The 136,649-nt window shown below is 40.6% G+C and overlaps 3 protein-coding genes across 6 annotated transcripts; 1 reads left to right on the plus strand and 2 right to left on the minus strand.

Annotated features, from left to right (window-relative positions):
- Window positions 1-24,518: 24,518 nt before the first annotated feature.
- LOC121289127 (cytochrome c oxidase assembly factor 7) lies at window positions 24,519-33,467 on the minus strand. Its single transcript, XM_041208207.1, has 3 exons — window positions 33,078-33,467; window positions 28,107-28,247; window positions 24,519-27,095 (listed from the first exon to the last, which is right to left on the minus strand). The coding sequence occupies exons 1-3, from the start codon at window positions 33,184-33,186 to the stop codon at window positions 26,647-26,649; spliced, it is 699 nt and encodes a 232-aa protein (XP_041064141.1). The 5' UTR covers window positions 33,187-33,467; the 3' UTR covers window positions 24,519-26,646.
- An 86-nt stretch (window positions 33,468-33,553) lies between these two features.
- Window positions 33,554-88,969, plus strand: zyg11 (zyg-11 homolog (C. elegans)). Of its 2 annotated transcripts, XM_041208203.1 has the most exons (17): window positions 33,577-33,879; window positions 40,951-41,045; window positions 41,642-41,807; window positions 45,273-46,030; window positions 52,612-52,752; window positions 53,691-53,867; window positions 54,701-54,765; window positions 60,838-60,937; window positions 64,644-64,694; window positions 69,367-69,528; window positions 74,020-74,067; window positions 74,537-74,604; window positions 76,617-76,746; window positions 82,848-82,900; window positions 83,726-83,823; window positions 84,423-84,655; window positions 86,623-88,969. In XM_041208203.1, the coding sequence occupies exons 3-16, from the start codon at window positions 41,795-41,797 to the stop codon at window positions 84,620-84,622; spliced, it is 2,064 nt and encodes a 687-aa protein (XP_041064137.1). In that variant the 5' UTR covers window positions 33,577-33,879; window positions 40,951-41,045; window positions 41,642-41,794; the 3' UTR covers window positions 84,623-84,655; window positions 86,623-88,969. The 2 variants fall into 2 exon arrangements, with proteins under 2 accessions (XP_041064136.1, XP_041064137.1); XM_041208202.1 differs by lacking the exon at window positions 40,951-41,045 and having other exon boundaries at window positions 33,554-33,879.
- A 516-nt stretch (window positions 88,970-89,485) lies between these two features.
- Window positions 89,486-108,740, minus strand: echdc2 (enoyl CoA hydratase domain containing 2). Of its 3 annotated transcripts, none has more exons than XM_041208206.1 (10): window positions 108,408-108,740; window positions 105,060-105,127; window positions 104,165-104,252; window positions 103,010-103,096; window positions 100,506-100,598; window positions 97,536-97,592; window positions 94,566-94,753; window positions 93,138-93,180; window positions 90,454-90,501; window positions 89,486-90,331 (listed from the first exon to the last, which is right to left on the minus strand). In XM_041208206.1, exons 1-9 carry the CDS (start codon window positions 108,640-108,642, stop codon window positions 90,473-90,475), a joined length of 888 nt encoding a protein of 295 aa, XP_041064140.1. In that variant the 5' UTR covers window positions 108,643-108,740; the 3' UTR covers window positions 89,486-90,331; window positions 90,454-90,472. The 3 variants fall into 3 exon arrangements, with proteins under 3 accessions (XP_041064140.1, XP_041064138.1, XP_041064139.1); XM_041208204.1 differs by having other exon boundaries at window positions 93,130-93,180; window positions 108,408-108,738; XM_041208205.1 differs by lacking the exon at window positions 97,536-97,592 and having other exon boundaries at window positions 93,130-93,180; window positions 108,408-108,739.
- Between the last annotated feature and the right edge of the window lie 27,909 nt (window positions 108,741-136,649).

Consider the following 136,649-nt stretch of genomic DNA (forward strand, 5'->3'; position numbering starts at 1 on the left):
CTGATAATTTAGCACACAATTACAATTACCCACAAGTAATTAATACTTTTTTTGAAAAACTGACTAGAAAATTTCACTACAATATTATTTGCAGTGATGAAAGGAACTTGACATACATGTGATGAAGTTTCTAAACCTGTTTAAAGGGTTCACAGTGAACATGTTCTTGGCAAAAGGTGGTAGCTTTTTAGAGTAACTGGGGATAAAAAAAAACCCTGAGAACAAAAATTATTGTTGGATAGATGCCATTAGTTGAAAATAAGTTAATATATCCAAGTTCAAGAAAGGGGACAGAAATATTGGAAATGACTGTCAGAACCAAACTTGAATAGTAATTATATGGGAAAGATCTAATTAATACAAGTCAATGTGGCTTAAGAAGAGGAAGATCCTGCATGTTGAACCTCCATGACATTTTGAGTAAGTAACATCTTTGATGAACAATGGAAAATTAAATGTATTCTTCTTAGATATCCAAAACATTTTCAACAAAGTTCTCCATGAAAGGCTGCTACTGAAGTTGAAAATAGTTTAAGTTCAATGTAGAACAGTGGAAATTCAAAATAAATATGGCGTATGAATAAGCAGTTGTTGAAGGAGAGTAAACAGGTATTGAGTGTGATGATAGAGTTTGGGGGGGTGGGGAGGTCATGGTTGGTGGTGTGGTGAATTACTGGGAGGACTGTCAGAGTTCGGTGCTGGAAGCTAATGTTCTTTATCTACATTAATGACAGCTACAAGAGTCTAAAGTAAACTGGCCATATTTTTAGATGGCTTTAAATTAAATGGAGCAGTCAAGAAGGATGAAGCAGCTAGGGATACAAAAGGTACAATAGATGAAATTTGCAATTGGAGAAATGAAAGGAGTACAGATAAATGCAAAGTTTTACACATTAGCAGGGAAAATGGATGACAGAAGTTTACCATAGATGGTATGAAAATAACTAAAGATAAAGGCCGTGGGCAGATTAGCAGATTCAGCACTTTGTGTGTCAAATTACTTTTAGTAATAATAAATGAAGCAAATAGAATGCTTAATATTACAAGGACTGTTGAGCGTAAATAAGAAATATTACACTGCCTTGATCAAATCAAATCTTGTGTACAGTTTTGCTCATTGTGACATAAAGAAAATGTTCAAGATAAGAGAGAGAGTCCAGGGGAGGCCCATGAGACTGATTCCTGAGGTGAAATGAACAAGTTATAAAAAAAGACTGGGAAAATGGTGCCCTTTAGCTCTGATAGGGGATGACTAAGATATGCAAGATGCTAAGTGGCATAGATAAGGTTAATACTCAGCACTTCCAGATTTGTCAGAAAAAAAAGTAGGCATAGCATAAAATTGTTCTCTTAAAAAGTGATCAATAACTGAAATTGCTTTCCGAATAGTGTAGTGGAGGCTCAAATCTTAGACTCATTCAATTGTCAGTTGTGATGGGGTGTGTGATGGGGGAGATTGTAGGTCTTTTGTATGGATAGAAGGGCTAAGATAGACTGAATGGCTTCCCTATCGTTGTGATTACATATCAATTTTTGAATTGCTGTTTATTATTTGGCCATGACAGAATTTACTGGAGGAACATATTTATTTCAGTGAAGGAATAATTAATAGAAATGTAAATGCTGAACAGTAAATAAGTAGTACACACTGGAGGTTTTGGGGCGCAGTAGGTAGAGTCTTTACCTGTGGACCAGAAGCTCCAGGTTTGAGTCCCACCCTAGAACTTGATGGCCATGAAGGTGCATTCGTGGTGTGGCCAAGCAGGTTGACTGCCAACCTGTAAATCCTTCAAAATGCCAACAGCAAACAGTAAGAACAGAAGAGTTTCCTGCTCAGTCAGAACTGTGTAGTAACTGCAGTGCAAAAGCATCCCCAACATCCCCACGTTAAAAGACTATGCAGACAAATGTCCTCCTTGCTTAATTTGAGGGGCTGCTAAAGGGAGAGTGCAATGTTGCAGCTGTAAATGTTGGAAACTGATTTTTAGTCTTTTGTTTTCATTTTGAGTCGCAAATCAATCGTAGTCAACATTACTGATGGTAATTTGATAGGGCAACATTTTTGTACAATTCCTCTTGCAGCTTGATGCAGTTCTGCCACCTCCTGGGCAAAGGGTATAATGCAACTAAATGTAACTGGCTTCAAGTCCTTGTAAACAGAAACTGAAACCAGTGGGGAATAATGCATGGACGGCAATCAGAAAAGAGGCCTCATCTTATTTCCATTATGAACATCAGTGTCATTGCCAACACTAACAGAAATCCTTAATAATGCAGCTCTAAAGCTAGTGAAGTTATAGTCAGCTAATTTCCACCTACACTGAGGCATTCTTCCAGTCTAACCAGGTTGGCAAAGTGAGTGTGTCTGTGTGTCAGCTGGGGCAGTCTGAGCCAGGTGACTGTGTGAAACCAACAATTAAACTGGCAAGGGAGCAGGCATGCTGTCATAAGAACATAAGAAATAGGAGCAGAAGTAGGCCATTTGGCCCCTCAAGTCCACCCCGCCATTCAATAAGATCATGGCTGATCTGCCTCAGGCCTCAACTCCTCGTCCATACCAGCTCCTCATAGCCCTCAACTCCCCAATATTTCAAAAATCTATCTACCTCCTCTTTAAATACTTTCAGTGATCTAGACTCCACAACTCTTTGCGGAATTCACTACTCTGAGAGAAGAAATTCCTTCGCATCTCAGTTTTAAATGAGTGCTCCCTTATTCTATAATTATGTTCCTTAGCTCGACTAGTATAAACATCTTCTCAACGTCTACCATGTCAAGCCCCCTCAGAATCTTGTACCTTTCAATAAAATCACCCCTCATTCTTCTAAACTCTAATGAATAAACCTGTTTAGCTGCTCTTGATAAGTCAACCCCTTCATCCCAGGAATCAGCCTAGTGAAGCTCTTTTGAACTGCCTCCAATGCCAGTATATCCTTTCTTAAATACGGGGACCAAAACTATACACAGTACTCCGGTTGGGGCCTCACCAACCCCCTGTACAGCAGTAACAAGTCTTCCCTATTTATAAACTCTAACCCCCTAGCAATATAGGCCAAAATTCCATTTGCCTTCTTAATTACTTGCTGTGCCTGTATGCTAACTTTTTGTGTTTCATGCACAAGAACATCCAGATTCCTCTGTGCTTCTTTGGAATCTCTATCCATTTAAATAATAGTCTGCCTTTTGATTCTTCCTACCAAAGTGCATGACCTCACACTTTCCTACATTAAACTCCATCTGCCAAGATTTTGTCCACTGACTCAACCTATCTGTATGCCCTTATAGATTCCTTATGTCCTCATCACCACATGCTCCCCACCACCTAATTTTGTATCGTCAGCAAATTTGGATACATTACACTCTGCCGTCTCCTCCAAGTCATTAATATAGATGGTAAATAATTGAAGTCCTAGGACTGACTCTTGTGGCACTCCACTAATTATGTCTTTCCAACCTGAAAAAGACCCATTAATCCCGTCTCTCTGCCTTCTGTGTGTTAACCAATCCTCAATCCACATTAATACATTACCCTCAATACCGTGGGCTGCTATCTTCTGCAATAACCTTTTATGTGGCACTTTATCGAATGCCTTCTGAAAATCCAAATGCACTACATCTAGTGGTTCCCTTTTATCAACTCTGCTTGTTATATCCTCAAAGAACTCTAGCAAATTTGTCAAATATGATTTCCCTTTCACAAAATCCATGTTGACACTGTTTGATTGCTTTTCTAAGCTTAAGTTTAAGCGTTTCTAAGCGTCCTGGCTATTTCTTCCTTAATAATGGACTTTACCAATTTCCCAACGACAGATGTTAGGCTGACTAGCTTATAGTTTCCTGCTTTTTTATCTCCCTCCCTTCTTGAACAGGGGCATCACATTAGTGATTTTCCAATCCACTAGGACCGTCCCGGAATCCAGTCAGTTCTGGAATATTTTGACCAATACCTCCACTATCTCTGCAGCCACTTCCTTTAAAACCCTTGGATGCAGGCCATCAGGCCTGGTGACTTGTCTGCCTTTAATCCCATTAGTTTCTCAAATACATTGTCCCTTGTGATAGAGACTGTTACTAGATCTTTCCTCCCATTAGCTCCTTGCTCATCTGATATCTTTGGGATGTTTATAGTATCCCTCCACCGTGAAAACCGATGCAAAATATTGGTTTAAATTATCTGCCATTTCCCTGTTCCCCATTATCAATTCTCCAGTCCATCTTCCAAGGGTCCCACGCTCACTTTAGTCACTCTCTTTTTATATACCCATGGAAGCTCTTGCTGTTTGTTTTTATATTTCTTGCCAATTTACTTTCATTATCAATTTTCTCCCTCTTTATCAGCTTTTTAATCATCCGCTGCTGGTTCCTAAAAAATTCCCAATCCCCTGGCCTACCCCTAGTTTTCGCTGCTTTGTATGCCTTAGTTTTTGATTGGTTACACTCCTTGACCACCTTTGTTAACCACGGGTGGTTCATCCTTCTCACCGAGTCCTTCTTTTTGACCGGGATAAATTTTTGCTGAGTGTTATGAAATATCTGCTTAAATGCCTGCTACTGTTCATTCACTGACCTTCCCCTTAGTCTATTTTCCCAGCCCACATTAGACAACTCCTTCTTCATACTTCTGTAATGGCCCTTATTTAAGTTGAGGACACCGGTTTGAGGCCCAATTTGCTCGCCCTCAAACTGAATTTTAAATTCTACCATGTTGTGATTGCCACCTCCTAGAGGATCCTGAACTACAATATCTCTTATTAATCCCACCTCATTACACATTACTAGATCTAAAATAGCCTGTTCCTGGGTAGGCTCTGCAACATATTGCTCTAAGAAACAATCTACAAATTTGTCTCCCAGATTACCCCAGCCAATCTGATTTATCCAGTCAATATGCAGATTAAAATCACCCATGACATTTGTAGCACACTTTTTATACACTTGCATTATTTCCCGATTTATATTTTGTCCTACATTGAGGCAAATCTTCAAGGGCCTATAGATGACTCCCATCAGTGACTTCTTCCCCTTGCTATTCCTTATTTCCACCTAAACTGATTTCACATCACGATCTATTGCACCTATATCACTACTCACCACTGCACAGATACCTTCCTTTATTAACAAAGCTACCCCACTTCCTTTTCCTTTTTGCCTATTTTTCCCTTGAATATTGAGTTCCCAGTCTTGGCCACCCTGCAACCACATCTCTGTAATAGCTATCAAGTCATATTCATTTATTTCTATATATGCGTCAACTCATCTATCTTGTTCCAAATGCTGCGTGCATTCCAATAATGACCCTTGATCTTTGACTTTTTATCATTATTACTCATTCTGGTTCTAATTTTTGTCACACTCTTCTGCTTATATTTTCTGCCCCTTCCTGTCACACTTTGATTATTGTTTGCCTCTTCATTACTTGCACCTCTGCTCTCTCGTTTCTTTTTGATTTTTTAAACTTCCCTTCATTTAAACCCTCTACCCTCATTAATTAGTTTAAAGTCCTATCTACAACACTAGTTATACGATTTGCCAGGACACTGGTCCCAGCATGGTTCAAATGAAGCCCGCCCCAACAGAACAGCTCTCTCTTTCCCCATTGCAGATGCCAGTGCCCCATGAATTGAAATCCGTCCCACACCAATCTTTGAGACACGCATCTACCTCTCCACTCTTATTTACCCTAAACTAATTTGAATGGGGCTCAGGTAGTAATCCAGCAATTATTATCTTTGTGGTTCTGCTTTTTAATTTAACCCCAAGCTGCTCATAATCCCTCGGCAGAACTTCCTTTCTAGTCCTGCCTATGTCGTTGGTACCTATGTGGACAATGACACCTGGATCCTTCCCTTTCCACTCCAAGTTCCTATCCAGCCCAGAAGAGATGTTCTTAACCTTGGCACCAGGTAGGCAACTTAGCCTTCGGGACTCTCTGTCTTAGATGCAGAGAACAGTATCTATTTCTCTAACTATGCTATCCCCTATTACTACTACATTTCTCTTTTCTGGCCCCACTTGGACGGCACTCTGTAACATGGTGCTGTAGCCAGATTGCTCATCTTCCCTGCAGTCTTTGTCCTCATCTTCCCTGCAGTCTGTGCCCTCATCTTCCCTGCAGTCTGTGCCCTCATCTTCCCTGCAGTCTGTGCCCTCATCTTCCCTGCAGTCTGTGCCCTCATCTTCCCTGCAGTCTGTGCCCTCATCTTCCCTGCAGTCTGTGCCCTCATCTTCCCTGCAGTCTGTGCCCTCATCTTCCCTGCAGTCTGTGCCCTCATCTTCCCCGCAGTCTGTGTCCTTGTCCACACAGGGAGCAAGAACCTCATACCTATTGGACAAGGGCACTGGTCAAAGCTCCTCCAAAGCTAACTTCTGGATCCCCATACCTGCCTCACTCACAGTCGCACCGTCCTGTCCCTGACCACGGTCCAAGTTAAATATATACACATGGCTACAAATTACTACTATCATAACTTCTAACAAATTCCCAAACTAATCCCCATTAAGGCAACAGCAACCCATAGATTTTACCAGACACCAGGCAAATCATTTTCACCTTACAAATTCAAAATGAGGTTCCATTCACTTTGGTTCCTGTGAAGACAGTTGTAGACTTACAGCTACTTTGATCTTACATTGCCTCTGCTCTGCACACACAAAACTGCTGAAGTTATACCTAGCACAACTCATTGAATGTAAATTCTCATTGTATCAACAGCCTCTTTGAACTCCACCTTTTCTAACAATAAAACCCCTTTCATAGTACCAATTTTATTAGTAATATAAACATATTGCTTGGTCTCTGCTGGCTAGGTGTCAGATTTCACTCACCTTCTTGAATGCTCTATTGAAAAAATGCAAATGTACTCTACCTCTCTTACAAGTCAAAATTAGTACACATCAAAGCACCCAGACTAGCTGTCTTTAATCCAATTAAGACACACCCACAGACTAAACCTCTATTTTAAAAGAAAATATTTTCCAATAATATTATATACATTAATAGCTTCATGACATTCCCCTCCCTATCAAAAAAATCACAGAATCACAGGATCACACTGTGCAGAAGAGGCCCTTCAGCCCATCGAGTCTGCACCGACACGTGAAAAACACCCGACCTACCTACCTAATCTCATTTACCAGCACTTGGCCCATAGCCTTGCTGAACCCTCATAATTCTAAAAGACAGCTTTATTTTATTAACCCATCTCACGCCATCTCCAATACTTATTACACTATAACATTATCAGATGCATGCATTAACATAACAATATATATATACACACATATATACAGAAATTTCTTCAGTTCAATGTCCAGGTTTTTTTAAATGTACCATTTTCCTTTAAACTTCAAACTCTTGATAACGCATCTGCGAACAGATTTTCTCTTCCAGCAATATGTATAATCCATAGATTAAATGGTTGTAATAATAGACTCCATCTGAAAAGCCTTGCACTTTTGTCTCAAAATTTGTCCAAAAACCTCAGAGGATTATGGTCTGTATAAACAATTGTTTCTGATGAATTATTTGCAACGTAAGTTTCAAAATGCTGCAATGCTAACACCAAACTCAAAGTCTGTTTTTCGATCTTTGAATATCTTCTCTGTTGTACATTCAGCTTCCGTGAAAAATATCCTATTGGTTTTCCAATTCCAGTGTCGTCTTCTTGTAACAGTACATGCCCAATGTCTATATCACTTGCGTCGATAGCCAACTTGAATTGCTTGGCATAATTGGGTACTGCCAACACTGGTGTCATAATTAATACAGTTTTCAAACTATCGAATGACTTCTGACACTCCAGTGTCCATTGAAACTTCTTGTTCTTTTTTAATAGCTTGGTCAGTGGAGCAACCACTTGGCTAAAATTTGGTACAAATTTCCGGTAAAACCCACTCATGCCCAGAAATCTCAAAACTTCTTGTTTTGTTGTAGGCACTGGGAAATCCACAATAGCTTTGACTTTTGCATCTCTCGGAGCCAGCTTACCATGTACAATGGTATGGCTTAGATACATAAATTGCGCTTTTACAAATTCACTTTTAGCCAAGTTTATCACCAAATTAGCTTCTTGTGATCAAGTACATAATTCTTCCAGATGCTGTAAATGCATCTCCCACATCTGACTGAAAATGATTAGATCATCAATATAAATGGCACAATTGCTTAAATCTGAAATTACTTTGTTTGTCAGTCTATGAAATGTTGCAGGTGCATTTTTCATACCAAATGGCATGACTTTAAACTGATATAATCCACTTGGCATTACAAAAGCTGATATCTCCTTTGCTTTCTCTGAAAACAGTACCTGCCAATATCCTTTTACCAAGTCAATCTTTGCGATAAATTTCTATTGTCCCACTTTCTCAATGCAATCTTTCAATCGTGATATAGGTTATGAATCCACTTTTGTCACCGCATTCACCTTTCAATAGGCCACACACAGTCTTGGGGCAGAATCTTCGGGTCAGCTAGTGGGGGAGGGCCCGTTTGCCGACGAGTAAAATGAGGTGCGGTGACTTTGGGCGTGTGTCCTGACGTTACTGAGCATTATCCAGATATTCAGTTCAGTGGGCACGCACCATAGTTGGCTGCGCACCCACTGAACTGTCAAAAGCCTATTAAGATTAGTTAACTATCAATTGAAACAATTAACTGTGCTGCCCATCCAGCAGGCAAAGAGCCCAGGCGGCCTTTGCATTTATCATGAAACCTCATCCGTTTAATAAAATTTTTCAATAAAATTAATTGACATGTCCCAGCTCATGTGACACCGTCATATGAGGGGACATGTCTTAAAAAAGTTTTCAGTCTTTATTAAAATTTTTAAAGATCAAACTAATCTCCCTGAGGCAGTTCTTTGCCTAAGGAAGATTTCTGCGCTCTTTTGTGTGTATGCATGCAAAACAGCACAGTTCCTGACCCAGCCTACTCCCTCCTGCCCGCACAGGTAGTGCACAGCGCTTCCGGGTGCGTGTCATGCTGGGCAGGCCTTAATTGGCCTGCCCAAATAAAATGAGGGTGCTCAGCTGGTCGCCGCTCACACCTGCTCCTATCCAACACCCCTGATGGGGAGAAAATTCTCCCCTTTGCGTTCCATCTGGTTTCGGTACCAGTATATTAGGTAAACTCTAATTACTGCAACTTGATGCAATGATATCATTTTGAAGCATGAAATCAATTTATTTTTGTACTTGTAATAACTTTGCCAGATTTAATCTATAAGGTTGTTGCCTTATTGAAGATGATGTTTCTATACATATATCATGTAAAGCTAAATGTGTCTTTCCCAACTTATTTCCACAAATAGGTTTGTGTAACTGCAATATCTTTTCCAAATCACTTTAACACTTGTTTGGAAGGTAACTCAATATTGCACTTAAAATTTCAAGCACCCCCTCATTATCCAAGTTGATTAAAGGAAAATCAATTTCAGAGTCCTACACTTCTACCTCTTTCACATCATCTACCATCATTAATACCTCTTGTTGTTCCTCTTCCCTGTCAAAGTACTTTTTAAGCATATTTACATGACACACCTCTGCTTCTTTCTTCTATCTGGAGGATTTATTAAATAATTTACTTCACTCAATTTCTTTTCAATCCTGTAAGGCCCACTAAATCTTGCATTTAATGAATCACCTAGTACTGGTAACAAAACTGGTACTTTCTCCCCAGAAACAAAACCGTGAATTTTAGATTTCTTATCTGTTTTCACTTTCATCATTTGCTGTGATATCTTTAAATGTTCCCTAGCCAACTCACATGCTTTGTTCAACCTTTCCTTAAAATTTGATATGTAATCCAGGAGAATAGTTTCTGAATTTTGACCCATCAATTTCTCATGAATCAATTTCAGTGGTTCCCTTACCTCATGACCATAAACTAGTTCAAAAGGGCTAAAACCAGTTGATGCCTTAGGACCGTCTCTAATAGCAAATAACAAGAATGAAATTCCTGTATCATAATCCTGTGCATAATCCTAACAGTGTGCTCTGATCACAGTTTTTAAAGTTTGATGCCATCTTTCCTAAGCTCCTTGTGACTCCGGATGATAAGCTGTTGACTTAAACAGTTTTATCCCCAAACTGTTCATTACTTCCTTAAACAATTGCAATGTGAAATTTGACACCTGATCTGATTGTATTTCCTTAAGTAAACCATATCTTGTAAAAAATGTAATTAACTCCTCCACAATCTTCTAAGTTGTAATACTTCTTAAAGGTATTGATTCAGGAAACCTGGTAGACACATCCATTATTGTCAATAAATACTGACTTCCACTTTTAGTCTTAGGGAGGGGTCCTACACAATCAATCATGACCCTGGTAAAAGGTTCTTCAAATGCTGGTATCGGGATTAAAGGTGCCGGCTTAATCGCTGCTTGTGGTTTTCCTGTTATTTGACATGTATAACAGGTTCTACAGAATTTGACTACATTTTTATGCAATCCTGGTTTCCTAATTCCTAAATGTCCCCCTCTTGGAATTTCATGAACAGTCCTCAGAATCTCATTTCTATTCCCTAATGGGATATCAATCTGATTTCACCACCTCCTGCTTTCATTTGCTGAGACATGATCCAACCGCCACTTTCTCATTAAAATACCTTCCTGAAGATAATAACAAGCTGGAATACATTTTGCTTCTGTTCTGAATAATCTTTCTGATATAATTGTTTTAACTGCTAATAATTTTTCTATTAATTCCACTTGCCTCTTTGAGTTAAACATTTCAGCTGAATTGTCCTGTATTCCTTCCTCTTGAACAATGTTATCAAATACAGTGCCAGCTAATTGGGTTTCAACATCCTCTTCTTGCCTTTGAACTTCCTGCTTATCTTGTTTAACTTGTTCTTCCCAATGAGCTTTGATCTCGTTACAACACAATCAGGAAACAATCCAGGATGTTCCTTCTGCAACACCTCTGTTGAAAACACTTCTGCAAGCTACTCAACGACCATAGGCATAACCCACATTTGTGATCCAGCTATATCATTACCCAGAATAAATTGGGCAATTTTTCCACCATTTCAGCTATAACTTCACCTTCCTTTCATTTGCTCTTTAAATTTATCTTCCACAACGGAATAGATTTAGCACCTCCATGAACCCCACTTATTATTACCTGATCCTTCAATACTCCCTTTGAACAACAAATATCACTATTCTACAACATTAAGGATTGAGTAGCCCCTGTGTCTCTTAAAATTTTAACATCTTTACCTATTTTGGTCTGTACACATGGAATGGCTTTCTCTTCACATACAAAATCTTTAAACATTTTTGCAACCTGCTCCTCAGAATTCTCTTGAGTAAACTGTGAACATATTCACACTTCTTCACCTTTCACTGATTCTCCCTGTTTCACTTGTACACAAACCACTGGCCTGTGCCCGAACTTCAGAACCCACAGTACTTTTACTTCCAGAGCTTTTCTATACCCTAAAAATTCCAACAGATTTTTCTTGCAGTCTCTAACACACTGACTTCATGTGCCCCACTTTATTACAATGAAAGCACCTCAGTTTTCAAATGTCACTTCTACCTTCAGCACCTTCCTTTTTATTCTGAGAAAAAACTTCCTGGGAACTTCCAGCTACTCCTTCTCTTCCCTGACTACCTACCTTCCTTTCACCTTCCCACTTTTTATTCTTTTCTAATTTGAAAGGTTGACAAAAGAAAGGTTTAGCTCTATGAACTAACTCATAATCATCAGCTATCTCTGCTGCTTGTCTTACAGAATCAATCCTCTGTTCCTCCACATGAGTTTTCACTACTGAAGGGATTGAATTTTTAAATTCTTCCAAAAGAATTACTTTCTTAAGAGCTGCATGGGTTGTTTCCATTTTTAACGTGCAGATCCACCAGTCAAAATTACTTTGTTTTACCCTTTCAAACTCAATATAAGTTTGCCCAGGTTGTTTTCTCATATTCCTAAATTTCTGCCTGTATGCTTCAGGAACCAACTCATATACACTCAAAATAGCCCTTTTCACCACATGATAATGCACCGACATTTCTTCTGGTAGTGAAGCATATACCTCAAACACCCTATCTAACAACTTAGACTGTAATAATAATGTCCAGTTTTCCTGTGGCCATTTCATCTGTTTAGCTAGCTTCTCAAATGAAATAAAGAATGCTTCAATATCTTTTTCCTCAAACTTTGGAAGAGCTTGTACAACTTTAAACATATCCCCACTGGGTTCTACTCTGGAAATAAATCCTTCCTCACCTGCTGGCATCTCTTTTTTAACTGCCAACATTTTCATTTGGAATTCTCTCTCTTTTTTTCTTTCCTCGTTCTCTATCTTCCCAAGTTCTTATTCCCTTTTAAAAGCCATTTCTCTATCCATTGCTTCTAATTCAAGCTTTTCATTCGCAAGTGAAGTCTCACTACCTCCAGCTGTGACTTACTAGTGTCAGGTTTCACTTCCAACTGTAGATGCTGTGCTATACTTTTAATTATATCTAATTTCCTAAAAGCCTCAGGTAACCCCAATTTTAACTTATCTGCCAACTCTGTTAACTTACTTTTGGTTATTTTGTCTAACTCAATCAGAATATATCTTCTACTCCCAGACAAGTCTTAGCAATTACCAAAGCCATCTTGCAGTCTCACCACACCTAAAATACCTCATCAACTATTTAATTCAAAGTGCTTCTCATACTCATAACCTTAAGATTCACCAATTCCAAACCAATCAAGGAATTAGAAATATTTTTATCACGGCAAGAGCCCCCAACTGTTATGATACAGCCTTTCGGTAAAGCTGAGTTATTTAAAAATCCCAGACGGAAACTTTAAACAAATGTCATAACCGATATTTTTAAGTGGTATGTTTGAGAAGCAACTCTAAATTCAGGAATCAGACCGCCAATTCTCAAGAGGTTTTATATTAAACTAAATGAAACATTTTATTAATTTATGCTAGTTAAATATATACACATGGCTACAATTTACTACCATCATAACTTCTAACAAATTCCCAAACTAACCTCCATTAAGGCAATAGCAACCCATAGATTTTACTAGATACCAGGCAAAGCATTTTTACCTTACAAATTCAAAATGAGGCTCCATTCACTTTGGCTCCTGTGAGGACAGTTGTAGGCTTACAGCTACTTTGATCTTACATTGCCTCTGCTTTGCACACACAAAACTGCTGAAGTTAAATCTAGCATAGCTCATTGAATGTAAATTCTCATTGTATCAACAGCCTCTTTGAACTCCACCTTTTCCAAAATAAAACTCCTTTCATAGTATCAATTTTATTGGTAATATTGCTTGGAGTATGCCAGCTAGGTGCCAGATTTCGCTCGCCTTCTTGAATGCTCTGTTGAAAAAATGCGAATGCACTCTAACTCTCTTACATCTCAAAACTAGTACACATCAAAGCACCCAGACTAGCTGGCTTTAATCCAATTAAGACGCACCCATTGACTAAACTGCTATTTTAAAAGAAAAATATTTTCCAATAATATTATATACATTAACAGCTTCATGACAGTCTTTACCTCTGCTTTGCTTGAGAACACTACCTCTGCTGTTTGAGAATAGAGTTTGTATATTGATACTCTGGAGGTCCCCATCTATATACTCCATACTATTATTCATACTGACCTTCATGGATTGAAAGGCTGAGATGTTAAATTCCAGTGCCAGAATGGAAGTTGTTATCAGAGGCTCCAGTAGAGCATTCACAGAGCTGACTGCTCACTCCATGGTTGACTGCATGGTCTCAATAAAGTACTAGAGGACCCCACACAAGTACCACGTCTACATTCTCTAGGTTATACAGTGCAATCGCATTGGCTGGCTGCCCAGTACACTTGAAAGGCCCTGTGTATATCTAGACTGAGATTTCTTCTGGGCTTTCTGCAGCAGGCCTAAGATGCAAGCTTTTGAATGCTGAGGAGACAGCAAGAGATTTCCTCTGTTCACTATTGTCGTGAAATTGTAAATCCATATATCAAGAATTTTAAAAATTTCTTTACAAATAATGAACGCAACAGTCCTCTCAAAAGCAGAGCTCCCAAAGCTGTTGGCACAAATCAAACAGAGGTGGATGCATTTACTTCGGCATGTCCGCAGGACGCGTACTCAAGGTCCTTTTGTATGCTGAGGTAGCTGGAACCTGCTGGCCAGTGGATCACCCAAAACTCCATTTCAGCATGACATGAAGGCCCTAAACATTGATTATTGCACCTGGGATTCACTAGCTGACAACAGAGGAAAATGGCGACAATTCCTGTGGGCTGGTGTGTACCACCAAGATGATGTAGCAGCTTGGCAATAGGCACCGATGTCAAAAATAACAACCCACAATGGCACTTGGAAGCTTCATGTGAGTCACTTTTGGCAGGGCCTGCCTCTCACAGATTGGCCTCTTCAGACATCAGCAAAGGTGCGCCTTATGAAGACACCTCATCTGAAATGAATTGTTTACTGCAAGTCCATCATATTTCATAGATGGAAGGAAATCTTTCTCTTTGGGTAAATATTACTGATAACTAGTGTTGGTATCCAAGGCCATACATAACTGTGGGGAATTTGCAGGCATCAACACTGGTTCAGTGGTACCAGTTGCTGTCTTATGCACTTGCCTGATTTTTCGTTTTACAAATGTGTGCAGATTGAAAGGTTGGGAGTTATGGAGACAAAGGACTGGATTTAACACAGTTTGTCGCAGTGGGACCATGGCAGCAGGGCCCAATTAATTACAGGGGAGGCCCCTTGTCAGTTTGCCAGTGCTGGCAAAACCATCCCTGATTAAGTCGAAGAGCAGAAGGGGCTGGCGTGGGATTCCAAGTCATAAGCGGTGAGATGTCAGTTAGGCTCATTAATAAGTCAATTGACCCCCCTGCAATTCAGGACTGGCTCAGGGATTTAATAGGAGCCACAGGGCTTTCCTATGTCTCAAGAAGGTCACCCAACAAACCTTGTCGGCCTTGCCTGTGCCCTTCAGTGGGGGTGGGGTGAAAGGAGAGGTGTGCCTTGTCATAATGCACTCTGTGCCTTATCAAAGGACCTGGCATTGGGAAAGGGGGTGCCACTGAAAGCCACCCCGTGCCTACAACCCAGCTGTTTCCCTGTCCAGCAGCCCCCAACCTGCAAACCTCATCCTGCCTTCATCACTTTTAGCCTGGGGTCCCCCAGTGATTCTGGGCCCCTGGTGAGTGCATTACCAGCAGCTACCAGTGGCACTGATGACAATGAGGAGCTGCTGGCCTGATTGGCTGGCAGCTCTCTAGGAGTGAAACTTCCACCGCTGGGGTCTAAGTGGGCACTTAATACTTTTGCACCTCCCCCATGGAACTTACAGGGGTTCCCTGCCAGTTCTCCAACCGGTGGGCAAGATCCCAGTCAGGCCGACTAAAACCAGCCCAAAGTACCTGAGAGGAGAGAAATGAAAACTGTCATGACTGGGATGAGATAGAAGAGAGTAGCCCAAATCAAATGGAGATAAAGTAAACGGGCTTAAGTGCAGGGGAATAGCCAAAATGCACAGGTGAATGGACACAGGGAATTTATGGGAGGTAAGAACAAAAGGGTATATCTGTGGCATGATGGAAGACGAGGGAGTTTAAGTGCTTGACTTGCTGAGTATTTCTAGCATTTTCTGTTTTTATTTCAATATTTGCATTATTTTGCTTTCATAAAGCCTTATGTAACTTAGGTAGTTTCTCAAATAATAACATATTCAAAGGGTGTCATTACGACTAACTAGTCACTTAACCAATTAAATGTTTGCTGACCATGATATTGTGATGTCATGTAGTTAGCAAGTCTGCTGACTAAAGGTAAACAGCAACTGGTAGCACACATTAGCTGGAGCTTCAAGGTGTGAACTGATGACATAGCTTACTCAGGTACTGCTCTGATATAAGGTCATAATGTAGTTTAGAGTGTGGCAGAATTTGATTGGTTAAGTGAGATGTGATATTGCCAGGCGATGTGAGGTAATGGGATTTTTTCCAGTCTGGAGTTGCATTTGATTGGCTGATCACAAAAGCAGTGGTTACATCTAGAAATCTAGCCGCATCTTAACTAATTGGTGAAGTTATGCTATTCAGTTTAACGCAATCACATGGACACAAAAAGCATTAGTACATGAAATAAAGTCTTAAATATCTTGGAAAATAGTGACAAAATTCAGATGCATAGAGCAGAATTTTACTGACCCCTCGGAGGTAGGGAGAGGGCATTAAAGTTACGGGGAGCCTTTTTGGATTGGCTCCTCCACCATGTCCCGTGTCAAGGAAGTTTACTGCACATTGCAGGGAGGCAGGCAGCCAATTTGAATATGTAAAGGCCATTTTACCGTACTGTCTCCATTTTGCCAGCGGCAGATCGACCGACTTTTCACTGCGTGAGGAAGCAGCCAGCCAAATGGATACGGCTTCCTAAGCAGCACAGGGGTAAAGTTGTTTTAAATCAAAGAGGGGTTTGCAGGCAGGTAAGGCAGCCTCTGCAGCCCTGACCTTTTCCACCCAAGAAGGGTTTCGTCTCCGGTACTCGGCCTTGTGGATTTTTTTCAATGATTTATTTTAGCTGTAGGCTGTAGGGCCCCAGTCTGCCTCAACAGTGGTCATCACTCCTTGTTTCACCCATTGGTTTCTCTCCCAAAGTTGGCATTTTTAATATATGTGAAGACAGTGAAAATTGGCAAGTTATTTTGAGCGAAACAGCCAAGGCCAATCCTGTGTTTAACTAACATTCACAGAGACACTCTCTAGCAGAGGTCGCTGCTGAGAAATTAGGCAAAGGAACTGTGGCTGTTTCCCCTCCCTTATGCAGGGACATGAGGTGGTTTACAAGATCCTAAATGTTTCCATGAATGGAACTTTCTAAATCAGCAATTCAGTAATTGTGAAAATAAACTTTCAAGAACACATTTTATAAAGGATGATCCAATCTGATCCAAATACTATTACTGCACTGTAGATTTAAGAAATATAACTTGTGGTTCATAAACTATGAAATAGGATTATCTTAAATTATATTTTATTAACCATATTGACTTTTTGTCATGTCCTATGTTGATGATTGGATGCAGTTTGTACATCAGATTTTACAACTTCAAATAACAATGATTTCTGCCAATTATGATGCAAAATCTTCAACATGATTATAATTACATCAAATTGTAAAGCACACCCTGTGTGGTTAGATCTTACAATCTATTTGTTCCTTCAGGTTGTACGTTGCACAAACCCATCTCATACACATTCTCAAGTGTTCCAGATTGCATAGCAGTTACCGGCTTTGTGGATATAAAAAAAATGGTCGTCCTTGCTGCCACATGGTATTAGAAAATATCTTGGATTTAGGTATAAGATGCTGCATCTTTAAAATTTTCAACATAAAATGTTAGTCATTTGCTCTGAGACCCCATGTGACTAGAGGATAGCATGTGGTTATTTTGTTACATAACTGCAGAAACTTTTTATTTTGTGTGGGTGTCCTGTTAACTTCCATCATTTGAGCCCATGTCCCTGACTATTCACTGGCCATGCTGGGTGGAATTGGGGAGGTCATTGTGAGTATAAGAGTCTCTGAAATGCAGTTAGGCAAAATGGAACCAGAATAATAAAACCAAATAAGCCTGAAACAAAAGATTAATCAAGAAGATTAAACCGAGAAAATAAACAAGAAACCTAAACTGAAACTCAAAACGGGGAATAAAAGAAATGAGATACAAAAAGCCCAACAAACAAGTGAAATAAAATAAAGTAACCATAAGAAAGTCAAAACAGAATTTAAAACGACCTGGAGACATAGTAAGTTAGATAAATATGAGATACATAAGAAGAAATATAGAAAAAAATAAATCACTACAACTTGAGGTGCCACAATTCAAAAATAGGTGTCAGATTTTTGTGAGCTGTTGGTCATTGACTAGTTCAGACATCTGTTGATGTACGTGTGTCATCGATTTTAAGCAGATATGCTTATACTTGGTAAAATGATTGCCAAGAGATCATCAAATGGCCATAACCCTTCAACCTTTCAACAGAGGAGCATTAAATTAGTGATGGTAAGTTTTATGTAATGGAGGCTATATGAGAAAACTAATTCTTACTTTATGATCCTATACTTAAAGCTCATTAACGTAATAATTAAATTCGCTTGGGGGTATTTAGTGCTATGTTAGGCCCTTCAGTATCAGGCTGGAATACAGGAATATTCCAAGCACCAATTAACCAGGGACAGGTTACTTCTAGCTTTGGTAAACTGAGAAACAACAAAATCCACAATTTATCTTCTAAGTGCCACAAATGAGCTGATCTTTGCATCTCTTGTTCTGTGTTGATTTTTCTACTAGGCTACCATTCTTTTCAACTCCATTATTTGTACCAGACATGTGAATTTCCTATTAATGATTAATTTGCTTTTGTTGCAGTTCAAGTATTACTTTTCTATTTAAAAAGCTAACAATAGAAAAAGTACTGGTGACTCAATGATCCACTGTGGTTCTCCAAAGCACGTGTCATAGACTGAGAAGATACAGGTTCCCCCAAATAACAAGGTCCCAGTGATGTTGCTGTCCCAAATGACAATGGCCAGTTTAAGAGTAACATAACCTATGGCTTGGAAATACATTGACTGTGTGGAATGAGGAATGGTATTTGATGTGGCAAAAACATAAACAGAGGAAAATAAAGGAGAACATAAGGTATGTTTTAACAAGTACTTTTTCCAAAGAAGTATGTCACTTTTAAATACAAAACATGATAGATTAAGTTCCAACAAAATCATGGTGAACTTGCTCTGCTTTCTTCTTTATATGAGAGCATCAACAGAACAAGAAACTATCTGAAACCAGTCAGGTTTATCAACAAAAAGAGAAACTCAACTGAGGGAAAAGTGGGCACCTTCTCTTCAAAATGGGCTTTCTGGGTAACCAAAGCAACTACAGGCTGAGAAACCAATCATGCTGCTTTAAGGTAGGGCCAGTACCACTACGATCTGTTCTTTCCGTTCAATAGCTTGGATTAGGACTGAATTATGCAAAACTCCTGCCTCCCTTTGAAATGGCGAACTGGCCAAATTTTGCATGGGATATTCCAAGAAAAATAGGTTTGATGAGGTCCCAGCATTGAGAACTTTCTCATGGCTGTCCAGATTTAAACATTTAGGAAGATGGAACAGCTATAAGCGGTTACTAGAACTGCCCCAAAAATACAAGGTGGGTAAGTAAAGAGAAATATCAAGTTACGCGATCGCAAATTTCATCAGAGCCTTGATGTAAAACAGTATCATTTTGATGGGCAAGCTACTGCCCTCTACATCTGAACATTGACTTTAGTAACTTCAGATCTTCTCCTTACCATCATCTTTACTTTAGGGGGTTCTTGTGATATGAAGTGGTGTCCATGGGGCAGTAGATTGATGGCAGGGGTAGAGAGACATCCTTTCTCAGAACACAACTCTCTCATGGAATCTGATGTTGACCTCAAGATCAACAGTCTCATTAACCCAGATTTAATGGTAAAAATAATAGTGAGGCTATCAGCATTTGCTATTATTAAAGTGTAAATCTGACAGTAATTTTCAATGACCACACATGCCTGGTTAAATATGGAAACCAGAAAGTTGCTGCCTGAGTTTTTCTGCTCCCCAAATACTACACTGTACTGGTATCTCACCGAGAGACTTGACACTGAAATATGCGGAACAGCGTGAAGTTGCTGTACTTATGATTCCAACTAAACTGGCCATAAAAATTTAGGGCTTGTCCATTCATGAGTAAATGAATTTTTAACAGCATGGCAAGTCTTAATTATTGTCAAACTCTCTGTAATTAATGTTTACAAGTCTCAAATTTCAATTATTGTTGGGGATTTAAAAGAAAATTAAAGAAGCATTATTTTAAAACATTTTTTTCATCTCACTCTTTATCCCATCTTTCTTTTGTTTTCTGTCCATTATTTTACATTGAGTTAAATATTAGAACTGACACTTCCTGGTCAGACTCTGTGTGGCTCAGTACAGACTCTTCATTCTGATTGGTTGAGAAGGTACACATAGGAGAGAATTTTCTCTTCGGTATATCGGGGCAGGCCCCGCACACAGCCGTGTAAAATGATGCACGGTGACATCGGGCGTGCATCCTGACGTCACCGCATGTCATTTCGATCTTCCGTTCAGCGGGTGTGCACCGGAGTTGGCTGTGCACCTGCCAAACTGTCAAAGGCCTGTTAAGGCCATTAGTAAACCAATTAAATAAATTGACAGGGCTACCTGACCAATCTTAAAGCTGGTGGGCAGGCATAGGGCCCAAGCAGCCTTCACGTTTTGCACGAAACCTCATCCATGGGCAGGATGAGGTTCCTTGAAGATTTTATTGAATAAATAAAAATTTTTCTGACACTTCATAAACATGCCCCAGCTCATGTGACACTGTAATATGAGGGGACATGTCTAAATAATTTTTTTCTATCTTTATTAAAAACTTTCATTCTGGACTTCATCTCCCTGAGGCAGCTCCGTGCCTCGGGGAAATTTCTGCACTCTTCGCACGTGCGCGAAAGAGCGCAGGCCCCGACTCTCCTTCCTCCCCCTGCCCGTACAGGTAGCGCTGAGCCCCCCCAATTGGCCCGCCCACGTAAAATGGTGGCGCGCAGCCAATCGCAGGTGGTGATAGGCTCTGCGACCGCCCACGCCCCCTTCCACCTGATGGAGAAAATTCTCTCCATATACTCATCCTATTCAGACAGAACCAAGATCCTCTGTAGAGGGTGCAACACTTTTGTATTTCTAATCTCCGCAAATTCCAGTGCAGAGTCTATGGGCAAGTATAAGTGTAATTAATGAACAGTAAGCGCTGTTAAAGAATCATAGAATATGCAGAACAGCATAGAAGGAAGCCATTTGGCCTGCCATGTCTGTGCTTGCTCTCTGCAAGAACAATTCAAAGAGTGACACTCCCAGGTCCTTTCCCAGTAGCCCTACAATTTATTTCCCTCTTCAGGTAATTATCCAATTCCCTTATGAAAGCCTCATTTGAATCTGCCTCCATCACCATTTCAGGTTGTGCATTTCAGATCTTAACCACTCACTGCATAAAAAATCTTTTCCTCATGTCGCTGTTGCTTCTTTTTCCAATCACCTTAAATCAGTGTCCTCTGGTTCTTGACTCTTCCAACATTGGAAACAATTTCTACCTAATCTGTCCAGGCCTCTCATGATTTTGAGCACCTCTATCAAATCTCTCAACCTTCCCTTCTCTAAGGAGAACAGCCCCAGCTACACCAATCTATCCTCGTACCTAAGTCTCTCATACTGGAACCATTCTCGTAAATCTTTTCTCTATAAAGCCTTCACATCCTTCATAAAACATAGAGCACAGAACTGGACATGATATTCCATTTGAGACTGAACCAGTGTTTCATAAAGGTTCATCATAACTTCCTTGCTTTCGTACCCAACGCCTCTATTTATAAAATCTGAGTGCGATAGAGTACTTTCTATGCTGCTATGAAAACTGGGCATTGAATTCCACTGTTCTACTGAGAATTTTGTAGAGCACATAATTATTTCTGGACAAAAATAAGGAATACCTAACAATTTTCCATGAAGCAGTCTACAGGTTACTTAACACATTAAATTCCTCTCAACTGCCATTGCAGTGATTCTCTTACCATTTTCTTTGTATTTTTAGAATCTTACCATACGCCTACATGCCTTTGTCATTAGTTCTGATAAAGGTATGTGCCCCAAACATTATAACTTGTCTATTCTCTTTCCAGAAGCTGTCCGCATTTTCTGTTTTTATAGTATTCGCAGCATTGCTTTTTATTTGAACAGTGACTGCACTGATGCTTGTTCTCTGAGAGAATGGGGTTGAAGGTTTTCAGTTCCATAGTTGATCCAAAGCACTCAAGTACAAGATTTTTGAGGATTTGAGCTGAATAAAGCGTTGGACCTGTTCTTACAGGTTGATGTAAAAGATCCCATGGTATTCTTTGAAGAAGAGCAGGGGATTCTCTTGGAGTCCTGAGCAATATTAATCCCTCAACCATCATTAGTAAAAAATCTCTTATTGCTGACTATGTGCAGATTGGCTGCTGTAGTTCCCTACATTATGATAGTGACTACATTCAAAAATATTTCATTGGTTATAGACACTTTGGGAAGAATTTGCCCCCCTGCCCCGTTGGGAGGGAAGTGCAGGAGCAGGCGTGTGCTGGTGTGTCTCGGATCGGCACCCCTGATTGGGGGTGCGCCGCCATTTTATGTGGGTGGGCCAATTAAGGCCCACCCATCGTGACGTCCGCCAGGAAGCACTATGCGTCCCCTGTGCGGGCGGGGCGATTCCCTCAGCCGGGAGTGCGCTCTTTCACACATGCACGTGAAAGAGCGCACTCATCTCCCTGCGGCTAAGTGCTGCCTCAGGGAGGTCGGCGCCAAATTCAAAAATGGTCAATGCACAAAATTAAAATTATGGCCCCTCATGAGACACTGTCACATGAGTTGGGACATGTCCATCACTTTCATTTAAACTTTTATTAAATTTTTAAAACCTACTTGAAACCTCATCCCACCTGTGGATGAGGTTTCATGCTTTTTCTGAAGCCCGTCAGGGCTCCCGGTCTACCCGCCAAGCTTAACTACTTTTTAAATGGCCTCAATTGGCCATTGACGGGTCGGCGGGCGCACAGCTGATCCGGCTGTGCCCCCACCGACCTGAAAATTGAAATGAGGCGGGGTGACATCAGGAGTTCCGCCCGATGTTATCCCGCGTCATTTTACATGTCGGAGAGCAGGCCCTGCCCCCCGCTCGCCGACCTTAATATCCTGGCCTTTGGGACATTGAGATGCTAAATAAATACAAGTCCTTTGCTTTCATTTTACCAGTAGGGTAAATGATAGTTGATCCATGATACTCTCTCCCATCTTATATTTTTAGATTTTTTTCTTAAATCTCTCCAGCATGTGAACATTTCTGTAGGTGAAGATAGTGATGCAACCTATGTCCAAGAATCTGCTAATACTGCTGTGTAACAGTAGAATGTGTGTAAACTTCAGATTCCACCTCTTTTCCCCACAAGATTGTGAATTCATCACAAGGGGAGCTTACAAATATAATCTCACATCCTACCCTTCTACAGTATATCACATCAAATCAGGAATGCAAAATTTCCTACCATGTTTTCTCCTGTACTTCAGTCTTTCAATTAGTTTGCAGCATACATTGCCAGAGATACAGTAACACTGAAAATTCTATTCTATCTTGTCAAGTGATATGCAGGGATCATGCCAGATTTCATTTGTGCTTAGTAAAAGTATGAAAAAATAGTAAAGGTGTATTGGGATAAAAGCAAAAAACTGCGGATGCTGGAAATCCAAAACAAAAACAAAAATACCTGGAAAAACTCAGCAGGTCTGACAGCATCTGCAGAGAGGAACACAGTTAACATTTGTATTGGGATCTCATTATGAAAGCTTCCACCATAAGTCTTCGTACAGAAATTAAGAGGATACTTGGACACCAACAATTATGTGCTGAAACACACTCCAGGCCAGGTTTCTAAATCTTTGGATTTATTATCTGTCCGACCTTTACCCATTTGACACCCTACTTCACCCCAAACCACATCTCCCCATGCCAGTTATGCCAGATGAGAATGATCATCAGGTAAACCACTCCCAAGCTTTTGTATCTCTTGTTGAAGCAGTAACTAAGAAGCAGACATTCCCCATCAGATGTTTTCCTACCTAGCCTGCACTACAGCTCATTGATTAACAATTGTGACAGAAAATTGTACAAAATTTGGCATTCTACATTCTGTTGCACTCCATTCTTATTTTAGGACTTGTTTGCTATTTAATCAAGTTGTATTTTTAAGTTCTGAAGTGATATAAGCGGCCAGGGGGAGGAAAGTATGTACTCTGCTAAAGAAGAAAACTTATTAGAACCTGGTGGGATGGGGGTGGGGTTGGAGTGGTGGGTGTCAGGAGTGTAAAATGAGTCTCCCAATCTTCCTAACCATTGAATTTGACAGGAGAGAGAATCAGGCAGATGTATAATGGGCACCAGATCTGATATTGCCCATTGTTATTGACTGCATATATTGTGCCTAAAAGTAAATTAGGTTAGCATGACCCGAGATTTCCACACGTGAGGTTCTTGGAGCCAGTTTTTAATTCTGAACTCTGCTGGGAACTGTGACTTCTGGAGGATAAAGACTGGATTAGGCAGATGGATGCCAAATGAAATTTCATGAATAAAAATAAGGTGATACATTTTGGAAAGAAGAAGACGACATGTATACTAATTGATAAAACTTTAAATGGACCAGAAAAGTAGAGTCAAATGGAAATCCCTTCTGAAGGGTCATCCTGACCCGGATCGTCAACTCTGTTTCTTTTCACAGATGCTGCCTGACCTGCTCTGTATTTCCAGCATATTATGTTTTTATTTTGGATTTCCAGCATGTGCAGAATTTTGTTTTTGTAGAAAAGAAGAGAATGGGGGCTCAGACATGAAATAATTTACAAGTAGGACAAGCTGATAAAACTATTTTTAATATATTTTAAAAATTATATTAAATCCTAAATTTGTTCAGTTGGACACTGAGTAGAAAAACAATGAGACTAAACCAGCACAATTCATCAGTTACAAAACTGTATTGAGTACATTAATGGAAATTCTATGTATTGAAGATATCAGAGTCATGGAGAGGGTGCAGAAGAGATTCACTATAATAATGATTATGAGAATAGATCAGACAAACTGACTTTTATTAGAACAAAGAATGTTAAGAAAAACCATGGAGGGCTTTGAAAAGGTGAATTGTGAAAAACTATTTATACTCATAGTGAACTGGTGACTACAGGACATAAACTTAAGATATCACCAAAAGGGCAAAGGGAGATATTAAGAGAATTTCTATTTTTGCTCATTGTTAGGATATGTAATGGTTGAAATGTTAGGTGTTATGTACCCTTATTCCAAAAACCTCCTGTGCTGCAATTTATCTAATGTCTTTTGAAATTCCATGAACACATACCATCACTTGCTCAAATAATTCTCTTTAATCAGGTAGGATTTGTTGTTTAAAAGTTTGGTGCTGACTGTCCATAAGACATAGGAGCAGAAATTAGGCCATTCGGCCCATCAAGTCTGCTCATTCTCCCGCCTTCTCCCCGTAACCTTTGATCCCCTTACCAATCAAGAACCTATCTATCTCGGTTTTAAATACACTCAATGACCTGGCCTTCACAGCCTTCTGTGGCAATGAATTCCATAGATTCACCAATCTCTGGCTAAAGAAGTTTCTCCTCATCTCTGTTCTAAAAGGTCTTTCCTTTACTCTGAGGCTGTGCCCTCAGGTCCTAGTCTCTCTTACTAATGGAAACATCTTCCCCACGTCCACTCTATCCAGGCCTTTCAGTCCTTGACTGACTCATGTATTTTCTCAGTTAGTTTTAAGTTGATTCTGTATGATAGGTGCTAGAAGCTAACCTACTATGGATGCAATACTAATTGTCTGTAATTAGCCAATTCATTCCTTTCTCACCAGAGATATTACATTACCAGTTCTCTAGTCCCCTGGAGCTACTTTCATATTCAGAAATGTTTGAAATGTTCCAATCGGGTTTTAGTTATTTCCTTTTGTTAGTGTTCAATCATTTCCTCATTGGCTTCCTTCAGCATGCTATGATACATGCCATCTGAGCCCAGTGCCTTTTCCACTTTGGGAGTTCCACCATTTGTATCAGTAATTACTTCCTTATCTATAGTTAGCCTTTTTATTTGCTCTTCCTCTTGCATTCTGACATTATCACAGTCTTCTGTGAAAATGGAGCCAAAGTAATCATTTAATACCTCTTGTATTCTTTCATCTTCCATTTTTTTTTCATCTCTAACTGGTTGTATCCTTTGTCAGCTGCTCTTTTATTTATATTTCTAAAATTCTTCATAATTTCTCGTTACCAGTCAGTCTTGCTTTATACCATCTTGCCTTTCTCCTCCTCATTGTCACTCCCTTCTATTTTATATACTTTGCTTGATTTTCTTGCATCACTCCCCTACTACCGTCATATGCCTCTTCCAGTATTTTTATTTGAATTTCTCTACTTTTATCCAAGGCTTGTCTCCTTGTCTTACCCTACGCTTGATGTGGAGTGGTGTCCATCAAGCTATATAACCAATTGTCTATGTCTAATGGAGAAAGATATCTATGTTCCTTTGCAGACTACAGCTAATTACAGTGGAAAATATTACTTCTCTATCCATTTAATGTTTGGGGTGCAATTTGAGAGATATTACAATTGCAGGTTTAAATAAGCCACCAGACCATTGAGCATTTCTAATTAACAAAGGTAGATCACAGAGTACATTTTATATACTTCTAAAGGCTTAGCTCCCTTGATTCTCTTCCTTTAATATTTTCTTCTTCCATTCCTTGCTAAGAATGAGTTTCTTCCTGGTAGACCATTCCACAGGCACCAATCGCCAATGCTTTTCCTTCTATGTGATCACCATTCATGTGCGCGTTTTAGCAGGGTATATGATCACAGAAAATCACAGTTGAGCCCAATTCTGTCCTCACCCAACATTTGCACAATTCAACATGATTTTATTTAGCAGAGATATACCAATAAAAAAAAACAATTTTAAGTCAGAATTTGATTTTACTGGCCAAACTTTAACTGCTGTGAATATTCCTTTTGCTCCCTATGCAAATCTTGTGCTCTGTTTTTGAAAAGTTCAGCCTTTTCATTGTCTCTAGATGTACCCTCTCCTAGTTTGTACATTCGACTAGTGTTTGCACATGCCCAGATATGCCCTAGATCGCATGCTTTAAGAGAATATTTTAGGGCCATGGCCATATCCTTGGTCACTCCTGGTGCTCCCTGGATGTAGAGAGTACTTAGATTGAAACAGCTGGCTACGAAATTCCCATTGCAGGCTTTGGTGTAGTAATCTCTGGCTTTCACAGAATCTGGTTTATTATCGAATGCTTGTCCATCATGAGCTAACAATCCAGCATTGTGGCAGGCATCAACTGACTTCTTACCATCTTTTCCACATGATTTAACAAAGCATTCATAGGCAGTCTTCAGATTTTGTTGTAATCCACCTGAGTTATAAACATCAAATATTCAGGTTTGTTCTGAAGATGTGTCACTGTTTATTACTAAATATAAATACATTTCTCTATTAATTTAGTATTAAAAAAATTAGCTAAATTAGCTAAAACATCAACCAATGTAGTTACCAAGGTCAATGTTTATCAATAAGACTTGAAGTTTATCAACCAAGACATAATGATGCAGTGCAAAAACAAAAATACCTGGAAAAACTCAGCAGGTCTGGCAGCATCTGCGGAGAGGAACACAGTTAACGTTGCGAGTCCGAATGACCCTTCAACAGAACTGAGTATAATGATACAGTGCTTGGGTTTTTTGTCAGATGAAGTGTTATTAAGGCTTCATTAAAATGGAATAGATTGCATGTGAATTTTTTTGCCCATGTCCAGTTGGATTGTGAAAAACATACAACAGAATTGCCATATAGACTTTGTTTTTATCTGAGGAGTTATGGTTAGAGCATTTTCAGCTAGAATACACTAATCAGGTCTGCTGGAAATTGCAATTTTGAATTATGAATTAAATGTTTTTCAGCAGCATTTTGTCTTGTGTGTTTTTTATTTTTTGCAATGGCAATCTTTTGCAATATTGAACAAGCATAGTGGCAACTATGAGGTCCCAAGCTAATATGAATTAATGAATGCTCAGTTTGACCCCTGTATCAGTGCAGGGAACATTCTAAGAACCAATGCTGTAGTTTTACTGAGGTCAAATGTAAAGCACATCTTTCTAGTTTTACACTAATTGGCAGTTTTATTACCAAACCCTAAGTCTGTATTCAAAAGGTGAACTACAGTTTTCTAGGCAGCTGGCCTTTCACATTTTATTTTTTAAAGAAAACTCAGTATTAATTTCTAATGATTGAAAATAACTATATTGTCAGCTCTTCTGTATCAGTTAGAAACTGCAACTGCAGTCAGTGGCCTGTTAACAATGTTGATGCAAGCAATTAGTATTACCAAACAGAGATTGAAAAAAAGACAAAGAAACACATACTGTACCTTTTCCAATCATATAGTAAGAACCAAGCTTATAGCAGCTTTCACCATGCTGGTTTTCCTCACAGTTGTGTTTCAATACCTGAGCAGCTGCTTCATAATTTTTTTTAATTCCTTCCAAATAATCAGCAAGACGTTGACACCCTGACAAGAGTCAAATGTTAGATTTTATGAAATAAAGTATCATATCAAGAGGGTTATATAGCTTTGTAGTTTTTAATAAAAAAAAATATATATATAAAAATATAAACACCATATACTGTACTCTATACTCATCTCTGGCAATTAATGATTAACAGATTTACTTCTGTAAAGAAAAAAATGGTTTATTGATGTAATAATATACTGTGATAATCACAGGTAGGTTTATTTTGTTTATTATAAAATCATAGGCCATTCAGAGCCAATTTTGAAAGCTAACTGACCATGGTCAAGTTTGAACACTGGTTCTCATCCTGCAATATGCACTTCAACTCTTTTTGTTCCAGTCTGTGGAGAGTGCGCTCCATGTGCCACTCTTCCTATTTAGGTGTCAGTCTGCCACATTCATCTTGGTTCTGTTATGTAATATGGACACTCAAGATTCAATTGTGTAACTATTGGTGGCCAGTGGGAGCATGCCTTCCTGCAAGTAGCCAATTATATTTGCCATCAGCAACCCTCAAGTCCCAAATGGCCATTTGAAAACCCACCTCAGGAAATGGGTCTGGGTATATCCAGGAGCATAAGTGCCTCCTGAGTTACATACATACGAACATACGAAATAGGAGTAGGCCACGTGGTCCTTTGAGCTTGTTTCGCCATTCAATAAGATCATGGTTGAGCTGATTATAACCTCAAATCCACATTCCTGCCTGCCCCTGATAACCTTTCACCCTCTTGATTATCAAGAATCTATCTACCTCTACCTTAAAATATTCAAAGACTCTGATTTCACCACCTTTTGAGGAAGAGAGTTACAAAGGCTCAACCCTCAGAAAAAAATTCTCCTCGTCTCTTTCCTAAATAGACAACCTTTTTTTTAAAATAGTGGCCCCTACTACTAGATTCTCCCACGAGGGAATATCCTCTCCATGTCGACCCTGTCAAGACCCCTCAGGATCTTATATGTTTCTATCAAGTCACCTCTTACTCTTCTAAACTCTAGCAAATAGAAGCCTGGCCTGTTCAACCCTTCCTCTTAAGACAACCCGCCCAGTCCAGGTATTAGTTTGGTAGACCTTCCCTGAGCTGCTTCCAATGCGTTTACATCCTTCCTTAAATAAGGAGACCATACTGTACACAGTACTCCAGATGTGGTCTCACCATTGCCTTGTATAACTGAAGTATAACCTTCCTACTCTTATATTCAATTCCCCTTGCAATAAATGATAACATTCCATTAGCTTTCCTAATGACTTGCCGTACCTGCAGACTATCCTTTTTGATTCATGCACAACACTGTGGGTGTACCTACAGCAGATGGACTGCAGCAGTTCAAGAAGGCAGCTCACCAACACTTTTTCAAGGATAATTTGGGATGGGCAGTAAATGCTGACCTAGCCAGCGATGCCCACATTACATGAAGGAATAAAAAAAGTGCACGAGCACTCCTAGATCCCTCTGCATCTCTCACCATTTAGATAATATGCTTTTTTTATTTTTCCTGCCAAAATGGACAATTTCACACTTTTCCACATTATGCTCTATTTGCCAGGTCTTTGCCCACTCATTTAATCTATCTAAATCCCTTTGTAGCCTTGTGTCCTCTTCACATCTTACTATCCTACCTATCTTTGTGTCATCAGCCAAATTTAGCAACCATACCTTCAGTCCCTTCATCCAAGTCATTTATATAAATTGTAAGAAGTTGAGGTCCCAGCACTGATCCCTGTGGCATACCACTTGTTACATCTTGTCAACCAGAAACAGACTGATTTATGCCTACTCTGTTACCTGTTAGCTAGCCAATCTTCTATCCATGCCAATATCTTACTCCTTACACCCTGAGCTTTTATTTTTTCCACAATAACCTTTGATGTGACACCTTATCAAACCTCTTCTAGAAATCTAAGTACGTACATCCACTGGTTCCCCTTTATCTACATCATATGTTACTTCTTCAAAGAACTTCAAATTGGTTAAACATGATTTCCCTTTCACAAACCAAGCTGATTCTGCCTGATTACCTTGAATTTTTGCAAGTGCCCGGCTATAACGTCTTTAATAGCTTCTAACATTTTCTCTGTGACAGATGTTAAGCTAACTGGCCTGTAGTTTCCTGCTTGCTGTCTCCCTTTTTGAATAAAGGAGTTACATTCGCTATTTTCCAATCTATTGGAACCTTCCCCAAATCTAGGGAATTTTGGAAAATTAAAACCAACACATCAACTGTTCCCTCGGAACACCCTGGTCCACTCCTCCATCACCCCCTACTCCTCAACCCCCACCTATGGCACCACCCCATGCCCACGCAAAAGATGTAACCCCTGCCCCTTCACTTCCTCTCTCCTCATCGTCCAAGGGCCCAAACACTCCTTTCAAGTGAAGCAGCATTTCACTTGCATTTCCCCCAACTTAGTCTACTGTATTTGTTGCTCCCAATGCGGTCTCCTCTACATTGGAGAGACCAAACGTAAACTGGGCGACCGCTTTGCAGAACACCTGCGGTCTGTCCACAAGAAAGACTCAAACCTCCCTGTCGTTTGCCATTTTAACATTCCACCCTGCTCACCTGCCCACATGTCTGTCCTTGGCTTGCTGCATTGTTCCAGTGAAGCCCAACGCAAACTGGAGGAACAACACCTTCCGACTAGGCACTTTACAGCCTTCCGGACTGAATATTGAATTCAACAACTTTAGGTCTTGAACTCCCTCCATCCCCACCCCCTTTCTGTTTCTTCTCCCTTCCTTTTTTTTCCAATAAATGATATATATTTTTCTTTTCCCATCTATTTCCATTATTTTAAAATATTTTTAAATCTTTTATGCTCCCCTCACCCTCACTAGAGCTATACCTTGAGTGCCCTACCATCCATTCTTAATTAGCACATTCGTTTAGATAATATCACCAACTTCAACACCTGTGTGTTCTTTTGTCTGTGACATCTTTTGATGATCTGCTTCTATCACTGCTTGCTTGTCCCTACAACCACACCACCCCCCCCTTCACTTCTTCTTCCACCCCCCCAACCAACCACACACACACACACCTTAAACCAGCTTATATTTCACCCCTTGGATTCACCTAGTTCTGTTGAAGGGTCATGAGGACTCGAAACGTCAACTCTTTTCTTCTCCGTCGATGCTGCCAGACCTGCTGAGTTTTTCCAGGTAATTCTGTTTTTGTTTTGGATTTCCAGCATCCGCAGTTTTTTAGTTTTATTTTTACATCAACTGTCTCACTAGCCATTTCTTTTAAGACCTTAGGACGAAGTCCATCAGGACCCAGTGACTTTTCAGCCAAGAACTCCCACAAGTTGCTCAGTACCGCTTCCCTGGTGATTGTAATTTTCCTGAGTTCCTCCCTCCCTCCCTTCCATTTCTTGATTTATAGCTATTTCTGGGAGGTTATTTGTATCCTCTATAGCGAATACCTAGGCAAAAAGCCGTTCAATTCATCTGCCATTTCCTTATTTTCCATTATTAATTCTCCAGACTCAAGGCAGAATTTTGCCCTTGGTGGGCGTGTGGACCCCACTGGCTCGGCAGCGGGCGGACAGCTGCCCCCACCGCTGAAATGGGGTCTGCCGCCATTTTGAGTGGGTGGGCCCATTAAGGCCCGCCCAGCTGCCTGCCCGACAGGAAGCACTATGCGCTTCCTGTGCTGGGTGGGGGAAGGGAATCCCCAGCTGTCAAAGCGTGCTCTTTTATGCGCATGCGCACAAAAGAGCGCACTGCTCCCTGAGACGAAGTGCTGTCTCAGGGATATTAATGACAGTGTACAAAACTTAAAAAATGGAAAAATAAAAATATTATTAACATGTCCCCCTCATGTGGCAATGTCACACGAGATGGGACATGTTAATAAATATCACATTACATTTATTAACGTTTTTAAAAAGGAACACGAAACCTCATCCACTCAGAAGCCTGCTGGGGCTCCTGGCCTGCCCGCCAGCCTTAAGGTTGGACAGGCAGGGCCTTTAATTACTTTAATTACCCTGTCAATGGCCTCAGTTGGCCATTGACAGGTCGACGGGTGGACAGCTGATTTCGCTGACTGCCCGCCTTCCTGAAAATTTAAAGGGACCACGATGATGTCAAAGGTTCCTCCCGACGCCATCCTGCGTCATTTTCCCATTGGCAAGCAGGCCCCGCCCCCAAATCACCAATGGGAAAATTCTGGCCTCACTTTCTATTGGACCAACACTCGCTTTGTTAACTTTTTTTAAAAATAGAAACTCTTACTAACTGTCTTTATTTTCCTTCCTTATCAGTCTCTTGGTCTTTTTTTATGTTCTGCCCAATCTTCTGAGCTGCCACCAATTTTGCACAATTATATGCTTTTTCTTTAACTTTGATACTATCTTTAATTTTTAAATTAATGGCAAGAGAACAAGGGAGATGAGGTGATTTTTTTTAATATATAGAATACACTGCCTGAAGAGTGGTGGAAGCAGAATCAGTAATAACTTGGAAAGGAGAATTGGACATATCTTCTCTGCCGATGCTGCCAGACCTGCTGAGTTTTTCCAGGTAATTCTGTTTTTGTTATATATTTTAAAAGGGCTAGGGGGCAGGAGCTTTCATAGAATGGCCTCCAACGTTACATAATTCTATATAGTATAATAAAACGAGAAGTGTAGGAAAAACTCAACAGGTCTGGCAGCATCTATGGAGAGAGAAACTGTTTCTCAGAAATCTGCAGTATTTCGCTTTTATATAATCTCATGTATCATCAATTAGATCAGAGCTAAATCATGAGAAACACTTCAACCCACGGCTTTACTGATTGGAGTTTTCTTTTTACAAGCTGTTGATTACATTTATTACCTTCCGGATCTTTCTCCTTGTGACACTGGTAACTGTACTCGATTCCTAGATTGTCCAGAAACTCTCTCACTTCTGCTTCATTCTGGAAGTTGATAAGTCCAGCCATCATTCAATCGCTCACAGCCAGGATGGAGAGGCCAACACAATCTCACTGCCTCAGCGCTTAACTCCAAGGTCAAATTCAAACAGGCCCGAAGTGCAGTCGCCACTTAGCTGTCCCTTCGCCTCACCGAGTCAATACCGTCCGGCCGCCTGAACAATGGTGCACCGCCGCCATCTCTGAACTTCCCGCATTCACTAACAGAACATCGCCACCGCTCCGTCCTAACCTCAACTCTCACCTGCATCCATCAAACCTCTCATCGGCCACGGCAGGGAAACAGCCAATAGGGAGGACGCAATTATGATTGACATCTTGTCATAACCAATGGCTGGAACGGGAAAGAGGGTCACCTCGGCAATGAGGGACTGTGGTGGTCCGGGGTATAGCCAATGGGTTTCGAGGGAAGGGTAAGGCGGAGATAAATGTCGCTCTGTCACAGGAGAGAAGTGTTTCCGGGTGATGACGGGGTTTTCAGAGTTATTTGTATAGGCGGTATATCAACAAAAATCCCTGTTTGGAGGAAAACGTTATTTCTTAAATATCTTCGGCAATTAAGATGCGAAATGGAGTGCTTTAGTAAGGTGCTCTGCGACCTTGTGTGAATAGATCTTTGTTGGGCCGTTGGTTTTCCCCAGTGATGTTCATGTTTTTAGTCCGTCGGAAGCTCCGCTAGTCTCCCGGTCGTCGCTTGTCGCCATGGTAAGAATGTTGTGTTGTTTAAATTTAACGGTTTTCCCAATGTTGAACGTTGCTACTACTGCTCGTGAAGCCTCGAGTCCCCGGGCTCGAGGCGGAGCCGAACAGCGCCCTCAGTCTAGCTAAGCCAGGCTCGCCAACAGACTTCTTTGGCTTTATTAATTGATGTATTGAAGAGCCGGGCCACAATTTTCATCGATTCGAAGATTTTATTGTCATGAGCGTTATTAATTCTGCAAAAAATGGCTTAAGGACAGTTCTCGTAGAATTATTATTTTAAAAGTCTTCATTAGTCCAATATTGGAACCATTTTACAATGTACACAATAATTGCTTGTGTGTACGATCTCTCCTAATTTGCATCTGGTTTTGCCTTTATAATTCAACAAGAAATAAATGCGAAATAAATGCAGTGAGTACTATTACTGTGAAATGTTGAGAAAATTTGCAGCTTTCTCCGGATTGGAGTAAATGAGTGTAAATTTTAAAATTAATGCTGTTGTGTTCTCTTAATAGGTTTGTTCAATTCTTAGTGATTAAACTTCTTCCAGCATTGTGCTTGGATGTGCTGTTACCATCTCTCTCAGTTTTACACAGTTGCCAGTCTTTGACCAAATATTTATGTTTTAAACTGCCTTCACAAGTCAAAACCATCTCGTACCACTGCTGAACTTGCCTAAGTGTGCCATTTAACACCCGGCGTCAGCAGTGTGAAAGGCAAAGGATGCATAGAAACAGGCCATTCCATTAATCGTTACGATCGTCGTGCTCATTTCAGCAACATTAGGATGCATATTTGATTCAAATTATTAAAGATACAGAAGGATGTGAAATTGTAGCTGCAGTCCTCCATGGTCTGCTTTTGTTTCCAATGTGCTCTGTATGGTTCTGGTGCGGGGTGGGGGGTGGGGAGTTGAGTGTCGGAAAGCATAGAACAGCAATGTACTGGTAGATATTTTGAAGGTAGTAGGTAATATCAGACTGATTTCTTTTTAAAAATCTGGATGCTTAAACAAGAATAATGCATTTTGTAATTTTTGAACGGTGATCAAGTTTCTTTTATATTGAACTATAGAGTAAACAATTTTCAGAACAATTATTGCGTGTGCACTTGTAGCGGTGCAAGAGATTGATAGTATTGACTGATCAAGCTCGACAGTATTTTTGAGCAATTTTTAAATGCTTTGTGGAGAAGGTAGCGATGTAAGGGAAGTGCTAATTTGCCATACATTCACACTACTAAGGTTACCTTTGCTGAAAAGCAGTTTTGCCCTCGTGCTTTTGCATAAAGTGTAAATTAAGGCCAAATCAATTCTGAAGCCAAGCAAGGCCATCTGTTCCAATGAATCTTTCTCCAGTTTAAGGTCAGGTCCTGTCTCTGGATTCAAGCCATATTTACATTATAACTGCAAAATCAGTGTGAATACACTTAGATTTATTTCACCATTACTTCAATACACCACTTACTTCATAATTTACTTTTTCTCATTTTGATATTTCACCATTCTTATTTTTGTGCTTTCTTTCAGTATTTTATTTAAGAGCAATGTTTCTTTTTATTGTTAATTTTTATTTATACTTTGCAGTAATGCATATTTAAGCTAGGAGTGAGGGATGTGAAGTTAAAACCAGCCGGGATCAGATAAGTGAAGGGTGAAATTGAGAATATTCATTCAGTAAACAATTTAATGATGGGAATATGGAGAAGGGGAGTAAAATCAAATGAACTAATTATAAACAGGGACACAACTGAAGTGAAGTAAGTTGTAGCTTAGACAATGAAATCACAGGAGTAGTGCTTTAGCAAATCATTTATTGTAATGTATGTAGTGTTGGATGTGAAGTGGAGCAATTATATTGCAGGAAGATCTAGACTAGCATTAAGAAGAATGTTGCATATTGGACAATAATGTGGAAAGCATTTTGGACATTAATACATTTAGGAGGAGGGATAGAAAGTATAAGTAAGGAAGTGGAGTGGCAATATTACTAATGTGATTACTTGCTGTAGAAAGAATTAATGTAGACAAGATTTATAGGGAGTAATTATGATTGGAACTAAAAGATTTAAAAAGAAGGCATGTGTTATATTAGTAATGGTGTATTACAGACTACCAAACTGTGGGAAGGAAGTGAAAAAATGCATTTGGATTAGATAGATGAGTAGGAAAGACAAAATTATTTTTCAGATTTTCTTTATCCACTTAGTGTTTGGTGCAGAAATGACAAAAGTGAATAGAATTAATAAAATATATGATTCTTTCCTCAAAGAGTATGCAACTTGCAATAAGGGCATAAATGTTGCTAGATTTGGCTTCAGTGAGGTAATAGCTCAGTTACTGGGCTAAATGTGGGTGGTACCTTGGTTGTGACCACAATATGATGACATAGTGGTATTGTCACTGGACTAGTAATTGAGAGGCCTGGGCTAATTCTCTGGGGACAGGGTTCAAGTTCCACCTCAGTAGCTGGTGGAATTTAAGTTTGATTAATAAACCTGGATATAAAGCTAGTCTCAGTAATGGTGACTATTATTGAAAAACCCACCTGGTTCACTAATATTCTTTAGGAGAGGAAATCTGCCACCCTTACCTAGTCTGGCCTAAATGTGACTGATTATTAACTGCCCTCTGAAATGGCCTAATAAGCCACTCAGTTCAAGGAAGGCAACAGACAGGCCCCCATCCCATGAAAGAAAGGGGAGTTAATATAAAATCTAGAACACTGGGTTGGATTAAGACAGCAAGCTGAGGTGGAGTGAGAGATTGGCATGCAGGATTTTTTATAAGAAGAGTTTTCCAAGGTAATGAATAAATATTCCATTTTTTTTTTAAAAAGCAAATACTTGCAATCTCAGGATTATAAGATAAATAAGGTGGAAAACCAATTAAAAGGATTATAATAATGAAAAAATAAGGAAAACCTTGAGGATAAGTTTGAGTGAGATAAGGAATACGAAGAGGGAATATGAAGATCTCTTCCAGAAATCATCAAAACAGTAATTGAAATGCAAAAAATTGTAGTTGCTGGAAATCTGAAATAAAAATAGAAAATGCTCAAAATATTCAGGTCTGGCAGCATCTGTGGAGAGAGAAACTGACAATGTTTCAGGTTGATGACCTTTCATCAGAACTGGGAAAAGTTAGAAATGTACTAGGCTTTGAGAAAGGGGTGGGTGGGAAAAGGGCAAAAAGAGGTCTGTGAAAGGATGAAAGACAGGAGAGATTAAATCACAGAAGAGAGAGTCATAGAGAGTCAGAGGAAATGGTGATGAGGCAAGAAAAGAAACAAAATATGTGCTTAGAGCAGGTGTGCTGTTGTTACAAAGCAAGAAACAAAAGCAAAACCAAAAAATGTAAAAGAAAAGGAAACAAAATAGGTCAGAGATTTATGGTCATAAATTGTTGAACTCAGTATTGAACCTTGAAGGCTGTAAAGTGCCTATTCGAAAGATGAAATGCTGTTCCTCAAACTTACGTTGAACTTCACCTCTGAACAGTGAAATAGGTCAAGAACAGAGATATCAGCATGCAAGCTAGTTGGCGAATTAAAATTGCAAGCCACCAGAACCTCAGGGTCATGCTTGCAGACTGAACGGAAGTGTTTTCCCAAGTGGTTACCTAATCTGAGTTTGGTCTCCCACAATGAAGAGGAGTTCCGTTTATGACTTGTGGATGGGCTTTGGGGAGTGAGGAGGTGAATTACTCGCCTCTGACCTGTTCTTGTAGCCACAATATTTATAGGACTTAGGAGCAGGAATATGCTATTTGGCCCTTTGAGCCTTTTCCACCATTTGCTAGGATAATGGCTGATCTGGTTGTGGGCTCCACTACACTTTTTCTTGACTCTTAACAAAAATCTAACTCTGCCTTTAATAAATTTAAAGAGACAGCTTCCACCAATTTCTGGGGAAGAGAATTCACACACCAACGACCCTCTTGAGAGAAATAAAATTTTTCTCAACCCTGTCTTAAAGAGGAGACCTCCCTCCTATTCTTAAACTATGCCCCCGAGTTCTAGTTTTCCCCCACAAGAGGAAAGGTCTTCTCAGTATACTCTCAGATATTGTATGTTTCAATAAGATCACTTCTCATTTTTCTAAATGCCAGTGGGTAGAGGCCTAACATTTTCAACTTTTCTTTGTAAGAAGTCCCCTTCATCCCAGGAATGAGTTGTGAACCTTCTCTGAGCTCCTCCTAAAGCAATTATATCTTTTTTTAAAAAAAAGAGACAAACTGTGCACATTGCTCCTATGTTGTCTCACTAAGGCCCTGTATAGCTACAGTAAAACTTTCCAACTTTTATATTCTATTTTCCTTGCAATAAATGTGATTTATGTTAGAACACCTAGATCCTTCTGTACCACGGAGTTCTGCAATCTCTCTCCATTTAAATAATATACTGCTTTTCTATTCTTCATGCCAAAATGAGCAATTTCACATTTACCCATGTTGTACTCTATCTGCCAAATTTTTGCCCACTCACTTAACTTGTCTATATCCCTTTGCAGACTCTCTACCTCCTCTTGACAGCTTACTTTCTTCTTACTTACTTATTTTGGTGTTATTGTCAAATTTAGCTACCATACATTCGGTCCCTTCATAAAAGCCATTGATATGGATTGTAAATAGTTGAGGACCCAGCACTGATCCCAATGGCACTTCACTAGTTACAGCTTGCCAATCTGAAAATCAGCTGTTTATCCCTACTTAATGCTTCCTATTAGCATGGATAAAGCATTGGTTAGCTAATATGTTATCCCCTACACCTTGTGCTCTTATCTTGTGTAGTACCTTTGATGTGGCACCCTATCAAATGCCTTTTGGAAATCAAGTATACCACATCTACCAGTTCCTCTTTATCCACCTTGAATGCTACTTCATCAAAAGAGCTTTAATAGATTAGTTAAACATGATTTCCCTTTCACGAAGCCATGTTGGCTCTGCCTGGTCACATTTGTGATTTTCTAAGTATCCTGCTGTAACCTCCTTTAATAATGGATTCTATCACTTTTCCCTGTGGCAGATGTTAAATTAACTGGTGATGGATAATGATGTCACTCACCTCAGTGCTTCTTCCAATTTGTGTTCAACATGGAGAAGGGCTGATTTAATCAGCTATTGGAAGGCTTCAGGTGATAATCAGCAGAAGGTTTCCTTGCCCATGTTTGACTAGATGAGACTTCCTCGGGTCCAGAGTTATTGTTGAGGACTCCCAGGGCAGCGCTCTCCTGACTGTATACCACCGTGCCGCCACCTCTGGGGCAGGACGTACCCAGGGATTGTGATTGTGACGTCTGCGCCATAGTCCTACTCATCGAATCATACCTTATAAATAATACCAGGCTGTAGTTTCACTAGTCTGTGGGACAACTCCCCTAATTTTGGCACAAGCCCCCAGATATTAGTAAAGAGGACTTTGCAGAGTCAACCGGACTGGGTCTGCCATTTCATTTCCAGTGCCTAGATCAATTGCAGGTGGTTTGTCCACCATATCTAGAAAATACCAAATGTTGCAAATTTAGACTTTCGATTGTTTATTTTGTTTGCAATGACCAGCTTTGTTTTTTTAATAAAATATCAAATTTTGAAAAATCTTACTGTACATTGGATCACGTTGTATTCTGTTTGAATGTGGTGTTCTTTCAAAGGAGCCAAAACATATACGTGTAGATTGCCTTCACTTCATTGCAAAATTTAAACCAGATGGATTTTGATAAATGGGCCTCTTAGAATATCTGTTTTTGCTTCATTTCATTATGAGAACAGTATTAAGCATTTTGTTATGAACAATCTAAACTTTGCTTTTTATAATCAGCTGATGTTGTGCTCCTCCATCCTCAAGTTTTTACAAGGTGATGGTTGATTGGGAATTACAAGTATGCTGTTTTTAATTTTGTAACCAAAGTACAAGATTTATTGGAGGAAATGTGATAGGATGCGCACAACAAGAGTACTTCATTTTTCAGATTAGTTTTTGAAAACAAGCTGCATAACTATGATGAACAACATTCTGAAGCTATTTTCCTCTTCCTCTTTTAGGATGTTTTAAGTGCTAAGAATGTGGACAGATTTTTTTTCACAGGCAGTTGCAAGTGCTGCTGGTAACACTCCAAGGCATAGAGTATAGTGCTATTCATAGACTCAATATAGATTTCATTTTTATATATCTCCTTCTTAAATCATAAACCAGTGAATGCAATGACACAAATTTTCCTTTAAGGCTATCAGCCCTCGTTGTTAATAAGGATTGGATCAGGTGGCAGATTCCAGCATCTGCACATTTGCAGTTAAATATGGAAATCAGGAAGTTGCTGTCTGAGGTTCTGCGAGAGTAGTTGTCGTTGCTGCTCCTCTTCATTTTCTATAACTTTGCTACACTGGTCTTTCACCAAAAGACCTGGCTTTCACGCACATACAAAGTCAAACATGCCAGAAAACATTAGGCCTTGTCCATTTACATGAAAGCTTTTTTTATATATAAACAGCATGTTAAGTTGTCTTTGCTGACGAACAACCTCTTTGGCACTGAAAAATAATGATTACAAATGTGTAGTCAAATTTCTTTTTAATTATTGGAGAGTTTTAAAAAAAAGCTTTTTCCTTTTTTTGTCTCTTTCCCATTTTTGTTTTCTTCTGTTTATTTTGCTTTCTATGTGATTTTTACATTGAGTTACATGTTCTGGTTTAACCTCTGTCTCAGTAAGTACCCTTCAATCTGGTTGAGGAGACACAATCCTGTTCACAAGAAGATTATTTTTAAAAAAAATACTATTGCAGAAAGGATAGGTTAGTGGTAAGCTTCAGAATAAAGTGAATAAAATGCATTAGTCAAAGAAAACCTTTATTTCAACACATATTGTCAATTAGATAAATAGCGTAATCTATAATTATTTGGTACAAAATAACTTTCTAATTTGCAGTTTTTCTTCCCTTACAAAAATAGGTAGTTCATGATTTTTAGGAAGTTGCAACAATTATTATCTCCTTACAAAAGGTTGTGGTAAATTTTCAATGAACTTGTTTTATATTTAAAGGCAGTATTTTATTATGTTCTTTAATGTCTGTACCTGCAGGATAGTTTCTACTGGAATGGCAATGCACAAACAGTACAGTTGTTTTGGCATGTGTGGAGAAGTGTTTCACTCACTTAACAAGTTTGAATTAAAAGGTGAAAATTGAACTGTGATTGTGAAAATTTGACAACATTGTTTTAGAATTGCTGCTGCTTTTATGTATGGAGTCCTGATTTGTTTGACAACCAGCTGCCTGTCTGCTCCATCTCCTTTTTTAAAAATGCTTCAATTACAGGGTCGTTACCTCAGACTTGGTAGTGAGCGCAGCAATATACATGGAAAAACCTGCTGCCAATTACTGGAAGATTCTTTGGTGTTTATAGTGCATTATTTAACACTGGTAAAGATCACATTCCCGTAATCTAGAGGAACGTGGATCATCAGAAGGGATAATTATAAGTCAGCAATTCAATGAAAGGATTTTATAGTCCTCATTTTATATGGCAATAGAGGACTATTAACCCTATAGTGATTTAGTATTTTTTCCCCTCTTTAGGGTGAAGGATTGGGGTTAGAGTTCACAGTCAAAGATGTCATGGTTTCTAAAGTTCTGTGTTGCAAAATTTACAAATAAATATTATACTGACTTGTATATTTGTAAACTAAAGTTTTTTTTTAAACTCCCGATATTCACGCCCATGTCTTTTAGATATATTAGTTCTATGCTAATTTCTTTCTTTTCTACCAACAGGAAGATTTCTCTCCCCTTTCATTAACCGACATATGCTTAGATTTCTTGAGGGTGCACTTGAACAAATTTTGTTGGGAAAGGACAGATGGCTCATTCTGTCTCAAGGAAACTGTGGTGTTTCCACAAGAACTGGCAGATCGTTTGCTGCAGAAAATGTCCCTGAATGGTAAGACAGTGTTTGCTTTATCTCTTTAAGTATGGAAATCAAAATCCCTCAGCTGCAGATTAGGTGTATCATAGGCATACGCAGATAATTGAAAAATAACATTTCACCTCTTCCACCCCTCAAATATATTAAAGTCGATTGATTTTAAACTAGGAATAGTTTGTGTGTAATATCAACAGGATAAACTTTTTCAGACTTGGGGGCCCCTGGAATAATGTTGACATGCTTTCATTACCCCCTAAGATGATCTATGGGTACCCTGGGATTGGGGAGTTAAAAGATGTTTGCGCAGAGCTCTGAGACAAAATGGTTGGTGATCCTTTTTAGGATTCGGTAATAATTGATGCCACTGTGGCTTGAGAAATGTTTCATCAAGAATAAGTAATTTCTATCTTCCCTTTAGTAAGCACACCAGCCGGAGCTCAGGTGAGAGCCTAGTTTTAATGGTCAATGTGTTAATCAGCTTCTAGAGTGGACTTTATCCATTGCTTTTAATTTTAGTTCATTATTTTCTTTTTTTGCGCTATTAGCAAAGTAGCAAAAATGAAAAGTTAAAACACAGTGAACTTGTATTTTTTGTGGCATCATTAAAAACAAGATTCTCTAAAAGTTTAAAATAGTAAACCAGGAAATGATCTACATTGCAAAAGTGAAGGGATGGATATTGCTGGGTGACAGCAGTGCAGTGAGGTGGAAAAAATGGTCTCTGTTCCTCCTAATCCAGTTTAAAGGAACATTTAGCACGAGGATCTAAAATGGGCCCATTCTCAGGTGCTGGTGTTCAAGAAAGGAGGGAGAGAAAACTGGGAAGTACAGGCCGGTTAGCCTGACACCCAGTTGTTGAGAAAATGCTGGAATCTATTATTAAGGAATCCTTAACAGCACACTTTGACTAATCATAGTGTAATTTTCTGATTCAGTGGTCTTACAAAAGGGGAATCATGTTTGACAAATTTATTAAAGATTTTTGATGATGTGACTAGTAGGGTAGATGGAAGGGAACCAGTAGATGTAGTTTACTTGGATTTCCAAAAGGCATTTGATAAGATACCACACAAAAGGTTAATAAACAAGATAAGGGCTTGTGGAGTTGGAAGTAAAATATTGGCTTGGGTAGAAGATTGGTTAACAGACAGCAGAAAGAAGGGATAAACAGGGCATTTTCAATTTGGCAAGCTGTAACTAGTGGAGTGCTGCAAATGTCTGTACTTGTGCCTCAGTTATTTACAAATCTGTACTAATGACTTAGAGAAAGAGATCCAAGTTTGCTGCTGATGCAAAGCTGGTTGGGAATGTAAGCTGTGAAGAAGACGCAAAGAGATGTAGACAGGTTAATTGAGTGAACAATAGATGAAGTATAATTTGAGGAAGTGAAGCTATTCACTTTGATAGAATAGAAAAGCAGAGTAAGGCCAAATGTTTCTGTTCAGAGGGTATATTCGTACAAGGAGCTCCAGAAAGTTAACAGACTAGTATAGCAAGCAATTTGGAAGACAAATGGCCTGTAAGCCTTTATTGCAAAAGGATCGGAGTACAAAAATAAGAAAGTTTTGCTACAATTGTACAGGACTTTGGTGAGATCACATGGAGTAATGTGCACCGTTCTATCTCCATATTTAAGGAAGGATATAATTGCCTAAGAGGTGGTACAGGTTCACTAGGTTGGTTCCAGGACTGAGGCGCTGAATAGCTTGGCCTACCTATACTCTGAGGTTTAGAAGAATGAATGGTGATCTCATTGAAAGACTGAAGGAGCTTGACAGGGTAGACAGAGAGGTTTTTTTTTCCCCTGGTTGGGCAATCTAAAACATGGGGGAGCAGTTTCAGAATAAAGGGTTGATCATTTAGGACTAGGTTGAGGAGAAATTTCTTCATTCAGAGGATCATGAATCTTTGAAATTCTTGACCCCAAAAAGTTGTGGATGCTCCATTATTGAGTATATTTAAGGCTGCAATTAACAGATCTTTGGTCACTCTCTCAGGGAATCGAGGAATATGAGAAGCAGGCAGGAAAATGGAGTCGAGGCAACAGATCAGGCTTGAGGGTCAAAGGGTTCCTATTGCTCTTATCTCTTTTGTTCTTAAGGTATTGGTGGGGATTGTGGAAGATGCAGATGGTGCAATGTCTACCACTCTAGAAGGCATTGGATAAGGTTCCACACAAGAGAGACACATTTCTATATTAATATTCATTGCAATGATTATTTGTTTCTCCAGTTGTTTGAACTATTGGATTTTGAATGATGTGAAGATGTGCATACCTATAATGCCATTGCTACTTTATTCTTATTTCCCCAAACCCTTTTGGCAGAGAACAGTTTGATCGTATGAAATGGGTTAAGTACTGTTGGGAATAGGTAAAAATAACGTTAGGCCTGGTTTAGAGGAAAAGGAAATTTGGACATGAGTCTGATGCAAGTTCAAAATAGCAGTTTGTCTGAATTAGTTATGAATCAGTCAGTGTATTCCTCCTGTTCAGCATTTGTCCACAGATATCCATATCCTCCAATCCCACCTAACTAGGGAGGGCACACAAGACTTAAATTTCTCCTCAAGTTTGTGCAATGTACATGTAATCTGTAAAATCAGTAGGAATAGGTGAAGTTCTGTTCTATTACTCTATATAGATTCAGCTACTTAACATTGATTTATAACACCAAATCTAAGCAGGAGAGATATGCTGAGGTAATCTTGGTTCATGCTGGTGCTGACTCCAAGCACTATATTTGGACAGTTTATAATAACAAATGGTTGTGATTTGTAGATAGATTGTATGGACCTAGATACTATGAGAAATGGTAATCTTAATCAGCAAAGAGCAGTGCAGCTTTGCAAAAGTTAATCTGCACTTGCAAGTTTTGGTTGCCAATCTTTCAATGGTTATATCTGCTATTGTTGTAACTAAAAACATAGCTATACTTCGTGCTAAGAATTAATAAGAGCACCACTGAGAAATGGTAATGTCAGTGAGGAACGGTCAACAAAATAGAAGAAAGCTTGCCTGGAGTTCCTTCCCAGCCTCATAGAGTATATGTGAAAGAAGTAGAAACTTCATCCAAGAAGGTGCTGGAAACGCTCAGCAGGTCAAGGAAGCTCCTTTGTGTTGAAAGCTATGAAATACCGTCCTTGAGTGCAATTAGGAACCCTTAATATATCTTTTGGGAAAGTGTGTCTGCAGCAGTAAACCACATATAATTGGCATTTATATTGCTGTCTTTCTCATTAGCTAGCTGTTGTGAGAAACCGAAAATGTTGCAACAGTATAGCAAACAGATACACCTCCATATGTTGGGGTAAGGGATTTTCCAGCAATGTTCAGTGAGCTCTTCCATGCAAAAGGTAATACTGGGTTTCATAAATGTTCCTCCTTAAGCACTGACATCCCTTAACTTGGTGAGCAAATAAAATTCACCAATCTTTCAGTTCACTAACAACTGGACTTCTCTTTTTCTGTTCTTACAACAGGCGTACTCAACGAAAAGACAGTGGGAATTTTCCGCAGGAACGACCTGCTGCGCTTGAAACGTGCTTGTATTCGAAATGCTAAACTATCAGCAGTTGCATTCAAGAAAGCATTCTGCCACCACAAGCTCATTGACCTGGATGCTTCTGGTGTAAATGCAGACATCACGATAACTGACATTGTAAACGCGCTCGTCACAAACAAATGGAATCAACAGTACCTGCAGTGTCTTATGTTGAATTCATTAACACTATCTCTGGAAGACCCTTATGAGCGATGCTTCAGCCAGCTAACTGGCCTTCGTGTTTTAAGTGTTACCAATGTTCTCTTCTACAATGATGATCTTAGGGATGTTGCCTCTCTTCCAAGGTTAGAAAGTTTAGATATTTCAAACACTTCTGTCACTGACATCACACCACTTCTGACCTGTAAGGACAAGCTAAAATCCTTGACCATGCACCACCTCAAATGTCTAAAGATGACAACTACACAGATTTTGGAAATTATTACGGAACTGGTGCTCCTTCAACACCTAGACATCTCTGATGATAAGCAGTTTACCTCTGACATTGCACTTCGTTTACTAGAACTGCCCAGCATACTACCTAACCTCCGATCCCTGGATATCTCTGGCAGGAAGCACATAACAGATAAAGCTGTTCAGGCGTTTGTCCAACATCGGCCTACAATGCAATTCATGGGTTTACTTGCTACTGATGCTGGCTATTCTGACTTCCTTTCTGGAGAAGGGAGCTTAAAGGTTGGTCTTCCTTATTTTGTATAATTTTTGCAGAATACAATCTTGGCTTTTATGCTTGGGAAGTTGTTAAACTTTATAATGTTTTATGATATTTCCAATTCTGACCATTATTTTGTGCTGAGGACTTTGTCTGCATGTTCAGATCTGGTGGTTAATGTACAGTTCACGTTTGTGGCAAATGTTTTTATAGAATACTTCTATGAATCTGCACATTTGCAGTAATTTTTATTTTATCAGATTTTTAACCTGATAAAACAAAACTTAATAGGATTAGTTAAAACAATCAATTTGTTTTAAATCTGCCTTTATTAATGATTGGTATGAAAAACAAAAAAAAATAGTCACTTTCTGAACAGTGGAGTCTGTATTTGATGTTCACAGTGCATTGAATTTTATTACCTGTTTGGAATGATTATTGGACTAGGAAATTGTACTTTAAAAAAAAATTCTTTCATGGGAGGTGGGTATTGCTGGAGAGGCCAGCATTTTTATAGCCCATTCCTAATTACACCCCCTCAAGGCAATTTGAATTATAGAACCATAGAGGACACTACCCTGAGTGATGTCCTGGAGCTGAGATGACTGACCTCCAACAACCACAACCATCTTCCTTTGCGCTAAGTATGACTCCGACTAGCCGAGAGTTATTCCCCCATCCCCATTGTCTCCAGTTTAGCTAGGGCTCCTTAATGCCACACTCAGTCAAATGCTGCCTTTTTGTCATGGGCAGTTACTCCTCACCTCTCTCCGTGTGTGTGTGTGGTCTTTTAAGCTTATGTTACAAATTCTGTATGTTGCCTTATAGACTGGCTTTTGTGCAGTGAATTGTTTTGCCATTCGCCCATATTCAATGTACATATGGGCATTGCTAAATACTTAAAAATCTGTGTATATATTTATTATAGATACATTCTTTGTGACTGAGAAGATTATTTCCGGGGGTGGGTGGTGGAGGTGGTTCTGAAAAGGAGATATGTAGGCTTAAGAAGCAAAAGGATATGACAGCCTTGTAGGTCTGCTATTTAGGTAGCTATTTAGTGACAGGGCGGGACAGTGTCCAAACATTAAAAAAAAAACAGCACATAGGGTCAAAGGGGGAAAAAATGGTAAAAAAGGAAAAAATTAACGGCCCTTAAATGCATGTAGTATTCGGAACAAAATAAATGAATTAACAACACAAATAGCTATGATCTTATATCCATTACGGAGATGTGGTTACAAGGAGATCAAAGCTGGGAATTAAATATTCAGGGGTATGTGACTTTTGGAAAGGGCAGGCAGGAGGGAAATGGTGGCAGGGTAGCTTTGTTAGTACAAGATGGAATAGGTACGATAGCAAGAAAGGATTTTGGATTGGAAGACTTAGAATCCATATAGACAGAGGTAAGAAATAACAAGGGGAAGAAGACGCTGATGGGAGTAGTCTATAGGCCCTCTGACAGTAGCTATACTATGGACAGAGAAATCAGGTAATAATGAGGGCATGTGTAAAAGAAAAAAGGCAGTACATTAATCATGGGTGACTTTAATTGGGAAAATCAAATTGGCAGAGGTAGACATGAGCAAGAATTCATAGTGTATTTGGGACAGTTTCTTCGCACAATATGTTGTGAATCCAACCAGGGATCAGGTTACTTTGGATCTGGTAATGTGTAAAGAGGCAGGTTTAATAAATGATCTCCAAGTAAAGGATCCCTAGGAAACATAATATGGTAGAATTTAGCATTCAGTTTGAGCGAGAAGCTTGGGATGGAAACAGCTGCCCTAAAATTAAATAAGGGTAATTACAATGGAATGAGGGTAGAGTTGGCTGGAGTGGATTGGGAAAGCAGTTTAGGAAAAAAGATGGTGGTTGAACAATGGCAGATGTTTAAAAAAAAAAAATTCATATCTCTCAACACAGATACTTCCCAGTGAGGAAGAAGGATTCGAGGAAGGGGATAAACCATCCTTAGTTAACCAAGGAAGTTGAAGATCGTATCAAATTGAAAGAAAAAACATACAATGTGGCAAAGATTAGTGGTAATCCAGAGGTTTGGGAAAGTTTTTAAACTAACAAAAGATGACCCAAAAAATATAATAAAGAGGGAGAAAATAAATTTTGAGAGTAAACTAGCAAGTACTATAAAAATGGACAGTAAGAGCTTCTTTAAATATATATAAAGGAAGAGAGAGGCCAAAGGGAACATAGGCCCCCTTAGAGAATGAGGCTGGGGAAATAATGGGGAACCAGGAAATGGCAGAGGAGTTAAATAAATACTTTGCTTCAGTCTTCACGGTAGTAGATACTAATAGCATCTAAAAATACTAAATAATCTAGGGGCAAAGGTTGGGGGTGGGGGGGGAGAAAGAGGAAATAAATACAATAACTGTCATTAGAGGAAAAAGTACTAGGGAAACTAATGGGGCTAAAGGCTGATAAGTCCCCTGGACCTGATGGGCTGCATCCTAGGATATTAAAAAAAGTAGGTAGAGAGATAGTGGATGCACTAGTAGTAATCTTCCAAGAACCCTTAGATTCTGGAAAAGTCCTAGAGGATTGGAAAACTGTCAATGTAACACAAAGGCAGGGAGACAAAAAACGGGTAACTATAGGCCAGCCAACTTGACATCTGCCATTAGGAAAATGTTAGCATCTATTTTAAAGGAAGTAATAGCAGAGCATTTAGAAATACATAATATAATCAAGCAGAGCAAACATGGCTTCTTGAAGGTGAAATCATGCCAAACAAATTTATTAGAATTCTTTGAGGAGGTAAGAAGCAGGATAGATAAAGGGGAACCAGTAAATGTAATATATTTGGATTTCCAAAAGGCGTTCAAGAAGGTACCACACATAAGGCTACTTAATAAGATAAGAGCCCATGGTGTTGGGGGTTGTATATTAGCATGGATAGAGGATTGGCTGACTAATAGAAGACAAAGTTGGGAGAAGGGGTGGCATTTTCTGGACGGCAACCTATAACTAGAGGAGGATTGCTATGCGAATGACACATCAATGGGTAGGAAGGCAAGTTGGGAGGATGACACAAAGAGTCTACGGAAGGATATAAACAGGTTAAGTGAGTGGGTAAAAACTTGGCAGATGGAATATAACATGGGAAAATGTGAGGTTATGCACTTTGGCAGAAAAAAGAGAGGAGCTGAACGTTATTTAAATGGAGAAAGACTGCAGAAGGCTGCAGCACAGAGGAATTTGAGGGTCCTTATGCATGAATCCCAAAAAGCTAGCATACATGTTCAAGAGGTAATAAGGAAGGCAAATGGAATATTGGCCTTTATTTCAAAGGGAATGGAGTATAAAAATAGGGAAGTCTTGCTGAAACTATAAAAGGCACTAGTCAGACCATACCGAGAATACTGTGAACAGTTTTGGTCCCCTTACCTATGGAAAGATATACTGGCAGTGGAGGCAGTCCAGAGAAGTTCACTAGGTTGATCACGGGGATGGAGGGATTTTCTTAGGAGGACAGGTTGAGTAGGTTGGGCCTGTACTCATCTGAGTTTAGAAGAATGAGAGGCGACCTTATTGAAACATATAAGATTCTTAGGGGGCTTAACAGGGCAGATGCTGAGAGGTTGTTTCCCCTTGTGGGAGAATCTAGGACCAGAGGGCATAATCTCAGAGTAAGGGGTCGCCCATTTAAGACTGAGATGAGGAGGAATTTCTTCTGAGGGTAGTGATTCTGTGGAATTCTTTACTACAGAGGACTGTATATAGGCTGGGTCATTGAGTACATTCAAGGCTGAGATAGACTGATTTTTAATCAGTAAGGGAATCAAGGGTTATGGGGAAAAGGCAGGAAAGTGGAGTTGAGGATTATCAGATCAGCCATGATCTCATTGAATGGCAGAGCCGACTGGATGGGCCGAATGGCCTATTTCTGCTCCTATGTGTTATGGTCTTTTAAACCTGAGAGAGGGCCGATAAGAATACAATTGGTGATAAGGTTTTGAGTTTGTGATGGTTTCGAAGATGATTCCTCTGATCGTCCTAATTTTCAACTGCAGCTCATTTGATACTGGAGTAACACATGAAATTTAAGTAAAAGATGGGCATAGGTTTGGATGACAACAACAATAAATTCAAGGACTTAGGCTGGAAGATTCCTTCTAGGTTGATTGGCAACCAAAATATTGCTACTTCGGAAAGTATTGCTGAATTATTCAAACCATTTACTCATAGACTCATCAACGTCTACAGCACAGAAGGAGGCCCTTCGGCCCATCGTGCCTGTGCCGGTCAACAAAGATCTGACTACACTTGTCCAATTTTCCAGTGCTTGGCCCATCGCCTTGGAGGCTATGGCAACACAAGTGAATATCTAAATACTTCTTAAATGTTATGAGAGTTTCTGACTCAACCACCCTTTCAGGCAGTGAGTTCAAGACTCTCACCACCCTCTGGGTGAAAAGATTTCTCCTCAACTCCCCTCTTAGATTTAAGGTAAGAGGTAGAAGGCTATGCCCCCTGGTTATTTACCCTTCTACTAATGGAAAAATGCCTTCCTATCCACTCTATCTATGCCCCTCAATCTTATGCACCTCTATCAGGTGCTCCCTCAACCTTTGTTGCTCCAAGGAAAACAACCCCAACCTATCCGCTCTTTTCTCATAGTTCAGACCTTCTAGCCTAGGCAGCATCTTGGTAAATCTCCTCTACGCCCTCCTCCAATGCAATCACATCCTTCCTATAATGTGGTGACCAGAACTGTATGCAGTACTCCAGTTCTGGCCTAACCAGCATTTTATACAGTTCCAGCATAACCTCCCTGCTCTTGCCTTTATTAGCCGAGGCATAGAATACAAGTATCCTACATGCCTCCTTAACCACCTTTATCTACCTGCCCTGCTATCTTCAGGGATCTATGGATATGCTCACCAAGGTCCCTCTGATCTTCAGTACTTTCCAGAGTCCTACCATTCATAGTATAATCCTTGCCCTTTTAGCCCTCCCCAAGTGCATCACTCCTCACCTTTTCCGTGTTGAATTCCATTTGCCACTGCTCTGCCCACCTGACCAATCCATTGATATCCTCCTACAATTTATGGCTATCCTCCTCACTATTCACCACCCTACAAATTTTCATGTCATCTGTGAACTTCTTGATCAGACCCACACATTTAAGTCCAAATCACTTATGTACACCACAAATAGCAAGGGCCCCAGCACGAGCCTTGCAGAACCCCTGGAAAAACTCAACAGGTCTGGCAGCATTGGCGGAGAAGAAAAGAGTTGACGTTTCGAGTCCTCATGACCCTTCAGCAGAACTGGTCATGAGGACTCGAAACGTCAACTCTTTTCTTCTCCACCGATGCTGCCAGACCTGCTGAGCTTTTCCAGGTAATTCTGTTTTTGTTTTGGATTTCCAGCATCCGCAGTTTTTTGTTTTTATTGCAGAACCCCACTGGAAACAGACTTCCAGTCACAGAAACACCCCTCTACCATCACCCTCTGCTTCCTGCTCCAGCCAATTTTGGATCCAACGTGCCCCTTTGCCTTGGATCCCATGGGCTCTTACTTTCTTGACCAGTCTGCCACGAGGGACCTTATCAAAAGCCTTGCTAAAGTCCATGTACACCACATCAAATGCATTACCTTCATCAACACTCCTGGTTACCTCCTTCAAAAAATTTGATCAAATTTGTCAAACACAACCTTCCCTTAACAAATCCATGCTGACTATCCCTTGTCAATCTGTGTATTTCCCAAGCGCAGATATATTCTGTCCCTCAGAATTCTTTCTAGTAACTTCCCCGTCACCGAGGTTAGACTGACTGGCCTGTAATTTCCTACACTACCCCTTCCTCCCTTTTTTAATAATGGGACAGCGTTAGCAGTCCTCCAGTCCTGTGGCCAGAGAGGATTTGAAAATTACTGCCAGGACCCCTGTTATAACTTCCCTTGCCTCCCTCAATAGCCTAGGATACATCTCATCGAGGCCTGCGGATTTATCCACTTTTGAGGCTGCTAAATCCGCTGGTACCTCCTCTATGTTAATTTCCTCCAATATTTTAGTCCTCTGCCTTGATGTCTATATCTGCATTGTCCTTTTCCATTGTGAAAACCAATGCAAAGTATTCATTGAAGACTGTACCCAAGTCTTCCGGGTCCACACACGTTTGTGTCGTTTTTTTTCAAGTTGAAGTTTTGAAAATTAGAAACTATTTTCTTAACATAAGTCTGGGTGAAACAGCAATAAATATGTAGACTGATGGAACAGCAACTTTTTAACCCATACTCTGTTATGTAATTAAAAATGAATATCCTTTAATGGTTGTAGGGTGACTTATGAAACTTCAGTTCTAAGTGGTAAGCCTCAACTTTTGCATTTAAGTTGCTGTCATTGAGCAGACCCTTGCTGCAGTTTTGTATTTGCAGCTGCTATAGCAACAACTTCAGGTATCTTGTGGAGATCAGTGAGTGCAGGGGGAAATGGTGCCTTTCATAGTGAATGAAATAAAGTAAGATTACTGTTACTACAGAATTCAAGTGTGGTTGGAGGAAGAGAGAGAAAATTTATTTACTGAAAGATCAAAAACAAATTTCTAACTTTTTTTCCTCTCTTTGCGTGCGAAAGGTTTCCGGAGAAGCGAATGAAGTGCAGATCTCTGAAGCTCTTCGTCGTTACAGTGAAAGGGCCTTCTTTGTAAGAGAAGCATTGTTTCACCTTTTCAGTCTCACTCACAGCATGGAAAAGCCACAGCCTGAGCTACTGAAGGTAAATTACTATGTTTTGAACCAACTCTTGGTGCTGTAATTTTTCCTAGCTTTACTTCAATGGTATAAAAGCTAACTTTGTATCTGTGCGATTATATAAGTTATGATTGTACCATGTTACATGGAGCGGTGATGCAGTGCATGTGACACAATAGAAATGGGAAGTCACTCTTCATAAGCTTTAGAGAATTTCTGGATCCTCCTATGGTTCAAGATCAGTATTTACTGGCTAATGTAGTACCACTAGCAAAGCAAAATTCCTCCTGTTAGTATCACAGCCACAGTTTTCCATTTAACTATACATATGTTGGATTCCTTTGTTGTTGGACGTGCCTTACATAGTAACTGGGGCAAATTCTCTTAAGTGGGAAAAATTTATCTTGATGAAATCTCTTCCATTAGAAACCAAGTATAAAATTGGCATTACCTGATGCTAGCCAATGTGAAAATACAGTGCACAGATTTCCTCCATGCTCATGGGCTAGCCAGCATTCCAATTCCTCATTTTCTATCAAGTGACTTTTTAAATATTTGTTCTTGGGATGCAGACAACACTAATGGAGTTGTATTTATTGCTGATTAGATACCTAAGATAAATGGTTGGCATCCTCCTTGCTAAGGTAAGCCAGCTGCTGACCCTAGCACCTCCATCTTTACTCTCATTGAACCATCTAATATGTCGTTGAACTGATGTGCTTATTGCCACCACAGATGTCCATGCATGCTGGTACATAACACACTGGTTCCTGTGTCTGTTGAGTTCAGCCTATCAAGTTTCTGAATAGAGCTGAGTCACTGCTGGAAGGGAAACTTGGAAGGCAAGGCACTGCTGAAGTATTTCAAACAGTAAATTGCATATGGCTTAGAGAGAGAGAAATCTAGGATTAAAATCTTTTTAAAAATCTGATCTTTGTTACACAAGTTTCAGTTTTATTTCAGCTTGTGGTCATCGGAATGAAAAATCATTCTACAAACCTGCCAGTACAGCTGGCTGCTAGTGCGTGCGTATTTAATTTGACAAAACAAGATTTAGCAGGTGGTATGCCTGTGCGCCTTTTGACGGAAGTGACACGTCTCTTACTGAAAGCCATGGAACACTTTCCCAACCATCAACAGGTAAAAAGTTGGAAATGCTATATAACACCGGGTGAATTACTAAGCATTACTGCACTTTTGCAAGCAATCAACCAAATTCACTTTTATTAGTCCACCCCCAGCTCAAAACCAATTTTGTTTTAGTTTAACAAATGAGAAGTTAATGGAGTGCAAATTATTGATCAATGGCGAGATGGGGGCGGGGGGGAGTTTCCTCGATCAAAGGCACTTGGTGCCTGACCAAGGGACCCTACATCAGGAAGGGGGGCCCACTGAGTGCCACCCTGCAAAGCCCATGGAAACCACCCACGTTACTTACCGGTGTCCTGGGTCACTCTGCAATCCTGGGACTCTGGTAGGCGTCCTTCCTGCAGCAGCCACTGCCTCCCCTATGGTGCTGCTGAGCACAAGAGCGGCTGGCCTTTGATTGCCCGGCAGCTCTCAGTGAGTGAGACTTCCATCCCTAGGATCCTGATTCCAGCGGAAGGCCTGCTGGTGACCTCAACACTACCTGATTTAGCTTTGATTCAGTGCGTCTTCCCAAAAAGAGGCAGCATGGGTTTCTCACTGGCTTTCAACAAGTGTCAACTTTATCTCTGCCCATTTCACTCCCCTCCCTACCCTGGGTCTCTTGCAAATTTGGGTCTTTTTGCTGCTGTCAGAATTTGGGTCTCTTAAACTGCTTTATTAAGTCTGAGAAATTTGTATTTAAATGAATGGGACAGGCAGAATTAAAGTACAATTTTTTGTATCCTTTGATATAGTACCACAGTAAAGCTGATTTATACATTTTTTCGATGAACACTTTCAAAACTTTCAATTTAATATGAAGTACATTTATATTTTTGTTTTAGCTTCAGAAGAATTGTCTGTTGTCTCTCTGCAGTGACCGTATCCTTCAGGATGTCCCGTTTAACAGGCGAGTAATCTTGTCAAGTGCTTTTTTTTTGTTGGAAAGTTTGGGGGCTGAAATTTCTCTTAACAAAACATGGAAGAATGCCTTTTATACAAAATTAATAACCTGTTAACAAAATTAATGTAAACCACAATCTCTGATTTATTTTTGTTTTATCCCATTTAATAGTGCATCAAGATCCACATTTGTGGTTCTACAAGATCTGACATTTTTCAAGGAACCATTTAGAAGGTTACAGCACAGGAGGAAGCATTTCAGCCCATCATGTCTGTGCTGGCTCTCTGAAAGAGCAATTCACCCTAGTCCCACTCCCCTGCCTTTTCCTCATAGTCCTGCAAATCTTTCCTTTTCAGATAATGATCCAATTCCCTTTTGAAAGCCTCAGTTGACCCTGCGTTCACCACACACTCTCTAGGCTGTGCATTCCAGATTCTAACCATTTGCTGTGTGGGAAAAGCTTTTCCTCATGTTGCCATTGTTTTTTTAAAAATAGATTATCTTATATCTGTGTCCTCTCGTTCACGATCCTTCCACCAATAGGAACAGTTTCTCCCCACCTGCTATATCCAAACCCCTCATGACATTGAATATCTGTATGAAATCTCCTGTCAGCCTTCTCTCCAAGGAGAACAGTCCCAACTTCTCCAATCTGTCTACATAAATGAAGTTCCTCATCCCTGGAACCGTTCTTGTGAATCATTTCTACACCGCCTCTTATGTCTTCACATTCTTCCTAAATAAAGTGTGGTGCCCAGAACAGGCTGCAATTCTCCAATTGAGGCCGAATCAGTGTTTTGTACGTGTTTAATGTAACTTCCTTAAACCTATTTATGGTACAAAGCATGGATTCTTTGGTAGCTCTGTCTAAATCGAAAATAAAAATGATAATGTTGGTATCCTTGTTTGTCGTAGACATGAAGTAATTTAAACTTTGAGATTTGATTGCATTAACTTTGAGAATGAAAAACTGTCTTTTTGGAATTCACATCTAGAATTCTTAAAAATTAATTTAGCCTTTTTTTACTTTTGGTGAGAGAACATAACATAAGAAAAATAAGCAAAAATAAACCATTTGATCCCTTGAGCCTGCTCCACCTTTCAATAAGACCATGGTTGATCTGACTGTGGCCTTAACTCCACTTGCCTTTGACTTCCTTGTAGATCAAAAATCTGTCAAACTTGGCCATGAATACATTCAATGACCCAGCCTCCACTGCTTTCTGAGGAAGAGGATTTCACAGATTAATGGATCTCTGAGAGAAGAAATTCCTCCTCACCTCAGTCTTAAATGGGAAACCCCTTACTTTTAAACTCTACCCCCTGGTTCTAGGTTCCCTTATGTGAGGAAACATCCTCCCAGCATCTACCCTGTCAAGCCCCCTTGGAGTCTTATTTTTCAGAAAGACCATCTCTCAGTCTTTTAAATTCCAATGAGCATAAGTCCAACCTGATTAACCTTTCCTCCATAAGACAACCCCTTCATCCCAGGAAACAACCTAGTGAATCTTCTCTGAAATGCCTTTGATGGAAGTATATCTCTCCTTGAGCAAGGAGACCAAAACTATGCAGTACTCGAGGTGTGGTCTCACTAATGCCTTGTGCAGTTGTAGCAAGATCTCCCTACTTTTATACTGTACCCCCCTTGCATTAAAGACCAACATTTAATTTTTCATTTCTAATTACTTGCTGTACCTGCATGCTAACTTCTTGTGATTCATATGCAAGGACACCCAGATCCCCCTCTACTATAACATTCTGCAACCTCCCTCCAATTTAATAATATACTGCTTTTCTGTTCTTCCTGCCAAAGGCCTCACATTGTACTCCATCTGTTAAATTTTTGGCCCACTTACCTAACCTATTTTCTGACTCTTGGGCCAGGTTTTAACTACCGAGGCGCGTTGCTCAAGTGGGGAATTTCCCAACTTGCTGGACCCCGCCTCAGATTAAAAAATGCTCCGGTATATGCAATCTTCAGCTAGGCTAACTGATCTGTATTTTCCTGCTTTTTGTCTCCTTCTTTTCTTGAATAGAGGTGTTAGATTTAAGGTTTTCCAATCTGCTGGGACTTTCTAGAATCTCTAGGGAATTTTGGAAGATTACAGTCAATGCATCCACTATCTCTGCTGCCACTTCTTTTAAGACTCTTGGATGCAGGCCATCAGGCCCAGGGATTTCTCAGCATTTAGTCCCATTAGTTTTCCTAGTACTTTTTCCTCCAGTGATTTGTTTTTAAGTTCCACCCTCCCTTTTGCCCCTTGATTTTTTTTTTTTTTGCTATTATTTTTGGGATATTTTATGTGCCTTCCATTGTGAAGACAGATACAAAATACTTTTTCAAAGTCTCTGCTCTTTCCTATTATTAATTCCCCAGTCTCATCCTCTAATGGATCAACACTAACTTTAACTATTCTCTTCCTTTGTATATTTGAAGCTCTTATTTCTTGCTAGTTTTATGTCATTCTGTTTCTCCCTCTTTATTTTCTGCTTTTAGTCAGTTTTTGCTGGTTTCTAAAATTTTCCCAATCTCCTGGCCTAGCAGTATTGCATGGCTTTTCTTTCAATTTGATATCATCCTTAGCTTCCTTAGTTAGCTATGGATGGTGCAGCTTTCTCGGAGAGTCTTTCTTTCTCAATGCAATATATCTTTAAATTACCTTAAATGTTTGCTACTGCTTTGTACCTCTTATCTTTGTACCTATTTTCCCAGTCCACTATAGCAAACTCTGTCTTCATAACTTTGTAATTGCCTTTATTTAAGTTTAAGATGCTAGTTTCAGACCCAAATTTCTCATCCTCAAACTGAAATTCATTATGTTATGATCACTGTTGCCCAGAGGATCCCTTATAATGAGATCAGTGATTAATTACATTTATCAGGTCTAAAATAGTCTATTCCCTGGTGGGTTGCAGATCTATTGTCCTAAGAAACCAAATACACTCTGAACTTTCCTTCCTAGCTACCTTTGCCAATTTGATTAATCTAATCTATATGAAGATTAAAATCACCCATAATTATTACAGTACCTCTCTTATAAGCCCTCATTACTTGTTGATATTCTGACCTACAATGTAGCTACCGTTAGGGGATTTATAATGTACTTCCTCCAGTGACTTTTTTTCTCTTGTTATTTTTTATCTCTACCCAAATTGATTGTACATCTTGATCTTCTGAGCCAAGATCATTTCTCACTTCAGTAGGGATATTAGTATTGATAGAACTACCCCACCACCTTGTCATTTCTTCCTATCTTTCTGAAATGTCATAAACCTTTGAATACTAAATTCCCAGCCTTGGTCACCTTGCAACTACATCTCTGTAATGTCGTACTCATAAATTGCAAATTTTGTGCTATGATTTCATCCAACTTGTTACAAATACTGCATGCATTCAGATAAAGAGCCTTTAATTCTGTCGTCTTACCATTTTTCCCTACTCTGTCCCTATTTGCTGATTATGTTTGCTTGTACTATCCCTTTCTTCTTGTCACATTCTGGTTATCATTCCTCATATCATTACCTTGCACTACTGCCCTGCCCTGTCTCATTAACTTCTTAAATCTCCCCCTGGGTGAACCCTCCTCTTTCCCCCTTCTCTTCCACCCCCACCTCCGCACTATTTAATTGAAATCGCTCTGTACAGTTCGACTTAAACAATTCACCAGGGCACTGATCCCCACAGGGCCTAAGTGAAGGCCAACCCAATGGCACAGCTCTTTCTCTTCCCCAGTTCTAGAGCCACTGGTGCCAGTGGCCCACGAATCAAAACCCATTTCTCCCACACCAATCTTTGAGCTCTGCATTCAACTCCGCTGATCTCATTTACCCATTGACAATTTGCTCGTGGCTCAGGTCATAATCCAGTGATTACTACCTTTTTGTGGTTCTACTTTTTTAAATTTAGCCCCTCGCTGCTTGTACTTCCTCAGCAGAACCTCTTTCTTAATCAACTTATGTCATTGGTACCTTTTGCGGACCATGACAACTGGAACCTTCCCCTCCCACTCCAAGCTCTTCTCCAGCCCTGAAGTGTCCTTACCCCTGACATTGGGCAGGCGGCACAGCCTTCAGGACTTTCTGCTCTCTGTAGTCAAAAGCATTTTGATTTCCCCCTAACTGTTTTGAACCTCGGCATAAGTATGTTCTTTTTTACTCCCCTTGCTTGAAAGCCCCCTGTACCACAGTGCTGTGATCGGTGTGCTCATTCTCCCCGCAGTCTCGGCTCTCATCCATTCAGGCTACAAGAACCTCAAACCTGTTCAAGTGCAAGGGTTGTGGCTCCTGCAGTGTTACCTTCTGAATCCCCATACCTGTCTCACATGTTATCACACTCTCCCTTGTCCCTGATCACGGACTAAACCAGAAGTACCTAGCCTACTTTTTCCCTCCCTGTTGCATTGCAGTGCCTGAAGCTCAAACTCCAGCTCATCAACTCTTGAGCCAAAGTTTGAGCTACAAACACTTACTGCATATTTGATTGATGTGATTAAACTGGTGTTCACCAGCTCCCACATGCTACAGTTGCAACACAGCATCTGCACTCCTATCTCGATTGTATTTTATTTTATTTAACTAATTAGAGTCTCATTTAAAAATACCATTTGCTGATTATTTGTAGTTATATCAAGCGGTTTAACTAGTTAAGCTATACACTTAATACAATATGTATATCTTAGGAAGTTACTTAATTCAGTTGATTTGGCATATAATTTCTAAGGACCTGCCATCGGGCAGCAAACTTGAAGAAGACTTGTATTTCCCTAGTAGTGGTTTAAGCTACCGCCCTAATTTAAGAAAAAAAGCACTTAAAAAATCACCAACCTGCTTATCTAGTTAATACCACTGGACTTCAGCTCTCAGGTCTTGCTGTCTCTCGTTCCCTTTCTTGAACCGCTCCTTGTCCTGTAAAAGTGCCAAATTCCCCCACTCACCAAGTTCCCCTTATTAAGTAAGTACTCTGTCTAGCAGTACTCCTTCAAACTGGACTTTATGCCACTTATATTGTGCATTAGCCAGACCTCCTATATTTATACTGTCTGAAATTCCAGAGGCCTGAGTCAGGCCCTGCTGACTAGGAAACCAGTTCTCACCAGTCTTGCTAACCACCCAAATAACTAACTCTGTAGCTGCCACTAGCAAGCAGTTTGTTTATCAGTAAGACTGAAGATATGTGTATAAATATGTGTATAAATCGCAAGTTCCAGGCACCAATAGATCTCAGTGCTTTGAATTGGGATTTATCACATTTGTTCATCAATGCTAAAAGGAACCCTTTCCAAAACTCCAAACACTTAAAATTGAAAAACACGAATGCTACAGATAAGAAATAGGAACAAAAATAGGATTAATATGCAGCCCCATGAAGCTTAGGCATGTTGCTCCAATGTTGTAGGTTGAACATCTTTGTCCTATATCCACTCAGTTCCTGATCTGAATGAGGATCCGGGATGAGTCCATGCACAGGGAAGAAAAACTCTGAAATGGGTGTCCTGTTTTAATAAATATCATGCCTTCTCAGCAGCATATGCACAAATCTATGCAGATATATAGGGCTGGGATAAGTAAAATAAGAAAACAATGGGTTGAAGCCTGGTCTTGATCTTTTTGTCTTACAGAATAAACTTTTGGTAGTTATTTTCGGTGGCTTTTGACTTTCAGGTAATTTCAAACACAATTTAAAAATGACCATCTGTGAGATAGAGCTGGAATATTACTGATTTAAATAATAATGCACATAAGTGGTCTGTTAATAAGTTGATCTTAGACCTATAAACTTGAGGAAAGGGGTTGTGAAAGTGTAAGGAAAGGAGATCAGTAGAGATCATCTCCGCTAAAGATAAGCTGAGGGATAATGAAGAGGATAAGAAACTGAGCATTGAGGAAGGCAGGAAGAACAGATACAAGTGAAGAACATAAAAAAATGTGCTGTATCGTTACCAGGAAAATGTGAAGTATGCAATTTAGCTGTGCTGTAATAATAGCCACTCCTACAACTCATCCTTATACTATTATATTTTAATTTATAAATGTGTAAAATTTTCATCCAATAGTAAATATTAACTTTTCATTTTTCAGGTTTGAGGCAGCCAAATTGGTAATGCAGTGGCTTTGTAACCATGAAGATCAGAACATGCAGAGGATGGCAGTGGCTATTATCTCTATTTTAGCAGCAAAGGTGTGTATAATGTGATGCTTTGCATTAATCAAGTAAGGATTGTTGGTTCTGGGAAAGAATGGTTTTTCTCCTTTTTCTGCATAAACTTGGATGCAAAGTAAAGTTTTCTCTATTTTCTCCCTCAACTTCAAGAGTATGTCAAGGGCACAATACTGTGGATGCTGGAAATCTGAAATAAAAACAACATAAGAACAAGGAGCAGGATTAGGCAATTCAGACCCTCGAGCCTGCCCCGCCGTTCAAATTGATCATGGCTGATCTCATTTTGACCTCAACTCCAATTTCCCGCCCTCACCCCCATAACCTTTCAACCCGTTACTAATTAAAAATCTATCTATCTCCTCAAATTTATTCAGCATCCCTGCTAGATATAATCAGCAGATCCACATCCTCTGGGGCGAGAGAAACAGAGGAAACATTGAATACGTTACCTCTGTTTCTCTCCCCACAGATGCTGCCAGATCTGCTGAGTGTAAGTTTAGGGATTTTGAGGTATGAAACCCTCCTTTAATTAAAATATCTATATTCCTAATCCGAATATCTAACAATGGAGTTCCTCAGTTGTGCCTGACCTAACAAGATACGAATTTATGAAACTAGTAGAAGTTATTAAGCAAAATTTTACATATACTGAACAAAAACAGTTAAGACAAAATGGAAATTTCTTATCCCTCAAGATCCTAGGATTCCTCTATTGCTGCCAGCACAGGCGATGTCTTCTGTCTTTAAAGTGATAATACGTTGAACTGTGTGTGTCAGAAGAATCATACCACAGAAGCCATAGTAAAACTGTGCCAATGAAGACTGATTTCCAACTTTTATCCCTACTTCTCATCCCTTATTTGGAAATAAGCCAAATTAATCTCTCTCTGACTTAGGGTGAGGGTCATCTGGTGTCATCTCACTCTGTAACTAGAGTCATGTAAACTGAAGACATATGTCCATCCCTTATTCCCTGACACATCCTTGTAGATACAGTTCAGTTACAAACAATATTACATTCTCTTATCAATAACACAGCCTATTGTAAACAATTCACATCAACCTATTTTAACCCAAATCCGGTTGTTGCTGAAACCATTAAGACAAATGTTAACAACACTTCCTACTGTGATATCAGAAAATAAAACTTTTTCCTCTAATACAGATGTTCTACCCTATAGGTATGGGTAATCAATTAAGCCTAATAATACATGGTTTTGTTTAAATATAACATTTTGTTTATTTCTTCAAAGCTAACAAAGAAGCCCTCCATTGCACAGTGTAATTAAAACACACACAATTCCTTGAACCTAGACTTTATGGTACCTTTAAATTAATTAGGTCATAAAATCCACTAACACCAGTTCCCTGCAAGCAGCTGCCTTAACAACCATAAATTGTCTCACTAGAAAAAATTCAACCTGAACTGTTCAAAAAGTGTTCAAGATAAAATCCATAAAAATTACTTCAGACCAACACAGTGCTAATTTTTAGGGTTTTATCAAAAGCTTAACATGAGTATTTCCAGCATTTTCTGTTTTTGTGCCTTAGCTATGTGCCTTGACCTCTAAGGCCAGAGAATATTTCCTATTGGAACAGTGTGATTTTTCTTTTCCATTTTCCATTTGCCATTCTTAGAGTCATAAGAGATCTACAGCACAGAAAAAGACCCTTTGGCCCATGGAGTCTGTGCTGGTCAAACAAGTACCTAACTATTCTAAGCCCATTTTCCAGCACTAGGCCCATAACCTTGTATGCCATGGCATCGCAAGTGCACATCCAAATACTTCTTAAATGTTATGAGGGTTTCTGCCTCTACCACCCTTTTCAGGCAGTGAGTTCCAGATTCCCACCACCCTCTGGGTGAAAAAATTCTTCCTCACATCCTCGTTAAACCTCCTGCCCCTTACCTTAAATCTATGCCCCCGGTTATTGATCCTTCCACTAAGGGGAAAAGTTCCTTCCTGTCTACTTTATCTATGCCCCTCATTTTATGCACCAATCATGTCCCCCCTCAATCTCCTCTGCTCCAGAGAAAATAACTCCAGTCTATTCAAACTCTCCTCATAACTAAACCTCTCCAGCCCAGGTAACACTCTGGTAAATCTCCTCTGCACTCTCTCTGGTGCAATCACATCCTTCCTATAATGTGGATCTCAGAACTGCATGCAATACTCTAGCTGTGGTCTAACCAGCATTTTATACAGTTCCAGCATAACCTCCCTGCTCTTATATTCTATGCCTTGGCTAATAAAGGCAAGTATCTCATATGCTGCCTTAACCACCTTATCTACCTGTCCTGCTACCTTAAGGGACCATTGGACATGTACACCAAGGTCCCTCTGATCCTTGGTACTTCCCAGGGTCCTACCATTCATTGTGTATTCTCGTGCCTTGTTTGTCCTGCCCCAGTGCATCACCTCACACTTATCCGGATTAAATTCCATTTGCCACTGATCAGCTCATCTGACCAGCACATCTATATCCTCCTGTAACCTAAGGCTATCCTCCTCACTATTTACCACCCCACCAATTTTCGTGTCATCCGTGAACTTACTGATCAACTCTCCTACATTCAAGTCTAAATCATTGTGTACCACAAACAGCAAGGGACCCAACAATGATCCCTGTGGAAGCCCACTGGACACAGGCATCCAGTCACAAAAATACCCCTCGACCATCACCCTCTGCTTCCTGCCACTTAGCCAATTCTGGATCCAATTTGCCAAATTGCCTTGGATCCCATGGGCTCTTACCTTCGTTATCAGTCTCCCATGTGGGACCTTTTCAAAAGCCTTGCTGAAGTCCAAGTAGACTACGTCAAATACATTGCCCTCATCTCCACACCTGGTTACCCCTTTGAAAAATTCAATCAAATTGGTCAGACATGACCTCCTCTTAATAAAACCATGCTGACTGTCCTTGATTAATCCCTGCTTTTCCAAGTGTAGATTAATTCTGTCCCACAGCATTGCTTCCAATAGTTTTCCCACCACTGAGGTTAGACTGACTGGCCTGTAGTTCCCTGGTTTATCCCTTCTTGAATAACAGTACCACACTGGCTGTCCCCCAGTCCTCTGGCACCTCTCCTATGGCTAGAGAGGCATTGAAAATTATTGCCAGCACCCCTATCTCCTCCATTGCCTCACTCAACAGCCTGGGATACATTTCATCCGGGCCTGGAGATTTATCTACTTTTAAGCCTGCCAGACCACTTAAGAACCTCCTCCTTTCTATGCTAATTTCTTTAATTATATTTACAGTCCTGCCTGATTTCCATACCCACGTTGTCCCTCTTGCTTGTGAACACTGACACAAAGTATTCATTTAGAACCCTACCTACATCTTCCGGCTGCACACACACATTACCACTATGGTCTTTAATGGGCCCTACTCTTTCCTTAGTTATCCTCTCACTCTTAATGCACTTGTAAAATAACTTTGGATTTTCCTTGATTTTTACCTGCTTGTCTGAGTGAGATTTTTGATTAGTACTGATTATGGGTAGCATTGTGCTGAAGATTTGCACCCATTAAGAACTGGATTGACAGTCTTGAATTGAAATGTTTACAGTTAACATTCTGGGCTAGTTTTGATCTAGGGTTTTTAAAGTGAAATGATAATGTCTGAGTGTAATATCCCTCGCAGCCTTCAATAATAATTTGAATGCATTACAAAAAATTCTCAACTTGTCATTTTTGAATAAGACTTTTATTTTTTGCAGCTTTCCACAGAACAGACAGCACAACTTGGTACAGAGCTCTTCATTGTTAAGGTAATCTTTGTTTTCCTTTGCCTCCACTATACTTTTTTAAAAAATCTCTTCAATTACCCACACAATGGGATATAGTCTCCACTTGTTTACATTGGCAATATCACCATAAACTTGGTGTAATTGGTCAAACCTGCACAGCAGATGAGGGAATTTTAAATGTGAGTTACCTCCAATTCCACTTTTGTTTTTGTGCAATCTTTTATGCTGGTTCAAGATTCAATTCATCCAGGGAAGGCGTAGTCCATCCTCACTGGACTAGTAATCCAGAGACCCAGGGTAATGCTCAGGTTCGAATCCTTCCACGATGGTGGAATTTGAATTCAATAAAAAACCCCAATGATAATCATGAAACCATTGTCGATTGTTGTAAAAACCCATCTGGTTCACGAATGTCCTTTTAGGGAAGGAAATCTTTCGACCTTCCCTGATCTGGCCTACATGTGATTCCAGACCCACAGCAATTGGTCGACTCTTAAATGCTGGGTGAAATGGACTAGCAAGCCACACAGTTGTAACAAAGACACAAAAGGAATGAAACTGGACGGACCACCTGGCAACGGAAGTGACAATGGCAATTGTGGCCCTGTCGATTCTGCAAAGTCCTCCTTACTAACATTTGGGGGACTAGTGCCAAAATTGGGAGAGCTGTCTCACAGACGAGTCAAGCAACAGCCTGACATAGTCATTCCCACGGAATCATACCTTACAGATAATGTCCCAGACTCTACCTGGATATGTCCTGTCCCACCAGCAGGATAGACCCAGCAGAACTGGCAGCACAGTGGTATACAGTCAGGAGGGAGTTGCCCTCGGTGTCCTCAACATTGACTCTGGGCCCCATGAAGTCTCATGACATCAGGTCAAACATGGGGCTGATTACCACCCTCCCTCAGCTGATGAATCAGTGCTCCTCCATGTTGAACATCACTTGGAGGAAGCACTGAAGGTGGCAAGGGTGCAGAATGTACTCTGGATGGGGAACTTTAATGTCCATCACCAAGAGTGGCTCGGTAGCACCACTGCTGGCCGAGTCCTAAATGACATAGCTGCTAGACTGTGACTGCAGCAGGTGGTGAGGGAACCAATAAGAGGGAAAAACATACTTGACCTCATCCTAACCAACCTGCCTGCCGCAACTGCATCTGTCCATAACAGTATCGGTAGGAGTGACCACTGACCACCGCACAGTCATTGTGGAAAAGAAGTCTTGCTTTCACATTGAGGATACCCTCCATAGTGTTGTGTGGCACTACAATCTGCTAAATGGGATAGATTTTGAACAGATCTAGCAACTCAAGACTGGGCATCCATGAGGCACTGTGGGCCATCAGCAGCAGCAGAATTGCACTCAGACACAATCTGTAACCTCATAGCCTGGCATATCCCCCACTCTGCTATTATCACCAAGCTAGGGAATCAACCCTGGCTCAATGAGGAGTGCAGGAGGGCATGCCAGGAGCTACACCAGGCACATCTAAAAATGTGGTGTCAACCTGGTGAAGCTATAACACAAGACTACTTGCGTGCCAAACTGCATAAGCAACGAGTGATGGACAGAGCTAAGCTATCCCACAACTGACGGATCAGATCTAAGCTCTGCAGTCCTGCCACATCCAGTCATGAATGGTGGTGGACAATTAAACAAGTCACTGGAGGAGGAGGCTCCACAAATATCCCTATCCTCCATGATGGAGCAGCACAGCAGTACAAAAGATAAGGCTGAAGCATTCGCAACAATCTTCAGCCAGAAGTGCCGAGTGGAAGATCCATCTCGGCCTCCTCCAGACGTCTCCAGCGTCATAGATGCCAGTCTTCAGCCAATTTTATTCACGCCACGTGATAATAAGAAACGGCTGAAGGCACTGAATACTGCCAAGGCTGTGGGGCCCTGACAATATTCTGGCAATACTATTGAAGACTTGTGCTCCAGAACTTGCTGCTGTTCCAGTACAGCTACAATACTGGCATCTACCCGGCTATGTGGAAGATTGCTCAGGTATGTCTTGTGCACAAAAAGCAGGGCAAACGCAACCTGGCCAATTACTGCCCCATCTACTCTCAATCATTAGTAAAGTAATGGAAGGAGTCATCAACAGTGCTATCAAGCAGCACTTGATTAGCAATAACCTGCTCACTGATGCCCTGTTTGGGTTCCGCCAGGGCTACTCAGCTCCTGACCTCATTACAGCCTTAGTTAAACATTGGACAAAAGATCTGAATTCCCGAGGTGAGGCGAGAGTGATTGCCCTTGACATCAAGGCAGCATTTGACCAAGTGTGGCATCAAGTAGCCCTAGCAAAACTGGAGTCAATGAGAATCGGGGAAAACTCCAACCATCGCCCCTTGATGTTCAATGGAATTACTATCACTGAGTCCCCCAACATCCTGGGAGTTACCATTGACCAGAAACTGAACTGGACTAGCCATATAAATACCGTGGCTACAAGAGCAGGTCAGAGACTCGGAATTGTGCGATGAGTAACTCACCTCCTGACTCCTCGAAGCCTGCCCACCATCTACAAGGCACAAGTCAGGAATGTGATGCAATACTCCCCACTTGCCTCAATGAGTGTAGCTCCTACAACACTGGAGAAGCTGGACACCCCCAGGACAAAGTAGTCTGCTTGATTGGCACCACATCCACAAACATTCACTCCAACACACAGTAGTAGCAGCAGTGTGTATCATCTACAAGATGCAATGCAGGATTCACCAAGGCTCCTTCGACAGCACCTTCCAAACCCATGATTACTACCATCTCGGAGGACAAGGGCAGCAGGTAAATGGGAACACCACCACCTGGAAGTTCCCCTCCAGTCACTCACCATCCTGACTTGGAAATATATCACCGTTCCTTCACCGTTGCTGGGTCAAAATCCTGGAACTCCCTTCCTAACAGCACTGTGGATGTACCTACACCACATGGACTGCAGCGGTTCAAGAATGCAGCTCACCGTCACCTCAAGGGCAACTAGGGATAGGCAATAAATGCTGGCCCAGCCAGCGAAGCCCACATCCCATGAATGAATAAAAAAAATTAAATGAATCAGCGGATTGGAAAACCGCAGATATCTAACACTACCTCCTATTTCCTACATCCCTCCCAAGTTAGTTTAAACCCTCCCCCGTAGCAATAGCAAATCACCCCACAAGGAAATTAGATATGTTTATTTTTGGTGATGAGCCTGTTTTCAGCTGCATTTGTAAAACTATACTAGGTTACCACTCTTAAATATGTAAATCCATCTTTTTATTGCAAAGAAGAAAATAAATGATGTTCAGCAGAAATTCTATCCCAGTGTATCTATCACAGGTTAGTATTGGACCCTTGTAAGCATTGGGATTTACATGAATGAATCTAATCAATTCTCTCTTTTTAAATCTGTTTTCTCAAAGTAAATGTTTGTTTATTTGCAGACATTCATACGATATTCGTTTCTCGAAAGATGATTCAGGTGCTAAATCAACTTCTGCTAGAGTATATTCTGGCCTGGGCTGCTTTGCGGCCATTGTCAAAGCAAGGAGTGACCCACGGGCTCATTTGTCAGCCACAGCTCAGTTGATAGCACTCTTGCTTCTTGAGTCAGGAGATTGTGGGTTCAAATTCTACTCCAGAGACTTGAGTGAAAAAAATCTAGGCTGACGCTCCCGTGCTGAGGGTGTGCTGCACTGTTGGAAGGGCAGAAGATTAAATGTTAAATAAGGTCTCACCTATATTCTCAGGTGGAATTAAAAGATCCCATGGCGCTATTTTTAAAAAGAGTGGGTCCCATGTTCAGGCCAATATTTATCTGTCCATTGATATCACTAAATTACCTGGCCATTTTCTACACTGCAGCAGCAAATTTGCACAAGTAATGTAGAAAATGCTACTTGCCAAGAGTGACCACACTTCAAAAGTATATAAAAACAAAAAGATATAAAAACAAAAAGATAAAAACAAAAAACTGCGGATGCTGGAAATTCAAAACAAAAACAGAATTACCTGGAAAAACTCATTAGGTCTGGCAGCATCGGCGGAGAAGAAAAGAGTTGACGTTTCGAGTCATCACGACCTTTCAGTACTTCTACTGATGGTCTGGAATGACTGCCTGGGAGGGCGGGTTGCCTCACATCCTTTAAACAGTACCTGGATGAGCATTTGGCACGTCATAATATTCAAGGCTATGCGCCAAGTGCTGGTAAATGGGATTAGGTAGGTAGGTCAGGTGTTTTTCACGTGTCGGTGCAGACTCGATGGGCTGAAGGGCCTCTTCTGCACTGTGTGATTCTGTGACTGTAAAGCGCATTGGGACATCCTGAGGTCGTGAAAGGCACTGTAAAAATGCAATTCTCTCCTCCTTTTCACCTTTATTGGTGTATAGGAGCATCTTTTAAACAATTGGAGAGTTCCAGCTGACCAGACACAAGTGTTGGATCTATTTTAATCGTTCATGGGATGTGGGCGTCACTGGCTCGGCCAGCATTTATTGCCCATCCCAAATTGCCCTTGTTCAGAGGACATTTAAGACACAACCATATTGCTGTGGGGTCTGGAGTCACATGTAGGCTGAACCAGGCCGCCTCCATCTGTCTTACTCATTAAAAAGAAGGCTTTTACCGCTCCCAGATATTTGCTCATAATAACTGTGTAAAATATTGTGGACTACATACTCTCTCTCCTGTTTTATAGAAATTGCTGCATATAGTAGAGCAGAAGACAACCCTGTCATTAGTGGATACCACTTTAAAGTTTACGCTTAGTGCACTTTGGAACTTGACTGATGAATCACCGACCACCTGCAAGCACTTTATAGAAAATCAGGGCTTAGAATTATTTATGAAAGTACTGGAGGTAATTTTGTTTTTTTTTAAATTAGGTAATGTGTTTTCATGTTTTTGTTTCTTTTTTCCTGTTTCTCCATACATTGTGATTCCTTGATTTAAGAAGTTGGGCAGGTAACCTATTCCACCTCTTCCATCATGTCTTTTCCCCAGCCCTCTTCCAAGTGTCTCCCAAGCCTTCTCATAGAAACATAGAGAACAGGAGTAGGTCAAATGGCCTTTCGAGCCTGATCCGCCATTCAATATTATCATGGCTGATTCTCTACCTCAACGCCATAGTCCTGCTCTCTCCCCATACCCCTTGATGCCTTTAGAGGCTAGAAATCTATCTCTTTCCTCCTTTAATTATATGCAGTGACTTGGCCTCCACAGCCTTCTATGGTAGAGAATTCCACAGGTTCACCACCCTAAGTGAAGAAGTTTCTCTTAGTCTCGGTCCTAAGTAGCCTATCCCGAATCCTGAGACTGTGACCACTTGTTCTAGATCGCCCTCCTCCTCCTGCCACCAGCCAAAGGAAACATCATCCCTGCATCCAGCTGTCCAGCCTTGTCAGAATTTTATATGTTTCAATGAGGTCCCTCTCATTCTTCTCAACTCCCAATAAATATAGGCCTAATTAACCCAATCTCTCCTTATACGACAATCCTGCCATCCCAGGAATCAGTCATAATTTCCCAATCTATCACTGTTTAAATAATACTTGCCCACTTGGGTACGAAAAACAGAATGACAAACTCCACACTTACCCATGTTGTACTATAACTGCCATGTAGTTTCCCACTCGCTCAACTTGCCTAAGTCGCCTTGAAGCCTCTTAACATCCATCTCATCACACACATTCCCACCAAGTTTCATGTTGTCAGAAATATTACATTTGGTTCTCTCATCCAAATCATTAATATATATTGCGACTAGCTGGGGGCCAAGCAATGATTCTTGCAATACCCCACCAGTCACCGCCTGCCACTCCAAAAAAAACCCCATTTATTCTTACTGTCTATTTCCTGTCTGCTAACCAATTTTCAAACCATACCAATATATTACCCCCAATCCCATCTGCTTTAATTTTCCCACAAACCTCTTATGTGAGACTTTATCAAAAGCTTTCTGAAAATCCAAATACACCATATTCACTGGTTCTCCCTTATCTATTCTGCTAGTTATGTCCTCAAAAAAAAAACTCCAGTAGGTTTGTCAAACATGATTTCCCTTTAATAAATCCAAGTTGACTTTGTCTAATCCCATTGGTATTTTCTAAGTGCCTTGTTATCACAACCTTTTATAATAGACTCTAGCAGTTTCCCCACTACTGATCAGTGGACTAGCTTTTTCTTCTACACATTTCCCTTTGTCTCCAAGTTCTGTATAAGTGTGACCTGAGTGACCTATCCACTTATTTTCCATTCTTTGGTGAAATGCCTGGTCTCCTCTCCCATTTGATGGTACAGAGAATAGAAATATACTCTATGGGGAATTATAAGCTAATCACACATCCTTCTGTACCAATATCACTGACCTGAAAATTTGAAACTACCTCTTAGTGAAATCAGTGAGAAAAGAGGCTGTTAGTGTGATTTAAATAAGTGATTTAAATAAGTAGTCTGTTATTTTAAAAGCTATGTTAATTTGCTTCTTTTAACCTAATGATGAGTGCCTATGTGTAGGTTGTTTGAACATCAACACATGATGCCATTAAGGATTTTAATTTTTGATGGCAGGCTTCATTTTATAAATAGAAGTTGCTAGTACTACTGGGTTTTATGTACAATAAAATCTCTTCCAGCTTTAGTCATGAAAGAAACAATTGGCCTTAGTACAGTGTCTTAATCCACTAGGGTATGTGTTCACTGTAGTCTCCATGCTATAGTGTACTGATGTATTGATAAGTTGTGAGCAAAGGTGCAGTTCTAATGTGCCTAGTTCCTTATTTCCTTCAAGTTACTCAGGATAAGCAATGAATGCAGGCAAGAGGTTTTTCCTTGAGACTCAAGATTTGTACTAGGGCTGCTGTTGCTCAGGATACTACTATTACAAAAATGTTGGCATTGGGAGCAAGTGTGTGTCCACCTTGATTGGAATTATTTCATATGGAAAAGACATTGAGGGATTTATATGGCTGTTCTTTTCTGCAGCTACATGCACATTGCAGTTTTAAATAAGACAAGCAGCTCACTGGGGTACATCTCAAAATGCTTCACATACTTCGACATGCAATGACTATTATATTGGTAAATATATGTAACAAGTTCAGTCTTCATTTGGTGGAGTGCTAGTTGAACCAGGAGAACCCACTAATCTTTGAATAACACTGTAGAATTAATAACATCCACCAAAGCCAATTTAATGTATTAACTGAAGAACTGCACATCCTATGATTGGGAGCATCAACACTTTTCTCAGGTAAATGGTTTAATAACCGCTTCTATGATTCCTACAAACTGTAATTTGCACCATTTATTACCTGATGTGCTGAATTAGCAAAATCAAGGTCTGATAACCTCCAAGGTGGTAGATTAGTTACTGGGAAAAATATAGCCACTACATTTCCTGTCCATTCAGAAAGTAGCAAATAGCACAATGTAATATTGCCTAAACTATGGATTTATACATTTTATTTCTAATTAAGGCTAATTTAGAAAAAAACAAATACTAAATAGCACAGTACATGCAGAAAAGAACTGGAAACTGTCCACATGGGTGGAACTGTTCTTTTCAGAATGCAACTACCAGCTTTTCTTAGTTTCTTGAAATAAAACTTTCTTTGGATGGAACTAACGAGCCTTCCTTTGTTCTTGGTAAACAGAATACGGTCTTTGTGTATATCTTTCAGAATGAGATTTTAAATGTGGAATACGTGAAAACCCAAATGTCAATTACAGAACTAAAAAGTAACTGCCAGACCTAGATCATTTATCCTCCCGATCTCATTTTTGAAGTAAAACAATTTGAAGAAATCAAGCAATGTATGAATAGTCTCGTGACACTTTCCTGTGCTGCATTTCAACCAGACCATTATCACATGACCACAGTTGAAAATTATTTACTGTTGAAAATTTATTACTCTAATAAATCTGCACATATTAACATTTCTATCATGCTGTACCATATAAAAGATAACTTTTGATTTATAACTTGGCTGGTTGTTGCATATAGTGTTTCCTGTACCTAATAATGGAACAGCCAATGGAACATTTTAAAATCATAGAATTTAAACAAAACAGATGCATGTTACTTGGCCCATGATAGCTCAATGGGTAATTAGCTTAAACCCAACCCCTACCCTTTCCCTGTACCCAATTAAATTTTCTGTTTTCAGTTTCCTTTATTGGCTTCCCTTGTGCTTTCATCACGATTTCTGGTAGAATTTTCAATGATCAAATTAACCTCTGCTTAAGAAAAAAAATATTTCTCCTAACCACTCCCTTTTAGTTTTGTTCTTAGGTTATATCCTGTAACTTCCAACTAACTGACCAGTGGAATAGATTTCTCAATTTTAATTAAATAAAATCTGATTTTTTTTTTAGTCTCCTCATAATTAAAGCCTCTCTCACCTTTGCTATTATCTTCGTGAATTTCCCTTGGACCTTTCCATGCTTTTCCTTCCTAAAGTAAGATGCTTATATATTCCATCAGAGGTTTAACTCATGGTTTGTAATAGTTATTTGATATAAAAACCAAAGACAAAAATTTCTAATTTTGACACAGGAAACTGATGATAGAGCATTCCTGGGTGCTGTAATTGAGTATCAGTCTAGGATTATGTGCTCAAGTTCTGGTTTGGGGCTTGAACCCATAGCCTTCTTATCAGGAGAGAGTGCTGGTAATTAAACCAACCTAATACAATTGAAATTATTGTTACAAACATGTTTAAGACTAAAATTGAAGTAAAATTCTGGTGTGGCACATATTAATTGTATTAAACAAAATGTCTTGCAAAGTTGCTACTAATGAGAAACTACTGTATCTTTTGGGGTGGAAACATCAGCATGGCATAAACTTACATGCCTTCTAAATACATGGAAGCTAATGTAAATCACTGAGGATTTCTATAAATGTGACAATGAAAATTGACATTGTGTACACTTACTGTTTTATAATCGTATAAAATAATTAGTAGCTGCTCCAAATAATAGGAGGTTTTGGAAATAATCAGGTTTTGATGAAGTAAATGGGGTAAATCAGTGAGGTGAAAATTAAGAGACATATTTAAGATCATTACCAAAGGGAGAAAGGTTAGAAAATTGTTCCACAGCAGTGGAGACATGGTCTGTAATAGATTTAAGAGAGAAGTGGATCGATTTTTAAAGGGTATGGTGAAATGACATCAATGGTTATCAATAGTTCTGTCTGACAGGTAGCATGGTGAGATGGACTGAATTTCCTGATTTTTGTGCTGTAACATTCTACACTTCCATGGAATTTAATTCTTTCATTTAATTCAATATTTTAAAGCAGTTTATGTTCTTGCAGTACATTAATGACTTTCTTTTGTATTTCCAGTCCTTTCCGGGTGAGCCATCCATCCAGCAAAAGGTTCTGGGTTTGTTGGTGAGTAGCCTTGGTGTATCTAGAAGATAAACTTCAGAAAAAGAAATGGCAAGTGGCATGCTGTAGCATATTATGGTACAGCTTATTGACCAAAGATGTTAAGCTGCACTTCTCGGTGACAAAATGTGGGTTTGCACCCAAGATGCTGTGCACAATTTGTTCTAGATCTTTGCCATAATTGTGGGCAATTGCCATTCAGAGGCCAGTATTTACTCAGGAGGTAGAAAGAATTGAGGCAAAGGTATACTGAAATGGATATTGCTAGAGACCTGGGTGCAGGTTATCTACAGCCTTGTGCTTCTTTCCTACAGCCGTCTTAGAATGGTGGATGGAGATGAGGGGAAAGGAGAAAAAATTAAGTAATTTAATGTGTGGGAGTGGGAACCATGTCCTTAGCAGAAAAAAAAAGTTATCTGTTTTAAGATGCTGAGTTTCTAATGGTCATTCAAATATATTTTTTACATTTTAGAACAACATAGCAGAAGTGAAAGAACTCCACCCTCAACTGATGAAGAAGAACTTCATTGAACACATCAGGTAGCAATTATTTTGCCACCATTCTGTTTTTAAAATTCTCAATAGTAGATCCCACTTGGCACTGTTTGGAGGAAGTGATGGGCTCCCAGTAGAAAGTATTATTCCTACCAAGGAATGTTTAAAATAAATAGTTCTGTATAATCTTTCAAAGTTTTTTTTTGAAGGCTGAGCATGCAGTGTTATGGAGGATCTGATTACTTTGCTCATTTAGACTAGCAGAAATGATCACTTTTAACAAATTGAATTGACTAGAAATGAATAATGTGCATACATTCTTTAAAATTTTGATGTTTTGTTTTTTTCCCTAATGAATTGACCATAACTCTGTGAACTTATCTCAAAGGGTGATTAGACAATTTTGAAAATGATCTTCTGATTTTAAAAAAATCACATTTAAGTAATAAAATAGTTTCTGTATGTGTTGCATTAAAGATTTTAATATATTGAGATTGAAATATGCTGTATAAATTTGAAAGTTTTTGGGTGATAGAGAAAGAGGTTGGGAATTTAAGCATTTTTGCTGTGTATTGTAATAGTTGAGGTTTAATTTCACTAACTAACTAACCATAAAACGGCTTGTTAACACCCAACCCTATTAGATTGCTATGTTGAGTTTTGCTCATAAAATTAATTCACTTTGTTTGTTCCAGTCTAATAAACAAATGATTGTTTTGGGGGAGGTGGGGGTGGCAGTGGTGTTAGATACTTAAAAGAAGTTGTTAATGTTCTTGAATTTTAAAAAAAAAATCCATCATTGGAATGTACATGTAACTTGATATATTCTAATATCCGGTGTGCAGATCATTCGTGGTGCATCTATTGTGTGTCTCTAAAGGTGGCTTTTTCTTTTAAGTAAGGGGTTACTTATATAGTAGACGTTATGAAAGTTTATATGTTCATCTTGGCCAAAAGTAAGGTGAAACATTCAAATGTGAGATTCGGAAATGATTAAATGTTTCTAGATAAATCATTCCTCTTTGACTTTGATTTGTGGTCTGTGCTATGTTTATAATCGTTGGACCAACAATTGGAATGCTGCACAATTATACTTACCACCCCAGATTAGGGAGGATATTGGCCAGTTGCTTCTGCTTACCTATTCAGTGACTTCTACTGGGAAGTGTGTGTATGGATGTCTGTTGGAGGACAAGCTAAAACCTTATGATGTCCTCCTGTCAAGACTCTAGTAAGGATGCTGGTAACTTGGGTGTGATAGTAGAAAGCTGTTGGTCCCTCTGGAATGAACTCAGCAAAAGTTTATGCCTTTACAACAGTCATTTGCTTGATGTATTTGAGCACGTTTTGGTTAAAAGTTGAAACTGGTTATTTTAACCTTGTATAATCCAATGGTAAGATGATATTTCAAATACTTTCTGATTTATTTTAATCCCTGTACATTCAGAGAGCCATTGATACATTTGAAGGTTTGAGAAGAGTGTCAACAACTTGCATTTCTATAGCATCTTAAAAAAAAAACCTCCAATGCATCAGAGGCAGAAGGAACTGACATCAAGCCATGAGGGAGGTTAGCGGAGTGATTGAAAGCTTGGGTAAAGAAGTAAGTTTTGAGGTTTTTAAAGGAGAGGGAGGGATTTAGTGAAAGATTCAAGAATAGAAGCCAGACAGCTGCAGGCACAGGTGTTACTGAAAGGACAAAGGGAATGAGTTGTGTAAAAGGCTAGAGACGGGCATGATTGCTTGTGCAGGTCAGAGAGAATATAGAGCTGGAAGATATTGCAGACATAGAATGGGGGAGAAACCATGCAAAGATTTAGAAGAGGAAAATTGTACATTCAATATTTTGGGAGGGAGAGAAGCCATTGTAGGTTAGTGAGGTCCTAGCTTATCAAGGATGATTCTGGGTCTTGAAAATTTCATATTATGAAAGAGGTTTACTGAAATTAACTTTGCTTGGAGAAAAGTTTGAGGGAACCTGTGGTCCAAGTTCTGTTCAGTAGATTCTTCGGGGGAAAACTTTTGTTTCTGTAATACACCTTGTGTTTCTGTTTTAGTGTTTTATTACACAACAAGGAAGTGGAAGTCAGTTACTTTGCTGCAGGAATAATCGCTCATTTGATATCCCGTGGGCTGCATATCTGGACTCTGGATCTTGACCTTCGAGCTTCTCTCCTGGAGCACCTGGTATGTTTGTATGCATGGTCCATTGTACTTTGTAAAATGTAGTTACACGAGAAATTCTAATATGTTTTTACAACTAATTATACCTTTTTGTTGCTTTCGAGTTGATGCTAATAATCCAGGGGAAATATTTCTGTGCTTCAAGATTTAGAATGAAATCATAGCTATTCTTTATTTACTGGTCTATAATTCCACATCATCACCTTTTGGTGTCCCTCAAGGATCTAGGAACATAGGATTTAGGAGCAGAAGTAGGCCATTTGGCTTTCAAGTCGGATCACAGCTGATTTAGTTGTGGTTTGAACTCCAATTTCCTGTCTGCTGCACCATGGCCCCACTGCCCCCTCCTCCATAACCCCTAGTTCCTTTATATAATAAAAGCAAAATGTTGCATTCGTTGGAGATCTGGAATAAAAAACACTGCAGGTCCTGTAGCATCTGTAGAGAGAGAATTGTTAACATTTTAAGTGCAATATGATTCTTGCACTCTGTTATGGACTCGAGAGTGAGTAGGATTGAATTATTATTATTATTACTGTTCTCCTCTTCTGCCTGTGACAGCAGTAGTTTTAATTTCTAAGTTAACTTGTTTCCCCTAGTATCCTTTCCCTTTGAAATGGGCCATGGTGTGTTTCCCAAACCCCAGTTTATGAAGGCCAACGTTAAAAATAACCCCACAGCAAATTTTTTAAGGTGAAACAAAACTAGAATTTATTAACACATTCAAAACCCAAGGGATGGATCATGACACACATTCACACTCGCAAGCATACAAGGTGGAAAGGCACAGAAAGAAAGGGAAAGTGGTTACAAATTGTGAGTTACTTTTTAAAAAAAAATCAAATGTATTGGCATTAATTCACGTAAGTAAAGTCCAGTAAGTCAATGTCCAGTGAAGGTTCTTTCAGGAGGCTTTGCCTGGCAGAATTCCTGGCCTTTGTCCTGGAACTTGGTTGAGTCAGTTGAAGATACAGCAAAATATTCTTGTCCAGAGCTGGCTGGTGCAGATGTCTTGTCTAGTAGCCCTTTGTGTGTTGGCTTGGCTGGAATGTTGATACAGTGCTAGGGGTGTCACATTCCAGGAAGTTGAGTTAGCCTCTGTCCATTTTTAAAAACAGAATTTAACAGGAGAATATGGAAGAGAAACAAATTTTTAAGATCTTGATTCCTTCTCAGCATGACACACTCCAAGGTCTCTCATTTCCCCTGCACTCTGTGTCCTCCCCTCTATTGTTTATTCCTTTGCCTTGTTTGATCTTCCCAAATGCATCACCTCACACTTCTCTGGGTTGAATTCTATTTGCCACTTCTCTGCCCATCTGCAGGGATGTGGGGAGAGGGTGTGGAGGGAGTGGCAGCTTGTGAATTTGCTCCTTGGGAGACTGGCATTAAGGGCTGAATGGCCTCCTCCAGTGCTGTAACGATTCTATGACGACTCCTCTTTAGACCCTTGATTCCCTTGACTATCAAAAATCTATTTAACTAGGCCTTGAATAAATTCAATGACCCAGCCTCCACTGCTGACTGGAGAAGATAATTCCACGGCCTAACAACCCTCTGAGAGAAAAAATGTCTCCTCATCTCTGCCTCAAAAGGGAGATCTATTATTTTTAATAATAAAAACAGTGCTGGAATAAAAGTGCTCCTTATTTTCAAACTCCTGTCCAGTAATTCCGGTCTCCCCACAAGAGGAAACATTCTTTCAGTATCTGTCAAGTCCCCCTTAGGATCTTGTATGTTTCAATAAGATCACCTGTCATTCTTCTAAACTCCACTGGGCATAGGTCCAACCTGTTCAACCTTCATTAAATAAGCCCTTCATCCGAGGAATGAGTGGAGTGAACCTTCGCTGAACTGCTTCTAATGCAGTTATATTTATTTTCAAATAAGGAGACCAAACCAGTACACAGCACTCCAGATATGACCTCACCAATCTGCCCTTGGTCCCCTCTTGCAGTCCATGTGGTGTAGGTACACCCACGGTGCTGTTAGGGAGTTCCAGGATTTTGACCCGTGACAATGAAGGAATGATATATTTCCAAGTCAGGATGGTGAGTGACTTGGGGAACTTTCATGTGGTGTTCCCTTCTTTCTGCGGCCCTTGTCCTTCTAGATGGTAGTGGTCGTGGGTTTGGAAGGTGCTTTCTAAAGAGCTTTGGTGAATTTCTCCAGTGCATCTTGTAGATGGTACACACTGCTGCTGCTGTTTGACAGTGGTGGAGGGAGTGGATGTTTGTGGATATGGTGCCAGTCAAGCCGGCTGCTTTGTCCTGGGTGATGTCAAGCTTCTTGAGTGCTGTGGGAGCTGCCCTCATCCAGGCAAGTGGGGAGTATTTCATCATGCCCTCATGACTTGTGCCTTGTAGATGTTGGACAAGCTTTGGGAAATCGGGAGGTGAGTTACTCATCACAGAATTCCTAGCCTCTGACCCGCTCTTATAGCCACGATATTTATAAGGATAGTTCAGTTTCTGGTCAATGGTAACCCTTAGGATATTGATAGTGGGGCATTCGGTGATGGGAATGTCAAGGGGCGATGGTTAGATTCTCCCTTGTTGGAGATGATCATTGCCTGGTACGAATGTTACTTACCACTTGTCAAACCCAAGCCTGGATATTGTCCAGGTCTTGCTACATTTCGATATGGACTGCTTCAGTATCTGAGGAGTCGCGAATGGTGCTGAACATTGTGCAATTATCGGCAAACGTCCCCACTTCTGATCTCATGATGGAAGAAAGTTCATTGATGAAGCAGCTGAAGATGGTTGGGCTGAGGATACTACCCTGAGGAATGCCTGTTGAGATGGCTGACCTCCATCTTTCTTTGTGCTGGGTATGACTCTAACCAGTGGAGAGTTTTCCCCTAATCCCATTGACTCTAGTTTTGCTAGGCCTCCTTGATGCCACACTCGGTCAAATGCGGCCTTGATGTCAAAGGCAATCACACTTTCCTCACCTCGGGAGTTCTGCTCTTTTGTCCGTGTTAGAGCCAAGGCTGTAATGAGATCAGGAGCTGAGTGGCCCTGGCAGAACCCATAATGGACATCAGTGAGCAGGTTATTGCTAAGCAAGTGCTGCTTGATAGCACTGTTGATGACCCCTTCCATCACTTTACCAATGATCGAAAGTAGACTGATGGGGCAATAGTTGGCCAGGTTGGATTTGTCCAGCTTTTTGTGTACAGGACATACCTGGGCAATTTTCCATATTGCCGGGTAGATGCCAATGTTGTAGGTGTACTGGGACAGCTTGCTTAGCAGCACGGCAAGTCCTGGAAAACAAGTCTTCAGTGCTGTGGCCGGAATATTGTCAGGGCATATAGCCTTTGCAGTATCCATTGTCTTCAGCCGTTTCTTGATTATCACGTGGAGTGAATTGAATTATCTGAGAACTGGCATCTCTGATGGTGGGGACCTCCAGAGGAGGCTGAGATGGATCATCCACTCAGCATTTCTGGCTGAAGATTGTAGCAAATGCTTCAGCCTTACCTTTTGCACTGATGTGCCGCACTCCCCTATCATTTGAGGATGGGGATATTTGTGGAGCCGCCTCCTCCAGTGACTTGTTTAATTGTCCACCACCATTCACGACTGGATGTGGCAGATCTGCAGAGCTTAGATCTGATCCATTGGTTGTGGGATTACTTGGTTCTGTACATCATTTGCTGCGTATGCTGCTTGGCACACAAGTAGTCCTGTGTTATAGCTTCACCAGGTTGACACCTCGTTTTTAGGTATGCCTGGTGCTGCTCCTGGCATGCCCTCCTGCACTCTTCATTGAACTGGAGTTGATCCCCTGGCTTGATGATGATGGTAGAGTGGGGGATATGCCAGGCCATGAGGTTACATGTTGTGTTCGAGTACAATTCTGCTGCTGATGGCCCACAATGCTTCATGGATACCCAGTCTTAAGTTGCTAGATCTGTTCAAAGTCTAACCCATTTAGCACAGTGGTAATGCCATACAACATGTTGGAGGGTATCCTCGATGTGAAGGCGGGACTTCGTCACCACAAGGACTGTGTGGTGGTCACTCCTACCAATACTGGACAGATGCAATTACGGCAGGCAGGTTGGTGAGGATGAGGTCAAGTATGATTTTCCCTCTTGTTGGTTCCCTCACCACCTGCTGCAGACCCAGTCTAGCAGCTATGTCCTTCAGGACTTGGCTAGCTCGGTTCGTACTGGTGCCACCGAGCCACTCTTGGTGATGGACATTAAAGTCCCCCACCCAGAGTACATTCTGTGTCCTTGCCACCCTCAGTGCTCCCTCCAAGTGGTGTTCAACATGGAGGAGCACTGATTTATCAGCTGAGGGACTCATTCACTGTTTGATTTGTCACGGTGCCCGTCCAACATTGGATGAGCAGAATTTCCTTCCAACTATATATTGAGAAAACCAAAGCCATGGTTCTTGGTCTCTACAACAAACCTTGTTCATTTGTTTGTGGTTCCATCACTCTCCCTGGCCACCATTCTGAGGCTGAATCAGATCACTTGCAACCTTGCTGTCCTGTTTAACCCACAGCTGAGCTTCTGACCACATTCACTCTATCACCAAGAATGCCTACTTTCACTGATGTAGCATCATCTAACTCCTCCCCCATCCCACTACCACCATAAGGGCACAGCTAATCTACTATTAAAACCCTCATCTATGCCTTTGTGATCTGTAGATGACTATTTCAATACTCTCTTTGCTAGCCAAGTTCATAATTATTGCTAAAATCTCTCACCGGGCCTGAGTAATTATGATAAATCCACTTTTTTTTAAAAAGCTTATTTGATATTTTAGCTTCTATCTTAATCCCATCTGCATAACCCAATCATTTACTTTGCTTTCTGTAAAATTTACAATTAAAAGTGAAGGGATTCAGCACATTTTACTGCCTGGATTGCTGTTTGAGAACGCTTTGATACAATAGGCTGCTGACCCTATTTGAAGACACCACTGCTGCTGGCATCCTGGACACCTCTTGACTTGTTGCCAGATCCACACCAAAGAGGGGAAAGAGGAAATCCACACTCCAGAGATCGCTGGATCCTTGTAGGAAGCTTTCTTCGAGCTCAGTCAAGCACTGGACTTTCAGAGCTGACTCTGAAGTCCAGTCCAATGAGTGTTTTATTGTTGAATGTTACATTGCTAGTTACTTTCTTGTTTTAAAATAGTCACCTCATTTATAAGTTTTAAAATATGAAATGATTTTATCTGTTAGAAACTGTGGTGGGAAACAATTAATAAGGCGTATCCAGTCAGAGATTTTAAAGTCTTTTTTTTCTTGCACTTTCCACAAGTTATTGTCAACTAAAAGTGCACTTCACCATGAGGTGGAGGGGAGCGACAAGAAAAACTAATAATTTGAGATCTTAAGTCTGTTAAAGATGGTAGGCCACCTGCTACATTTAATACTAAAATAGATGGAGAGATTAAATCTCCTTCTGTCCATTTTACTGTTCTTTTCCAATTCGGAACAGTAAGTGATAGGTGAATTCTCAAATAAAACAGCTTGAATGTGAGAATTTTCTTTTATGTTATCATACTGCAGAGGCTGCATTTGAATTGCAATGAGATACTGTATATTTCCATCACTGGAGTCAGGGAGTGGCAGAACTGTTAGATAAACATGTTTATCTAAAATTCACAAAACTTTGACTCGTCTCCACCCCCAATAATTGTACAACTTAAATAGTCTGCTTTATGTGATCACTTGAAACCACTGTGCTAATCTTTTTAAAATAAAAGTCGGAGAAAAAAGCTTGATTGAACTGCTGTTGATGTGACATGAAAATTAGGCCACCTTGTTCACAGATCACTAAGTGCTGAGTTTTAACTTCCACATTTGCAGCATGACAGACATTCTTCATTTTCTGTAAAACCATTAGTTATTTGACTTTTTTTTCTTAGTGCCATGTACACATGTGCTAAAGAACTAAGTTTTAAGAGATGAGCAACTCTGATCTCTTGAACACAAGTACAACTGAAATGATTTATTCTGCAATCACCCAGTACATATAGCAAACACCTTTTGTCCTACTAATTTCTAAAGAACAACCATTTTGCCTTTTTTATCTAAAGGTAGTTAGCTAACTTTCTTTTTCTTTTCAGCATTCTGTCATTCTAAATTGGCCGACTCCAGATTGTGAGATGGTAGCTTACAGGTATGTTCGTGTTTTTGATAGCGCACTTGGTGATGGTTTCCTGTCCCCAACCCCACAGTGAGTTATGCACTTGGGATTGAGGGATAAGCCAAGTTCTGTGTATTTTTGTTTTAAAGCCAATTTCAAAATATCTCAGTATCCAAATTCCTTGTCAGCGTTCATTTTTTAAAGTTACTTGTACAGTTTATACGATTAGAAGGTTTCAAGCCTCTAAAAACTTTAGAACGTAACGTGAACTGACACCAATGCAGTACTGAGCACTGCAATGTCAACAGTGCCTTCTCTTGTATGAGACATTAAGTTGTGGCACTCTGTTCCCACTAGTGGAGATGAAAAATCCCATGGCGTTATTCAAAGAGCAGGGGAATTCTCCATTTTATCCCTCTCCAACACCACTCAAATAGATTACCTCATGCTGTTTGTGGGACCTTGCTGTGTTGCATATTACCACATTTTCCTATATTATGACAGTGACAATTAAAAAAAAAAAACCTGTAGACTGTACAGTGCTTTGGGCATGTGAACATAAATGGAAATAACTTTTATTATCATTGGCCTTGCTACAGCAGTTCTATGAATTTGTAATTATGGGCAAATTAGTATCAGAAGTGGAAAATGTGTGTATGAGTAAAGATTCATATGAATGTTAAATGAGCACAGTGCTTCAGGGAGAGGAGAATGAAACCGAATATGAAAATGACCTGACTCAACAGTTCAAACTTAATTTGCCTCAGTTTTGTGAATGTAATGTAATTTTTTACTAAGAACTTGCAGATTTTTTTCCTTTTTCCTTTCTGCTAACATGGAGTAAAAATTTATTTCCAGGTCATTCAGTCCATTTTTTCCATTGTTGGAATGCTCTGATACACCGGGTGTGCAGATTTGGGCTGTTTGGGCAATGCAGCATGTCTGTAGCAAAAATGGTAGGTGGACAAAGTGCAGCAATGCTCGATTTTGCATGTTTATTATGCTTGAACAGAATTAGTGTATGTTTTAAAACTTGACTTTGAAAATTTAGGTTATGAAGTGAACCATTTTTCTGGTTTCTCACATTTTTCAAAAATCCTTTGTAATGAAGTCTAATTGGAGTAACAATATTTAATAACCTTTTGTTCTTGGCTGGTAATGAAATGCTGTTTCATTTCTCTCTCGCCACAATTTATCATAAAATTCGAACCAGGATGGCATAATTAACTTATTTGATGATTTTCAAACTGCTCTGTCATATAACATAAAAATAATTTTAACCTACCTCACCAGGTGAGAAACTGACTGACATGGGTTGGCCAATAGTGAATAAAAAGCGCTGCCAATCTGTTCCCATCAGTTTCCCACAGGTTGGGTTCAGGTAAAATTGTCTCATTGAATTTCATATCATTAGCCAGTTGAATTACTGGAGACAGAGCAGTCTTCGCTTTGGAGTCTGTTAATTATCTATCGTATATGATATATTCTAGCAGAGACTACTTTTATTTCATGAGATTCAAGAATAACATCCAACTTTTTATGGTCCATTCTACAGCACCCAGGTACTGTAGCATGCTGATCGAAGAGGGTGGAATGCAGAAACTGTACAACATTAAGAACCATCCTCAGATTTCACCAGATGTTCTACGGATTGTTATAAGCATTATTGAAAGTTTGGAGAAATATATTATGCGCCATGGGAAGGTCTCCTCCTCCTGCCACAAAAAGCTACAAGCTAAGCACAGTGTGGTTTAAGCAGTAAGCAGATGTTTTGGACAGATTGTACTAGTAAGTATTTTTTAAGAAGTGTTTGTTAACTTGTAAATTCCTTAAAATCTCTACAAAAATATTAATATAATTTTGTCAATTGAAATGGAGGGAAGAGAGATTTGTAATCCTGATTCTGCAGGATCTTAGAATAAGTGGTAGAAGAAATCCTTCTGACTGGCATGTCTGAATCCAAACAATGTTTCTAAAGAGTTTAAAATATCATTATCATATTGTAAAATGTATTGTCTTTATAAGTAATATCATACAATTATACACAGAAGATAGTCATTTGATCCATTATATATTTGCTGGCTCTTTACTACTACAATCTAAAACAATCCCACTTCCCTTCTGATAGCCTTGTATTTTCCTCTGCTTCAATGTTTTATCCATTTTTTTCTTAAGATGCAGTAGTCTCTGCTTCAGTTCGTGGCAAACCAATCCATGCTCCAATTTTTGAAAAAAAATTCCTATTATCTTTCCTTGCTTTCTTTAGTGATACAACATATACAAAGGATCAAGGACCAAAGAAAAGCCTGAGCAGACCTTCCTTGTCCCACCCATCCCTTGCTCAAAACTTATTACATCTCTAACTTTTCCCAATTCTGATGAAAAGCTAGACCTGAAACATTAATCCTGTTTCTCTCCACAGATACTGCCATAATCTCCTTTGTATTTCAAGTATTTCCTGTTTTTATTTCAGATTTCCAGCATGAGTATTCTGCTTTTTGAATAGAGGAAGGATTATTATTTTATGTTCTCTATGGCTTTAATATCCATTCTATAATGTAGTGCCCCAAACCATCAGTCAAAATTTGTCCCTTAACTCAAGCTCTGTGCCCCTATTTATAAGGTGCTGTTGACCCTTAACCTTATAGCTTTATTTATTTGCACTCAGACTTTCAGGGAATTATACATGTAAACTCCTAGGTATATTTCTTCACCTTTTCCATTTCTACTTTCCTTATTTTTCTCATTTGGCTTCCATTTAAACACTGAAATTTATTTTATAGTCCCATACTAAAATCCATTTTGTTATAAATTGTTGAAATCCTTCTACATAAAAAGTTTAACAACTTAGTTTTCCATTTCTCCTTCATGTCTGGTGTATTTAAGTGTGGTCCTCAAGTGGAGGCATGTTTTAGGTTCTTCTGGGAACACCCTTCAAAACATTTACTTATAGTAAACATATTCTAAAACCTTTTATCTAGCATTATTTTAAAGACTTTTTTTCTTTTTGAAAGCATTCTTTCCCCTCTAATTACTCAGTGCCCTAAAAATAGAGTAATGCTGCTATCCATAGGTGAATATTGTAAGTGGAATCTGTATGTTTACCATGCTAAATGTTTGTTACCTGTGTTTTAATGTTGAGTTGGACCAGACAGGTGTGTATATACACCTGTCTGGTATATATAATCAGGTATTGTCGAAGGTACATCCTTTGTAATTTTTGTGTTCAAATCCTTTTTATCTTATTGGTTTGGCACTTGCTAGGTCCTGGATACTGTACTTCTGACACTGCAGCTTTCTGTTGGGTTCTTGCAGAGTTCCAGCTGAATACTGCACTTGTAATGTTAAAGGTGTAACTTGATAAGAGTTCAGCTCTATTCATCTTGGACAAGATTATAGAAGAGATCTCCCTGCTATTTGTGACCTTAATGAAGGGAGTTCACTATACCGTTGGCAAATGAAATCTATTTTATCTGCTGAGGTGAAATTTCAATTGGAGTCAGAACTGAGTCTTACAGCTTCCTAGTGATGAAAACTTTGCAAAATTAGTCAGCAATGATTGTAAATGGCAACCAGCACTGGGAAGAATGACTGACTGACTGACGGACAGTTTTTTAAAAAAAAACACCCTAATAGTGACTCTCAATTATTCTTCAAACTCTGTGCAATATTCGAAGAGATGTGCAAAATTAGATTTGAATACTATAGTGAAACAGTAACAAGTCTCAAATTAATACACATTTATTTTCAAACAGGTGGACGATGTTTCATTTACAGAGAAATGTGCAACACATAACCTTTTATTTCTGAAGACTATGAAGAGAACTTCCTTGATTGAAACTGTGTATGCTATTAAACATTTCTGTAAACTAGGTGCAGGAAGAATATATCACAGTGGAGTGTTGGTGTGGTTTGTGGTATTGTCTTTGCAGATGTTTTGTTCTATCAGAAGCAGCTTATGCTTGAATAAATGCTGCTTACGAAATGTTTACTTAATCTGGATGTCACTCATACTTTATAAAGAATGAGTTGATGTGTGGAAAAGCTGAACTATTATTAGCTTAAACATGTTTGATCCTTAAGTCTTGTACAAAATGCTGATGACTCCTTCAGGGGAAACTGGCATTTGAAATTGCCAAACTACTTTGTATTAATGCTTGTTTTTGTCATTCATATTGCTTGTACAGGTAAATGTTTTAAAGTATCATTTGGTTTTATGATTTTTTTTTGCTCGGAGGGACTCTTGCCATCAATACCTCATTTTAAAACCATTCTATTAAAATAATTATGATTTTACTTTGTATTCTACTTTCTGTAAATTCTAATTGGCTTTGGGGAACTGATTTGGTGTTATGGGGACAGATTTTCCTGTCCCTCACTTATGCCAGTGAATGCACACAAACTGACTTGAACTCCATTGAGCCCAGCTGTTTTTCTCGTTCAGCTGATGTGTTCATTTATTATGGGTGACTGTTGCTGGATTTGCTTCTGATGTGCAGTTTGTAAAACAGGCCAAGGCTAAGTGAAAGTTTCCAGTTACTCCTTTCAGATCTTCAGTTATAAGCCTGCTGAACTGATGACCAGGACTCTGTTGAAACCACCGGATCACTGAAGGAGCTAGATTTCACATTTTTTCACCAGTATCCTGCTGGAGTCAGTTTCTCACATCCAGCTCTCCCACTAGGTCATGCATATTCACCATTTATACAAAAATATTTTTAAAAACTGAGACAGCAGAAGAATGTTCAAGCTAATCGCAATTCTTTTCTTGAGCAGGTATTCAGGAGGGGGGAGCCAGATCCATTCAACTGCTGATCATCCAGATTTCCTTCCTAGCTTCCACATTTGTTGAATGTGTAAATAGTAACCTCTCCTCGGGCCTTTCAAAACTTCCACAATTACCCTACTCTTCAAAATACAAACTCTTACCCCTTCAGTCAAAAAATAAATAAGTCGACCTTAACTATTCCTTCACACGTGGGAGTTTCAGGCAGAAAATATTTCCTTTCAAGTTCTTGAGGGCATTTTCACCTCCCTAGCTGTGCTTATCTTTCTGCAGTTCCCTCTTTGAATCCTTTCAATCAGCTTTGCATGTAAACAGCCTTGATAAAAGTCTTAAACAATATTCCCTGATGGTGGCTCATTATTCTTTTTCGAGCACTACAATCCTTAATATGATTGACCATGCCATTCTTCTTTAAACACTGCCACTCTGTTACTCAGCATGATATGACAGCACTCAATTTGTTCCGTTCTTTATAGCTAGAGCATCTCCAGCAGTGCTTTCCCTCAACCACCTGCTGTCCCTGGGCTCTCTTACCTGCAGACACGGGCAATGCTACAGCTATCTTGACCCCTCCTGCACGTTCTATTAGTCTGCCTGTCCAACATTCAGAAAGAGCTGCATAATGCTCCAGCTGAACAATGGTAAGACTGATGCCATCTTCAGCCCTGACCACATGTCCTTGACACTGACTGCATCCTACTTCTAGGCAGTCTATGATTCAGACTAAAAAAAAAAATGTCCCATTCAACACTGAACTGAACTTCTGTCGCCTTATCTTTATCACAGGGCCAGCTATTCCATCTCTCCCCATCTGCATGTTTTATGTCTAGATTCAACTGTTTTAATAAACTTAAGCTTAGCCAAGCCTCTGTTGCCTAGATCCTATTGCACATGTAGGCAAGCAAAATATCACTCCTGTCTTCGTTGACACCTAATCTTCAACATGTCAAATTTTAAAATTCTCTTTTATGGAGGTTGAACATTTCTACGGTTTCACTGTTTCCTGTATGACCATCTCCAGGATTCCACCTCTACCCTTGACAGCTGTGCCTTCAACCAATAGGCTCCATATGTTGGCATTTCCTTGCTAAACTAATATTTCTTAAAATTCACCCCGTTGGCTATGGTTTTAGATTCCTTGTAGCCATTTTGCATCAAATGGCCATTTTCAATTTTGAGTGCCTTGACATTTTTCAACATTAGAAGTGTGATATAAATATGTTGCTTTTCAACTAGCATAACTGGTGAAATTTAAAAAGGACAACTGTCTGTAAAATTCTGTAACTATACATAAACTGTTCCTCTTTCCTCACCAATTTTCTTCTGATACTGGTGCATTATTTTATCAATTTCCTGTGTCTTGCTGTTCAAGTATGAACCTCAGCCACTGAAATGTTGGCAGTTTATTAATCATGAAAATTGATCAAATCACAGGGCAGAATTTTATGGCCCCGTCGCAGCGGGAGTGGAGCCATAAAATGCAGCAAGTCATTCAAAAGTCCGTTGGGTGGAATTTGGCTGTTCTGCTGAAGTCAATGTCTACACAACATCTGAACATGCTACACCTACAGCAGGAATTACTAGACTATGATCAGCTTACTCAGCACAAATTGGGGATCAAACCAGCTGTTCTGCAGCCCTATCCTACAACCTTTGTACATTGCTATTGCCACATAAGCATTAATAGTGCATTTTACTAGTTAGTGGACATACCAGTACACTACAGGCGGAGGGGCTCAGCTTGTACATGCAGCAGTGTTCTATGTAGAAATTACAACACTACAGTTCTGCTTACCAACATCCAATTATTAAAAGATGTGATAGTTTCATTATCAAATTTAAAATGTGGTTTATTTGAACAGACAGCTTTAAATGTCAAACCATAGCTTTTTTTTTAAAACATTGCTTGTATTTTCATGCAAATGTTAACCATATAGGAGACAGGTGAAATCAATACTGTCACCATTAGTAGGAATCAATTGTTTCACGTTATCAAAGTCCTCTTTCCAAAGCCACGACTCACTTTGTGTAGTATTATTGTGATCAGACTAGTGGCAGTTTTGTTGAAAGATAATAATCTTGGTTGTAATGTAATTAATTTCCATATCTAAAAAGATTAGAAATAATTAATACTAAAACTGTGCTGTAAAACACTGAGGATAGCTTATAACATTGCATAGTCTCAAATGAGTAAACAGAAGTTGTTTTGGGTAGACAGGAGAATGAGTGGAACAAAATAAAAAGTAACATTGATCAACCCAGCAAAAAATCAGTTTTCCAGAAGTACTACTGAAAGCTAACTAGTGCAGCATATGTTCAGGATTTCTACCTTCTGATGTACTAATCACTGGGACTACTTGCATCAAATCACTAACAGAATTATCTTGTGCAATAATTCCTTGTTTTCACTGCATGCAGTGAAAACATTATCCTGGATGAAATTTGGACTGTATATTGTACTAATTGATGCTGAAACCAGGTGAAAAATTCAGTAATCTCCACAAAGGCAGTCTGTAAAAGTTCAGTACTTAAGCAGCCCTATTATTGTAACTGGAACTTAGAAGGTATAATCATCTTGTAGATCTGAGACTTGTTCCATTTTATTCTCCAGTAAAATGTGGTAGTCGTTTTTCTTTAAATGCTGCCATCCCCTCCAACCGGTCTTTTGTAGGAATGACCTGAATTGGCAAAAGGTATAACTATCTTAAAATATTTTTCAATTTTTACAAACCATCTTATAGACTAAAACATAATTGCTTGAGGTTTGTTTTAAAAAAAAAGCAGCAAGGACACTTCATACCTGAGCGTAACACATCTCTTCAATTGCCATTCCAGATGAAATATCCACCTGCAGAGAATTGGAAAGAGCATATAATAAGTACAACTGGAAGTCCAATATTGCTTTAATTGGGCTATACTGTAGATATAATTAACCTTCACAATTTGAATCTGTACTTTTAAACAATTAACATGAGAAATATTCATTTCAAAATGATAACCCTTACCATTAGGAAATGCATGTTTTTTTTATAGGTGTTATGGTTTCACTGATTTTACTCTGGGGTTTCAGCTAAATGCTGGCATGATCATTTAGTCGAGGAACGTCCTTCGACTTTTATTTATTCTTCTGAATGAAGGATTTTAAATTTGTTGAGGAAAGTACATTTGACCCATCAAGCTTGACTCTTGTGATACGTCAACTTATTTGAGTTATCTCTTATAGCCAACTGCATTCTGAACTTTCCAAAGATCTGGCCACTATCTCATCTAGTGGTTATGACTCTTGTAAACATTTTTGATTATCAGTTGTAAATTTGACTTTTTGCAAGACAAAATGGATCCAAGTAAATTTAAGTACTTAATGTTATTTTTAAAATGGTGACCTTTGAGTCCAGTGCTGGAGAGGTTACTTCGTATTCTTAAGGAGAGTTATACGGACTTAATGTTAACTCTGCTTCTCTCTCCACAGATGCTGTCAGACCTGCTGAGTTTCTCCAGCATTTTCCAATTTTACTATGTATTCTGTACAGTTTGCATTGGAATCATGATCATTTTGAAAGCAATTTTTTTTTTTTAAGTTCAATGTTAAAATTCAATTGTGCTCACTTCTCTACCAAGACAGTTTCACACAAATTTAAAAATACAACAAGCTAGCTACTTCAACTTTATCCAGCAAGTAGCCATTTTATATGGAGCAAGAATAACTCCAGGTTCAATCCCTCATCAGTGCCGAGTTAGATGAACTGAGCTAGGATAGTAGATATGCTACAATTGGCCTCAACACCCTGGGGGAAGGGAAATGACAACTAGGATTGTCACTGCATTTTCCAAGCAGTGGTTGAAAGCAATCAAGAGTTTAGATGCCAGGCAAGAACACGAATGGAACAAAAAAAAATGCTGGAAAAACTTAGGTCAGGTAGCACCTGTGCCAAGAAACAGTTAACGTTTCAGGTTGATGACATTGCACTGGAACACTTCTGAAGAAAGGTCATCAATCTGAAACATTTAACTCAGTTTCTCTCTATGGATGCTACCTGACCTGCTGAGTTTTACTGGCATTTTTTGTTCTTACTGCAGATACTGGAAATCTGAAATGTTTTTTTGTACGGACACAAGTGGGTTTGGCTAGTCTACCTGTCAATTAAATAATGGCAGACTTATCAGGGCTCACTGATGGAGAATAGCAACCAACATTGTGGAACTATTAGCGGTTGTTGAGAAGAAATATGAGCAAGGAAAACACAAATACTACTTGATCCTCTTCAAAACTAAAAGATCAAGATGGTGAAACAATCGGGATCAACTCCATACATTGAGTTTAGTGCCAGTGATTAGCAAATGGCTGCAGTTTCAAGCTCTACTCCTGAATTTGAACACTTTATAGGCTGATAGCATTCTTTTAGTCCTACACAGAAGTTGAATTGGCTGAGCTGCTATATTTTTAGAACAGGCAAGAACAGACCTAGTCTGCCTGTTTGGGTGGAAATAAAATATCCACGGTACTAGTCAAAGGTAGGAAGATTGTGAAGTGCCCCCAAGTACCATCACCAATACAGATTAATTTGTGGCTTACCTCATTTGCTGTTTGCAGGACCCTTCTGTGCACAAATTGACTGCCATGTTTGTGGAAAAACTCCAAATTTTATTTGTTGAAATGTTTTAAAGGTGAAAGGCATTATATAAGAGATCTATTTGCCTCTTTTTCCATTACCTATCACCTTTATCCTAATCCCTGTAGCCATTCATAACCTTAGCCTACATGAGACAAACCTTAATTGGCCAGAATTGCTAAGTGCAGCCATTTTTGTGGGGAAGGTGGTTCTAGAGGTTAAGATCAATAAAGTTGCTCAAATGGATGGTTTATGCCAACTTTGTTTGTTGTTTTATTAGGCTTAATCCATATATTCATGCATTTGCATATAATTTCTTCACTTTTTCTCTAAAAGACAACTTAAAAAGAGTGCATCATGAATGTCAGAAATAGTTGGTCTGTCAGTGAAGCATTGTGCAAATTAGCTGGCCGTACTGTCACAACTGAAAAAAGCAGTTTGATATAGTTGTTCCAAGAAAACCATGTGCTTTGTTTTTAAAAAAAAAAATACCTTTCCTTTCCTCAAGGCACTGGCTCATGGAAGGAGGAGGAGGAGTATCGCAAAAGAGCATTTGCTGTTTAGACCAGAAGGGTCAGTAACAGTTCTGACTTTGCAGCTAGGCCTAATCTTGAACTTAGCACTTTGCAGCAGGAGCAGTGACCAGGCTAATATTTCTTATAAATTTGTCCTCAACCTAAAACCCCTACTGCTACACCAACTGAGGTCAGCTAACTGTATGCACCAGGGATCAAACTTGGGACCCTGTTTCCTATGTCTTTGCACTGCACTAGATAGTGGCATTTATCCAGTGAATCAGTTCAGGAACTTTGTTTCTCACACACGATTTTAAAGATTAGGGAAAAATTATGCATCTAGTACGTTACCTCAATACCTTTGTTCATTGCCTGTTTTGCCATCCTCACAGCTACTGGACCCTTTAAGATTAATCAGAAAAATAATCAGTAAGATAATATTCAGATATTTACAGTCAAAAATCAATGATTTATGTTACAGCCAAACGAATAGTAAAATGGCAGCCTCTCTTTTCACCTCAGTTGACCGCAAAAGGTGTTTTTTTTAATTCAAGAATTTGCGTTCCAATTCAATGTTTTAAGAGAAAATAGTTTTTATTGTACTTAAACTTGATCTATAAAAAAAATGCTACAATCACATTCATATGCATCCAAAAGAGTCTCTCATATACATACACATACACACACGCAAATGACAAGGAGTGGGGGTGATGGGTAGCTAAATTGTTTGAGTGTCCAAAAAAAAGTCACTTTTATATACAAATCCTGTGGACTGATGACTTGGATGGTTTCAGGATGAGTTTATGGATTTTTCAGGATTCTGCATCGAGTTAGTTAAAATGTTAATGGACAATCCATCTTTTACTCGTGGTCAGCAGCTGTTTGCCTTATGTTGATGCTGCTGCTCACAGCGTTTGGTCAAAATACAGGCAGGATACGTGCTTGCAGAATGGCTGGAGCATGAGCGAGAGGGACACTACAAGTTCTCTTCTTGCTGTTACCCACTCCAGGTCTTTCTGGTTCCTGATCCTGAAAATCACACTCTCTACATATAAAGCTGGCTTGCTTTCACACAACTGTCCTTGATTGTCATAAATGCATTCCAGGTCCATTGTTTAAAATGGTCGGTGGAACCCTCTTTTCAGCCAAGGTCCATTATCCAACGTGATTGAGTTTAATGGCTTGGTCCTCACCCACCTTAGTCCAAAAGGAAAACAAAAATACCTGGAAAAACTCAGCAGGTCTAACAGCATCTGTGGAGAGGAATACAGTTAATGTCTCGACTCCGTATAACTCAATATAATCCAAATGTCTTTTCAATAGTTCAGAAGGTGGCAATTCACATTCATTTAAGTTTGTTATTATTTTTAGTGGGCTATGACCAGACAGCCTGAATCTGTTCTGATAGTTTTATAAATAGCAAGATGTAGTTATGTAGATGTTCAGCCATTTTAAGACCTGTTTAGATCACTGGAGACTTTTTAAACCTTATTCTGTGGCTTCGGTCCACTCAAAGTCAGGTTTGATGTAAAATAGAGTTTTATAATGATTACCAACAATTCTCACCCTACATTAACACCATTATAGATTTAGGTGGGTAACACAAATGTAGATTATCTATTAGATAGGACCGCCTTCAGCTGAAGCAGCTGTGGAATGACCATACTTCCCTGCTGCAAGATGATAGGATATACTCCAGCATCCACTTACCTATCCACTGTTAAGTTTACACCACAAAAAAACTGCCAAAGTCTTCACTGACTTTATTAACACATTTTATTACAAACCTGCGGAAGTATCTCTTTAGCCAGATCTAGTGCCTTTTGATAAGCCGCATCCTCCAAATTGTTTTGGGTCACAGCATTATTCACTAGACCTATGGACATTGCTTGTTCACCATCTATCTGGCGACCAGTAAAAATAAGTTCCTTTGCCATGCCAATTCCCACAACTCGAGGCAACCGTTGGCTACCACCTTGAGAACAGAAATAAAGTTTTGATTAACTATCACAGCATAGATCAGCGATTTGGTCACACAAATTTCATTTAATATTTACAATTCCAGTTTTTTCACATGGCTGAAGCTTGTGGCAATATATAACTCTACATAGTTGGTTAGATTCATAAAACTTATGTCTAGCATGTATTTGTATTCTGCACCACAAATCTGTCATGCCTTGGTGTAATAACAGGTATTTTTAATATACCATTATACTTCTCAATCTGTCAACACTACTGTGCTTCTAAAATGGAAAACAAAATGGTGGAAACACTTAGCAGAACAGGCAGCATGGACGGAGAGAAAAGTTAACATTTCAGGTCTATCTGTTCATCAGACCTCTCTCTCCAACAACTATTTCTATAATTGGTGCTACACTGTTTTATTTAAACCTATTTCATTAGCCCGCCCACCCGGTCAATTCACTGCAGGGAATTTAAGTTATCACTCCCAGGTGTAAAGGACTATGGATGCACAGTGGAAAGCAGGGGACAGGCAGAAAAAAGGAACCGGAAGGAAGCCAAACGCAAAAGCAGTAGACCAAAGATAACCAAACAGGATGTGCAGCTTCCTAAAAGGAGAGAGCATCCAGCTATGGTGGTACTCAAAATGATGGAGGGAGAAAGAGAAACTCACCTAACCCAAAAACAAGACTGTGATAATAAAAAGCATATCTGATCATTTAATGTGAAAAAAACTACAGGAGAAATCTCTCAGTAATCCATATTATAATACATACAAAGCATTGTGAACAGGCAAAAAGGGCATGCAGTTTGATGCGATCCTCCAGTCGTTGGGACATACGGCCTACATACCTGGCATTACAATAGCACTAAAATCTATAATCACATTACTCATTTGTACGCACTGATGGACTGTATCAAAGAGCACATCACTTCAGCTGTTCGCAATAAGCAGAGTGCTGATCGTACTCAACCAGCCTGTCCTTACAAAACTCAGAACATAATGTGTAAAGTTAGATGTGATTCCACAATTGGACAGCACTTGCTGAACATTCAAGATTATGGTAAGACCTACACTAATGAGCAATTTAAGACCACCAGTCAGGCTTGCAATGTGGCCCACTTATGCTTGCCAGAAACTACTTATTTTCATATGTAAGGACCTGCCCTTTGCAAGCAAAAGGAATATGTCCAGGCATTGTGCCTTTTCTGAATTAAATAAAAGCATGGAGGACAATAGTTCCCTGGTGCATTCTCCATGGCAATTCTCAACCAGAGTCAATTTGCCTGCCAATCAGCATCCTTTTCTCATGCAGTATAAATTACTGTTCTCTGAAATTTGGCATTTTTGTGTCTCTCCTAATGAGTGCAAGATGAAAAACTTCCACAGCATATCTTTCTTTTCCAGCAATACTCAAGTCTGTACTACCAAGCAACTCTTTTATGGAAAATCCCTGAATATTTCAGCGAATGCTGACACTAACAATTCCTCAATTCTTTGATTCTCCTACTCAAGGTCCCTATTTCAAAACCCCCATTTTTATCCTCACAAAACCCATTCTTTACTCTGTCCTTGTAAACAATCACCCCATTTTCAATTCCCCGTTCCAAAGTCCTTGTAAATGTTGTCATCTTCCAAATTCATGCCCACCTTTCCCACAACTCCATGTCTATTATAAGTTAGGATTCCTTCCAAACACAGCTCTGAAATGGCCCTAATCCATCACTGATGATATCCTCTGTGACTGACCATTTGCACCATTCCTCTTTAGTTCTCGACAACTCCACAGCATTTGATATAGCCGATCACATCATACTCCTCCAAAGCCTCTCCTCTCTTCAGCTGAGGAAGGTTGTCTTTGCATGGTTCCACTCTTATCTATTCAATCTTGGCTACAGCATGTTTAGCATAGCTTCCCTTCCCATCCCCACACCATCATCTTTGGAGTCACCTAACATTATAGCCTTCGTCCCTTCCTCTTACTCATGCTGGCATTCAGCGACATCATCCAAACACACGAGAAGGAATTATCTGTACAAAATCCATACCCTTTCTACCAATTCCATCCCCCTCTCCAGCCACTGTCTCATTGTAGGAATTATGATAAGTGATTTTCAACCACAATGTAGTACACCAATCTCCCTGTCTTTAGAGCAGCTCCCTTTTTGATCTGCAATTTTGTAGGCCACCACATCCTGTTGCCATCTCCTTCTGCATTTGATGGCAGAATCCTTCATCAGAGAAGATTCTGAAGACCTTGTCTGGACTGTACAGCAACACTATCCTTACCCCACCCTCCCCATGTAGTTCAAAAGGCAGAATATTGCTATAGCCTCCCTATAGTGTAAATTGGGTAGTGACATGAGTCTTACTGTATTTGTGCTTTGCTGCTATAAGGATTTCTAATTAGCTATAGGTGCAAATGATAATCATGGGCCTAGAAATTTGGTTGTCCCAATGTTTGGGCATGTGGTGGTGGGGGAGGTGGGCACGCTCTGCATCTGAATCGTGAATCCCGAGGGACTCAATGTTGGACCCGATGTGGCACCATCCATCTAACAGTCAACTAAGATCAGCCTGCTGCTGGCATTCACATTCAGGTAAATAAAATGTGAAAAACCTATCTTGTAGATTGCAGGCAATTGCAAGGTCTGCTTTTACCAATTGTAACCAATTGAGTGGAAGTTTAGTCACTGCTTTTATTGTTATTGGAAAAGCAAAAATACTCCTAGTTTTCAAACACTATCCACTCCATCACAAGCCTTTCTTTTATATAGTGCAAAAAGTAACTCACCAGCACCTGGAAGAAGGCCTCTGGTAACTTCAATAAGACCCATTTTGGCAGAAGACGCTAAAGTTAAAAAACAAGTGGCAATAAACCAACTGCTCTGCATTACGCCAACTAAATGTTAACAGACATGAGCTACTTAACATCACAATGTGCTAGTGGACAATAAGAGGCAGCTTCATAACTGCGATACTGGAGCAATGAAATTTGAACCAAGAACTGCAATGCAGTAATTTTACTTTTTGTCCAACAGCAAAAAGAGAAAGCAAGCCCAGGGGGAGGTGGGGGGAAGAAAACTGAGGGAAAGCATCTGCATGTCAGAAAGGGCGAGAGGGAGTGAGAAAGAGCACATGGGAAATAATTCACAAGGAAATCTGGATTTGCCTTTACTAATTGAGCCTTTGGCCTCTTCTACTCAATTTAATCAAAACATCAAAACTACTTTTCTGGATTTATGTTTCCACACAATTTACAATCTTACATAACTCAAGATCAAATAAGAAACACATTTTCAACACTGAAAAGCTGAAGCCTTTGCAGTGCTTCCTCATAAAATCAGCCTTGTGGCTCTTCTCTGCACTGTCTCAAATACTTGAATATCTCCCCTTTTCCCTAGCGACCAGAACTGGCCACAATATTCATGGTGTGATCTGAGCAGAGCACTATACAGTTTGATAACAGCTTCCTCAAATTTGTATTCTTTTTAGCTATATAGTTCAACATGCTATCAGCTCTGATGACTGATACTTTGCATTGGCTGAAAATGAAATCTACGCGGACTCTTAGGTCTCACAATGTCATCCTTAGCTAGTTCAACATCATTCATAGAGTACTTGTTGTCCGTTGCCTTTCCTATGAGCAAGACTTTTCATTTGCCCATATTCAATTCCTTCTACCATTGTTCTGTCTACTTTTAAGTACTTTATCCAGGTTAATTTGTAATTTCTAAGTTGCCTTCTCCGAGTCTTCTGCCTCATCACAAATTTGACTAATCATATTTCAGAGTTAAAAGTCAATTATGTAAATTAGAACCAAAGTAGTTCCAATACTGAGACCTGGGGCACCCATTGAATATTCCCCTACCCCATTGAATACCTACTGTTTTCTACCTTTCAACTAATTATCCAAGACTTGCCTCGAATTCCCACTGCTTTGAGGTTCAACTAAGTCTTTTATGTGGAATATTTCAAATGTTTCCTGGAATTCTAGCTACAACATGTCATAGGGTTTTACAGAATCCACTTCAGTTCTCACTTTCTCCAATAAGTTGTGATCAGACAGATCTTTCTCTGAATCCATCTTGGCTGCTGTTTACTAAGCTATAGCAATTAACTTTACTAGTAAATAATTGGGGCTCCATCCTGTGCTCAGATTCACCTTTGAAATGGAGCAAATGAGCTCCCTTTCCCTGACATGCTAGTAGAGAAATCTGCCAGGGAGTTCTCTATTACCGTCTACCACAAGCCTACCTTCATGTGTCAATATACACGTTGGGATTCCTACAGTTCCACATGCTGTAAGATTGGCCTTATTGGCAACCTCATAAATAAGGCCTAAGCCATTTGTTCACCGTGCAAGCTTGATGCTGAAATAGGACGGCATCCTGCGCAAACTCATGAATGGGCCTAAGGCCATCACTTTCGGTCCTGAAAAGTATGCAGTCTTCCTCAGATTGCCCTGGAAGAGCAAGGTATCTCAAAAATTTGAGCAACTGGTGAAGCTGGCAGTTTCACACTGCTACTATGCAGTAGCAACACAAGTGGTGTTTGCCACTAGCAGGATGCTGCTGTCAAGCCAAAAAGACATTCTGCCTATCACACAAATGAGTAACGTGATATATGAATTTCAGTGTCAGTGTGATGCCAGGTATGTAGGCTGTATGACCTAAAGACTGGTGGATCAAACAGCATGTCCCTTTGGCTGTTCACAACAGAGTACTGACCATACCCAACCAGCCTATGCTTGCAAAACTCTAAACACAGGCCAGGATTTTCCAGTCCCACCTGCGATTCTCGCCATGGGCAGGACCAGAAAATCCCAGTCACAGTGTCCAACATTGGATGTGATTCTGCGATAGGACAACGTAGCTAAATAATCCTGAGTCTGCTAAGAATTACACTGATAACCAATTTAGGATTGTCAGTCGGTCTCACAGTATGGCACACTTACGGGTGCTAGAAGCTACATTTATTAATACACAGGGCCCTGTTCTTTACAGAACAGAAAGAACATGTACACACATTGTACCTGTTTCAACAACAAAACAGGCAACAGCCACTCTCTGGTTCATTCCCCAGGCAATGCCTTGACCAATCAGAGTCAATCTGCCTGTTTTGAATTTAAACAAAGCTTGGCAGTTAACCGGTGCATTCTCAATGGCAACGCCTCTACTAATAAGAGTCCACTTATCAACCAAACATCACTATCTTCTCATGAAGCATAAATTGTTGTTCCTTTTACATTTGGTATTCTTGCAAATGTCCTGATCAGTGCAAGACAAAAAGCTTCAATGTGTCTTTTTTTTTTTTCCAGTGACACCCGCGTTATTGTACAGGTCATTTTCAAGTTTACAGCTGCAATGTTCCATTCTAAAGATCTTTATGGCTAATGAACGAATACTAGGATCCATCTAGCTCTACGTTATCTGCATGTTTTATTAAATTATGTAGCCATGGAACACTGTTAAAGATGGCTATTTTCAACCTTTGCCTCATTTTCAATGAGAAAGTTGGGGACAAGAAGAATTGAGACACTCCTGTGAAAGGTTTATTAAGAACTTACAAAAAACTCATAACCCAGATAGGTTACAGGACTGAAGTAATGGCTCAAACCTACCAGTCATCTCATCAAATCTCAATTTTTGTAGATAAGCCTTTAAGTTATTCTTAACTATATATGAAGCTCTATATTTCTACTTGTGAGATCTCAGTCTAGATAAGGTATTAGATAGGCATATATGACACAATTTGATCCTACCTGCAACACGAAGATCACATGCCAATGCTAGCTCCAGACCACCACCAAGAGCATACCCATCTATTGCAGCAATGGTGGGCATAGGCAGGAATGCTTTAAAAAAAAACACACACCTTTAAGACTTGAGAAAACATTTTAAAAATGTGTACAATATCAAAAACAACCACAATTGCTAAGCCATCACAGCTAGCCCTTCAAACTAGTTTTTAGCAATCTCAATGGCCAAGAATCGCTTGTCCATCTATTATGCACTGATGTGGCTTGGTAACTATAGCTAACCAGATGACCAAAACTTACAAGTTTCATACCTTTTAAAAAATATTCTGCTTTTCTATTCTTACGATCAAAGTGAATAACTTCACACTTCCCCATATTATACTCCATCTGCCATCTTTTTGCTCACTCACTTAACCTGTCTATTTCTCTTTGCAGCCTCTCTGTACTCATAATTTACAAAGCTTGGTGGAAACTACTGTCAAACAAACTTAAATACATTACTCTTCCCAGCACTGGTCCTTGCGGCACTCCACTAATCATAGCCTGTCAACTTGAAAATGCCCTGTTTAAACCTACACTTTGCTTCCTATCTGCTAACCAATTCTCTATCCATGCTAATATATTACCCCAACTCCATGAGCCCTTATCTTGCCTATTAAACTTCTGTTTGGCACCTTACTAAATGCCTTTTGGAAATCAGGGTATGTTACATCTACTAGTTCCCCTTTATCTACCCTATGAGTTACATCCTCAAAATAACTGAAATTTGTCAAACGTGCTTTTCATTTCCTAAAACCGTTGATTCTGTATGGCCATACTATGATTTTCTAAGTGCACGTTAAGACTTCCTTAATAATAGATTCCAACACTTTCCGACAACTGATCTTAGGCTAACTGGGCTGTAGTCCCCCGTTTTCTCTCTCCTTCCTTTCTTAAATAGCGGTGTTGCATTTGCTAATTTCCAATCTGCTGGGACCATTCCAGATTATAGGGAATTTTGGGACATCAAAGCCAGTGCATCCACCACCTCTGCAGCCATGTTTTTTAGAATACTAGGTTGTAGGCCATCAGTTCTGGGGATTTGTTGGACTTTAGTCTCATAAATTTTTCTGCTGATATTAAATTATCTTAATTTCCTCACTTATTTTAGCACCTAGGTTACCCTCTATTTTTATGTATGTACCTTGTTTCTTGTGCTGTGAAGACAGACGCAAAATATTTGCACAGTCAATGAAGTGACCGCTCTGCCAGCCTATTCATGCCAACATGAAGCCTGGGCCTCATGGGCTTTCTACAGACTGTAGCTTGCTGTTTCTGGGAGGGTGGGAAATTGGCCGACTCCCATGCTGAGCCCTCCAGCAGAGAAGGCCTTGCAAGGAGCCAGAAGTGGCAAGGATTAGTTTTAATCTAAGCCACCTGGGGAAAATCATTTTAATCAAACTGGCCAACCCACTAACCTCAATTGAAAGTAAAAATTGGGCATGGATTTTTCTTTATAAAACAGGCCGTTGGATGCTGCTGTTTTTTTTTTAAATCAGCAAAGTGCTGCAGAATGATAAAAAAATGGATGTTTAGCAGCGATAGAGGAGATAGGAGAAGTTGATCTTACTAGTAATCTAGTGGCTACGGCATTAGCTTCGCAACCCAAGCCAGAAGTTCACATCCTTCAATAAACCAGGCAATTTGTGGTTTATCACCAAAATAAAGTGGAAAACTGCTAGATTATCTTTAAATATCCAAATAGTACAGGAACATCCTTCAAAGAAGAGTAACCACTAAGTGACCTGGTGACTAATTCACACTAGATGGTTTCTGACAAACCCAGTGACCAAGATTTTGAAGGAGATAAACAGCCATACTGCTGACTTTCAATAGCACAGCTCCAAGTCTACATGTTTTCAAGATTATGCATTTGAAAATTTAAAAGATTTTCTTCCCTTTATAGATTTTATTTTCTATTGTTCTTGTTCTCACTATCATTTGGTCTATTTTAGTCAACAGAAGTACATATGCAACAAATTACAATATATTCAAACCATAAAGCTTCCTGCTGAAATTGAGATGACTTTGGGCTACTTAGAAACATAGTACATTACACAAAGATAAAAACAAAAAACTGTGGATGCTGGAAATCCAAAACAAAAACAGAATTACCTGGAAAAACTCAGCAGGTCTGGCAACATCGGTGGAGAAGAAAAGAGTTGATGTTTCGAGTCCTCATGACCCTTCAACAGATTCTGTTGAAGGGTCATGAGGACTCGAAACATCAACTCTTTTCTTCTCCGCCGATGCTGCCAGACCTGCTGAGTTTTTCCAGGTAATTCTGTTTTTGTTTTACATTACACAGAGTAGGTCAGGTGAAACCCTACACTGCATTGAACAGTCCATTACACACACACAAATACCCCTAGGCTTAAAAAACAGACAGCAAGTGCTACTTAGTTTTTAAAAAATTGCTTAAAAATACCATTACCGAGATACAGATAAATTAATTAATTTGCACTTGCCTATTTTGCTCATTAAACTTCTCAGTTTATGAACAAAGTGCCCAACCTCTGTATTATTCATTTCAGCACGCTCCTTCAAGTCAGCACCTAGAAAATGAATTGGGGAGAGAAAAAGGGAAAATAATTTGGAAAACAATTTCACTAAGAATACAAAGATAACTTTTGTTGGTACTGGCCTAAAAGAAGCAAAGAATAAAGCTTAGTAAGCAATAATTTCCACTGCAAATAAAGAACCAAATGGCTCTTCTGTGGTGCACACAATGCAATGATCAATACAGTCACTTAAGAGTTAACACAGCTAGAATAAAAATCACCAGTAATAGATCCAGTATTTAAACTCAGCTCATTAAAATGTTTTGAAGTTAAACAAATTTTTAACGTTAGCAGCTTTTCAATACTCTCATTCGAAATTAGTTACCAAATCAAATTTCAACAGTATTTATGGCATCTCACTTCACCACCCAGAAGAACCAATTACATATAATGTTATATCACTGTGGTTTTGGCAATGAATAATAGACAGTGTATTGGCCCATTACTAGACTGCTCCTGAAAGGCGGAAAATGGCTTCAAATCCATGACTGCCCACACAAGGAAGGAATTTCACCACCCACCTTGAAGAAGGGAGTCACACTGGGGAAGTGTTGCACGACTCCTTTATTGGTTCAAGAGGAGCAACAGGCAGGAGGCGGTGGGAAAATGGGTGAGAAACCAAAGAAAGAAATCGTGAAGGGTATAGATCAGAATGTTCATATTTCAGACTTTGGAATTATTAGTTAAAGTAAAATGACTACTAAATTGTAATTTATTAAGGTAATAATGTTATGATCTATATACCGCAAAGTAAGATATCACACAGAATGAAATACATTTAATACATTTCAATTTAATATTTGCAAGTTTTTATGCCAGGTTTTATTAATCATATCACCAACTTGATTCTGGTTCAGTTAGCTCCTCAACAATCAAATACTGAGGCACAATTTTGCTATTAAGTATCTACCATAAAGTTTAGAACTCCAAAAACAAAGCAGTTTTCCAAATACTGCAGGGCCTTATAAAGTTAGTAGAACCTCTCATCACTGCAACAGGAGTATGCTACCTTCAGAGCCAGTGAACTCTGGTTACAAATTACTCAGATAGTAGATCCCTTACCTGCACAGAAAACTCCTTTGACCTGACTTTTAAACAGTACCACACGCACACTTTTGTCTTGACGCAAATCTTCAACAGCTTCTTCAAGCTAGAAACAAGTAATCAGTTCCGATTTTTCTTTGTAGTTCTTGTTAATACGGGCACAGTTGGGAAAAATCAAAGTCCTCATAATGGAACTGTAAACTTTCATGTCAAAGGGCTGCACCAAAATTGATTATGATATCATTACAGGTATTAAGAGGAAACAGACAAAGGAAAGGAAAAAAGTCAGTGAGCAAGGAGAGAGAGAGAAAAAAGCATAAATATGCAATACAAATTAACAGAGTAGGTCTTTGTTAAATATATATTTCATAAAACTGAGTGAACATATACTAGCGTGCTTTGCTCCAGATTTTCCTGGACTCTTGTTTGGCACTGTAGGTTGTAGGGACCATTGAAAAGCCTAACAAAATAGGAGAATATGCAGCAAGTGTCTTGTGCTATCAATTATGAAGCTCCATATTTTCCTGGGACTTGCTGTCACCCTGTGTGAAAACAGTGATAATTATCTTAGCTCCTCCCCCATTAGAATCCATGCTGATTGTGATTTTGCTGGATCTACATCAGTTTAAATCCATGTTCCATTTACATACATCTCAGATTGCTGATATTAACAGATCTTTTTCAGAGTTAGAGATTATCCCCCAAAGAGGCATCTATGCTAAAAAGAGCCCTTACCAAACTTCAACTCATAAAATTCAACAAAAGTCAAAAAATAATTAAGTGGAAATAGCACTTGAGTTAGTGTTCCAAGGACCAAATGCTAAGACTTGGATCACAGGTGGAATCAGATTAGATACTCCTGAAACCAAACTCAATTTTAAGCCAAGTGACAACAGTGATAGATTGCACATACCTGCTTAACAAACACATTTCCTAGGGAGTTTCTTGCATGAGGTCTGCTCATTAAAACAGCTGCAATCCCTGAAAGAAAAATTTTGAATTCACTGACTTCATAATTGCAGACATCAATTTTGCTGTTAATTCTCAAAAAGGATCACGTAGCCACCAGCACTGCATGATTCAGCCAGAGCTAAAGCAGTGCAGCACTAAGGGCTGCGCTAAGACCACTCCTAAATCCAAATTTGTTCAGCTTCCACTGTTTAAAGTGGTGGAATTACTCACTTAATTCTTCTATAAGTGAGAGAAAAGCTTTTCACAAGATGATGCTTTGGCTGAGCTCTCTTATTTGAAGTCAAATGAGTAAAGTTTTCTAACTTTCTTTCTTAAAATCTAAAGGTTTTAACATTTAAATTGCAGGAAATATCTTCCCTTCCTATCCATCCTGTCCATACAAGCTACAGGGGGGAAAAATGTAATGCAAGTGGCACTATAGTTTACTACACAGTTATAGCTGCTTAGGTTAATCTTCATGTTTATTTTCAGGGCAAATCAAAACAAAAGAAAATTACTTCAAGGAAATTTACTAGTGAAAATTTTTCCTTTAAGCATCAGCTTTGGGTCAATGGCAGCACATTTGCTTCCACATCAGGAGATGTTCAATGCCTGCTATGGACTTAAGCGGTTAAGAATTTGTGGTCAACAGCGAACAATTGATGCTCATTGTTCATTACACTTACAGCTGCCTACAGACCTTTTGAGCAACAACTTATGATCACTGGGTGTCTAACACAGCACGCCATCCTTTACAAGGCATCTGGTACCTGAGTAAGGTAAATAGCATGTCTCTTCAACCAGTCAGATTCAAGAATCCTCATTGAGAAATGCAGAGTCTAAACTAGGAGGTGAAAATTCAATGTAAAATCATGTATAGAAAGCAAAATAAAGAGAGGGAAAGAAAGATGATGAGACAGAGGGAAAAACAAAAAAAAATTCCTTTTTGACTCTCCAACAATAATTGAAGCTTGAAGGAATGAGACTCTATTATAAAAGTTAATTTTCTGCATTGGATGGTCGACCTCTTGTGTGCAACATTGGTACTGACCACCTCTGCCACCACCTCCCAAGCTGGAGTGGCAAGACTGATGGGCCTTTTGTGACCAGGGCAAGAGTAGAGTACATCACGGTGGGCCTCCATGACGTCCGGAAGACATCCCAGGGATGTGCTACTGATTCATGGGGCTGCACTCTTCTTGGCTTTCAGGGCCACATCTTCACCGGAGCAGCCCTGAGCTGCTAGCTTTGAGAAGTGTGTGCACAGCTGCAGTTAAAATATGGTGCCTCATGTGAGGAAGCGTTGAGATAACGGCATGGCGGGTAATTCGGAGGCCACCCGCCAACAAGATGGCGTGTTTCCTGTGGCTGCATATTTAATGAGGCGAGAATGGGATGATATGGCACGAAAAGTGCCATAGAGGATGGTTGGCAGTAAATAAGATATATTGATGTTAAGAATTCACTGTCACTTTAATGAATAAGCCTAATTCTTTTTTGTGGTGTACTTAGTGAGTAACTAGTGGAAAATTACCACAAATTCATGCCCTTACTTGTATGTAAATGCCTCATTTCTCAGCGAGATACAAGTGTAGCAAAGCTTGAGGACGTGCAGTGCAAACTGGACAGCAACTTCCCGATTTCAGTGTTTTATCATGCATGAGTTACATCATAATAACAGTGAATGCTGTTATTCTTAATGCAAAATCTGGGCTATGATTTAGGCTGACACTCCAGTGCAGTACTGCACTGTCAGAGGTGCTATCTTACAGATGGGATATTAAACCTTGTGTATAAATTGGCTGCTATTACAACAATGGCTGTATTCAAAAGTATTTCATTGGTTGTGAAATGCTTTGGGCAGCCATAAACAACATCATATAAATACAAGCCCTTTCTTTAATTTATTTAAAATCAGAATTATGAATTTACCAAAGGGAAACATCGCTATTACAGATTTAGGTAGAAGCACGGAATCGTCCCAGGTTTGCACAAAGTGCAGTAGCGGGTGGAAAAAAAGTCATTTTACCTGCTGGCCGCAAGAGTGGGTTTTCATGCCGTATCGTTCCATTCTCGCCTCATTAAATATGCAGCCACAGGAAACACGCCATCTTGTTGGCGGGTGGCCTCTGAATTGCCCGCCATGCCGTTATCTTAACGCTTCCTCACATGGGGCGCCATATTTTAACTGCAGCTGTGCACACACTTCTCAAAGCTAGCAGCCCAGGGCTGCTCCAGTGAAAACATGGCCCTGAAAGCCAAGAAGAGTGCAGCCCCATGAATCAGTAGCACATCCCTGGGATGCCTTCTGGATGTCATGGAGGCCCACCATGATGTACTCTAGTCTTGCTCTGGTCACAAAAGGCCCATCAGTCTTGCCACTCCAGCTTGGGAGGTGGTGGCAGAGGTGGTCAGTACCAATGTTGCACACAAGAGGTCGACCATCCAGTGCAGAAAACGGATGAATGATCTGATCTGTGCCACCAGTGTAATGCAACCATCTTATCACTCTAAACTAACACACTCAAGGCCATCGCACATTCACTGACATCTCACTCACTGCCAACTCAAGGGGCATCACCACTCACTCTCTCACACATACCTCCACATATCCATCTGGCCTCATCTCCTCTGGAAACTACCTCCTCAGCCCTCACCATCTTGAGGCTGCTTGCACAGATCAACATGTGCCCCCACAAATGCACCCTGGGAAACCCTCCTTCTGCAGTACAGCCCCTGTCCAGCAGCCTCTTCCCTTGCCAGAGGCCACTACTCCCCCTTCCTCAAGCAAGCCTTAGCCCTGCAGCTGTTGAAAAGCCACCCCTGGCTGATCTGGTAGGTGGAGACCTGCCCCTGATCCCCCCTAAAAGTGATGTATGTGGTGCTGCCTGTGAAGCCTGGCAATTTTGACCACGAGTGCTGCCCAAATCAAGGTAGGCAAACAAACCTCCAAAGCTCCAAGTGAAGTGCAAGGTCGCCAGGTGCATGTCACTACTGCACAGTCGTGAAACACGTCAGTGTGGTGACCCAACGATCCAGCGCAGCGGGGGGGGGGGGGGGCGATGATTCCAGCAAACAGGACTTATAATGAGATCCTAGAATATTGAAATTAAGTTCCCAACGTGCAGCGACAGTAAACGGAGCCGGCCACTGACAGATGGATCGGATGGTCACAAACCGACTTTTGGCTTTTCTCATCATATTGCACCCCACCCCCCAAAACGATAACAGGGCCGGAAAATTCCATACACCACGTATGACACTCACACTCAAACTGGCAGTAGCAAAAGACCAGAGACTAATCCCTTACCCGAGTTCTCCCCCTGTAAATGATGTATCTGGATTTCGTGAACGCCACAGGTTTCCGAGTATCGCCTTCCACCGACAGACGAGGATGTGACCCTGCTCCATGCATTGCCCAGTCCTTCGCTGCTTAAAGGGCACACCTCCGGCTGTAGATACGTTCCTGTAGCAGACCGAGCAAGACAAGCTCTGCCACGTACGACCAAAGTTCCAACAGAACCAATTTTCCTCATTCCTGACATTTGTTGCAAGAACTAAGGAACTGAAATGTGCAAGTTATACATTCACTAGAGGGCCGTGTAAAGAGGATATCCCGCCTCCGCGCCGACTTCATTGGATACTGAAACAGCCTCTCCCTGTCCAGATTTGTTCACATTGGGATGGGGGCGGTATAATATTAAAATTAAGCAAGACCCAGATGACCCAGCTAATTATCGTGAATATGTTGGAACCCGTAATTAAGGAAGTAGTAAGAAGCCATTTAGAAAATAATAATATAATCAAGCCAACATGCTGTTGTGAAAGAGAAATTGTGTTTGCCAAATTTATTAGAGTTAGTTGAGCTTGTAACAATACATTGGATTCTCCCCACTTGGACGTATGAGTGCTCAGCAAAAAAAAAAGTATCAGTTTACAGTTTAGGTTGGTGTGGTCTTATGTGTGGCCTTAGGCCAAGTCTTAATTTTCATAACGAATGCAAATATTGCATAGGAAGTCAGTGTTGGAGGGATGGATGGAGGCATTCGCTTTGCGCTGCCCTCGCTTTTCCTAAAGACATTTGACTCTGTTCTCCTCAAATGTTGAAATCTTAAGGGAGAGACGATGACATAGTGGTATTGTCACTAGACTAGTGATCCAGAGACCCAGGGTAATGCTCTGGGGACCCGGGTTTGAATCCCACCACGAATTTGAATTCAATAAAAATCTGGAATTAAAAGTCTAATGATGACCATGAAACCATTTTTGTAAAAACCCATCTGGTTCACTAATGCCCTTTAGGGAAGGAAATCTGTTGTCCTTACCACGTGACTCCAATGTAGTTGACTCTTAAATGCCCTCTGAAATGGCCTATCAAGCCACTCAGTTGTAACAAACTGCTACAAAGTCACAAAAAAAGGAAAACCGGATGGACCGCCCGGCATCGACCTAGGCACTGGAAACAACAAAGGAATCATAGTTATGTCGACCCTGCAAAGTCCTCCTTACTAACATCTGGGGGCTAGTGCCAAAATTGGGAGAGCTGTCTCACAGACTAGTCAAGCAACAGCCTGACATAGTCATCCTCACGGAATCATACCTTACAGATAATGTCCTAGGCACCACCATCACCATCCCTGGTTATGTCCTATCCCACTGGTAGGGCAGACCCAGCAGAGGTAGTGGCACAGCGGGAGACAATCATGAGGGAGTTGCCCTGGGAGTCCTCAACATCAATTCTGGATCCCATGAAGTCTCATGGCATCAGGTCAAACATGGTCAAGGAAGCCTCCTGCCGATTAGCATGTATCTCCCTCCCTCAGCTGATGAATCAGTCAGTGCTCCTCCATGTTGAAAAACACTTGGAGGAAGCACTGAAGGTGGCCAGGACACAGAATGTACTCTGGGAGGGGGGACTTCAATGACCACTACCAAGAGTGACTCAGTAGCACCACTAGTGATTGAGCTGGCCGAGTCCTAAAGGACATACCTGCTAGACTGGGTCTGCGGCAGGTGGTGAGGGAACCAACAAGAGGGAAAACCACGCTTGACCTCATCCTCACCAACCTGCCTGCCGCAGATAAATCTGTCCATGACAGTATTGGTGGGAGTGACCACCGCACAATCCTTGTGGAGACGAAATCCTGGCTTCACACTGAGGATACCCTCCATCGTGTTGTGTGGCACTACAACAGTGCTGAATGGGATAGATTTTGAACATCTAGCGACTCAAGACTGGGCATCCATGAGGCACTGTGGGCCATCAGCAGCAGCAGAATTGTACTCGAATAGAATCTGTAACCTCATGCCTCAGCATACCCCCCACTCTATCATTACCATCAAGCCAGGGAATCAATCCTGGTTCAATGAAGAGTGCAGGAGGGCATGCCAGGAGCAGCACCAGGCATACCTAAAAATAAAGTGTCAACCTGGTGAAGCTATAACACAGGACTACTTGCGTGCCAAAAAGCATAAGCAGCAAGTGATAGACAAGGCTAAGTGATCCCACAATCAACAGATCACATCTAACTCTGCAGTCCTGCCACATCCAGTCGTGAATGGTGGAGGACAAATAAACAACTCACTGGAGGAGGAGGAGGAGGAGGAGGCTCCACAAATATCCCCATCCTCAATGATGGACGAGCCCAGCACATCAGTGTAAAAGATAAGGCTGAAGCATTTGCTACAATATTCAGCCATAAGTACCAAGTGGATGATCCATCTCGCCCTCCTCCAGAGGTCCCCAGCGTCATAGATGCCAGTCTTCAGCCTAATCGATTCACTCCACGTGATATCAAGAAATGGCTGAAGGCACTGGATACTGCAAAGGCTACGGGCCCTGATAATATTCTGGCAATAGTACTGATGACTTGTGCTCCAGGACTTGCCACGCCCCTAGCCAAGCTGTTCCTGTACAGCTACAACACTGGCATCTACCCAGCTATGTGGAAAATTGCCCAGGTATATCCTGTACACAAAAAGCAGGACAAATCCAACCCAGCCAATTACCATCCCTTCAGTCTACTCTCGATCATCAGTAAAGTAATGGAAGGGGTCATCAACAGTGCTATCAAGCGCCACTTGCTTAGCAATAAACTGCTCACAGATACCTAGTTTGGGTTCTGCCAGGGCCACTCAGCTCCTGACCTCATTACCGCCTTGGTTCAAACATGGACAAAAGAGCTGAACACCCAAGGTGAAGTGAGAGTGACTGCCCTTGACATCAAGGCAGCATTTGACAGAGTGTGGCATCAAGGAGCCCTAGCAAAACTGGAGTCAATAGGAATCAGGGGGAAAACTGTCCACTGGTTGGAGTCATACCTAGCACAAAGGAAGATGATTGTGGTTGTTGGAGGTCAGTAATCTCAGCTCCAGGACATCACTGCAGGAGTTCCTCAGGGTACTGTCCTCGGCCCAACCATCTTCAGCTGCTCCATCAATGACCTTCCTTCCTACATAAGGTCAGGAGTAGGAATGTTCGCTGATGATTGCACAATGCTCAGCACCATTCGCAACTCCTCAGATACTGAAGCAGTCTATGTCCAAATGCAGCATGACCTGGACAATATCCAGGCTTGGGCTGATAAGTGGCAAGTAACATTCCCACCATATAAGTGTCAGGCAATGACCATCTCCAACAAGAGAGAATCCAATCATTGCCCCTTGATGTTCAATGGCATTTCCATCACTGAATCCCCCACTATCAACATCCTGGGGTTTACCATTGATCAGAAACTGAACTGGACTAGCCATATAAATAGTGGCTACATGAGCAGGTCAGAGGCTCGGAATAGTGCAACGAGTAACCCACCTCCTGACTCCCCAAAGCTTGTCCACTATCTACAAAGCACATGTCAGGAATATGATGGAATACTCCTCACTTGCCTGGATGAGTGCAGCTCCCACAACACTCAAGAAGCTTGACACTATCCTGGGCAAAGCAGCCCCCTTGATTGGCACCACATCCACAAACATTTACTCCCTCCACCACCGACACACAGTAGCAGTAGTGTGTACCATCTACAAGATGCACTGCAGGAATTCACCAAAGTTCCTTCGACAGCGCCTTCCAAACCCACAACCACTACCATCTAGAAGGAAAAGGGCAGCAGATAGATGGGAACACCACCACCTAGAGTTGCCCTCCAAGTCACTCACCATCGTGACTTGGAAATATATCACCGTTCCTTCACTGTCACTGTGTCAAAATCCTGGAACTTCCTTCCTAATAGCACTGTGGGTGTACCCACACCACATGGACTGCAGCAGTTCAAGAAGTCAGCTCACTACCACCTTCTCGGGCAACTAGGGATGGGCAATAAATGCTGGCCCAGCCAGTGAAGCCCACATCCCATGAATGAATTTTTTAAAAAAATGACAGAGACATTGGGTCTGTCCAAGATTGTTTATTTTCCCAAATATTGGGATCCAGTTTGCAAACTCTGAGATTGGCTTTCAGATTGTATTTATATCTAAGTTTGGGACGACCTGTGGTGAATGTTCCTGTGCTCAGCTGGCTGTAGAGTACTGCCTTTGGTATTTGGGAATGCTCCATGTGAACCACATGACCAACCCAGCAAAGCTGAGCTTCGATGGTCATGCTCTCGATGCCAAGTACGCAGCACTTTGCAAGAACCTTGGTGTTGGGAATTTTTGTCCTGCCACCTGATGTTACAAATAGATCTCAGACAGCGAAGATGGAATGCTCCTAGTTGCTTTATGTGATGCCAGCTGGTTGTCAAAGTCTGATACCCATAAAGAAGCAATGTAAGAACCACTGCCTGGTAGAATTTGATCTTTGTTCTGAGACAAGCTCCATGCTCTTTTCAAAGTCTGTGAGCGATGCTGCCAAATGCTAAGCTTGATTTTACCAGGTGATGGTTGATTTCGTCATCCAGCGTAGTGATACTGGAGAGGATACTCCCAAGACAGCAAGACTTCTGTACTGATTGGAGGGGTTTGTTGATGATAGTGAATGTGGAGTCTTGGAGTACATGGCCAGAGTGGCTAGATACAAGATAGAATTGTAGAAAGTTTATGGCACAGAAAGAGACCATTTGGCCCATCTTGTCTGCCCTAGCCGAGAAACAAGCCATCCAGCCTCACTTTGCAGCATTTGGTCCATAGACCTGCAGGTTACGGCACTTGAGATGCATATCCAGACACTGTTTAAATGAGTTGAGTTTTCTGCCTCGATCAGGCAGTGAGTTTCAGATGCCGACAGCCCTCTGGGTAAAAATCTTTCGTCATCTCCCTTCTAATCTTTCTGCCAATCACTTAATCTAAGACTCCTAGTCACTGATCTCCCTGCTAAAGTAAATAGGCCCTTCCTAACCACTCTCTCCAGGCCCCTCACAAGATCTCTGTCTTCTTCAGATTACTGTTAGGCCAAAGTGTTCTTAGGCCAGGGCAAAGTGATCAACAAGCAGCTGAATGTCCTCCGGGGTTGTGCTATGAGACCGCAGTCAGCTGAGAACAAGAGTTCACTTAGTATCTGTTCAGTAACCTTTGTGAAAGCCTTGAGCCTTTGCAAGTTGAAGAGGTTGTCGCCTGTCCTGAATTGAATGTGTTTTCCTGTGTCAAGGTGTTTGAATGCATACTGGAGCATGGCTGGGAAGTATATGGCAAACAGAACTGGAGCCAAGACACAGCCTTGCTTCGTGCCATTGGTGTCAGGAAAGGCATCAGGAAAGATGGTGCACCACTTTGCATCATGCTGGCCATCATGCAATCGTAAAACAAGTGAATGACTTGGATCATCTTTTTAGGGTAGCCACATTTGTATAGAACCTTTCCAGGTTATTGTGTCAAAAGCCTTGGTCAGGTCAATGAACACCATATGGCAGAGAAGGCTTGAAGGGCCAAATGGCCTACTCCTGTTCCTATGTTCCAACATAGGGTTGTTTATTCTGTTTGTGGACTTTTCTTGAATTTTACATGCTTCAAAGATCATGTCCACTGTTCCCCATACTGCATGGAAGACACTGGGTTCAAAGAGTCCTTGAGGTGAGTGACAATCTGATTAAGAATAACCCTTGCAAGAGTGTTTCCTGCTGTTAAAAAAAGTGATATTCCACAGTGATTGTCACAGATGGACTTGCTCCCTTTCCTTTTATAGAGATGAGTTATAAAGGCATTCTTGTAGTCTTGGGGCATAGTGCCCTGGTTCCAGATCAGGCATAAGAGACTAGGTAATTTCCTAACCATGTCAGTTGTTCTGTTCTTCAGATGGGATGCCATCAGCTCTCAGCGACTTGCCCATAGAGAGCTGCTTAATGGCTTTTGTGACTTGCGCTTAAGAAGGGTCAAGAGCAAGTTCTTCCAGAGTGTGATGCTGTGGAAGTGACTCTATGGTATCATCGCACACTATGGATTGTTGGTTTAGAAGATTGCTGAAGTGCTCTGCCCGACAAGAGAGAATCTTATACCTGTTGGTTAGGAGCTGCCATCTGCGGAGAGGATGGGTGTCACACTGTTAGCTTTGGGGTCATAGGTTGAACACAGACCTTCACACAGAGCCTTCAAGTTATTTTTATCAGCAAATGCTTGAAGTTCATCAGCCTTGTTTTCCCATCATCGGTTCTTCATCTCTCTTAGTTTGACCTTCAACATGCATTTTGCACGATGGTGTCTGGCATCCTTGCTGATGATTTCTTGTCAGCTATGTAAGATCTATGAGCATCATGCACTTCATCTAGAAGCTTGCCTATGTCTTGGTCATTGTTGCTTAACCAGTCTTAGTGCTTCCAAATCCTAGGACCTAAGATATCAGCAATTCCTGGGTCTAGTTTATGTTCCAGTTCTTGTCTCTTGGCCATGCCTTTAAGAACAGTTACATCAGGCTTCCTTTGTAGCTTGATTCTATGCCAAAACACCTTAGATTTTATCTTCAAAGACACAAAACTCCTGTCAAGCTGATGGTCGGTCCAGCTTTCTGCACATCTAAAGGAGCAGATAGAGATCACGTCCTTGAGGTCTATCATACAATAACATAGTCCATCATGTGCCAGTGATTGGATCCAGGGTGCATCCATATTGTTTTCAGTTTGTTTGCCTTTTGGAAGACTGTGTTTTTGAAGGTTAGGTCAAATTTGCTGCACTTAGAAAGAAGGAGCTGGCCATTGGACTGCCAATACCATGGAGTCTTAGTACACCTCTCCATAAATTACAGTCTGTGCCCACTCGGGCATTGAAATCACCAAGAATAATGACTTTGCCCTGGTGGGGTACTGCTCTAATTATCTTGCTGATGTCATCATAGAATGCTTCTTTGACACTGGCTGTTTGTTTCTTTGTTGGAGTATAGGCACTAATGAGTGTATGCTGGTTACTTAAACAAAGAACCATGAGTTGATCATTGATCCCCTTAGGAAGTGAGACAAGCTTGCATGCCAGTTCAGATAGAATGGCAAAGCCATTGCTTGACTGTCAAGGCTAGTCCTTTTTTTTATTCGTTCATGGGATGTGCGTATCACGGACTAGGCCAGAATTTATTGTCCATCCCTACTTGCCAATCCAGCAGAATGTGTAGCCTGCACAAACCTCTTCAAGTTGAGACTCCTCGACGAGCTTTGTTTCGCTTAATGCAGCTATATCGATATTGTACCGCCTAGCTTTCAGATATGGGGTCTGTTCTATGCTGTGGTCTCATATTGTTGTCTATAAGTGTTCTGACATTCCATGAACCAAGCTTCATATGACGACTAGTAGTTTTGTTCTTTACGTTTTGGCTGTGGTGAATGGATGACCAGCCAGGAATGATAACCTGGCAGGTACAGGCAGAACAGGCTGTGTTTAGGGAACCTTTTCTTCTCCTTCCCCAGATTGGGGGGAGCAGCGTTGTAACTGTAAAGGTCTGCTCTGTTGCTTCAGGAGGATATGAACTCCACACTTGCCTCCACCTATGGAGAGCAACCATCGCTCTGAGGCCGCCTGTGTGCAGGGTTATTACTGAAGACTGCCAGTAGCATCCTCTACCTGTCCACGTTGTCACTTCCCCAATGCCACAGGGCTTGGTATGTCTGATGTTTTAGTTGATGATGACTTGCTGAACAACTTTCACGTTGCGTACATTTAAGTGGTTGGGGTTTGTGCAGAGCTTCTCCCACTCTGTCATCCAAAGCAGCTAATACTACAATGGTGCAATGCTTGCCACAAACATAGCAGCTGAAAAGATGCTAATTTGGTTTTGGAGTTGTCCTTCTCCTAGATGAGCTGCTGAGCAGGCTGAAGAGCCTCATCTACCCATGACAGCTCATCCAGTCCTTTGGCACTAGCTGTGATCGTACAAATATGCCTTAGTTAACCCTTAGCAAGGGGGGTTTTGAAAACAGAGTTGCCTTCTCCTACATAGACTGCCAATTAAGGCTGACGAGCCCTACCAGCCTGGAGCTGTCTGGTTTAGAGGTGCCAAACACCCACCTTCACACCTCTGCCCACAGTTCTAAACAGGGATTGGCACATGAGGCCAGGCAGTAGGGGTTTGATTAGGAGAGGCTATTTGAGACACTGACCATATGATATTTTTTGTGGATGAAATGCTTCACGACTGTCTTCACCATCCCAGTCCTTCCTAACCATTTGATCCTCAAGGACCATAGATAAAGAGGGATCAGTAATTTTGGTTTCCAAAAGGTGCCACATAAAAGTTACTGTACTAGTTACTTGCTCAAGAGCAAACTGTGATTAGGACACAGAGAGTCTGTAAAGGGATACAGATAGATTAATTCCATTGCCAAATGGAGTATAATGTGGAAAAGTGTGAGGTTATCCACTTTGCTAGGAAGAATAGAAAAGTTAACATAATTTAAATGGAGAGAGACTAGAGAATCCTGCAGTGCAGATTGATCTAGGAGTCCTTGTACATGAATCACATAAAAAATTAACATGCGGGGTACAGCAAGTAATTAGGAAGGCAAATAAAATGTTGGCCTTTATTGCAAAGGGGTTGAAGTATAAAATTAGGGATGTCTTGTTACAACTGTACAGGGCGTTGATAAGACCAATTCTAAAGTACAGAGTACAGTTTTTGTCTCCTTATTTAAGGAGGGGTGTACTTGTATTGAAGTCTTGTGGTGCAGTGGGTAGCATCCCTGCCTCTGAGCCAGAATCTCTGGGTTCATAATCCCATCCAGGACTTGATGGCCACGGAAATGTATGGTCATGAAGTGACCAAAGAAGTTGATTATCAACCTGTAAATCCTTCCAGTAGTTATATGGCAGGTGGTTAGAGCGGGAGAGTCTCCTGGACAGCTATGCTTGATGTGGAGTGGCACCTCTCCAGCTATAGTCTCTGGCGACAGGCTAGTGACCTGGCCTGTCCCCGGACCAAAACTAATTACGGAAACAGACATAAGCATGTGCTTCACTTGCCTCATGTGTCTCTAGTGCGAGAAGAGAATCAAGTAGATACTTGCATTGGAGGCAAGTTCACTGTGTTGATTCCTGGGATGTAAGGGTTGTCTTATGAGGGAAGGTTGAGCCTATACTCATGGAGTTTAGGAAAATGAGAGGTGATCATATATAAATCATATAAGATTCTGAGGGGCTCCACAGAGTTGATGCTGAAAGGATGTTTCCCCTTGTAGGGAGTCTAGAATTAGAGGGCATAGTTTCAGAATAAAGGATCACCCATTATTCTCTGAGAGGCCGTTATCTTTGGAATTCTCTACCCCAGGGAGCGGTGGAGGCCGAGTTGTTAAATATATTCAGGGCTGCGATAAACACTTCTTCAAACTATAGAGGAATCAAGAATTATGGGGAAGATGCAGGAAAGTGAAGTTGAAACCAAGATCAGATCAGCCAGGATCTTATTGTTTGCCAGAGCAGGATTGAGGGGCCAAATTACTACTCCTGCGCTATTTTATATGTTCCTATGTAAACATCTATGGCTAAAATAGAAGCAGTAGCCAATTGGATCAGAAACTAGAATGCTGCCAGCACACATGAAACTGTAGTCCAGCAGGATGACGCTCAGTGTGCTAATGAAAACCATAATCTGACTATTTATACAAATATAGGCTTGGAGATGACATAGAAACAAATCTTTATTTTATCAAGCATTAATGTTGATGGTTTAGAAGAGGATGAACTTGAGATTTTCCAAAACTTCTCCTAAAGACCCAGATTCCTTACTGCAGTATGGTTTCACATTGTGTCTGGCACCCTATAATCATGTCAGACTAGATAACAAATGTTGGAAGTCTATTTTACATGGAGAGAAAGAAACACAGCTAATCAAGTCTGACTCCTTGCACCTCTGATGCATTTCAAGCATTTTGGAGCAAGAAACCTGACAAATTTTCCACCCCTAAATAAGGACAGTAAGGACAATTGGAATAAAGGCACAGCTGAGATTAGCCAATTCAGCACTGATCAGTCATTGGATGAGATTCAGGTGCTTATTTCTGAGGAAGGTTTTAATTACCCCTAGTAATAACTTGTATTTATATGACACATTTGACATAATGGAAAATCCCAAGGTGCTTCACAGGAACATAATAAAATAAAATGACATTGAGCACATATGGCGATATCAGATCAGATGACCAAAAGCTTGGTCAAAGAGGTAGGTTTTGAGGAGTGTCTGAAAGAAGGAAAATGAGCTAGAGAGGCAGAGAGGTGTAGGGAAGGAATTCCTGAGCTCAGAGCCAAAGCAAATGAAAGCATGGCCACCAATGGTGAAGTGATTAAAATTGGTAATGCTTAAGAGGCCAGAATTAGAAGAAGGAATGTAGGTTTCTTGAGTGGTGGTGAGCCTGGAGCAGGTTACAGTGATAGGGAGGGGCATGGCAATGAAAACAAGGATGAGAATTTTAAAATCAAGATGTTGCTTGAATGAGAGCCATGTAGGTCAGTAAGCACAGGGGTGATGGGTGAATGGGACATGGGGCGAGTTAGGATATGGGCAGCAGTGTTTACAGAGGGTAGAATATGGGAGACCAACCAGGAGATTGCTGGAATTGTCAAGTCTTGAGCTAGCAAAAGTATGAATGGGGATTTCAGCAGCAGATGAAATGAGAGAAGAGCAAGATTGGCCAATGCTATGGAGATGTAAATAGGCAACCTTAATGATGGTGTGAATGTGATTGGAAGCTCATCTCGGGATCAGATATGACACCATGGTTATGAACAGCCTGCTTTCGTTTCAGACAGTTGCCAGGGATAGGGATGAAGTCGGTGGCCAGAGAATGGAGTTTGGAGTGGGGACTGAAAACAATGGCTTCAGTTTTCCCAATATTTAATTGGCGGGAAGTTCTCTTTAACCTGTACCAGATGTTAGATAAACATCATTTGGAAACATTGGAGGAGTTGAGAGCAGTGTGGTGGTGAAGTAGAGCCTGGTATTGTCAGTGGACATGTGAAAACTAATGCTGTGATTTCGGATGGTGGCAAGGATAGATTCTTGGGGGACACAAGTGGTCACAGTGCGAGAGCAAAAAAAAGAATGGAACCAGGCAAGAGCAGTCTCACCCAGCTGGACAAAAGTGAAGAGGTGTTGGGGGAACACCATGTCAAAGGCTGCAGATAGATTGAGACAGATAATTTACCTTTATCATATACACTGAATATGCTGCATTTACATTAATGATTTGGACTTAGAAACAAGTAACTCAAATTTGCAGGTGATACCAAACTGTGTGGGTGCGGTGGTGGTGGCTGTGGGGGGGAGCGATCTACAGCTAAAAGGAAGGGATATAAAAGTGGGGAAGTCTTGCTACAACTGTACATGTCAACCTAATTTGAAAAATTCATCACCATTCATACTATTGCTTTAAAGCTGTTCTCAATTTGCACCTGACAATGTAGTAATAGTATTTGCTAGCCATATATCTTGTTTATAACTTTGATATTTTAACTTTTCAAAGTATTTCAAGCAATTGGTTACAATAAACAATTTAATTGTACTAATAGAAGATTGGAAAGGATAATCTTGAGCTAAAAAGTAAATTGCTTTGTAAGCATTATCTTTCTCCTTTAACAAGTGCACCACCAGCACAAAAATCATGGTCATTTACAAACATTTTTATGTTTCCCTCCATTCACCACCATTCACCATCAAGTACAGCATCATTCCCCAAAACACTCAATCCTGGAAAGACTATCATCCATCTTCCTCTTCAACACCTTTTACAACTCCCTCTTCACTAGCTCTCTAACCATTGCTGACTCTGTAAATTTATAATAACAGCACCCTAGATTTTGTTTTTGATGCCTTTAGAAGCCTTGTGGCACCCAACCACTCCCATTCTCTCTGGTATAATACATTTCTATTCCATTCTTAAATCCAAGGGTTGCAAGCCTAAGAATGTATGGGGCTGGACTTTCCTCCAGGTGTGGGAAACAGAGGCTGGGAAATTTCTTTGTCCCGAACCCACTCCTGGGAGGCAGGATGGAGCTGGGGTACCGGCCAGTGGGGTCAATTTTTGACCTCACTTACCTCCATTCCTAGCCCCGGTGGGAACCAAGAATCCAGCCCATGGTGTCTGATCAGAGTTACTATCCATCGTTGGATTTAACTCAAAGGTATAATGTTTCTGCAACTAAATAATCCTATTACTCCAAGAACATTGTGGTGGTGTTGGGGGTGGGGTGGGGGTATGGGGCAAGGTATAGAGATAGAAATTTTAAACTGCTTTCTTCCATTATCTTCTCCAATATCTTTCCTCTTGCCCTCAACACCCTCTCATCTGACATGAGTTGTGAGGAACATTAATCTTCAGCCTGAGGAAAAAACAAATTCATCATTCACATCCTAATTCTTCAACTGCTCCCAATTTCCTCCAATCTCAACTCTGATCTTGCAATTCTATAGCTTCTCCCCATTTACTTCACTCCAACCCTCATCTCTTCCATGGAATTTACATCTAGCTGCCTTAACCCACTGTTCACTCAGCTCCAGACCAATCAACTCCCCCTCCTCAGCACAATTGATGATTAATGCACATTTATCTCTTTCCTCTGGCAATGCTCCTTCCCCCCAACTTTCAAAACTTTGTTATAATAATCCTTAAATTCTTAAAAGCCCACTCTTAAAACTCTCTCTTGTCCAAATGCCATTCCATCGCCACCCTCCATTTTTATTCTTAAGGTCCTGGGTAGCATCTTTCCCTACCAAACTATATACCCACCTTTCTCACTACTTAAATCCCTTCAATTTGGCTTCCACCCTAACTACATTATTGAGACCACTCTTGTCAATGTCATCATCAATATGCTATAAGACCATAAGGCATAGGAGCAGAAGTAGGCCATTCGGCCCATTGCGTCTGCTCCGCCATTCAACGAGATCATGGCTGATCTGATAATCCTCAACTCCATTTTCCTGCCTTTTCCCTATAACCCTTGATTCCTTTACTGATTAAAAATCTGTCTTTCTCAGCCTTGAATATACTTAACAACCCAGCCTCTGCAGCTCTCTGCGGTAAAGAATTCCACAGATTCACTACCCTCTGAGAGAAGAAATTCCTCCTCATCTCAGTCTGAAATTGGCTAACTAATAGAAGACAGAGAGTTGCTATAAGAGGGGCAGTTTCAGGATGGCCACCAACTTAACCTGTCTATATACCCCTATAGATTCTTTGGGTCATCCTCAGCACTTGACTTCCCATCTATTTTTGATTCATCTGCAAACCTGGCGATAGTACATTCGCTTCCCTCATCCAAGTCATTAATATATATTGTAAATAATTGCGGCCCCAGCACTGATCCCTATGGCACCTCACTATTTACAGGTTGCCATCCTGAAACTGCCCCTCTTATAGCAACTCTCTGTCTTCTATTAGTTAGCCAATCCTCTATCCATGCTAATATATTACCCCCAACACCATGGGCTCTTATCTTATTAAGCTGCCTTATGTGCGGTACCTTCTCAAATGCTTTTTGGAAATTCAAATAGATTACATCTACTAATTCTCCTTTATCTATCCTGTTTGTTACCTCCTCAAAGAATTCAAATAAATCTGCCAGGCATGATTTCCCCTTCATGAAGCTATGCTGACTTTGCTTGATTATATTATGCATTTCTAAATGCTCTGCTATTACATCCTATAAAATAGACTCTAACATTTTCCCACTTTTGGATGTTAAGCTAATTGGCCTATAGTTACCTGTTTTTTGCCTCCCTCCCTTTTTGAATAAGGGTGTTACATTGGCAGTTTTCCAATCCTTTGGGACTTTTCCAGAATCTAAGGATTCTTGGAAGATTACTACCAGTGCATCCACTATCTCTGTAGCTATTTCTTTTAATATCCTAGGATGCAACCCATCAGGTCCAGCCTATCAGCCTTTAGTTTCCCTAGTACTTTTTAGTTTTTAGTTATAGTTACCATATTTATTTCCTGCCCACCCACCCCCCTTTTCCCCCTTGATTATTTAGTATTTTTGCAATGCCATTAGTGTCTTCTACCGTGAAGACTGATGCAAAGTATTTATTCAGCTTCTCTGCCATTTCCTGGTTCCCTATTATTATTTCCCAGCCTCATTCTCTAAGGGACCTATATTGTCTTTGGCCTCTCTCTTCCTTTTTATATATTTAAAGAAGCTCTTACTGTCTGTTTTATATTACTTGCTAGTTTACCCTCAAAGTTTATTTTCTCCCTTTTTATTATTTTTTGGTCTTCATTTGTTGTTTTTTTAAAACTTTCCCATTCCTCTGGCTTACCACTAATCTTTACCACATTGTATGTTTTTTCTTTCAATTTGATACTATCCTTAACTTCCTTGGTTAACCATGGTTGGTTTATCCCTTCCTAGAATCCTTCTTCCTTATTGGATATATCTTTGTTGTGAGTCATTAACTATTTTCTTAAATATCTGCCATTGTTCATCAACTGTCTTTTCTGCTAAACTCCTTTCTCAGTCCACTTCAGCCAACTCTGCCCTCATTCCTTTGTAATTACCCTTATTTAAATTTAGCACAGTTGTTTCCCATCCAAGTTTCTCACTCTCAAGCTGAATGCTAAATTCTACCATGTTATGGTTACTGTTTCCTAGGGGATCTTTTACTCTGAAATCATTTATTAAACCTGCCTCATTACACATCACCGGATCCAAAAGAGCCTGATCCCTGGTTGGATCCACAACGTATTGTTCTAGGAAACTGTCCCAAATACACTTTATGAATTCTTGCTTGTGGCTACCTCCGCCAATTTGATTTTCCCAAACTACATGAAGATTACAGTCACCCATGATTACTGTCTTTTATACATGCCATCATTATCTGCTGATTTATCTTCTGTCCTACAGTACAGCCGCTCTTAGGGGGCCTTTAGACTACTCCCACCAGTGTCTTCTTCCCCTTGTTATTTCATACCTCCACCCATATGGATTCTACATCTTCCGACCCAAGGTCATTTCTTGCTATCGTACTCATTCCATCTCATTCTAACAAAGCTGCCCCACCACCTTTCCTTCCTGCCTAACCTTTTCAAAAGTCATATACCCCTGAATATTTAGTTCCCAGCTTTGCTCTCCTTGTAACCATGTCTCCGTAATGGCAATACAATTATACCCATTAACCTCTATTTGTGCTGTTAATTTATTTATTTTTCCCCAAATACTACATGCATTAAAATAAAGAGCCATTAATTTTGCCATTTTATCCACTTTGACCCTCTTTGCTGCTGTTTTTTATGTTTGTACACTTTGTCCCTTCCTGTCACACTCTAGGTGTTACTACCTAAATAGCTGCCCTGCAATGATGCCATATCCTCTTGCTTTGTATCCCCTTTCCAGAACCTTCCCCCCTCTATTTAATTTAAAACCCTCTCTACAGTCCTGGTTATTTGATTTGCCAGGACACAGATCCCAGCACGGTTCAAGCGAAGCCCATCCCACTGGAACAGCTCCCTTCTACCCCAGTACTGATGCCAGTATCCCATGAACTGAAACTCATTCTTCCCACACCAATCTTTGAGCTACGCATTTAACTCCTTGACTTTATCTACCCTATGCCAGTTTGCCCATGGCTCAGGTAGTAATCCCTAGACTATTACCTTGGAGGTTCAGATTTTTAATTTAGCTCCTAACTGTTCAAATTATTTTAGCAGAACCTCCTTTATAGTCCAATCAATTTTGTTGGTACCAACGTGGACGATGACAACTGGATCCCTCCCCTCCCACTCCAAGTTCCTCTCCAGCCCTGAGGAGATATCCTTAACCCTGGCACTGGGCAGGCAACACAGTCTTCTTCAGGACTCACACTCATGGCTGCAGAGAACAGTATCTATTCTCTTAATTATACTGTCCCCTAGCACCACTGCAATTCCTATTTTCTTCCCTCACTTGAATGTCTCCCTGTACCAGTGTGCTGTGGTCAGTTCGCTCATCCTTACTGTAGACTTACTGTTGTCCACACAGCTTGCAGGATCCTTGTAACTGTTGGACAATTGCAGGCACCGAGGCTCCTCAAATCCTACCCCCGGGTCCCCCTACCTGCCTCACCCTCCTGACCCTGATCACGGACCAAATTTGAATTACCTAATCTGAGGGATGTGACTGCTCCTGGAGAAAAGTGTCCAGGTAACTTTCCCCCTCCCTGATATGGTGCAAAGTCTGCAGCTCGGACTTGGATCCAAAGTTCCTCAAGTTTCAAACACTTACTACAGATGTGTTTGTAGTGGTGTCCAGCAGCTCACACATGTTGCAGTAGCAACACATCACCTGTCCTGCCATCACTATCATATGTAATTTAATTAATTAATTACTCTAGTATCCCTGCTCTTTAAACTTTATTGTAATTAATATTTTTTACACCAATATCGATCTTATACTTAACAAGCTATTTTTAAGGAAAAGAGAGAAAAGACTAGAGACCTAAACACAAACTAAAGACCCTACTTTTGCTTTAAAGACTAGAAATACTCACCAATCCTGCTCACCAATCAGCTGCTTTCCCTGCACTCGCATCACGTTGTGGTTCGTGACATCACTCTGCCGCTGGTATCACATGAACTCTCCTAACTCTTTTTAAAATGAAGTCTCCCTGCTCTTTTTTAAAATGAAGTCTCCCCGCTCTCCGCACTCTTTTTTAAAATGACATCTCCCTGCTCTTTTTTAAAATGAAGTCTCCCCGCTCTTCATGCTCTTTTTCAAAATGAAGTCTCCCCATTCTCCATGAGCTGTATGCCTGCAAAGTCTATTATCCCTCCTTGACTTCTCAGTGTCTTATGACTCGATGGGCCATACTGTCTTCTCCACTGTCTCTTCTCTGGAAGACTGCTGTCTCATAATTCTACTTCCACCTATTACAATATTTGTTTTTCTTCCCTTGTGTGCCCTAAGGTCCCAACCTTGGTCCCCTCCTATTGCTTATCTACATGTTGCTCCTTAACAATATTCATTAATGCAGATTCAGCTTTGACGTATACACTGAAGCCTATTTTTAGCTCTCCTATTCCATCTTTAATTCTACAACTATTAATGGACTGCTGGACTGCCTGACTGGAATCAGATTGTGGATGAGCTAGAACGTTTGCAGCTCAACGTTAGTAAGTCTATCCATTTTGTTTTGTCCAACTCAACAACTTTGTTCCCTGACCCCATGGATACCCATTGAAACTCAACCCAATGTGCAATTTCAATATACAAGCTGAGCTTCAAATTACATCCATTCCATCACTAAAACTAGCTACTTCCATCTCCTGAACATCACTTATCTCTGCCTTGTTTATCATGACTGTTTTGAAATACTCATCCACAACTCTATCATGTTCTGATTTAATTTTTCCAATGCTCATTGCTCATCTTAAAACTTACCATAAACTACAACTCATCCAGAACTCTGACATTCATATCCTATCTTGCACAAAATTTCACTCAGTTTATATTCTGATTCTCATCAAACTCTATACGCTCCCTTCCTCTATATCAATTTCAAAATCCTCAACCCCATTTCATCATAGCCTTTCCCTCTCTCCATTTGCAATCACCTTGAGGTCTACATTTCTGTCCCCCAATTGCAAGACTGGCCTCCTGTGGGTTTCTCCCTTCCCCCAACTTTTTCTGCCATCAGTTGTGAAAACCTATTACAGGCATCTTGCCCTATCTTCTGGAACTGCCTTTCTAAACCCCTTCACTTTGTTACAAATATTCCACATGTTTAAAATCCTCCTTAAAATTCACTACCTCAAAAGAACTTTTGGCTATCTCCAGTGGTTGGTTCCCTATTGCTGCTTAAAGCTGATGACCATTAAGTGCCTTGGAATATTTTTCTCTACAGAAGATACATATTGCAAGGTGTTGTTGAAGGCAGTATAACATCTCCACGTTTCTGAAGTGTAAAAGTACAGCATAGATGAACAGCACAGCTGTAAAAATAAAAATAAATAAAACAATTGGAATAAAAGCAAAGAACTGCAGATGCTGGAAATCCAAAACAAAAACAGAAACAGAAATACCGGGAAAAACTCAGCAGGTCTGGCAGCATCGGCGGAGAAGAGTACTGTTGACGTTTCGAGTTGAACAGGGTCATGAGGACTCAAAACGTCAACAGTACTCTTCTCCGCCGATGCTGCCAGACCTGCTGAGTTTTTCCCGGTATTTCTGTTTCTGTTTTTGTTTTGGATTTTCGGCATCCGCAGTTTTTTGTTTTTTTCTCAATGAGTACGTTGTTTCTTGTTTTCACTAAGGAGGGGGATGATGCAGGCATTCTAGTTAAAGAGGAAGAGTGTGAAATATTAGATACAATAAGCATTATGAGAGAGGAAGTACTGGAGGGACTGGCATCCTTGAAGGTGGATAAATCACCAGGGCTGAATGGATTGTATCCCAGGTTTTTAAAGGAAGCCGGGAGAAAATAGCAGATGCTCTGAGGATCATTCTCCAATCCTCACTAGGTACAGGCGAGGTACCAGAGGATTGGAGGTCTGTGAACATTGTACCGATATTTAAAAAGCGTGCGAAGAATAGGCTGGAAAATTATAGGCCGGTCAGTCTGATTTCAGTGGTGGGCAAATTATTGGAATCAATTCTGAGAGACAGAATAAACTGTTAGTTAGGCACGGATTGATCAGGGATAGTCAGCATGGTTTTGTTAGGGGAAGATCATGTCTTACTAACTTAATAGAACTTTTTGAGTAAGTAATAAGAAAGATTGATGAGAGGAGTGCAGTAGATGTTGTCTACATAGATTTGAGTAAGGCATTTGACAAGGTTCCCACATGGCAGACCATGAGCTTTCATGAGATACAAGGGAAGGCGGTGGGTTGGATCCAAAATTGTCTCAGCGACAGAAACAAAGGGTAACGGTTGATGGATGTTTTTGTGAATGGAAAGGGAATTCCAGTGGTGTTCCACAGGGCTCCGTTTTGGGCCCTTGCTGTTTGTCATACATATTAAAGATTTGGACTTAAGTGTGGGAGGCATGATTGGGAAATTTGCAGATGACACAAAAATTGGCCACATAGTTGATAGTGAAGAGAATAGCTGTTGTCTCCAGAATGATATCAATGATTTGGTTGAATCGGAGGAAAAGTGGCAAATAGAATTCACTCCAGATAAGTGTGAGATAATGCATTTGGGGAAGGCAAACATAGCAAGGGAATACTCAATAAATGGGAGTATATTGAAAGGGGTTGAGGAAGTGAGAGACCTTGGAGTACATGTTCACAGGCCCCTGAAGGTGGCAGGACAGGTAGATAAGGTGGTAAAGGAAGCATATGGAATACTTTCCTTTTTTGGACGAGGTATTGAATATAAAAGCAGGGATGTAATGTTGGACTCCCACAACTACCTTGACTACAGCTCCTCACACCCCGCTTTCTGTAAGGACTCCATCCCATTCTCTCAGTTCCTTCGCCTCCGTCGCATCTGTTCTGACGATGCTACCTTCAAAAACAGTTCCTCTGACATGTCCTTCTTCTTCCTTAACCGAGGTTTTCCACCCACGGTCGTTGACAGGGCCCTCAACCGTGTCCGGCCCATCTCCCGCGCATCCACCCTCACGCCTTCTCCTCCCTCCCAGAAACATGATAGGATCCCCCTTGTCCTCACTTATCACCCCACCAGCCTCCGCATTCAAAGGATCATCCTCCGCCATTTCCGCCAACTCCAGCATGATGCCACTACCAAACACATCTTCCCTTCACCACCCCCGTCAGCATTCCGTAGTGATCATTCCCTCCGGGACACCCTGGTCCACTCCTCCATCACCCCCTACTCCTCAACCCCCACCTATGGCACCACCCAATGCCCACGCAAAAGATGTAACACCTGCCCCTTCACTTCCTCTCTCCTCACCGTCCAAGGGCCCAAACACTCCTTTCAAGTGAAGCAACATTTCACTTGCATTTCCCCCAACTTAGTCTACTGCATTCGTTTCTTCCAATGCGGTCTCCTCTACATTGGAGAGACCAAACATAAACTGGGTGACCGCTTTGCACAACACCTGCGGTCTGTCCGCAAGAATGACCCAAACCTCCCTGTCGCTTGCCATTTCAACACTCCACCCTGCTCTCTTGCCCACATGTCTGTTCTTGGCTTGCTGCATTGTTCCAGTGAAGCCCAACGCAAATTGGAGGAACAACACCTCATCTTCCGACTAGGCACTTTCGCCTTTGAATATTGAATTCAACAACTTTAGGTCCTGAACTCCCTCCTCCATCCCACCCCCTTTCTGTTTCTTCCCCCCTTCCTTTTGTTTTTTTCCAATAAATTATATAGTTTTTTCTTTTTCCCACCTATTTCCATTATTTTTAAATATTTTTAAATCTTTTATACTCCCCCACCCCCACTAGAGCTATACCTTGAGTGCCCTACCATCCATTCTTAATTAGCACATTCGTTTAGATATATATCACCAACTTCAACACCTATGTGTTCTTTTGTTCTGTTGTCCGTGACATCTTTTGATGATCTGCTTCTATCACTGCTTGCTTGTCCCTACAACCACACCCCCCCTCCACTTCTCTCCCCCCACCCAACACCACCCCCCCAACACACACACACACACACACACACACACACACACACTTTAAACCAGCTTATATTTCACCCCTTTCCTATTTCTACTTAGTTCTGTCGAAGGGTCATGAGGACTCGAAACGTCAACTCTTTTCTTCTCTGCCAATGCTGCCAGACCTGCTGAGTTTTTCCAGGTAATTCTGTTTTTGTTTTGGATTTCCAGCATCCGCAGTTTTTTGTTTTTATATATATATGTAATGTTGGAACTGTATAAAAAGTTGATTAGGTCACAGCTGGAATTTTGTGTACAGTTCTGGTCACATTACAGGAAGGCCATAATTTCTCTGGAGAGAGTACAGAGGAGATTCACAAGAATGCTGCAAAGGCTTGAAAATTGCAGCAATGGAGAAAGATTGAATAGGCTAGGGTTGTACTCCTTAAAATGGTGGAAGCTGAGGGGTGACCTAATTGAGGAATAAAAAATTATGAGGGGCCAGATAAGGTAAATAAGAAAGACCCGTTTCTCTAGCTGAAGGGTCAATTACCAGGGGGCATAGATTTAAGGTGATTCGTAGGATTAGAGGGGACATAAGGAAAAGCTTTTTCAGCTAGAGGGTGGTGGGCGTCTGGAATTCACTGCCTAAATCGGTGGTTGAGGCTGAAATGCTCAACTCATTTAAAAGATACCTGGATATGCACCTGAAGTTCTGTAACCAGCAAGTCCACGGACCAGGTGCTAGAAAGTGGGATTAAAAGTGAGCAGCTGGGTTTTTTTTCTCTTTATGGCCAGTGCAGGCACAATGGGGCTGAATGGCCTCTTTCTGTGGCATAACTTTTCAATGGTTCTATGATGTGCAAGTCCTGTACGGTTTCCACAAATGTGAAGGAATCCTTCACCGTGTACATGGACATCTTGCTCAAAACTGGTTGGAACGATTCGCCCAACCATTTGGCCAAATTATGCTGTGCAGAATTGGTCAGATAAGATAGGTCAATCACTTTTGTGCATCTTAGGCAGCCCATACATACACAGACGCAGCGAGCCATGAGGACGAGCCCTGTAATATTTATCACGCGGCAGTTCATCGTGCTTACACAAGTCCAGCAAGTGTTTTTATAGGTTACTTTTGAGCAAAGCTGTGCAGTCACATTGAGCAGCAGGTCCAATGGATACAAATTTGGACCTGTCCTTAAGAATGGTGCACATTTTGTTGATATAGGCACGCTAGTTAAGGATGATTCATGCTGTGGGGGCTTCCCTGTTTTGTTTTTAATATATAAAAATGAGCAGACTTGGTATTACTGTGACAAGAGGCTACTACATGTCCTAACAGGGTCTTGTCAAAGCAATTTTTAATTATTTGCTTCACCTCCTTTTCCCGGTTTACTGATGTGTATGTCTGGATGGTCTTAAGGCCTCGCAATGCTTTAAGACATTCAAGTTGCATGTGAAAATCAGACAGGTCATTTGGAATCCTGCAATATGCATGCACTAGATCAGCTCAGCACGCTTTTAAGGATTCGGCATCTTCAGTGAATGCTGGTTTCTGATGAGATAGTTGGCTGAAAAGGAGTTCAAACTCAGCAAATGCCTCTTCTCGCTTGATTTGGGGTGAAGGCACACCAAAATTGAAACCATGCACAAAAAAAATTGCTCGCTTTCTGAGAGTGCATGGTCAGAGAGATTTGTTACAGGGTTAGTGGCATCGTTAATTGCATTGCCAAACGGCGACCGCTTTGCAGAACACCTGCGGTCTGTCCGCAAGAATGACCCAAACCTCCCTGTCGCTTGCCATTTCAACACTCCACCCTGCTCTCTTGCCCACATGTCTGTCCTTGGCTTGCTGCATTGTTCCAGTGAAGCCCAACGCAAACTGGAGGAACAGCACCTCATCTTCCGACTAGGGACTTTACAGCCTTCCGGACTGAATATTGAATTCAACAACTTTAGGTCGTAAGCTCCCTCCCCCATCCCCACCCCCTTTCTGTTTCCCCCTTCCCTTTTTTTTCCAATAAATTATAAAGACTTTCCTTTTCCCACCTATTTCCATTATATAATAAAAACCCCACTAGAGCTATACCTTGAGTGCCCTACCATCCATTCTTAATTAGCACATTCATTTAGATAATATCACCAACTTTAATTTTAACACCTATGTGTTCTATTGTACTATTGTCGTTGACATCTTTTGATGATCTGCTTCTATCACTGCTTGTTTGTCCCTACAACCACACCCCCTCCACCTCTTTGTCTCTCTATCTCTCCGCCCCCCACACACACACACCTTAAACCAGCTTATATTTCAACTTTTTCTTGGACTCGAACGCAAGTTCTGTCGAAGGGTCATGAGGACTCGAAACGTCAACTCTTTTCTTCTCCGCCGATGCTGCCAGACCTGCTGAGTTTTTCCAGGTAATTCTGTTTTTGTTTTGGATTTCCAGCATCCGCAGTTTTTTTTTGTTTTTTTGTTTTTATTTTTGCTTCTGCTTAAGTGAGTTTATGGTGCAAACGTGTTTCAAATGGGTACTGTTTATGGTGCGGTGATCTATTGAAGCAACATAGCGGCATAAACAGATCAAATCAAAAAATGAAAGAAATTTGCGCACTTCAGACCAAGTGCAGTGTAGGGCATGGCATAAATTAGTAACCCCGTTATCAATCTGTTCAATCTCATCTCGCATAAACGCTTGCTCAATCGTGGAACTGTATATCACTTTAGCATTATTGATACATTTGGAAATGAAAACTGGCACAGACTTCGGTTTAATACACTCATGGAGAAATTCAATAGATAGCTTATCTGTTTTGAGCAATATACTGATAACCACACTGGATTTCAAGCAAGGCAAGGAGTGTGCGCTGGGCAGCATTTCCCTCTTCTTCGCGTGCGTGTGTGGATTACAAATTATGTTAACCAGTTCTTGTAACTGGTTTTTAAAACATTAGCAAAGTTTTATAATAAATCATTGAGTTTATTGAAAGAAACCTAGTTAAAGTCTCTTTTATTCTGCGCCTATCGGTAGCGAAGGTAAATAATTTACCATTTTGGTAAGTGAACTAAACATTTACACTAATGGTATGACCTGTGGAGTAGTGAAACTAGATAAACTGCACATTCCTCCCATCCTGGTCATAACAATCAATAAGAAAGGTTTCCATTCTTCGAATGTGCAGGTGATATGTGATCACAGAAGACAAATCTTGCATGTTTGTTTTCGATTCCTAGGGAGCTCTCATGATGCCTACATTCTGAACCACACCCAGGTGCCACAAGTTTTTGAAGGATCTTGGCGATTGCAGGACTGGCTCCTTGGGGACCAGGGATACCCCAGAAGACCTGGCTGATGATGCTAGTTGCATGTGTCTTCACAAAGGCCACTATTGAGCAGACGATGGGCCTCCTAGAGATGAGGTTCAGATGTCTGGACTGCTCAGGTGGGGCACTCTGATACTCCCCGCAGAGATCATGCCCTGCACAACCTTGAGCTATAAAGCATTGAAGTCTTGGCTGAGGGAGACACAGAGTTCTGAGGTCTGATGATGAGGACGATGCTGACAAAGGCCAAGATGTTGTGGAGGCACATGTAGAGACCATTGCTAGGATACAACATGGCAGACAGACCTGTGACACTAATAGCTAATAGATTCCAAGTAGTCTAAGCTGTTGATACATTTCCTTTACTATTTGATTTTCTGTCCTCTGCTGGCTGCAGGCCATAGCTCCTTTTGTGTAACACACATTATACTTTGCTCTCATGTACCTTGAATTAAATTGCACTACTTAATGTCTGCCCTGCTGGTAGTTTCATCCTTTGCATGCGCCAAAATGTGCTGATATACAGAGCCAGTGTTAAACGCACACATTAGAACCCAGATAACACTCCATTCTCCCTCGACCTTAGGAACCTGTAAATAGAAAAGGGAGATTTTCCCATGTCCTCATGAAGTGAATATGCATGGCACATTGAAAGCAATATGAAATCTTACCACAGCAGGGATGCACTCATCTTACCCTCACACCTGCTCCCAATGGTGGGAGCTCTTTCAGGCAGAATCAGATATATGGGTCCACAGACAAGAACAGCATGAGAACACCATTTGGCTCCTCGAGATCACTCCTCTATGCAGATTGATCAGGGAAGTTAGTGTTCCTGGTCCCTGCTCGCCACTCACCCGCAATAACTCCATATCCCCTGACATTCTTGTCATCCCAAAATGGAATCCAAAGTAACCTCAAAACAATTAATGCAATGCCTCACTTTCACTATGGGGTATTGAGTACCTTCTCCAGACCCTCCAATTGCAAAGACCCCTACAAATCTATCCTAGAAGGCCTTAGTATCACTGTGAAACTGTGCTCCATCATTCTGGACACCTCAGCCAAGTTAAATGTCTTTCCTGCATGGACCCTGCAAGACCTCTTGATGCTTCACATGGACAGCCTCACCATCTTTGGCAAAGTCCAGCACATAGGCCCATCCTACTCATTCTCATCTCATGAGATAATACGCCAGTCCTTCAAGCTGCTATATCAATGGGAAGAGGATAATCAGGGAAAGAGTAGGGCCCATTAGGGACCAAGGGGGCAATTTATGGGTGGAGCCAGAGGACATCAATAGAGTGTTAAATGAATACTTCACATCCGTCTTCACCCAAGAGAATGAGGATGAAGGTATCGAACTCGGGGAGAGAGACTGTGAGGTTCTTGAGCAAATTGATATAGGGAGTGACAAGGTATTGGAGGTGCTGGCAGGCTTAAAAGTGGACAAATCTCCAGGTCCGGATGATCTGTGTCCCAGACTGCTGAGAGAGGCAAGGGAGGAGATCACAGGGGCTCTGACCCAAATTTTTAATTCCTCTCTGGCCACAGGGGAGGTGCCAGAGGACTGGAGAACAGCTAATGTGGTTCCGCTATTTAAGAAGGGCTGTAGAGTTAAGCCAGGGAACTACAGGCCACTGAGTCTCATGTCAGTGGTAAGGAAACTATTGGAGAAAATTCTGAAGGATAGAATCGCTCTCCACTTGGAGAGGCAAGGTTTGATCAGGAATAGTCAGCATGGCATTGTCAGAGGGAGGTCATGCCTAACAAATTTGATTGAATTTTTTGAGGAGGTGACCAGGTGTGTAAATGAGGGTAGTGCAGTTGATGTAAGTTTATATGGGTTTCAGCAAAGCCTTTGACAAGGTCCCACATGGGGGACTTATAAAGAAGGCAAATGCACATGGGATACAGGCTAATTTGATGAGGTGGATTCAAAATTGGCAGGAGTCAGCTGATGACCTTTTAACAAAAGAATAAAACATGTATTAAACAAGATGAATTATATTACAATACTCCTTCACCCACAACTATATATTTACTGACATTTACAGATTTGTGAGAATAACACAAGTTACAAACACTATCTTATACACAGTAAGTACACAATGTAAACTACAAGGTGATATGTGGTCAGGCACACCACACTGAAACCATGTGGCAGATGCCATCCCAAAAAGATGTTATGGATCTCATCAACTCCCCCCAGACACTTGTCACACCGTGAGCCAACTGGTCTCACTGAACTCCATCTTTCACATGAGGGTTTCCAACCTCCACTCTCCAAGAACTCACTTGGGATCTTCTCCAAAACGCTTTCTCTCAGACGCCTTCCACAAGGGTCCACCTCCAGGGTTTTGAACTCTCCTTCCAGTGTTCCTCCCCCCTGGATTCAATGTGCATTCAAGCTTCCTTCTTTGCGCTCACTCTAAGTCAGCTGTGCCAACAGAACACCACTGCTTCACATGACTGTAGTAAATAATTTACAGATCTTCTGCTGTCTCCTTGGATCTTCTGGCCTCGTGCAAGCCTGTTTTGCTTTAAGGCTGCATCCTGCAGCTTTCTCCCTTGAATTTGGAGCCTTCCTCTGCTTTTCACTCTTAACAGGACCATTTCCAGATTCCTGCCCTTGTCCTTTGACTTAACTTAAAGGGATTCTTGGGCCTTCCTCTTTTTCCTTTAGGACTTGCTCCCTGCAGTTCCCTCTCCCAGTAGATTGCTGACAACTTGGTGTCTCCCTCGAGTTCCAGAAATCACTCGACATTCACTGTTAGATTAGTTGCTCTAAAGTTAAAGTAAGATTCTTAGACTTATTCTCCTCAGCAGTCTGCCAGTGTGTCAGCTACACAGGGACTTAAGGTGAAAGGAGCAGTTTAAGAGCAAAATGACCAACTGAACTCAGATCGCTTTTGGTTTGAATCTTTTGGGGGGCGGGGGGGAAGGGTCCTCTCGCTCTGGAGCCCTGTTGCTAGGCAACAGCAGTTTTTTCTACCTTGTGTTTGTTTGCTTTAACTCCCCTTCAAGAGTTGTAAACCTTCATTAAAATACAGGCATATTTTGAAGTTAAACTAAAACTCCAGTTCCTCCTTTCTTAATAAACCAATACAGAAACACAAATTAATCTTAAACTTAAAGCTAAAACTCATCCCTAACACCCACAAATACAAATATAGCTTAATTAAACTCTAGTTCCTAACAATATATATTGGTTATACACCCATGCCACCTGCGTGCCTTTAAAGCTTCTTTATCTTTGTTTTCCTATTACTACATCTAGGTGCAGCCCCAACATCCATAACAGGGGCGAGGCAGCTTGCTGACTGGTGAGTGCCCTCTGGTGGCCCAAGGCCTAAAAGGGCCCCAACCTGCCTAGGGTCACCTGCACAGGCACTGTTGCACCCTCAGCCAGACCTGCTGGAGGTGATGGGGTCACTGGCAGAGGAGGTTGAGTCGCAGGGCACCCTTAGAGTGTCCTGGGATGAAGCCCCTAGGGTGGCTTGTTGGCGCATCTCCCTGTGGATGCGTGATGGCAGCTCCCTGGCTGTTTGAGAAGGGACATCTGGAGGGGGATTGAGATGCACCATCCTCCACTCACCTAGCCATGCTGCACTGCAGAGCATGGGTCTGAATGCATATCTGGCAGCTACTGTGTTCTGCTAGACCTGGGTCTCTAAACTGGCTGCTGCCCTATCTATGGAAGCAGGCAAGCGCTGGCAAACCAGAACCACAATGGCAGACAGAATGTGGTCAGTCTTCTCCAGCCTTTGGTCCAGTCTGCACGTGGCCTTTGTCATCTCTGCCTGATGACCCCCTGCCTGTCTCTGCATCTCCAACATGTCTCTTATGATCAAATCCAGAGGCTTATCATCTGCATGAGCGTGAGACCAGCAGCGCTCCGTGTCAGACCTCGGCTCTCCTCTTCCTCTGCCAGTTTTGAGCCCATGTCAGTGATGTGCTCACCGGACTGTTACCCTGAGACTGCTCCAGAACTTTTATTCTAAGATGGCCTGGAGGATAACCTGCAGGAAGGCATCATTGAATTCTGGGGCCACACATTGTCATCTCTGGGACATCCTGGTCGATGCAGAATCTTGCATGACAGCCAGACTGATGTTCCTGTTTCGCAGTGAGTGAATGGCTCTCTGGGTGCCCTTTTAACAGGATGCCAGGACTTTCGATCTCATGAGGTAATAGTGGGAACAGGGACTACATGTCACCCCGCTGCAAAATTCATTGCGCCCCACTCTCATGCATGTGGAATAAGCTGAACAGTGCGAGATCACGCATGGCCAGGTGGGCTGTACCCCCAGAAATCACTCACTTCTGCTTCT

The sequence above is a fragment of the Carcharodon carcharias genome, chromosome 16 (assembly GCF_017639515.1).
Source record: "Carcharodon carcharias isolate sCarCar2 chromosome 16, sCarCar2.pri, whole genome shotgun sequence".
Taxonomy (NCBI): domain Eukaryota; kingdom Metazoa; phylum Chordata; class Chondrichthyes; order Lamniformes; family Lamnidae; genus Carcharodon; species Carcharodon carcharias.

Excerpts from the sequence above, each read along its gene's own strand:
- LOC121289127 (XM_041208207.1), bottom strand. The coding sequence starts at position 33,186 with ATGATGGCTGGACTTATCAACTTCCAGAATGAAGCAGAAGTGAGAGAG. Across the intron at positions 28,248-33,077 it reads CAAGGAGAAAGATCCGGAAG|GGTGTCAACGTCTTGCTGAT; the intron begins GTAATAAATGTA and ends GACTCTTGTCAG. Across the intron at positions 27,096-28,106 it reads TTACTATATGATTGGAAAAG|GTGGATTACAACAAAATCTG; the intron begins GTACAGTATGTG and ends TTTATAACTCAG.
- zyg11 (XM_041208202.1), top strand. Across the intron at positions 41,808-45,272 it reads GCAGAAAATGTCCCTGAATG|GCGTACTCAACGAAAAGACA; the intron begins GTAAGACAGTGT and ends TTCTTACAACAG. Across the intron at positions 46,031-52,611 it reads CTGGAGAAGGGAGCTTAAAG|GTTTCCGGAGAAGCGAATGA; the intron begins GTTGGTCTTCCT and ends TGCGTGCGAAAG.
- echdc2 (XM_041208204.1), bottom strand. The coding sequence starts at position 108,642 with ATGTCAGGAATGAGGAAAATTGGTTCTGTTGGAACTTTGGTCGTACGT. Across the intron at positions 104,253-105,059 it reads GAAATGTGTTTGTTAAGCAG|CTTGAAGAAGCTGTTGAAGA; the intron begins GTATGTGCAATC and ends ACTTGTTTCTAG. Across the intron at positions 90,332-90,453 it reads AAGAGATGTGTTACGCTCAG|GTCATTCCTACAAAAGACCG; the intron begins GTATGAAGTGTC and ends TTGCCAATTCAG.